The 143,180-nt window shown below is 45.8% G+C and overlaps 9 protein-coding genes across 13 annotated transcripts in view; 5 read left to right on the top strand and 4 right to left on the bottom strand.

Moving 5' to 3' along the window:
- Positions 1-19,424, bottom strand: part of arhgef25a (Rho guanine nucleotide exchange factor (GEF) 25a) — a 38,611-nt gene extending 19,187 nt beyond the window's left edge. The window contains exon 1 of the mRNA XM_084480088.1: positions 18,777-19,424. Coding sequence (XP_084336214.1) covers positions 18,777-18,891 — 115 coding nt within the window. The 5' untranslated portion in view covers positions 18,892-19,424. The remainder of the gene's footprint in view (positions 1-18,776) is intronic.
- A 16,460-nt stretch (positions 19,425-35,884) lies between these two features.
- Positions 35,885-38,099, top strand: ankrd33aa (ankyrin repeat domain 33Aa; the record flags this gene model as incomplete). Its single annotated transcript, XM_084480255.1, has 4 exons — positions 35,885-36,145; positions 36,363-36,492; positions 36,663-36,803; positions 37,273-38,099. 4 exons carry the CDS (start codon positions 35,885-35,887, stop codon positions 38,097-38,099), a joined length of 1,359 nt encoding a protein of 452 aa, XP_084336381.1.
- A 2,832-nt stretch (positions 38,100-40,931) lies between these two features.
- Positions 40,932-51,136, top strand: acvrl1 (activin A receptor like type 1). The gene is made up of 10 exons (XM_084479393.1): positions 40,932-41,467; positions 44,311-44,385; positions 44,973-45,212; positions 45,711-45,892; positions 46,003-46,102; positions 46,232-46,378; positions 46,824-47,099; positions 47,405-47,602; positions 48,434-48,564; positions 50,076-51,136. Exons 2-10 carry the CDS (start codon positions 44,313-44,315, stop codon positions 50,220-50,222), a joined length of 1,494 nt encoding a protein of 497 aa, XP_084335519.1. The 5' UTR covers positions 40,932-41,467; positions 44,311-44,312; the 3' UTR covers positions 50,223-51,136.
- Positions 51,137-52,161: 1,025 nt separating this feature from the next.
- acvr1ba (activin A receptor type 1Ba) lies at positions 52,162-67,980 on the top strand. The gene is made up of 9 exons (XM_084480204.1): positions 52,162-52,298; positions 63,328-63,564; positions 64,550-64,801; positions 65,071-65,301; positions 65,505-65,672; positions 65,800-65,956; positions 66,041-66,165; positions 66,528-66,658; positions 66,857-67,980. The coding sequence occupies exons 1-9, from the start codon at positions 52,235-52,237 to the stop codon at positions 66,980-66,982; spliced, it is 1,491 nt and encodes a 496-aa protein (XP_084336330.1). The 5' UTR covers positions 52,162-52,234; the 3' UTR covers positions 66,983-67,980.
- Positions 67,981-77,607: 9,627 nt separating this feature from the next.
- kmt2d (lysine (K)-specific methyltransferase 2D) lies at positions 77,608-109,898 on the bottom strand. Of its 4 annotated transcripts, none has more exons than XM_084479934.1 (55): positions 109,338-109,898; positions 107,359-107,441; positions 106,795-106,906; positions 106,482-106,684; positions 106,263-106,372; positions 105,984-106,146; positions 105,732-105,903; positions 105,438-105,552; positions 105,137-105,315; positions 104,765-105,024; positions 104,553-104,669; positions 103,577-104,409; positions 103,315-103,443; positions 103,101-103,223; positions 102,812-102,916; positions 102,487-102,668; positions 102,075-102,239; positions 101,832-101,941; positions 101,672-101,716; positions 101,175-101,360; positions 100,846-101,016; positions 100,621-100,743; positions 100,417-100,535; positions 100,199-100,334; positions 99,997-100,083; positions 99,826-99,903; positions 99,367-99,525; positions 99,125-99,194; positions 98,778-99,016; positions 98,589-98,662; positions 98,065-98,115; positions 96,086-97,960; positions 95,375-95,533; positions 95,139-95,278; positions 93,052-94,865; positions 92,814-92,937; positions 92,172-92,256; positions 92,023-92,089; positions 91,699-91,931; positions 88,658-91,525; positions 88,396-88,545; positions 88,152-88,316; positions 87,800-87,947; positions 87,606-87,687; positions 86,133-86,305; positions 85,633-85,757; positions 85,404-85,536; positions 85,175-85,296; positions 83,704-85,078; positions 83,258-83,394; positions 82,599-82,729; positions 82,012-82,297; positions 81,396-81,469; positions 80,903-81,011; positions 77,608-80,585 (listed from the first exon to the last, which is right to left on the bottom strand). In XM_084479934.1, the coding sequence occupies exons 2-55, from the start codon at positions 107,405-107,407 to the stop codon at positions 80,493-80,495; spliced, it is 15,333 nt and encodes a 5,110-aa protein (XP_084336060.1). In that variant the 5' UTR covers positions 107,408-107,441; positions 109,338-109,898; the 3' UTR covers positions 77,608-80,492. The 4 variants fall into 4 exon arrangements, with proteins under 4 accessions (XP_084336060.1, XP_084336063.1, XP_084336062.1 ...); XM_084479937.1 differs by having other exon boundaries at positions 85,202-85,296; XM_084479936.1 differs by having other exon boundaries at positions 85,425-85,536.
- Positions 109,899-113,054: 3,156 nt separating this feature from the next.
- dhh (desert hedgehog signaling molecule) lies at positions 113,055-116,913 on the bottom strand (the record flags this gene model as incomplete). The annotated part of the gene is made up of 3 exons (XM_084479282.1): positions 113,055-113,848; positions 114,012-114,273; positions 116,605-116,913. The coding sequence occupies 3 exons, from the start codon at positions 116,911-116,913 to the stop codon at positions 113,055-113,057; spliced, it is 1,365 nt and encodes a 454-aa protein (XP_084335408.1).
- A 6,115-nt stretch (positions 116,914-123,028) lies between these two features.
- On the bottom strand, positions 123,029-136,929 carry lmbr1l (limb development membrane protein 1-like). The gene is made up of 17 exons (XM_084479573.1): positions 136,716-136,929; positions 133,436-133,520; positions 131,940-131,973; positions 131,077-131,216; positions 130,697-130,800; positions 128,677-128,800; positions 128,524-128,592; positions 128,348-128,412; positions 128,057-128,129; positions 127,877-127,966; positions 127,700-127,776; positions 127,503-127,580; positions 127,335-127,408; positions 126,989-127,079; positions 126,348-126,414; positions 125,146-125,307; positions 123,029-124,782 (listed from the first exon to the last, which is right to left on the bottom strand). The coding sequence occupies exons 1-17, from the start codon at positions 136,776-136,778 to the stop codon at positions 124,697-124,699; spliced, it is 1,482 nt and encodes a 493-aa protein (XP_084335699.1). The 5' UTR covers positions 136,779-136,929; the 3' UTR covers positions 123,029-124,696.
- A 442-nt stretch (positions 136,930-137,371) lies between these two features.
- Positions 137,372-139,887, top strand: dnajc22 (DnaJ (Hsp40) homolog, subfamily C, member 22). Its single transcript, XM_084480342.1, has 4 exons — positions 137,372-137,704; positions 138,024-138,646; positions 139,072-139,364; positions 139,476-139,887. Exons 2-4 carry the CDS (start codon positions 138,091-138,093, stop codon positions 139,647-139,649), a joined length of 1,023 nt encoding a protein of 340 aa, XP_084336468.1. The 5' UTR covers positions 137,372-137,704; positions 138,024-138,090; the 3' UTR covers positions 139,650-139,887.
- Positions 139,888-140,707: 820 nt separating this feature from the next.
- ikzf4 (IKAROS family zinc finger 4) overlaps positions 140,708-143,180 on the top strand; it is a gene marked incomplete at its 3' end in the record, with an annotated part of 4,523 nt that continues 2,050 nt past the window's right edge. The window contains exons 1-4 of one of the 2 annotated variants that reach the window (XM_084480223.1): positions 140,708-140,745; positions 141,727-141,778; positions 141,871-141,978; positions 142,387-142,674. In XM_084480223.1, the coding sequence (XP_084336349.1) occupies positions 141,742-141,778; positions 141,871-141,978; positions 142,387-142,674 (433 nt within the window). In that variant the 5' untranslated portion in view covers positions 140,708-140,745; positions 141,727-141,741. Of the gene's footprint in view, positions 140,746-141,671; positions 141,779-141,870; positions 141,979-142,386; positions 142,675-143,180 lie in introns of those variants that run through there. The other variant, XM_084480222.1, reaches the window with a different exon arrangement.

The following is a 143,180-nucleotide window of genomic DNA, read 5'->3' as shown; positions in this document are numbered from 1 at the left end:
GGGAGTTTTATTGACTCACTCAGTGTGGGTTGAATATGAAACTTACAGAACACCACAGATTTGGGAATTGTAAACAGGCAGTTAATTAGTACAATTGTAAACCAACAGTTACTACAAGTGTAGTTAAATTCAAATAAGTAGCGCCACAGATTTGGGAATTGTAAACAGGCGGTCACTTACTGCAATTGTAATCAGGCAGTCACTTACTGCAAGTGTAATTTCATGTAAAGTAAGTGGAACTAAAAACTAAAAATATTTGTGATATTAATGTTGACATTCTGTGGGCAAAACCTTTCAAAATCAAAGTGAATTTATTTTTTAATTTTTTATGCGTCAATTTGTATTAATCGCATTAAAATAAGATTGTGTTAAAGCGTAATTAACACGTTAACTTGCCCAGCCCTAATATATATATATATATATATATTTATAACGTGTGGCTTAAATCAAGCGATCTGATTGATCTGTCCCAACCTGGATGCCAAAATCTTGATCTAGTTAATAATCCATGCGGGACCGGCCTCCAGTTTTTGATGTGTTGCAAATCTCCCTTCTAAGGAGTCAGCGTTATCAATGCCCTCCTGCAACTCATAGGTAACCCCCTACAGCCAAACTCTCCCTTAATACAGCAAGAACACCCACTCCTTCTCCTAACCAGAATTCTTTATAGAAATCAGCAGCAGACCATCTATACCTGGTGCTTTCTATACCTGGTGCTTTACCACGCTGCAAGCCCTGTACTGCAGTTTACTCTTCTGTAAAGTATTTCATCCAGGGTGGAGTCAGGCTGCACTTTTGGGAGTCCACTAAAAATTACAATAAAGGGTCATATATTTGTTTTCACAGTTTCCATAAAAGTCAGCTGCATATCTTCTTAACTCTGCAGGTTCTGACACTGTCTTTCCAGAGTTAGAGACAAGTGACTGGATAATCTTTCCTAGGCCATTTTTATCTCCAGAATATAAAAAAAGATAATTAAAGAATTTTCAAAGCAAGAATTATGTAAGGGCTGTGTTAAAATGCAAAAATTAGCTTTTTGATTTTGTAATCTTTAAAAAAGAAAGAAAAAAAGCACTAGACAAGGGTCTGTGAAACCAACAGGCACTATGACACTCTTAACAGTACTAAAAGTATGCTTAAAACAGTCAAACTGGTTTAGCTTAGCCATGGATGATATATTTTCTCAAATAGAGAGTTGTACTACCTTCTCCATACATCTGTCAGATCAGGGAAAGTAGTCACCCCCACTAGCCAAATCTTAGAGGCAGGATTAGGTTCTCAGTGATTTCCATAACTATTGATAGATGCCATTCAAAATATCTCAAAACTGTTTTCTTACGGCATCCTTATTTGGTGCATATAAATTGATAAAAACTATTATTAAACGTTCATATTGTGCCTTAATCCTGATTAAACATCCTTCCACTGTACTATTCACATCATAAGAGCATGGTTTCCACTGTTTCGAGAAATAGAAAACCACCACTATATATGAGATTTGTGGAATGAAACCACATCACTGCTCCAACACTACATACAAACAAGCAAAAAGAAACACATGATCATCATCTAGCTGAACTTTGCCCTTTAAAACTAGCTTTCTCAGGCGAAACATTTCCTGACCTGTGAACACCTCTTCCCATCTTCTTCATTTGACATTGTGCAGACTCAACAAACATTTTAAGCTTCATTGAGAAATATTGATCCACCCTGACTCTCAGGCCTTCCTTCTCTTGTAAAAACCTCTTCATTTTGGTTGAGGAGTAACTGATGTCTTTACCCCTTTGAGCTTGTGATGTATAAATGGATTCACTTCCAGACTCATCAGGTTCAATAACTTTTCGACTTTGCCTCTTTTCTGTCATCTATGGTTGTTCCTTTTAGAGGACATTTCAGAATAATCCTTATCCATCAGAAAATCTTCTTCCTCTTCCTCCAAAACACACTCAGCCACATTAATAGCAGTCTGGTCAGATTGGTTCCTGTGGCCAGGCCTCTTCTGCCTGTACCTCCACCTGCTTATTTTCTCCATTCTTAGAAATGTCTTCATCAATGTTCTCCCTGTTGCTGGGCTGGCTGCTATTCTAGATAGGCCTACCTCCTCTTCGTCACCAACATTCTCATGTTCATGTTTTGTCTCACCACTCATGTTTTGTCCCTTTGTCTCTTTGCCTTCAACCTGCCTATTCTCCTCTTTAGACATAATATTCCCATCAACAACATCCCCCTCCTTGCCGCATTTAAAACACTGCATAGTGTTTGAGGTCACAAACACTGTGTAATTAAACTCATTTACTTTTAACTTTAGCATTCAATTAATATCTTCCTTGCTTGTCAATAGTGTGACAACTTGCCTATGGAAAGACAGAACACGTTTTAGATGCGGCAAATTACATTCCAAAGAAACCATTGTAATTGGCATTACGAGAGGCCAACTCTTTCCCGAGCGCTTCATTGCTAAAGAAAGGTGGGATTTTAGAAATATATTTTTCACTGCAGGGTTAACAAGGGGGACAACGGAGATCAGTGTGTCGCTAAGAACAACATCAAACCACGCACTATAAAAACTTGAAATTGCTGGTCTTAAAAGGATTTTTACATTGAGTGAATATAAAACTACAAGTTGCACTGTAAACTGTTTATTTGAGCTGTTTCAACTAACTTCCAAACGTTTCTGGTTAAAAGTTGATCTCACTCCATAAACTGAGTTGGCAAAATAAACAAATAAGAATTGAATCCTATGGTTCCAACTTCCCATGTGTTAGCGCCCGGAGGTGGTGGAATAGGTGGTTGATTTCATGCATGTTATTATTTCACTCCTCCCCTGTCCCTCTGGGGTGTGCTTGGGCCCGGTTTTGCTGTGGGACAGGAGGTTGGGAGACTGGTGGGCGAGAGGAGTGGTAGTGTGTATGAGTGTTGGTTGGAGATAGCTGGTGGTGGTTGAGTTTTTGGTTGTTTCTACTTGTTTTTGATTGATTGGTTATTGATTGATTTATTTTGATTGTTTCTTTGGTACAGAATCCTATCTAGGTGGGCTTCTGTTTTAAGGGGGGGATGTGATGACCCAGGTGGGTCTTTAACCCCGCCCCTGCTGTTTGTATGCCTGTGTTGCTCTCCCTACTAATTAGGAGATTGTCGGCAGGTGTGGGTTGGACCGGGACCGCAGTATATAGAGCCTGCCCAGACAACAGACCAGAGGGGTATTCCATCAAAGTCGCTAACGAAAGTGGCGCTTAGTTGATTAAGCCCAGTTAGAACTAGCGCCAACTTTCACTTGAGGCTTAAGCCGTTCCATCAACGCAGTTCAGCCGCACCTTGCTCAGGTTAGTTCAAGCCAGGCTAACGTTATCGTGGATTACGCGCGTTCACGAGATATGTAACCAGCCCATAACCGTGAATGTCGAATCATGGATCAAATGTCCGAAAAGGAGCGGGATTTTTTCCAGCGGCGAACAGAAGCTGCTTGTGGAGGTCTATGAGGAGTACAAGCATATAATAGGCTAACTCAAAAAGGGAACACCGTAGGCCTAACCATTAATAGAAACAGGGAGGTTGCCTGACACAAAAATCGGCGATCTGTTGAATGCATAAGTAGTATTAAGCGTAACATATTTTAATTTAATATTGACCATGGATTTGAAAGCTTGGAGATAGTCTCGAGTTAACGTGTCGGACTTGCTCCCGGTCGTCCGGGGTTCTATCCCCACGCAATTAGTAATATAGGAAGGATTACTAGAGAAAGCAAATAACTTTTCATGCCATTTATTTTACATTTCTTTGAATATTCTTAATTAGGGAATTAATAAAATTAATAAAGGGAATTACAAAATGAAGCCAATGCCAAGAATACTATGAAATACTCTGGACGCGAACTCGGATCGCGCCTATCACAGGGCAAGTGCTAGACCATTCACCCAGCCTCTGATTCCTGATTACGCGATAATACATACATTTGTGTAAAAATGTGTTGAACAAATAGCCACAGTAATAATAGATAGCAATTCATTGAATTATTTCATTTGCATCATTTAATCTTAGACCCTTAGTGAAAATATACGCTGTTTGTACTTCATATATGTACATTTATGACAAAATTGTGAGGACTAGGCTTGGCGGAACCTTCTGATGGTACAATTGTTGCTGACAGATGGATTTCTCTGAAACACCGCTCAAGTTGGCCTGACAGTTAACCTGCTCCCGACCAGGTTAGTTTGGTTGGATAAATTGCCATGGTTACTTAGTGGAGATTCCCTTAAGTCACGTTCATGGAACGCAACTCTAGCTGAAAGAAGCCCGGCTAAGCGAAATAAGCCCGGCTTTGCACTTAGCCTGGTTGATGGAATACCCCTCTGGCTTCTCCCTCCTGCAGGCATTTGATTTCCTTTGTTCCTAACACATGGACTGATCTTCACATGACCTTTTTGGTTACTTTCATTTATACTGACTTGCACCACACTTCTTATTATATTTATTTCAAAATAAATTCTTTATTGTTGTTGAAACAGCGTGGTCTCCCCAGTTTCTGTTGCATGCATAGAGCCAGCATGTCACATATGGGATCCTATGAATCCTATGGCATCCTAAGTTTTAAAGCTGTTTATTACCCTGTTTATTTACCAATAAACATGCAAAATGGTTTAAAATGAAAAAGCTGGTTTATTGTCTGTTTGTGTAATTGTTACAATGATTCAATATAATATTGACTTAGAATTCTTAGTGTGTACAACTAGATTTGTGAAGCTTTCATTGTTATGAAAGACAAGTTATTTGGACCAAAAAACTTAGTGGCACAACTGTGTGATATTTTCTTCAAAACGTAGAAGTTTGAGTTGACATGAAAACCCAAAAATCCTGTGCAGATAGTTGCCTTGAAATTTCAAGTTGAATTCACTTTTTATTTTTTACAGTGCAGATTAAAATTGTTTTACCAGAAACGTATTGTTTGATGGCATGTCGTGCGTTAGTTGCCAAACAGGAATTGAATGCCAAAACACTACGACCTGGGGGCATAACGCCCTGCCAGGTGGAAGCGAACGCTGGCAAAACAAAGACAGAACAAAAAGAACAAAGTACACACTCACACCCACCATCCACACAGAGAGAGAGAGAGAGAGAGACACACACAGTATTGACTATGGATGTACAAGGATGTGAACCGGAGCCAGGCAACCGAAGCCCAGCTAGTGACTAGTTATATCAGGGCTCTACCTGACCAAGGGATCAAGGTCATATTATTATAAGACGGTCTCCACCCAGACAGACCTGTCCATCAATCCGTCAAACACACATTCAATGGGACTACGAGCCACAGGAGTATCAGCACAAGCAGCAGAGCATGAGGAAGAGAGAACATGGGGGGAGGGGGGGTAGCAGAGTGCAGAGAAAGCATGGAGCGTTCCCTCCTCAGCACACAGCTAGGTTCACTCCTCTACACACAGCTGCTTCAGGCTGTCAGCCGGACCATAAAACTTCAATGAACTTTTGGCTGAGCCAAGTCTGACCATGGGTTGAGCGTCCCAAGCTGTGTATCTGATCACATGATCATCTCAGCTGTGTATCTGATCACATGATCATCCCCAGCTGTATATCAAGTGTATAATCACATGATCAGCGGACAGAGTCCAGACAGGTCATGTGTCCCAGCAGAGGTCAATATCCTTGACCTCCGCCTGCAGAAGGGCATCTGACAGAGTTGTCACTGGAACATGGACAGTGAGCCGACCGGAGAGGGGTTGGGGTCGGTAGGAGCAAGCTGTGAAAGGAAGTCAACTTGAACCCTTTGCAGAGAGGAAGATCCGCCCCAGGTTCATTTGCCCCTCCTTGCCTTCCTCTGTCCAGAGATAGCTCTGTCTTCCTCCACGGTGTTCAGCTAAGGTCTTTGATCTGTGTGTGGGTGTGTGTGTGTGTGTGTGTGTGTGTGTGTGTGTGTGTGTGTGTGTGTGTGTGTGTGTGTGTGTGTGTGTGTGTGTGTGTGTGTGTGTGTGTGAACACAATTAAGTCAAGCTTACCATCCATCTTCCTGCCCCGGTCCTAACCTCTGACCCAAAGTCACTCCTCTCCTATGGACTGGTGCAACACCCTTTCCTGCTTGGCTTCACCACCACCACCACCTACCCAGTGCATTATTACTCATCATGGGACATGCACATGGAAACCATAGGAAATCGCTTTGGCTTTGACAAATTTGAGGCCAAATTTGAGGCCATACTAGTGTGAATGTCATTTAGGATGTGAAATCAGAATCCATATCACTCTTCAAACAATCTTGTGACAATGCCATAGCAAGGCTCAAACTGTGCAGCACATTGAAGCTATACAGTTGTGCTTAAGGTTTCTTCCGTCTGTCCAACATCAAAGGAAACCATATTAGCATAACAACAGCATTTAAATCTATATGCCCCCCTCACTGCTGTTCAGGGGTTAGTTTTTCAAAGAATACCAAAAGTATTTGGATAACACAACACATAAAACCCCCAGTACACACACTGGACATTTGTGATTGCTTCACTTCATTGCCTCAATGTCTAACCATTCATTTGTTTTCCACAAGAAGCCCATTCACTGTGGCTCAGCTCTGTCCCAAGCAACAGGCTTGTTTAGGATGCCAGGTGGAGCAATTTCCCATCTCTCCCTGCTCTCTCAGCATGCATATGAAGCACTGAGGTGCATGGGGGGAACAGCCAAAGGAGGTGGAAAAATTAGAGTCCCTAAAATGTTGAGTGGGTGGGTTGGAAACCCCCTGGAACAAACACCGGATGACAAAGGAAGACGACAACAATAGACCTGAAGCAGTTTCGGCTCCACTGTCCTTTGTGAAAAAGACACAATGTTCAAAATATGAGACAATGAGAGAACATATCAAAATCCCTGCAACGCCATCGTGTCAAAGAGAGCCAACGGCATTGTGGGGATTCTCACGCCAAGCGCTCCACATTGAGCACATGGTGGGAGACCTCCCTGGCCCCCACCCCCCAACACCAAGTGAGTTCAGGTGTACCTTCCCTGTCCCTTACCATCTCCAGACTGTGGCTGAGACACTTAACCATGGCAGAGAGAGAGAGAGAGAGAGAGAGAGAGAGAGAGAGAGAGAGAGAGAGAGAGAGAGAGAGAGAGAGAGAGAGAGAGAGAGAGAGGTATGTTCTCTATGACATAGATCAGGATAAAACGGATGTGAAGAGCTAGGCCTACATTGGAACCACAGCAATCCATATTTTTGGGATACACAAAGTGGATGAATGCAGTTCTTTAATGATAACCGTCCTGTCAGTCATCACATCACCTTCAACACCTGACCAGCTGGGAACCACAGTGTGTGGTTCCTCTACTGCCCTTTAAAAGGCATCAGGAAAGCAATACAGGAAGGTCTATGTTGAGTGTTGAATAGATACAACTAAATACGGCCCTATTTCAGAAAGATACATGACACATGATACAAGATACAAGCCTTTATACTGTTTCTTTTTACAGGAGGTGAGAAACTTTTAAAGTGCTTCCTCTGTCCCTGTGTGGTACAAATAAAGTGGATATTATACACAAACACATTAACAACTTAGGGACGTTTCTTGCTGTTATGTGATAATAAAAAGGGTCTTCATAAATGTTTTGCCTTTCTCTTTGGTTTTGATTATCCACGCCGACTTAGTGAATGCAAGTCGACCACTGTTTATGTGCAAGCAATAATGAACAATTGAGCATCACGGAAACAGATTTTAAGCTTCCCTGATCTGTGTTGAGCCCTTAATGCTGGCCTTGAACTACAACCCCCCCTGTATACTGTTATGTTGATGGTGCAGTAGTTAATGGTCCCAGTTGCACTGTACAACTCTTACACATGACACTCTGCCTGCTACAATTTGCACATGAACCTTTCTGGCTAACGACCGGCTACTTTAATACCTGATCAGATAAAGGGAACAAGGAAGATGTTCATCTCAGAATAAAGTTAATTATTGAAATACGATTTCTTTATGGTGTTGTTTTGGCTATGAGTATGAATGTTTCAAGCTATTGACGGCCCGGAAAGTCCCTGTTGTTTTTTTGTTTTGATTGGTTTCATTGTTTTTTTATGTTTTCATAGTTTAATTTAAATTCCTTCATTAGTCAACTGAATGCTTTCTCCAGTGAGTCTAATAACATGGAAGGAAAACCTCAGATGGTAAATTTTCCATGAAATTATCAAATATTTGAGTCAGATGTAATTGGATAACCAGTTTCCTGCCATTCATGTTTGCAAAGTCTGACATCACTTACATGCTGCGGGCTTGACGCTTTGCCCTTGAAAATCACAGGAAGTGAAAATCAAAAGGGCCAGCACTCCCTGCTAAAGTGGCTACAGAGCAGAGACACCCGGCCCGGGAGTAGATGTGTTGGAGGTATTAGGCCCCCTGAAGAACTGCCCTCCAATTTCCCTTCATCGATCAGTTGATAAGTGAGGGCTGCTGACCCACAGTGCTGCCTCAATGCGCTGGAAGTAATGAATCAAAGCTCTCTCTCTCGTTCTCGTTCTCGTTCTCTCTCTCTCTCTCTCTCTCTCTCTCTCTCTCTCTCTCTCTCTCTCTCTCTCTCTCTCTCGCTCTCTCTCTCCCTCTCTCTATCTCCAGAGGCAATTCAGGCTGAACTGCTGGACTGGAGTCCACAAACAAACACACACACACACACACACACACTCTCACACACACACACACACACACACACACACACACACACACACACACACACACACACACAGGAGAGAGAAGGCTCAGTGGCCACTCCTCCCACCACTCAGACAATCAGACACTCAGACCAGGAGGCACTCTGTACCTGAAGGGTGATATGACCGGAATTCCTCTGAATACCCTGAGATGGGGGTTTATGCTCACCCCATGTTTGTAATATTATTGTATCTCTCTCACCATCCGAGTGACTGTAATCATTCAGACCCCCCGTTCTGTGACAACACAATGCATTCTTTTCGAGGTGGAGCAGAGAAGGTCCTGGCGGTGCATCGACCCCGGAGCATTAGCCATGCAGGAACTAGCCTGTCATGCTAACAGAGCAGCAGTACTTTAGGCCAAGGGAGGCTCTGTCTGCTCCACAGACAACCTCTGCAATTTAAGATAAGATACGTGGACCATAGATGCTGTGCTAATGAACGCCTTCGTCCACCAAGAGACAAGCCCTGGTGCCACATTGTCCTTCACCCACCACAGGACCAGACCTGTGGTGCACTGTCCCCCACTACCAGACCAGATCGGGTGCCACACTGTCTTCCACCAACGGGCCACCCCCGGTGCCACACTGTCCTAGACTGGGTACCCCCAGCCTGTTCTGCCGGCCATCTGGAGAAGAGCAATACATTTCTTTCTGCTTCCGATACATTTTTGCGGGAGCCAATCACCAAGCTGGCTTCTCCCCCTGGCGCCATATTAGCTGGTTTAACACAATGACGACAGGGAAGCGACGGCAAGCAGCCGATTCCGTACAGAGTCAGTTGAACTAGGCCCGTTGATCAGCCTCCCCAGACCAATGTGCAATCTACGATTGAGCTTGGTCTGGCAATAGCCAGGCTAACACTGTCCTCCACCCACCACCAGACCAGACCTCTCACCAGACAATCCTCCACCCCTGCTGAGAGCGGCATAGATCCAGACAATGGAAACCAATGGGCAGTGTCTGGCGGCCATTACTCATTGCTCAAAGGGTAACATAGCAGCTACAGGCTAACTCCACAATGCAGTTATGACATGAAATAAGTACTGTTCTGTACCATTTGCTGAGTAGATATGAGAGAATTCCATGAACTGTGGTTGTAAAGTACTGTTGGTGAAGGGCCAGGGGAGGAACAGTCAGAGTACTGCTGGTGAAGGGCCAGGGGAGGAACAGTCAGAGTACTGCTGGTGAAGGGCTAGTGGAGGAACAGTCAGAGTACTGCTGGTGAAGGGCTAGTGGAGGAACAGTCAGAGTACTGCTGGTGAAGGGCCAGGGGAGGAACAGTCAGAGTACTGCTGGTGAAGGGCTAGTGGAGGAACAGTCAGAGTACTGCTGGTGAAGGGCCAGGGGAGGAACAGTCAGAGTACTGCTGGTGAAGGGCTAGTGGAGGAACAGTCAGAGTACTGCTGGTGAAGGGCCAGGGGAGGAACAGTCAGAGTACTGCTGGTGAAGGGATAGTGGTGGAGGAACAGTCAGAGTACTGCTGGTGAAGGGATAGTGGTGGAGGAACAGTCAGAGTACTGCTGGTGAAGGGCTAGTGGAGGAACAGTCAGAGTACTGCTGGTGAAGGGCTAGTGGAGGAACAGTCTAGGCTAGGGGAAGAGAGAACAGTGAGACGGTTGGTTAATATGGGGTTGAAAAAAAGAGTTTAGGTTCAGAATACAGAGAGAACGATGAAGAAGAAGAGGACGATGAGGCAAGGCTTCTGCTGATTCTATTGAATAGAGCGACAGCATGAATACAGGCACATGCACACAAACAACAACACATGTATCAAAGCCCTACACCGATTTCTCCAGGTGCACAAATACAAAAGCTTGTATAAATACTCGAGACCATCCGCATTGTCAGAGGTCCCTCTTATCAATGAAGCAACATCACAAGCCTTTTGTGGCTCATATTTCAACTCTGAAAGGCCTTGAAAGGGAAGTTTGGGAGGAGTGGTGGATAGACGAAGCAGAGCTTAATCCTCTCGATGATGGCACAGTGTGTACCACTGTCAGACACTCCTCCTGATGAGGCTTTACAAAATGGCTTTTGGTGATGGATAAAAAAAAAAAAAAGCATAATAGCATAATAAACAATGACCAACTGATGGTTCAAATTGGGTCAGCAGGATTGCAGGGATGCTTTTAGCGCCCCAGGCTAGCATGTTTCTCACGTGAAGTGTCCCAGGCTGCCATGTTCCTTACATGAAGTGTTCAAAGTTAGCATGTTCTTCACGTTGACTGCCAGTATTTGAGATGAATCCAGCGTGTCATCGTTATGAAGCCATCGCCCACTGGTTCCCACATGATGCAAAGAACCAGCAGATCGAGTGGGAAGTGGAGATCCAGCTAAACAAAAAGGCTATAAACACTTCTATACACACTTCTTGTGGGTGTCTGGCAATGTGACCAAGGCACCACATCAGTGGTTAGTGAGAGTGGAAACCTGCATTCCTCTACGGCCAGCTAAGCCTGCCCAGGCTGCTGCTGCTGCTGCTGCGCTTGTAGCAATGTCTGCCCTGGTTTCAAAGCCATACATTAGACATTTGCTTAGACCTATCAACATATGCTTAGACCTATCCACATTCATCTAGACCTATTTAGATATGCTTAGACCTGTCAAAATATGTTTTGACCTGGTCACATACGTTTACACATGTCCACATAGGTTAAGACCTATCCGGATACATTTAGACCTACCCACATACACAAAGATCTATATATGTTAGCACGTTTACACTGAAGCTGGAAGCAACAGGGCTCCCCATCATCATAAGTTAAGTTAAGTTAAGTTATCCTTTATTATCCAATAATCAACATGTTGCTATAATGACTGATATTCATATTTTCCATGTAGAATGGGTCTCTTTTGGTCTTTCCATTCCCTGGAGATATTGCACTGCACTCGGACATCACCTACAGGCCTGGGTGGTTCCAGAAGGTACTCTCTACATGCGGTTCTAAAGCTGGGGCGTATAAAGTCTGTACGCCGAGTGTAGACACACACACACACACAAACACACAGACTCATGTTTAGGCGTAGACAACGATGCCAACAAGCCCGATCAGGCTGAGAACGAGAAGCAAATGAAAAACGATTGTGATAACAAATGGTAGCTATGGTAGTGTCAACCAGGAGCCTGCTGCGAGCAGTCTGAAGAAACAGCTTTCATTCCTGCAGAGACCGCCTCCTTCCTCCCCTCCTTCCTCCTCCTGCTCCCCCGCCTTCCTCCTCCCCTCCCCTCCTCTCCCCTCCTTTCGCCTCCTATCCCCTCCTTCCTCCTCCCCTCCCCCCTTCCTCCTCCTCCCGCCTCCTTCCTCCTCCCCTCCACCCCTACCTCCTCCTTCTTCCTCCTTCTTCCTCCTTCATCCCCTCCTCCCTCTCCTCCATCCTCCCTTCCTCCACCCTTCCTCCTCCTCTCCCCTCCTTCCTCCTCCTCCCCTCCCCTCTGTCCTTCTCCCCTCCCCCTCCTTCCTCCCCTCCCCCCTTCCTCCTCCTCTCCCCTCCTTCCTCCTCCCCTCCCCCCATTCTGCTCACCCTTTTTGGATGACTGTTCCGGAACTCAAAGGAAGTCACTCTGCAGCTGTGTCAAAGGTCATCCTATGAACTGTCCAACGGAGGAGTGGTGGTATCTGCTGAGCTTGTTAACTAGCATGTTCACTGAGTCCTGGATGAACTGGACTGTGTGTGTGTAGTTTCATGTTGTTTCTTGCCGGCATTTCTTATAGGTACACTCAACACGTCTTGTTGAGTCTGTTACCATAGCAGCCAGTGTAATAATGATGTTAATCATAAGAACTTGTTCTGCCAGATTATTTTGACTTGCGAGAAATGGCAGAATCCTATCTGATGGCCCTTTTAGCCCCACACACATCTTCATTCTCTCTTCACGTTGTCCTATGCATCTCCCCTACTCCTGTCACCATAGTAACTAAACCCAAGAGGAGAGTGAAGGAGTGAGGGACGGCCACTTGAAATATCAGCCACAGTCAGCCACACATTTGGCAAAAACATAGGGTCACCCTACACACTTTCTGCTTGTGAAAGAAAAGGTAAGGCAGACGCACAAAAACACACACACACACACACACACACACACACATACACAAACAAAAACACACAAATTATGATACCCCACTTGCCCCACTCCGGTCTGCTTCACATCAAGCTCTGAATGAAGAGCTGCAATCCAAAGGACACATCTTACAAAAGCACACACATAACATTTAAATTTACAATTAGGGCATTTAGCAGATGCTTTTATCCAAAGCGACTTACAATAAGTACATTTGTCAGAAGAAGGAGAAACAACAATATATTGCTGTCGGTACAGTATGGATGTTCATAGAACCAAGTACTGACAATCGCTAGATTAACCTATTCCCTGTGTACAACCAAGATAGCAAGGACTAACAACAACCACAGAGTTAGAGTTACAACCAACTGCAATGCTAAACACAAAAGTGCTTAGTTTCTGGACTCACCAACAGCAGCAACATGCAACAACCTTCTTAGAAACAACTGTAAAATATAACTAAAACTTAATAGAGTAAAACATTAGAGAAGGAATACCTTACAGGTAAAAACATTCAAAACCAATGTTTTTACCTGTAAAAAAAACTTTATACTTTCAATAAAATAAATGCATATGTCCAGAGACATGTGTTTCATTCATGTGGGTCAGACAGAATGCGCCAGTGAATTAGATATCAGGCTGACCTTTCCCAGCTCCAACAAAACGATCTCAGGTTAATAGGCGCACAAACCGGTCCTCCACCACCCCTCCCAAGCACCCTTATAGTTTCTGTCCTCTGTTTGCTTTGCTTGTGTGTGTGTGTGTGTGTGTGTTATGGAAAGTGTGTCTGTCTAGCTAAGTATTCCTTAGGGGGAAATCAAAGTATTCTTAGCACGGACGATCATTGTAGGCACTGCATCATTGTAGGGATTGTTTTTACTTATTTATGTCTGATTGTGTTCCATTAGAAACTGTTCAATTGGTTTCTTATTCCATTAGAAACTGTAAAAACAAATAGTGTAATAACCCATACCATCTCCTTTGATTGAGATATAATCACGATGGCTGCAAAACATTAAAATGAAAGTGGTGTATTATGGGTCGAAAACAGCTGAGGTGGGGAGTGACAGCTCACTGGCTCCGCCTCCCCAAGGATTCTTTCTAAACAAGGTATGGAATGCACCCCTACGTTTACTCTAATGATTTGTTCCCTCATTCTTTTCTCCTCCCAACGTTGACTAACAGAGAGAGGGAGGGAGAAGCAGAGAGAGAGAGAGAGATACAGGGAGAGAGAGGGAAAGAGAGAGGGCAAGCGACAGAGGGAGAGAGAAAGAGAGGGAGAGGGTGAGAGTGAGCGAGAGAGAGGGACAGAGGGACAGAGAGAGAGAGTGCTGTGAAGGAGGTGATGGCTGACAATAAGGAAACAAGGGAAGAGGAGGATTATTCATAGTGGGGACTTGACTGACTGAATGTGCAGTCTGAGCAAAGAAGTACCCCTACCCTGATCTCTGACCTCCACCCCTTACCCTGACCTCTGACCTCCACCCTCCACCACCCTTGATACACTTCCCATTCCTCTGCAGTGATAACAGCTCAGACTTAATACAAAAAAAATACAGTAGTAGTATTTCCACTGCTGGTTCTTGATCTCTACCTTTTGTAATTTTTTAGCTTTCTCATACCTCTCTTTCTGTCACATCTCTCCCTTTTCTTCTTTGTCCCCCTTCTTTCTATCTCGCCCTGCTATCCCTGATGTGTGTGAATGTAAAAGAGAGGAGAGGTGGGGGAAGAGCTAAAGAGAGAGAGAGAGAGAGAGAGAGAGAGAGAGAGAGAGAGAGAGAGAGAGAGAGGTTGCTGTAGTGAACCAGAGGGCATTAGATTACATTCTATACATTAGAATACATTAATAGAATACATACATTAGAATACATACATTACATTCTATTTTTGCATGAATAACGCCTTGAAGGACTCGTTCATATTAATGAATTGATATTATATTTTAGAAGATGAGGTCAGTGAAATAATTTATTCTATCGCTTTTTTTATTAATTTACGACCAAGATAAAGAGACCGAGATAAAAGAAAAGACATACTGCTTTTATCATTCCCCCTTGGTCGGCTGTGGGGTGGGGTCTCTGAGTAGGGGATGGGGGGGTCTGCACTGTGGCCCAGCTGAGGTCCCATGCTGTTGGAGCACTCAAGTGTTCAATGTTTGGATGAGCAGTGTTTGCCAACAGTGATACTGCCTATATGTTCTTGAGCAAGAAAAATATCTAACCATGAAGCTTCCCTCCCTGTGCACTGGGCCGACTCCCTGTGGAGCGAGACGAGGGACCGGAGCGAATGACTGAAGATCAAGTACCATTATATCTCACTAACACCCCGACGCTCAACGCTTAGAGCCATGCACCATCAGCCCATCGTAAAGCATGTGTGTGTGTGTGTGTGTGTGTGTGTGTGTGTGTGTGTGTGTGTGTGTGTGTGTGTGCTTGTATGTATCACGTTGTGTGTTTTTCTCATAACTTTAAAACTATTGATTATAATCTATTTATTATGGTATTTCTGTGCGAGTGTGTTTCCCCGTAGGTACTGTGTTCCTACAGCTGTGTCATACATCCATGCACATATGTATGTGTGTGTCTGTGTGTCTGTGTGTGTGTGTGTGTGTGTGTGTGTGTGTGTGTGTGTGTGTGTGTGTGTGTGTGTGTGTGTGTGTGTGTGTGTGTGTGTGTTTTTCTTTGCATGTGTATTGTGCACGTGTTAATGCTACAGGCAATCATTGTTCTAAATCACCACATGCATGGCATGATTACAAGTTTGCAGGCTACAATTCACAACCTAAATACATGTACACGTGTACACACACACCCACACACACAATCAAACACAGACGCAAGGCACAAACACACTTTTTGATTGTGTTGTTTTCCTGAAAAAGAGAGAGAGACAGAGAGACAGAGAGACAGACAGAAAGATAGAGAGAGACAGAGAGAGAGAGAGAGAGAGAGAGAGAGAGAGAGACAGAGAGAGAGAGAAAGAGCGAGAGAGAGAGGTAGAGAGAGACAGCGAGAAAGTGATAGTAGTGATGATAGCAGTACTAAACCTCCATCAGTCTCTCCTCATGTTTGAATGTGTGTGTGCAACACAGTATAACATGCTAGAGTTGACTCCATAAATGGGCGTAAAAAACTCCAACCAGGAATACGTTCTCCAACCCAATCTCAGATCAGGATATCCAGGCAAGCCATCACAACAAACAAGGATTGTTTACTACACAGGAAGGGCAGTTCATGTGACCCATTGCTCAAATGACCCCGCCCCCCCACCTCCAATTACATATCATCATACTAACAGCAAAAGCAACCCCCTCACGGTACTGTTTACTATTATTTTGACATGGGTACACCACATCATATGCTATATGTTTACGTTGTCTCTCCTACACATACACACTCCTACATGAGCGTACATTCCCATCATTCCGATAACATCTTCAACTCATCACCCCTCACCCTGTGTCGATACGAAGCCCTCATGTTTATGAAGGATGTTTTCATCTCAGACCTTTTTTTTCCAGTTCTTGCAGGTGTTTCCCATGTTGTTGGAGGGTTAGTTTTCAGAGGTTTTCAGTGGCCCGAGTGTCGTCAGCGTTGACGTCACTCATACATTATTACACATTGATTTTCAAGCACAGGAGATGGGCCTGCTGCTGTGATTGTATTCCTTACACAAAGCAATCCACTCTCTATTGAGGGGGTGGGGGGCAGCCAACTGGTCCCCTAGCAATCTATCTTGTGACTCATGTGCATAGAGTATATATTAGCGTGCGTGTGTGTGTGTGTGTGTGTTTGTGTGTGTTTGCGTGAGTGTGTGACTATACTGTATGTGTGTGGGCATGTAGAAAACAACAACAGTTATTTTGTTGCTACCTAGTGTGCACTATGTACCGTGTGTACCGCTGTGACTGTACTAGGCCTATGTGTCTTCCTGGAACCTGTGTTCCAGGAATGATTAATTTTATGGATCCACACATACTGTGTATGACGCAGCCTCATGTACTGTGTGGTCCTGCTGCCTAGAGGTAAACAACAGTAAGACAGAAAGGATCCCATTATATGATCCCCGTAAAGATCAGTGAAGTCATTCACAGAGACATTGGCAGTTTTTTCTAATGGCTGGACGGTAGGCAGGTGCAATCCCCTTCTCTCTATCCCCTGGTTCATGTAAGTAATGCACCTAGCCAAACTAGCCATGCTAACATACACTAATACACGTTAACCCCCTTCTCCTGTCCAATGGAATGAGCAGAAACTCTCCCAAGGGGAGCGGCTCAATGTGTCAGGGAGAAGAGCGACTGAGGGTCTGTGTGTGGCTGGCTCAGACCCCTATCATCATGCCAATGTTTACCCTCCAAACATCACAACACTACCAGCAGGGGAACCCTGGTTGAACCCTGCTCGTCGTCTGTTGGACCAAATCTACATTCTGGACCCTGTGATGAAACAGCGGGAAGGACACCACGGTACCACATGGCAGAAAGACTATTTATGAAACTGTGTTGTAGACAAAAGATTGCTCTTTTTATAATCTGATGATCAGAGAGGCTTGGGTAGAGCCAGACCGGGGAATGTTGAGCATATAGTAAATATATTGTATCGATCAGCATGGACTCTATTTTAGAGAAGAGAGACGCTATCACTCTCTCCTGCCTCGAGCAACTATCATAACAACTGGAGAGAAACTGATTTCTCCCAAGGTGCGTATTCCAAGAAGCATCTTATTGTGTTTACAGTTTTTCACCTAAGCAAAAATGTTGCGTTATAAAAACATTATCTTCGTGTTCACACCGTTTCGACAAACGAGGGCTCTGTTTGTTTTGGGCAAATAGACAACAAACCCATCTTCACCATGCATGTAGGTGTGGGTTTTACTCTACTTTCCTCAATACAGCTGTTACCGCTGTGATACCACGATAAGAAGGTGGGTTGCCACAGGCGATGGAAAAGACACAATATCCATTACATAATAGATTAATCCAGAGGCATTTGAGGTATGTATCCAAAACTACGGGCCAATAATATTCAAGCCTGCTAGGTCCCCCCCCCACCTAGTACAGAGAGAGGGGATGATACAGGCTCGTACAGGGGAATGTACATGCAGACCGCCACTATGCTGGGGGCAGCACAGCAGAGCAGCCAATGGAAGGGCTTGTTGTTTTAACTTTGCCTCTAAGCCATAGTGATCGAGATTATGAGAGGGGGGGAGAGAATGTAGAAGATGCAGGCAGAAGTAAGCACACATATGAATAAATGAGAGAGAGTGATAGAGAGAGAGAGAGAGAGAGAGAGAGAGAGAGAGAGAGAGAGAGAGAGAGAGAGAGAGAAATAAGTGTTATTGTTTAGGACAGGAAGTGACATCACATTCAGACTCATGTGTACATGTTTAGTATTATTATTATCATTTAAAAGGTACTCTCTCTCTCTCTCTCTCTCTCTCTCTCTCTCTCTCTCTCTCTACTGTTATTCCATATCATGCCCCTGCTGCTTCGGCTGAACCACGCTATTGTGAGGGAGAGCTGTTTTCCATGCTTCACCGTAGCCAACATCGGTGAAACAAAGAGAGAGACAGACAGACAGACAGAGACAGAGACAGGGTGAGACAGAAAGAGTGAGAGAGAGAGACAGAGACAGAGACAGGGTGACAGAGAGAGAGAGAGACAGAGAAAAAGAGAGAGACACACACACACACTCCCCCCCACCCACACCATTCTCTTTCTGTTTCAGGTTGTCAGAGGGGAGGAGAGAAGTGGACTTAAGAGTTAAGTGTTAGAGTTATTGATTTTGCTGCTCAGCAAACAAAGACGCACACACACGCACATGTGCACACGCACCGATGGCTGAAAGCACACACACCTACACACACACACCCGCAGACACCCGCACTGCAAACCTCAACATAGATACAAACATTGAGCTATTGAAAATGAAGTTATTGACCAACATGAAACCAAACAGAGAAATCACTTTTGCTATTACTAATCAGTCTGTGTGTGTGTGTGTTGAGGTAGATCTCGACTGACCTCTGACACGTGCGAAGCAGCAGCCACACTTGGCCAGGACTTTACAGAACAAACGTTGGCAGCCACAGCCGTGATGATGGCCACGCTGGTGGGGGGGGTGTCGACCCCCCTTCATGCTGAACCCGCCTGGATGCCGCTGACCCCGCAGAGAGAGATGGGCATGACCCAACAGACACCCGGTGTCTCTCACCCTCTCTTTCTCTCTCTCTCCCCCTCTAACTCTCTCTAACTCTCCCTTGAACACATGGAAGGGGAGCGGGGGGGGGGGGGGGGAGGGAAGGTGGACCAGGGGGTGGTCTACAAACCGTCCCGGAGGGATCCTCTTCTCGGTCGAGGGCTGTAGCAGAAGAGGGTCATAGTCCACACAAACTCCAGCGACTGAAGATTTAAGAGCTGTGAATCAGCTCAGGAGATGGAGTCCATGGATCCGTCGGGGCTCAGAGTTGTGCTCGTATTGTTGTGTTGTTTTCTCACTTCTTCCCCAAAGCCATGAAGAGAATCCAGCAAGGTTGCTATCAGGTGGTTCCACCGCTCGTAGCCTTGACCCCCCCTCTCTCTCTCTTTCACTCTCTCTATCTCTTTCGCGCCCTCTCTCTCTCTCTGTTTTTCTTGTGAGTTGCTGAGCTCTCGCCTCTGTGAACTGCCTGGTCAAATGACAGACTGGGAGTCGCTCACGAGAGAGCGAGCAAGAGCTAGTCAGAGAGAGAGAGGGAGGGAGGGCTACACAGCCAGAGAGGGAGGGAGAGGGGGAGAGAGGGGAGGGGTGGAGTCTGGTTGCAGGCTATTCCAGGATAAGGTTCCTATTGCTCTGCTTACATTTTCTCTCTTCCCGTCCTCTACCCCACCCCACCTCAACTTAATTCATCCCCTTTTTCCAGTTATTCTCCCCTGTGTGTATCTCGTATCTCTCTCTCTCTCTCGCTCTCTCTCTCTCTCTCTCTCTCTCTCTCTCTCTTCTCTCTCTTTTTGTTTTGCACATCCTGTCTCTTTCTCCTCTCTTTGACATGAATAATTCCCACAAAGACTCTCTGAAACCCAGCACCCCCTCCAAACACTGCTCCCCCATGTGTTTAAACGATGCTCTCAGTGTGGTGGATCCATGAGGGGAAGCAATAAGAGTGTGCTTATGACTCCAGGAGCAGCAGCTCTGCCTCTAGGAGGGAGGATAAGAGTGGGCTGGTCTAGAGTGCTGGTGTGTGTGTGTGGGGTGGGGGGGGCTCTATATTGACTGTTGTGTTTGATAGAGGGGCCAGGGGGAAGGCTGACCAGGATCACATGTCACAATGTCGCACTTGATTTAGTGTGTGCGTGTGTTTGTGTGTGTGTGTGTGTGTGTGTGTGTGTGTGTGTGTGTGTGTGTGTGTGTGTATGTGTGTGTGTGTGTGTGTGTGTGCATATGCAGCTTTGTGTGTGTGGTTACCTGTGTGTGCATAAGTGCTGTTTTTATCCTGCCTCAGAAATACACATCAAAAGCATAAACACACAGACGGGGAGGGAGAAAACGTACAACCACTCTGCCCTCAGGCCGGCTAATCTGACAGCTCTGTAGGTCCCGCCTCCTGTAAGATACGTGACAGACAGCTCTGTAGGTCCCGCCTCCTGTAAGATATGTGACAGACAGCTCTGTTGGTACTGTCTCCTGTAAGATAATGTGACAGAGAGCTCTACTGTCTCCTGTAAGATGATGTGACAGACAGCTCTGTTGGTACTGTCTCCTGTAAGATAATGTGACAGAGAGCTCTCTCTCCTGTAAGATAATGTGACAGAGAGCTCTCTCTCCTGTAAGATAATGTGACAGAGAGCCCTCTCTCCTGTGAAGGCCCTCATACAGCAGCGATTTGTTGTTTTCCAGCCTTATATATTTTTTTGACATTTTTAGATTTTTCTATTATTTGACTGTTTTGCCATTTCATAAAATAATTATTGATACAAATACCTTTGGTCCTCCAGCAGAACTTTATCCATATTTATCGCATTATAAAACGATGAGTTATGAACTTGACCCACGCAGCTTCCCTAGATGATGAATCACACTGTACCAATAACGATGTTCACATGCTTACCCATTGTGTCACATAAGGTTTCTACATGCTAACTGCAGCGATAAGGAGATTTACATGCTAAGCCACTGTGTGTCAATAAGGAGGCTTCTATGCTAACACACTGAATCCCATAAGGTGGTTGGCATGGTAACTCACTGTGTCAAACAAGGAGTTGTACATGCTAACTCACAGTATCAATAAGGAGGTTTACATGCACCACGTTGTAACAGAAAATATCAAGAAAGAAAAATGAGACTAGATATTAGCAACAGAAGGGCAAGGAGCCCAGGGTGGTGATGTCATGCCGATCTCATGGTTAAATAGCTGCACCTAGTTGTTGTTCTAATCGTTCTTTGTTTTGTCCTGACCAGCAGGAAAGGCTCTGGGTTATTACAACTCAAGTTATGTGTGTGAGATCACCACTATACTTCCTCTCAGACTGAGATCATCAGTTAGCAGTATGCTAAGGGAATCACACCACAACAACCCTTCATGCCACGACTCCTCCTCTTAGTCCAAATGCCCCCCCCCCCCCCATCTCTCTCTCTCTCTCTCTCTCTCTCTCTCTCTCTCTCTCTCTCTCTCTCTCTCTCTCTCTCTCTCTCTCTCTCTCTCTCTTTCTCATACACTAGCCCCGTCTGTCCCTGTCTAGAAAGCACTGGGGTCTGTTAACCGACCCCACAAGAAGGAAAATGGATAGAAGCCTGAGTGTTGCCGCGTACAACTTTCTGATACACACACAGACACACACACACACACACACACACACACACACACACACACACGCACGCACACACACACACACACACACACACACACACGCACACACACACACACACACACACACACACACACACACACAGGTGTGCATAAGACGGGCATATTTGGCAGTGTAAAAACGTCACACACACACACGCACACACACACACACACACTAGATGCACACAATGAAAAGCATGCAAAGGCATGTACGCAAACACACAGTGGCACACATCATACCGAGATGTGTGCCACAAAAGTATAATACCACATATAATCCCATGAATAATCATGTATTATCAGACACTATCAGTTGTTGACTGTGCTTCTACCAACCATCCAGCAGAGGGCGTCTGTACCTGTTGCATTTCGTTCCTGAAGACACGTCAATATTAGCTCAGCAATTACAATCCAAACTTGGAAGAGAGAGCTGGATTTCATGCCACATAGTTCATCAAAATATTGGCCAGTACAAAGAATGTCAGATATAAATATAACCCTGACAAGCAGTCAAGAAAGTTGAATTATTGGGTTAGTCCAACTATGATTGGATAACTAAGATGCATGTATACACCTTAGTCAAGCTAAAATTGAATCTAATTGGGTTTCTCATAGTCGAATTAAGACCCCTAGATAATGCGATTCATAGTCGAGTTAAGCGTGCATGTACAGAGTTGAATTGGATTATGCGTTGAATAGCGTAAAAAGGTAGCGTAAAAAAAGTATTTAAAAAGGTGGCGCAGAAGATGGAGGAAGCCGGTGAATGTAGTTACCTCCTATAAGAATTATGTCCCGGCCGCGGGAGCGTGCATGGCATGCATTCATTAAAGGTGGAAGCACACAAACACTACGCTTCGATTTCACCCAAGGATGAATTAAAACTACACGTTTTTCTAAATCTGGGTCATAAACGAGGTTGTAAAGTAGTAACTTCAGGCACATCTGTCAAAATAAATGTTTTTTTCTTTCTTGGGTCCTACTTGGTTTCAGGACACTCTCCTACCCCGATTTATGAACACTTTCTCTCTCTTTCTCTCTCTCTCTCTCTCTCTCTCTTTACCCCTCTCTCTCTCTCTCTCTCTCTCTTCCCATACGTATATCCTCTGTGTGTGTGTGCGTGTGTGTGTGTGTGTGTTGTGTAACACACAATAACACACACAAACACACACGCAGACACGCGCAGACACACACACACACACACACACACACACACACACACACACACACACACACACACACATACACACAGCCATACATAAACAGGTACAAAACCCATGAACTTAATAGAAGATAACACCAAATCCTTTCACCTCCCACCTTGTCTTATTGTTTCCAGCTTGTGGTGTAAAAACTACAGTTCCTCTCCTCCACTACAGTAACTGAATCATCTGTATAGCCTCCCCTCCCCTCCCTGTTCAGTTATCTTTTTCCAGCTTGGCTGTGAAACCAAAAATACTTGCTTGCTTTTAATGGAGGAAAAGTGACCTAAATTTAGTCTGAATCTGGACCTCACATTCAGAGGCATCGCTGAAAATGTTGTCTATCTATCCAGCATTACAAGCCAGTATAACTGGAGATTAACTTATCTTAGAGAGAGATTTTCTATGGAATCCCTAAACAGGAAATTCAAGCTCATTAGTTGAGTGTGTGTGTGTGTGTGTGTGTGTGTGTGTGTGTGTGTGTGTGTGTGTGTGTGTGTGTGTGTGTGTGTGTTCGTGTGTGTGGGTTTGCCCGTGTCAGTGCATGACTGTTTGCCGGTACATGTTCGTCAGCAGGGTAAGGGTAGTGTGTATGTGTGTGTATTGTGTACATTTCTCGTCATCCAAATGCCACGGTGCTCTAGAGAAGTGGTTACCCCCTCTTCACCGGCCCAAACATTTATTGGGAGAAAAATAAATAAAATGAACATAAATAATGTATGTGCGTTCTATTTGGCAGTGTAAACATGAACATTAAAAGGGTGCAAATACGTAGCCTGGAATTCCAGACCCACGTCTAGAAAGCTGTAGGATCTGGCAACGAGTAATTAAAATGGCCCAACTCGAGGGGCGGCACCAAGAATGCATTTGAAAATATATCACTGCACGCAATTTGATAACACTACGACCAATCAGAAGAATACAAGGGGTGACGTATCCAGAGCCCCATACGCAAAAGCTACCAGCGGAGCTAACCATTAGACTCTTTCCGTATCCGGTCAGTAAAACAGCAAAGCTTTTGGCCCGCCTATATCAGATACACAGATGTGGTTGGTTAATGTTCTGGGCCAGGGGATTCGGGGAGTGAGTATATTGCTCGTTCCCAGAGTGACTCGCTGAGCAAATTCAAATTGTGCTCTCGCGAGAACTCTGGATTTCCAGGGTAGCAATTACACACAATTTAGTGGGAAACATGGGCCTGTGCTTCATGCAACTGTTGGCAAATTTCTCCTCTCAATAGAAGCACTCAGAGCATGTAGAGGTGAATCCCATCCAAATATATTCTTCCTGAAACGGACACATTTTGGTGTTTCTGGATGCACTTGCTTTCTCACGGATTCTGCTTTCTCCTTGTTTTCAGGTTTACATTCCAACCACTTGTTTCTTGATTTTCTATTGTCTAGCATTTAGAATTTAAACTTGCTCAAGGTGATAAAAAAAAATTTGCTTTTTTTTTTGTACGCGTACCCCCACAGAACCACTGAGTCTAGAGCTGTGGAATGTAAGCAGATCTAGAATGCATTGCTCTATCCCCAGCTTCACCTCAGCCTTGCTGCTTCCTCAGTACCAGTTACTGTATTCTACTATGGAATCATTCCAACACAAAAAATCATAGATCGTTGCCCATGTAAGGTCATCTGCACTGTGAGCTCTGTGTGCGAACAGAGTGGATTTACCCTGGATGGTACGCTCCTCTAGGGTATTATAAAGACTCTATCTACCCATAGGGTAGCTCAGTTGAGGACAAGATTTTATATAAGATTCAGATCAAGATTCAGATCACAGAGTACAGACAAGGAGTCTTTGTATCACTGCAGCGGACAGAGTCAGGATTCACCATGAGTTCCTCTTTATTCTTACATCTGTCTTGCTTTAGCTGCTGTGCCGTTCAAACTGCTCATTTTCTGCCTTGCAAGATATAAGCTGTTTATATCTGTTTATGTGTGTGTGCATGTGTGTGCGAGCGAGTTTCTGTGTGTTGGGGGGAGTCGTTTGGTTTGTGAAGTAGAGACTGTGTGGACACACGGGTCATTCATCACTAATCGGCGTGTTGTGAAACAGCTTGTGTGCACTCATTGTCTGGGAGGGGAGGAGGAGGAGGACAAGAGGGCTGGACAAGATATTGGAATCCAGAAAGATATGCAAGAAATATTATCTTGAGGAAAAATCAAGGTTTGGAAGAAGAAACACACACACACACACACACACACACAGACACACGCACACACACACAAACACACACACACACACACACACACACACACACACACACACACACACATGCAAGAATGCAAGAACATTTGAAAAGAGGAGTGAAGCATGGAACATTAATCAGAAGATGAGGAAGGGAGACGGGTTGGGAGAGAATAGAGATCATATTGAGGAGAGGGATTGAGAGTACAGGAGGAAGCAAGGTGTTAGTAGTTTTTATGAGCTCTGACTTTGTAACCTGTAACCTGTAACCTGTCACCTGTCACCTGTCACCTGTAACCTGACACCTGTAACCTGTAGAGAGTAACCTGTAACCTGACACCTGTAACCTGTAGACAGTAACCTGTAACCTGACACCTGTAACCTGTAGAGAGTAACCTGTGACCTGACACCTGTAACCTGACAGCTGTAACCTGTAACCTGTATCCTGTAACCTGTAACCTGTAACCTGTAACCTGTAACCTATAGACAGTAACCTGTAACCTGACAGCTGTAACCTGTAACCTGTTGACAGTAACCTGTAACCAGACAGCTGTAACCTGTTACCTGTAACCTGTAACTTGTAACCTGTAGACAGTAACCTGTAACCTGTAGACAGTAGCCTGTAACCTGTTACCTGTAACCTGTCCTACTGTTTTGGGTGGTATCACTCTTCTAGGTTATGATCATATCTCTTTCTGGCCATAGTGTACTTTAATTTAATGACTTTTGATTAATGACCTCAGCTGAGGACAACATCAAACATCTACCTATAGATAATTATTTGGTCGATTGTGTAGAGCATCTTGTTCTTTGAGGAATAGGTCTAACAACCTCCAGAAGGCCTTCTTCCACTGCAATCCACACATGCATTCCTGCACTTTTTGTCCTCTTTTAAACCGTGGGCCGTGAGCTAAGATAATATTTTGGGAAAGAGCTTTGCCAGCACAATCCATATGAATAGAGCCATTACAGATAAGCATCGCTGACAGCTTCCTGTTGGTACCCGACACGCCCACCACCCATACACCATGTACTGCCACACTTAGTAGTACAAACACACACACACACACACACACCCACACACACACACACACACACACACACACACACACACACACACACACACACACACACACACACTAGCCACAGCTACAAAGCCCTCTTTGTTCCCGGCGCTCAAGGAAAATGGCATTGCATGCAAAGCGTTCAAAGCTAAATTAAGCTCCAACTGCAATTGTGTTTTTTTGTGTGTTTAAAAATAAATACATCTGCAGAGGCAAAAGGTGACGAGGGCAGCTGAATGTGATCTCTACCCCATCTGGAAACAGTTGAGTGTGTACAAAACACACACACACACACACACACACACACACACACACACACACACACACACACACGTGCGCGCGCTAGAGACACGCACACACTAAAGCTATTCTCTTCTCCTTGTTCACTTTCCCCTTTCTCCCCCTATATCACTACCTGTCCATCTCTCTGTTTTCTCTGCTACCTCTCTCTTTCTCCCTCTTTCTTTCTTCTCATCTACCTCTCTATCTCTCTCTCTCTTTCTCTCTTCTCTGCAACCTCTCTCTCTTCTCTGCTACCTTGCTCTCTCTCTTTTGCTCTCTCTCTCTCTGTTCTCTGCTATCGCTCTCTCTCTCTTCTCTGTTACCCCTCTCTCTCTATTCTCTGCTACCTCTCTCTCTCTCTTCTCTGCTATCTCTCTCTCTTCTCTGCTACCTCTCTCAATCTCTTTTCTGCTACCTCTCTCTCTCTTTATCCCTCTCTTCTCTGCCACCTCTCTCTCTCTTTCTCTCTTCTTTCTATCTATCTCTCTCTTTTCTGCCACCTCTCTCTTTCTCTATCTATCTCTCTCTTTCTTCTGTGCTACCTCTCCCTCTCTCTCCTCTGCTCTGCTCTCTCTCTCTCTCTCTCTCTCTCCCTCTCTCTCTCCCTCTCTCCCTCTTTCTCTCGCTAAATCTCTCTTCTCTGCTGACTCTCACTCTCACTTACTTTTTTTGTTCACGTCTGTCTCCCACTTTTTCTGTTGCCCTGTCTTACTCTGTTGGGTTGGAAACGTTGGCTCGCCTCCTAGTTAGCCAGTTGCTACCGTCATATATCTGCCTTCTTAAAGCTAGTTGCTATTATCATGTTGCTTGCCTCCTAGTTAGCCAGTTGCTACCGTCATATATCTGCCTCCTTAAAGCTAGTTGCTACTATATTGTGGCTCTCCTCCTAGTGAAGCCAGTTGCTATTATTATGTGGCTTGCCTCCTTAAACCTAGTTGCTATCATCTAATAGACACAGGTAGAAAGAAGGATATTTTGTGTTTACTTTTTCTTTTTGGACATTTCATCAAACCAGCCAAGTGGACTCCACTGTGGAGGTTCTTCGCACAGCTAGCATGTTTAGTCCCTTGTATTGACCAATCAATGCAGAGGATTGCATCCCATTCCTCCAATGTGCTGTCCCCAGCTTGCATCTTATTTTCTTTGGAAATAATCCTGTAATAAGTCAAAGATCTGAACCTTGCTCTGCATGAGGAATGCAGGCACCACAAGCTGCTTTATTGTTGTCCAACGTGTTATTTTTGTACCAGATGGACAACCTCCTTTCGTACAAAATACACTCTCTTTCTTCCTGAAAAATATGTTGATAAAGTTAGAAGTAAGTCCTTCCTCAAATTGAAACGGATTGAGTGGTACTCATGAGATGTGTGAGGTGTATGTGTGTATTTTCGGATGTGTGCATGTGTGTGTGTGTGTGTGTGCGTGTGTGTGTGCATTTGTGTCTGTGTGTACGTGTGTGCTTGTGTCTGTGTGCACTTATCTGTGGGTGTGCCTGTGTCTGAAACCATTCTCCAATACAATCAGAGTCACCTGTGTTTTGTGTTTCCGTTGTCAACAAAAGAGTTGCGACCTGTTTGTTAAAGCCCAGTGTTTAAATAGACCCTCTGTCGAGGCTCACTGCACAGCGACAGGTCTTACCTGTTCTCTCCCTCCTGTCCAAATCCTCTGGAGGTTCCTGGTCCCAGTCCAGCCCCACCGGCTTCCATGGGCTCTGGACGGAGGAGCCCTCCTCCCTTGCTGGGGTTTGCCCTTCACCTCCCTCTGCAAGCTGAACACATCCAGTCTTACACAACGCTCATTTATCACATTTACATTTTGAGGATTTTTCTGACACTTTTATGCAAAGTGACTTACAACCATTCATTCACACATTCATGGCGGAGTCAACCATGCAGGGTGACAGCCAGCTCGTCAGGAGCAGTCGGGGTGAGGTGTCTTGCTCAGGGACACCTCAGCACTCAGCTAGGAGGAGCCGGGGAGCGAACTAGCAACCTTCTGGTTACCAGTCAACCCACTCTACCTCCTGAGCTACTTCCACCCAGACTCTACGCTGTTAATTATTTATCTCCATTCTTTGTCAGCAAAGGGTGAAGAAGAAGCTGAAGAAGAAAAGTAGTATGGCTGATTGAGGAATGAGTGCGTACGGGTTGCAGCATAGACGACAGCGTAAGGGTTAATAGCTGTCTGCTTGGAAGGAAATCACTCCTCAAAACAGGCCGTTTTCCAAGGCAAACTCTGAAGGAGAAAGCCACAGCTCTTTCTAGCATAGTTTGCGGAACTTGCAAATTGTAGATTACTGTTTACAGCCATACAGCAAAGAACAGTTCACAATCTTCAATCCCCTGCATTTGACTTGCATTTGCACTTTTTTTGTCTTCAAATGCAGGGTTGGAAACGCATTTTAATTTTCTGTATTCAAATGGTTTAATTTCTTACTGGAGGTTGAAACAACAAAAGTCTTGAGATAAGAAAGTTATTTTGGTTCCAAACCAGACCAGCCAGACTCATGACTTGAAGGAAAAGGATTTGTCCAGGGCAAGATATATTTCAGCCACTTCACACTTTACAAATCTGTCTTTCTTTTCTTTCTTTACTTTCTGTCTTTTTCCTTTACTTTCTTTACTTGCTGTCGTCTCTCCTTTCGTTCTATGTGTGGTCTCTGTGTTTGTTTGCTCAGAGCCATTGACTTGCAGAGAACAGGGGGGACATCTGGGTGTCGGGCTGCGCTGAAACTCTAGAACTGATGGCTCAGGTCTTGATCGCTGCTCCCCTGCTTCCTGTGTCCTGTGCTGTCCTGTGTCTCTCTCTCTCTCTCTCTCTCTCTCTCTCTCTCTCTCTCTCTCTCTCTCCTCTCTCTCTCTCTCTCTCTCTCGCTTCTATCTCGCTCTTTCTCTCTCTCTCTCTCTCTCTCTCCCTATTTTGCCCAAAAAATCTTTTTACAATTTTTTTCTTCTTCCTGATGGACAAAAATGTCTATCTAACGTTTGTGTAGGAAAACGTTCTTGTGCTGCATGGCAAAGGTTTGATATGGAGCAGAGATGTGTTGTAGGTCATTATCAATCGAGGAAGACTTTAGAGTGTCCATCATTCTACAATTTGGATTACTCTCACACACACAGACATACACACAGAAACAGACACACACACACACACACACACAGACACACACACACAGACACAGATCCGCTTAAGTTTTTAAAATGCAATTAGCACTGCAAGGTTTTTCGTGCCCTGTTTGAGAGATGATAACTGAACCAGTGATTTACATCGAAGTTGTGTGCTATATATCAGCTAGATAAGCTGTCGCTACACACACAGACTAGAGTTAACTCTTCACACTGTGGACACTATAAAAACAAGAGCTTCCACTCACCCACTGCTGACTAGGGATGGCTAATGATGTCAGGATATCTGCCATGGCTCCGAGCATCTGGTCAGTACGCCCCTGGTTCTTCTGCAAAGCCTTCATCCTCTCAACGAAGACATACAACACACACACACACACACACACACACACACACACACACACACGCCACAGACACACACAACCCTCCTACTGGAATCTGTGACTTTGGCCGCTTGGGCTCTTTTTCTCCTTCTGCTGCTGTTGTATTTTGCCCTCCACTCCTCCTCAATCTCCTACAGTCTCTCTTTCTCTCTCTTCTCACACTCACACACTCTTTCTCTTACTATGAGTCTCTCTCTGTGTCTGTCTGTCCATCCATGTCCAGGCATCTGTGTCTCAGAGCTGCAGCAGCAGTGGCAGTGTGCCAGAGCTGAGTAGAGCCTCGGCTTGTCCCTGACCCACAGCAACTTTCACACACATGAATAATTGATCATGGAGGCGAGGTATGTTTTCGTCTGGATGCGGGAATAGGCTCTGTCCCAAAGTCTTCTGTCCGTGCTCCTGGCTCTACTTGCTTGAAATGACCACAAACACAGACACACATAACACACACACACACACACACACACACACACACACACACACACACACACACTTGTGCACACAGGTGAAAGTAACCACACAGGGAGTCCTCCTCTGTAGCTCGGCGAGGGTGACAAGACCAGACAAGAGTCCTGCATAGAGACTGGACTAAAGCTTGTGAAAACGGCTTAATATTCCCTCAGAGTGTTTTCTCTGTTTCCATTGTGATGGTGCAAGCGTCTCCAAGTCCTGTATGACTCCTGACCTCTCTCTTCTCTTCACTTCTGCTGCAGCAATGTGGCCACACTGGAGGGCCACCTCACCCCCCCCTCCACTTGCTTCTCCTTCATTGGCTGAGTACAGCCCACCCCCCACCCTCATAACAGAACTCTCTTTCTATCCATCCATCTTTACTTTCATCTCTTACTTTTTTCTCATCTTCTACGCTTGTCCCCTTTTACTCTGAAGGGAATCAATTATTTCCCCTCAGAAGTACCTTGACGTGACAGGCTGGCTCCTCCCACCTCTGCTGTGACCTCTCAAGAGCAAGGGGGGCAGCCCCAAATATGGTATGAACACACAGTGGAGCACAACTCCGATAGCAAAATGAAGAAACTGTCGTTGACATGCACACCCAGATGTACTAAATATGATTTATGAAAACAGGATTTTGGCTGATAGGGTTTATGTAATCACAGGATGGTGTGTGTGTGTGTGTGTGTGTGTGTGTGTGTGTGTGTGTGTGTGTGTGTGTGTGTGTGTGTGTGTGTGTGTGTGTGTGTGTGTGTGTGTGTGTGTGTGTGTGTGTGTGTGTGTGCAGCTGAACCAAGCCATATTGAAATCAAGCCTCATAAGGATCTGGTGTAAGAAGACTGTCTGTGTATAAAATAACCCTCAGCTTATAGTCAGCTCATAGTTCCACTGGTCATTGGCCAGTGGAAAACAATTCACAACCATCTAACCCTCCCTACTTAAACAGCACTAGTCTGCTAAACACTACACAACCATCTAAGCCCCATATTTTCTGCTAAATACTACACAACCATCTAACCCCCCATATAGAACTAGTCTGCTAAACAATATACAACCATCTAACCCTAAATTGCACTCGTCTGCTAAAGTTTAAACAATCTGTTCGATCTGATTAAATGTCTACACAGGGTTCATAACCATGTCAGCAGATTCCTTTTACAAAGACAACCACATTTACTCACAAAGAGAGATCAAGCAAATATCAACGTCATCAGCAGAACAAGCTCCTACGGGAAACACAACTTTTATTATTGACTTTATTGAACAGTGAATGTTAGGTTTTTCTGTGAACTTGCTGCGACTTCAGGCCAAATTCTAATGTCCTAATGGAGGCACTCCCCATACAGTTTATTCTTAAATTCTTAATTCATCAAAAACGTGGATCTTAGTGTTCCTACATCACGCAGGTTCGTATAACTTTACAGACTCTTCCGAATAAGAAGCTGAATGATGGTATTTGTGAAGGAGGAGGTTGGGAGTTAGTCACACTGTAACATTGCTGAAAAATATTGTAGTAGAGGTTGTGTGAGTCAAGGCCAAGCGGTATTATAAGAGAGGTCCTGAACAGACTGCCAAGAATCTAATATTAGCCCAACACATGTCTGTCTTTCGAATCAGTTTGCTAGCTAAAGTTAGTGTCGTCCACCCCCCCATATCACTGGCCACTACTGGGCACTGTGGAGCTTCATGATTCATACCTGAATTGTTTAGAAAATTAAAAAATATATATATTGCAACTATAAAAGGGAAAAGGAGTGCAGAACAATGACTCACAATAGGTTCTGGCAAGCTGAGCGGTTCTATCTTCTATAAATAAGCAAAAAATAGCAGATTTACGTGAAGGCATTCTGATTTCAATTAAATTAACAAGTGTAATGTGCTTCGTATTGTGGAAACGCAAACCAACTGCCGAGGGTTGCGTTTGCTTTGCTGCCCTCTTGTGGTGAAAGATGGCAGGCAATTTTCTTTTTCAGAAAATGTTCTGTTGAAGCACAACATATTACCCTAAAAATGATAAACATCCTTTAGTATCTTTCAACCGTCAGTTTGAAAGAGGAGGAGGAAGAAAGGAATATAAACACAAGTGTGCTTTATGTGTTATTTTGCCGGGTAGGTTTACAGCTACCGATTCCTACACTGATTCCTTAGTGAATCCAGATATCTTATGTTGCTGCCCAAGTTCTTAATGTTCTGCCCCCACACCCTCATAGTTGTGTCCAGCCAACTTCCCTTTCCTCTGACTAACTTCCTCTGCGCTTTTGTTTTTTTCCACCATAAAAGCCATAACTCAAGTTGTCACCTCACCAGTTTTGAATCTGCCACACACACACACACACACACACGCACGCACGCACGCACGCACGCACGCACGCACGCACGCACACACGCACACACACACACACACACACACACACACACACACACACACACACGCGCGCGCACACACACCCACGTGCGTGTGCGTGTGTAATCCAATATAATTAGCAGTCAACTTAAAGACCCCCCACCCCACCCCGAGATGCTGTGTGACGTCGCGCGGGTGTCGTGTCGCGGGTGACATGTTTTGTCGACGTTGCCCCTGCCCTCCCCGTGTTGGCCAGAAGGGGGAGACTATTTCCAGACCCGGCAGTAACTGTTGCAAAGTTCAAAACATAAACAGTGACGTCTGGAGGTCTATTTAGATTTGTCTGTTTAAGCAAACTATATTATTATTTTTTTTTTTCACAGCTTTTTGAATATATTGTTTTTAGACCAACCCCTTTTACAATATGTCTGTTGGCAAATTCAAACTGTATGTGAATATCTCTGTGGATATGTTATCAATAATTGTCAATATTCACACACAATACATCTGTATACAATCAAACTATAGTTAATATTCAGGAGCCCACAAAAATGTATATACCCCAGAACATGCACACCAAGGAATACTGCACAATGCCCTACAAACATTTTACACCAAGATATTGCACAATCCCAAAGTTGTCCATGAACCCCTGTCATGGGGTTAGTGACTAGCAGCAGTGAATTAAAGGTGGGGTTGGTTTGTTCATGCAAAGGATTTTCATGGGAAAACAAAGTGAAGACTGTCAACTCATTCTCACAGAGAGCCAGTTTGGGTCATCCAGACAGTGGGGGGGACCTCACCAGAACTAGAGCAGCACAACAGATTGGGGGGCTGATCTGAATCAGCCAGAGTGTGAATGTTGGACAGCCAGACTGAGAGGGAAAGATGAAGTGAGAGAGAGAGAGAGAGAGAGAGAGAGAGAGAGAGAGAGAGAGAGAGAGAGAGAGAGAGAGAGAGAGAGAGAGAGAGAGAGAGAGAGAGAGAGAGAGAGAGAGAGAGAGAGAGAGAGAGAGAGGGTGAGCTGGGGTGGACAGATTGTGAGAAAGCTGTTGAATGAGAAAGAGGAAGAGGAGAATAAAGGAAAAGAGAGTGTGTGGCAGATCAAAGGGAGCAAGAAGTCTTAACCTAGCTTGCTAACTAGCTGCAAGGGGTCCAAGATTGGCTGCTGTCTTTTTTTTGCTTCTTAATCCTCAAATCCTCCTATAAGCGGGATGAGAGTGCAGGGCCTTACTGCCTGACTTAGACCAGCAGAATCTATGTTGGGACCTGTTAGGATCGAGGGCCAGGGAGCTAAGCAGGAGGAGGGCCACAGCCAGACGACGGTGGGAAACTAATCTTGTTTAAGAGTAGGCTAAATGAAGCGTCTCAGCACATGGGGGATGCTCTGACCGTAAGCTGACAGAGAACGGACAAAGGAAAGAGGAGTCAAAACTGGATTGACCATTTTTATGGTAAGGCCATCATTATCATATACCTCTAACCCTAACCCTAACCCCTTATTATTATACACACCCCTAACCTTAACCCCTTATTACTATACACACCCTTAACCATAACCCCTTATTATTATACACACCCCTAACCTTAACCCCTTATTCCTATACACACCCTTAACCCTAACCCCTTATTATTATACACACCCCTAACCTTAACCCCTTATTCCTATACACACCCTTAACCCTAAACCCTTATTATCAAACACACCCCTAACCCTAACCCTAACTCCTTATTCTTATACACACCCCTAACCCTAACCTCTTATTATTATACACACCCCTAACAACTCAGACACATTGTTTTTATTAAGGAATCAACCTCAGCACAGTCTCTGTGTGTGTGTGTGTGTGTGTGTGTGTGTGTGTGTGTGTGTGTGTGTGTGTGTGTGTGTGTGTGTGTGTGTGTGTGTGTGAGAGAGTATTTGTGAGCGTGTATGGGGGCGTGTTTGTGGGTGTGTAAGTGAGTGTTTGTGTGTGTATGGTGTGTGTGTGTGTGTGTGTGTGTGTGTGTGTGTGTGTGTGTGTGTGTGTGTGTGTGTATGTGAGTGAGTGTTTGTGTGTCCAATTGGGGGGGGGGGGTCTGTTTGTGTGTGAGTATGTGTCTGTGTCTGTGTGTGTGTGTTAGTGTGAGTGAGTGAGTGTTTCTGTGTGTGTATTGGGGGGGGATTTGTTTGTGTGTGAATGCAGTGGCAGGAAGAAGGGAACATGAATTGTGTGACAGCGATCTCCTCAATACAGAGATCAACAACAACAAGGATAGGGCCTAAATGAAAACATTGCTCTACAGGATCAAGGCAGAGGAGCTTTCTTTCTAGCGTGTGAATGAAGCGTGTTCGGGGATATGTTTAAGCTAATGACCGCAGAGGGATGGATATGTCAAATGACTCGATGGTTTCTATGAAGTGATCCAGTAGGAGACAGCCTAATCAGCCTAATCCATCCTTCATTTATTTTAGGTTGTGGGATAATGGAGTAGTTTATGTGTATCCATCCATCCATCTAACATCTGCCCAGCAATCTGTCCATCCATCCATCCAACTCACACATACATTAACACTTCAACCAACATCGAATTGAGTACATTGCTAAAGATAGTCTTTCAGGCTTAATAGAATAAAGGAAAGCTCATGTTGTCATTTTAAAGTGTAGCTATAATGTGTATCTAAATGTATATCCTTTTACAGTATGTTGATCTGTATATGCATTTGGTATAAACACATGATTCTGAACCATATCACCATTATATGGTTAGTTATATGGTTATATACAGATTCTGATGCCAGCTTACTGCTCAAGCAAAATGTTATTTTCAACAATAAACCCTAATAGATGCCAAATCCCATCAGTATTTAAATGATGTTATTCAAGTTAAGATTCTGCAGGTAGATCCAGTATGTCGGTTGTCATCATCATCCTTTGTTTTGTAACAGGCCTGAGCCATTCACATGCACTGAGGCACGTGGCCCAGCTCAGCTTCAATGCAGATCATAGACCGGCTTGGATAAGTGGCCTGACAAGGCCTGGAATCTGGTCATCCTCTTTTACATGCTGCCTTTGCTTTCTGAGGTCCCAAGCTCTAAGACCTTGCGAGCCCTTACAAGTACACCTGTGGGCTTGTATTTATATTCGGACAAGCTCCCGCTAAAGGATTTGCATGTGAGCCCTCTTACAGCTGTTGGTGGTGATGTTTGTCTCCACAGTGGGCATACAGGACTGTGGGGGCCCCACAGCCGTGCCTCCTCAGTGTCCTATAGGGGCCAGCCCCATGGCCACAGCAAGCGATGACCCCCACCTGGGCCGTGGCCCCTCGGATGACGAGTGCCTGCTGGATGAAGAGTCAGACTCATGGAGTGTGCTCTCTGATGACTCTGTGCTGCCGGACTACGAGAGTGAGGAAGACAAAGACAAGGTGCCGGCCAACACGCTGTACGAGGCCTGCGCCCTGAACCAGGCCAGGACCCTGACGCAGTTCCTGGAGGAGGGAGTCACTAAGGAGCAGGCCATGGAGCTGGACATCAACGGCAGGGTACGCAGGCTGGATGCAGATGTAGTCAAGGCGTTTTGTGTAGTCTGTATCCAAATTAATCCAATTTAGTTTACAAATGACTTATTGGACATCAAACTACTCACAAACGTTCAGGTTGGGTCGGATACCTTAGATAGTTTTTAGATGTATGCCTGTGTACCTAATATAATCTCCCTATTATGCACCTTCAAAAAACATATATTCTGTCCCCCTTTAGAACGGCCTGATGGTGGCTGTGGCCAAAGGTTTCTTGGACATTGTGTATGCGCTCCATGTATGTCCGCACATAGACGTCAACCACCAAGATGCAGATGGGAATACTGCACTGATGATCGCAGCCCAGGCAGGTAGGAAAACATTACATAATGGCCTCTATATAGCTACCTATATTCGCTTAACACTACATCATTGACCATATCAGCACTATATCAACACTGTAAAGCTTACTACCTGTATGTTAGCCAAACCATTCTCTTGCTGGTGTGCTTGATTACATGGCGTTTCTGTCATGATCCAGGGTTTGCCACCGTCCTTAACTACATCCTTAACTACTACCCCGGCGTGGACACAGAGCTGAGGGATCCCCGTGGCTTCACGGCCCTTATCAAGGCAGGTCTGCAAGGACGCGAGGACTGTTTAGCCGCTCTACTCATGCATGGTAAGAGCCACACCTCCAATGAACACACAGGTCTTCTCCAACAAGATTGAGGCCCAACATGTAGTCACCAATGAGCATGGCTATGAGTCAATAGATCTAATATTGAATTTGCCAATGTTATTGACCATGAGCAATAGCCTACATCTGAGTGTCACTGACAAAAGACCTTAGGGTTGATAATCGTGGCTTGCTTGGTTTATGGAACACAACATAGACAAAACTAGGACAAACCTTTTACATTTTACCCACTCAAAAAACGTAAAAAATCCATTTTACAAACCTATTAGCTGCATTAAACTGAATGTTGAATAGTCTAGTTAGTCTAGCAACCTCTATTGAATTCAATGCCACGATGTTCCAGAATATAAACAATACATCGATGCAATCGTAATGCGTCCCATCACAGTGAATTGAATCTCAACCTCACATGACTCATCCCCTGTTTTTACCTCCACCTTTGAATGCCCAGGTGCAGACATAAATGCGTTGGACCTGTCCCGGGGAAGGGGTTTGAAGGACTGGGTCTTAAAGACCGGGAGGTTTGAGACGCTGAACAGGCTGCGGCGTCTCCAGGCCCATCCGTTGGCCGAGCAGTTCTGTGAGAGCTACGTTCCCGAGTGGCCAGACCTGCGGCACCTGGTGGCCAAAGCCACCGCCTCCAAAACAACCAGCCAGAAGCTGGGCCAGAAGATCAAGGACACCTTCACCATCACCTTCCCTCACGACCCCCAGGACAACGGAGTGATGGACCACTTGGTGCGCATGACCACCAGCCTCCACAGCCCGCTGGTGGCCACCGCCTGTCGGCCTCTCTGCCCCACCAGCCCGCCGGAGATCGGGAAGCGCCGGCTGGCGGTGGCGGAGTTGCTGGCCCGGCACAGCAGCAAGGAGCTGGAGGAGGGCCGCGTGTGCCACAGTAACGGCTCCGTCACCTCGGCCTCACCCCGGTCCAGCCATTCTGTGTGTCTGACCTCCTGCTGCCAGGAGCCCAGGGAGTCCTCTGGGGGCATGAGGAGCCTCATGCCCCGCGGCATGATGCGGCAGAACAACATATACCCCTCTGGCTGTGTCCCCAAAATAGAGCTGACCAGATCTGGGGAGCCCACACCAAAGAAAGAGAAGAAGAAGAAGTTGCAGAAGGGTTACCTGCAGCCTCCCATCTGGAAGTACAAGGAGGCCAAAGAGGAGAAGAAGAGGGAGAAGAAGAAACAGGAAAAGGAGAAGGAGGAGCAGGATAAAAAGGTTACAGAGAGTAAGAGAGAGAGTAAGCGTAAATCGAAGAAAAAGAGCCATTGAGGTTTTCCAGGACTCGGCCGGCCATGGAGATGTTTGCCATCACTCTTACCCCAGCGGGAACATGGACTAATGGAAAGGAACTGTTGATCAACAAAGGAGCAAATGGATTGACTAAACTAACTGTCTGAGATTGAAATCCAGTGTGGTAACATAAACGTCAATGTCCTTGGTGGAAGAAGACTCCCAGGGCTCTCAAATCTATCTTGATATCTTCATGTTATAACCAAATAGATTATTATTTGATTTGTCTTTAATTTCTAACTAAACAATTTGCTGATTATTTTCATGCACATTGCTTTCATCCACGTGGATTTTGTGCACTTACTACGACAAACTGAACAATCTTATTAGAGTGCCATCATGGGATCATGGCTCATTTGAAAGCAATATAGCAAAATAATATGATATTATTTACTGCAGAAAATATCATCTATTAACTGCTAACCCTCATCAGTCAACAAACTCAGGGATAAATTATAACACACATGCTATGTAAATGTACTCATATGGCAGCCATTTTAACCAGAGCTCACCTTTGTTTCAGTGAGGGGTAAATTACCATAATAGGTGGACATTTGTTGTTTAATATATGCTGTTTAGGGTAGATGAGTTATGATGAGCTGCAGAACGTTCAGTATACTACCTCCTAGGTGGAGATTAGGGGGATGTTGAATGAGGGATTCATCTGGAGATGCTTTGATCTTGTTCCTGGACCTTTTATTTTTCTGAACCTGGCTACCTCTGACCTCAATGCACTTATAGTAAACAGTGCAGCTAGCTATGCAAGAAAACTTGGTTTTCCAGTTTTCATCTTGACACAAATAATTTCCAAAAAAATGTTTTTATCAACTGTTTCACTAATTTGGGTCATGTTGGGGGTTGTGTAGGTATACTTTAATAAAAACATTCCCTAATCTAAAGTTGTGTGTAGTGTACAGATAGTTATTTTGACAAGCACATAATTCCCTGTTGTTAATGGTTCTAGATCAAGTTAAGTGATCTTATTAGTGGGAGCTAAAGGTAGAACTGAGGCAGGTTAGTTAAAGTGTGATCCTTTAAGACCTGTCATCATTGCGTCATGATCCGGCTTTTTTCTTTTTCAACCAGGTTTGAATGGGGCACAGGTCAAGTGGTAAACAAAGAAAAAAAGGGACAGTGTGATGTGACTGGTGTGAGAATAAAGTACAGAATAACCTTTAGTTATGATTTCCTCACACTAGGAGAACATATACTTTTGTATAGGTTTGAAAATGAAAAATATACTGTTCATCTTCACTCCGAAATAAATACTTCTGCAACAGACCATTTCACATTCAAACATTCTCAGGGTGCATTACAAGTGGATTGGTTCACTTCCCTTTTGCAAGAAGGGAAACATGTGAATGTAAAGTCTCTTTGAGAGTGAGAGGTTAAACCTGAAGTTTTAACAAGTAGGTCCACACAAGTGTTCAGTTTTAAAGTTCAAAGTTAAACTGCATTCTTTAACCAGTTCCTGTCCACCAGTCCCATGGACGACTTTTTGATCCAGCATTATTTGACATTCGATTTGTTTGGTCCATGAATCGTGGATATTATACGCAAAGAGAAGAATTTAGGGTAACATGGTACACCATAGCGGGTGTTGCCTTGTACCGCAATAATGCAGAGAAATGTTATTGAATCGTGGAAATTAAAGGTGCTGTATGTTTAGATATTTAAATATGTACTATATTTAAATATATGATTTATAGTTTAATTAGTTAGAAGTGCAATATTCATCGTTCAGCAACTTGTGGGTAAAATCCTCTGAATATATGTTTTGAGTTGACTGCACCTGCCTCTTTATGCAACAGTTAACATTTTAACATTTTTCGCCTGTCAATAGCAGGTGAGTGAATTGCATCACTTCTAAATGTTGGAGATCGTAAGGAGCAAGGAATCAGAGAGTGAGGGGACGTTTTTTGGTTATTCAGTTTGAAAGGCTTGCTTTCTTCTGCTTGCTCTCTCTCGCTCTCTCTCTCTCTCTCTCTCTCTCTCTCTCTCTCTCTCTCTCTCTCTCTCTTCTCTCTCTCTCTTTCTCTACCTCACTCTCTCCCCCCCCCCCCCCCTCTCTCTCTCTCTCTCTCTTTACAACTCTTGAATCTTACCTACAGCAGCTTTGACTGGAAAATGTATTCTGATATTTATTTTTTTATTCTGTCTTCTCCAAAATGACCACCAAATGAAAGCTCCCAGCTGTTTCTACAGGAGGCCAAGACCACAGATATAACAGAGCCTGGGAACTAATATAACATAGGCCTACAGAGAGACGAAGAGTCTGCAACAGAGAATCACAACTGTTCTGGGAGAAATATGTTATGTAATACAACAAAAGGGAATCATATGGGGGATACACTATGATGTGTGGAGGAAGGCTCCTTCTCCATTGGTTAATTTATGTCTTGGAATACATTTTGCCTATGTATAGTGGCCAAGATTGTTTCGAAATTAAAGTTGCAGGTCAATCACCAAAGCAAATGGTGGGCATTTACAGTAGATGAAGGAACACCGTTGGATGTGTACTACAGCTTCAGTAGATAATTCAAATGACTAGAAAACTATTTTTGGAGTATTTAACACAAAATATGGCTCATTCTGGAGGTTAATCCTTATAAACATCTGATCTTAATATATTGAATAATTTATTCGCATCAGTAAGCCATTTATTAATAATAATAACGTCGTTCCACCTAAAAAGCAAAAAAAAAAAGCGGAAAAAAATGCGAGCTCTGAGAGCAACAGGAAAACCCCTATGAGAACACATTCCAGCAGACCCTGTCCACACAATAAGGGGTGGGACGTGAAACTATATCAAATATGTAATCTTTCGGTCTGATCAAGAACATAAGGCGAATTGCTCGTGCTTAATGAGATAGAACGGCACTTTAGTCTTCCCTGAAGCTGAAGATAAGTTATGTACCAAACTTCAGCTTCGAGTCGAGTGTTTATCAGCGCAGATTGGGGCTGAGATAGATGTTGCCTCCTCTATCCGTATCGCCGACCAGCCGAGGAGTTCAGTCCCAATAACTTGGACATCTGAGACATTGCATCGAAAATCAATTCGCAAATTGACAATCATTTGTATTTTTTTTTGGAGAAAATGGAATAAGAGGAGAGAAAGGTGTGGAATTATAGAGAAATATGACTTGTGCGTTCTCGCGCCGTGCGTAACCTCTTTTAAGTGTTTGATCAGAACAAGGAAATGATGCGATTTGGGTTTGATTCATCTGAGATTGATATCGAAGAACCTTGGATTTGAATGATATTTCACAGACAAGTCTTTCAGTCATCTGTTGATATGGGGGTATAAGGCTTACTTGTGTCAAAGTAAAGAGCCGAGTGGAATACAGGTAATGTAAAAATGCATTATTTCTATGTGTTTTTAAGTTGTATCCTTGTTACTAACCTATCTATGCGTTCTCCTTTTGACGTAAGATAACCCCCAGTGTCCTCGGTCCACGTGTTATAGTTTACATACATGAACATCAACAGGTTTTGATTTCCGCTGACGACTGAAGAGGCAGATATAACAGCCTTACCTAGGCTCTATTCCATAACCTCTTACCCAAGCAAAGCTGATGCCAGTTGCATATAAACTAGTTGTATAGGCTAGGCTACCCCCCATCACAGTTGTTTATTATAGAGGTAAGTATCACCTGGATCCTGATACTGCTTTTTTAGTGTTTAGTGTTTTTTCTATCAAAAAAGCTTTTTTGGCATGAGAAATATACATTCACATTGCCAAAGCAGGTGTCTGCCTATTGCTCTCAAACGTTCTCTCACTCTATATCTCTTGTTCTCTCTCTCTCCATCTCTCTTCCTATCTCTCTATTTCTATTTCTCTCTATCAGGAATCAAATGAGTTAATCTGTATGGAAAACTCTCTACATTTCAGTCAAAGGAAGTTACTTAATGCAGGTGTGATTTGACCAGTAGTTTGTGATTTGACTCCCTTACATGACATGCAATGTGTGAGGAACACTCGCTGGCATAACTAAACCATGAGAGCTACGGCTGTGGTCATGTCCGTGCATAGCATTACGCGTGGTTAATGTCAACATGTGGAACTACATATGCACCCTGGAGGTGAAGCCAATCAGATGGGCCCTTCAGGTCTTCGTCAAGGACATACACACACATTTTTGCAGAGGGGAATCGAACCAGCAACCAACAGTCTATAATTACAGACAATCCAACAGTCCAGGTACTTGGGGAATTCTATTAAACATCATGATGTATTTTGAAAGGCGCCCATGATGACCTACAAGACCATTTCATCTCGGTGGTCTTTTACGAGGCGACCATAGCAACCGTAGTACATGACCGCAAAAAGGATTTCTTCTGATGCTGCAAAGCGATCTGTTACCGCTAGGAGATGGAGAGCCCTCAGCCTCTGTCGTCAGCTCCCCCGACGACGTTACAGTCAGCCAGATGGAATGAGGGATTGGCTTCCGCCAGCAAACGGCGGCCCTAGATCAGAGAGAGAGATGACAACTGCTCCGTTCCCATGGGGGGCTGCGGGTGCTCACGTCGAGACAGAACGGAGACAAACTAGAAGAGAACAGAGATAGGAAGTCTGGTGGAGCCCAGGCTAGTCCTGATGGAACGCTGATTACTGTAGAGCCACGTCAGAAAGAAGAACATCCTCCCCAAAATAATGGGATTTGTGTGTGTGTGGAAGTGCAGTGTGTATGTGTTTGTGTGTGTGTGTGTGTGTGTGTGTGTGTGTGTGTGGGGGAGGGTATTAACACACACACACACACACACATATACAGTCCCAGGGACGTATATAAAGGCCCATGGCCGTATCTACACAGAAATTCTCTGCTGATATCACTGACAAGAGAAACTGATTCTAATTTGATAGTTTCCGGTGCTTTCATTTGCAAATCCAAAGGCTTGACTCTTCTGCTGACATGTGGAATTCTCACGGCCCCTGACTCCCTCTTTCTTGCAGAAGAAGCTTCAAACGGCTTGATTGTGTGTGTGTGTGTGTGTGTGTGTGTGTGTGTGCGTGCATGTGAATCTGAGGAACAATTTAAAAAATAATGTTCATCTCTCCCCTTACAATGAGTAATTGCTTCTCAAAAACAACATATCATTTAAAAACGAATCATAGAAAAAAGGTTTAACGTTGTTTTCTTTCACGTACTGATATCAGCTACTCCAAAAAGAACTCCCCAACTCATCTGGATCTCATTGAGAAACTAATGACTACAATTCTCATTGCAAAGTACTAATGTTTTTCAATACATGATATCATTGGTGCAACCTGAAACATAAACAGTGTAATGGTAAATAAATATTGCATACAACTTATGCCAGATATCAACGGTTCCATATGTGTCTTGAGTATGTTGTCCAGTGCAGGCATGATTAAAAGTGTGGGTAGATATTATCTCTTCTCAACAATACTGGTAGTTGCATTTGCGACAGTTTGAGATACGCTGCGAGTAACAACACACGTGTGTTTTACAACTTTACAAACATAATCACTATACTATTCACCTGAAGTGTATATTTGGAGCTAAACGGTGCCACTGCACGCCGGGTTACAGTGTGTTCTGGCCTGAAGAATGTTTGAATCCACATTTTTCCCCTGTAGTCCTCCGGCTTGCGTGACCCTTTGGCAGCGCAGGCCTAAACAATGGGCAGACCCCAGACGGGCCGCGCCCTCTCAATGGCAGGAAGTCAAGCCATCAATATTTACACTGCAACTCGTCTCGGAGGCCAGCATTGGACGGGGGACTGGTAGCACAGCACTTAATGCAGTCTCCAAAAAAAACAAGGCACTTGGGCATTACCTCAGGAACATAGACACACACACACACACACACACAAACACTTAAATGGCTGGTCTGAATGTCGCCATGGAGACATACATGGGATCTTCAAATCAGAGCAAGTAGAATGAGGCAGAGTGTCCGGACCCTTGCATTGTGTTGCTTCACCGCCGGTGTGGGTGAGGAATGGATCATTCGATGTCATTTGGCCACATCTGTGTATTGTTAGTAACAACACATAAAAACATTGAAGACATGGTTTCTACCTGTTTCATCTTTTGTGACAGACAAGAGCCAACCCCCCACCAGATCTGTGTTGTTACTCCTCTCTGTAAATGGCCATGAGAGTTACATAGCACAGTTTTAATATAACTAATATTCATGATGCCCTTGTTTGTCCTGTTCTACAGCGATGGGGAGGTCTGCTCTACTCGTACTCCTGCTACTGGCTGTGATGTCTCTGGTCACCTTTGCTGTCCATGCAGGTGAGTCCTGAGTTTTGAATTCATTTGAGTCCAGGGGAAAATTCTCAGATTTTACACAACACTGAATATGGTGTTTGTGCAAGTGTGGGTGGAGTCTGAGTTTCCTCTCCCCACACACACACATACGTAGACAAACACCCACTCACACACGCCGTCTCTCTGTCTCGCCTGCTTCCCTCAAACTGTCGTTTTGTCTCAGACCTGAAAAAATGTAAACCCACAACCTGATCAAGAATACCTCTTTGTGCCTCTGCCTGCCTGCTCTCTGAGAGATATCTCTCTAGTGCAGGAAGTGTAATGAACATATCTTGTTGTATTACACAAGTGTTTCTGCCTTGAGGAATACCAGGTCCTATTACTGGTAGGGCTGTCTCTGATCCTACGTCTGATCCTACCTTCACCACCAGTGCGTATGTGCACATGTGTGTGTGTTTACGCTTCACCATTCTTCTCTTCATCAGCCCTTTAGTCTCTGAAATCTTTCCAAGTATGGATTTATTCATTTGGGATTGTGTGCGTGTTTGTGTGTGTGTGTACATTTCCACATTTGTCTACCTAAACAACCCCACACTTCTCATCTCCTGCAGGTGATGAAGATGAGGCGAAGCTGCTGTGTGCGTGTGAGAACCTCAAAGGAACGTGCAGCAGCAACGCCACCTGTAGGGGAGACGTGTGTTTCTACTCAAGGGTGAAACTACAGCAGGATCGAGGCTGCTTCTCCCACAGGAACCGCAAGGAGAATTGTGGCTCTGCTTTTGAAGACTTTTATATCTACTGCTGCACCACAGACCTCTGCAACGACTTCACCCCACCACCCGCCGAAAAAGGTCAGTTCCTCGCTCGTTCATGGTCAAATATGTGTTTGATCAATTAGCTTGACTGCTAACTACAAACTCACTTTCTAACTTTGTGACTCTTCAACCATGCATCTAAATGCTTAAACATTGTGGATGAAACACATGAGTGTTACAGTGAGAATATAGCCTTGATGTTTAATTAATCTGGTTCTGAACTAGAAATGCAGGCCAAAGCATTGTGGGACACACATGCAAGGCTGGATGGTGATATCCTCCAATGAAGAGGACATTTTTTTCATGCTCAGTCTTCAGTTAGAAAACCAGAGCCTAGCCCCCTCTGTTGGATGGTTAGTGTAAGTTACACTTAAACTGCAGTAATTGTAGAATGAGCATTTATTGTAGAACCAGCAATTATTGCAGAGTCAGTAGTTATTGTAGCATCAGTTTCAGTAAAAAGTTGGGAACCCCCGAAAATATTATTGTTCTAACATGTATTCATACACCACTATCAATGTATTGATCCTCCAGAGAAGAGCCTGATGCTGTGGATCGCAGTGCCTCTCGCCTTGGCCTTCATTACGGGTGTAGCTCTGTGTACCCTGATGCTGTGGCTGCGGTCTCAACGGACGCACTGCAGACTTCTGGGTAATGAGCAGGGCCGTGATTTAACCATGGTGAAAGTGGCTAGCGGAGAAGATCCAACATACGGGGTAAGACACAGGGTGCATTTTACATTTATTACAACGTTTTATGTTATAAGAAGCCATATAAATTCAGATTTAATCAACGATACGTCTGTGATATTTATTTATCTCTCTAGGAACTCTTTGATGAGTTCTGTACCTCAGGAAGTGGCACCGGACTGCCCTATCTGGTCCAGAGGACCATGGCCAGACAGATCTCGCTGGCAGAGTGTGTTGGTCAGTCTGTGTACCTTCTTTAAATAACTCTTATAACCACCTAATCTTTGCATGTAGACAGTTAGATATACACAATAAGAAAAAAGCCTGATAATTGTATTATTATTAATGTGTTGTTGCTCTAACCAGGTAAGGGGCGGTATGGAGAGGTGTGGAGGGGCACCTGGATGGGAGAGAGCGTGGCCGTGAAGATCTTCTCCTCCAGGGACGAACAGTCCTGGTTTAGGGAGACAGAGATCTACAACACTGTCCAGCTCAGACACGACAACATCCTGGGTAACGAAGCATAGATAAAGCGTACTATACTATATTACAGTACAACATCCTTGGTAGCATAAACAGTAGCATACACAAGGCATTTGGTTTCTTGCTAGGACAGGAAGATCTTTTCTTATACTATATTACACAATTCATACATTATATTCCATATATATTTACATTAAGTCATTTCATAGACACGTTTATCATGGATTTAAAAGTGAAGCTGAGAAGAACCCAAGTGCTGTACGTGCCCTTTCTTTATAAGTAGCATTGGTAGCATTATAATTGGTTTTTGGTAGAGCATAAAAGTAGTAGTAGTAGTTAAAGTAGAGATTTGATACAATGTTTGTACAATTGAAAGTAGAAGACCCTAAAACATACACAAAAATATTTAAAAACAACCTTAATATTGGTTATCAAACATTCTGTGCCTGGTCTATGTCTCCCATAACCTGTGTAGGTTTCATAGCGTCTGACATGACCTCCAAGAACTCCAGCACCCAGCTGTGGCTCATCACCCACTTCCATGAGCTGGGCTCTCTGTACGACGTGCTGCAGTACAGCGCCTTGGACCCGGAGAGCTGCCTACAGATGTGTCTGTCTATAGCATGTGGGCTGGTGCACCTCCACACAGAGATCTTCAGCTCCCAGGGCAAGCCAGCCATCGCCCATCGGGACCTGAAGAGCCGCAACATCCTGGTCAAGAGAAACAGACAGTGTTGCATCGCTGACCTTGGTGAGAGGTGGGAGGGGGTTAAAACAGAAGTTATTGGATTTGTTAAGGTCCTGTTAAGCTCAACTGGTGTACCCTTCACCCTGATATTAAGATTGTCAGGATGAAGGGTGCATTCCTGCTGTAACTACTTACAAGCATGCATCCACACCTTAGATAAAAACGTGAACAAATGGTATATGTTTCTTTCCTTTTTCTGGGTTCAAACTCCTTGGTGTCCACTTTGAGATACAGCTTTGATACAGCATGAATTAACGTCCGGTGGTGAACTGTAATCTTTACAGCCTTTCTTATCGCCTGTCTTCCAGGTTTGGCAGTGATCCACTCACAGTCCAATGACGATCTGGATGTGGGGAACAACCCGCGCGTCGGAACCAAGCGCTACATGGCCCCTGAGGTCTTGGACGAGACCATCCGCGTCGACATCTTTGAGTCCTACAAGCAGACGGATATCTGGGCGCTGGGCCTCGTCTTCTGGGAAATTACCCGAAGGACCATCGTCAATGGTTAGCAACCAAAATTAAAAATACCTTTGTATTAGGAGTACTTTCCCAGTCCTACAAGGTCTAACGTAGAAAACCGTAATAGCACAATAGCCAACAGAATATGAGTAAATAGATATATTAAGAATTAGCCCAGGTCATTATGTTGAAAGATTGTTTTCTATCTGTGGCCTGTCTTTGGCTTGCTACATTATGTTGAAAGAGTGTTTTCTATCCACAGCCTGTGTGTGTTGTATGTTATGTTGTAAATCTGTGACTTGCAATATGATGTTTAGAAGGCAGTTAGCTGTGTGTTTCTCCTCAGTCCTTTCTTTTCTGGCCAAGCTGTGTGTGGAGCTCAGACTCTGTCTGTGTCGCTTATCTTCTATGCCGATAAGCAGTCCAGTAATTATAAACAGCGTTATCTGGCGTCAGCACTCACTCTAACATAGTCCAGATGCTTAATGTCCAAACACACATCCAGTTGCAAAAACGCATTTACACACTGCCAAAAAACACACAAACAAGTTGATCTCACTGAGCTGTGTAGTCGCTGGGGAATCCAGTCCCCTGCTCTCTTTTTTATCAGGGCCAACATATTTGGGAAAACACCCACGTGAGCCTATCTTGAGTTGTGATTATGCTATTTCAGTAATGCATTAACTTATGGCTGTGTCCTGCATATTTATGAGGAAATATATTACAGGGGTTCCGTGCTTATCTAACGCTTAATCCTAAAATAGATTAGAACCATTCTAATCTTCTCCACCCTATAAATATTCCGCTAGGACATTGTGTTTTTTTACTAAGGTCCAACAGAATGCAAATCCCTCGGTTTGTCCTTCTGTGTTTCAGGCATCGTGGAGGAGTACCAGCCTCCCTTCTTTGACATGGTGCCCTCAGACCCCAGCTACGAAGAGATGAAGAAAGTGGTGTGTGTAGACCAGCAGAGACCCAGCCCGCACAACAGGCTGCACTCACACCCGGTGAGACTACCCAGAGGGTTATTACAGGCCGCATCAAAACCCAATCCCTGCTGTCCTCATCAAAACCCAACTAGGAACACTTCTGTTCCGTTTGGTTCAACAAAGAAACTAATTAGTTCTTATTATCAAGCTTTTAACCACCATGAATAACAATCATATCACCTCTTTTTACAACAATTGACCACTAAGTGCTGTATCATTGTAAACAGCCCTATAGCACAGAGGACGCAGAGTACAAAATGCATATTGATCTAAATCATTCTTGCATATTATTCTAAACAAGGCCAATTCATATTTTCTTCCATTAGTCAAATTATATAGGCAGGGTACACCTTTTTTTAATTAAATTTTATTTTATTTTTTTTAAAACAACAACAAGAGAATGAAAAAATAATAATTACAAGGAAAATCTGAAAAAATTACAGGGCTCTCAAGTCTCACGCATTGGGCGTGAGACACACGCATTTCACCCCATGCACACGCTCACACGCCACACTTCTTATTTCTCACAGAGAAATTACCAGGATAGCGCCCACCAATTTGTGCCGCTATTTAACAGTGGAACAGGTAGGAATCAAATGGGTTTCCTGTACGGAGGGTAACCAGGCGTCCTCTTTTGCCCAGACATGCCCTCTTTTTGAGACACTTAAAAAAAAATGTGTGGCGGAATTTCAAAATCATTTTATTAAAGCCTCATACATGTTCACATTGAATTTGCGTTGCGTTTCTCTGGGTCGTTCACAAACTAGTTAGGCTACGCCCTCCCCTACTCAGTTCTGTTCGCTTTGCATTGGTGGAAGTGAGTAGGGGGAGTGGTTAAGTAGAGCCTTCAGATTGGACGGTTTGACTTACTTAGTTACCGTCATGTTTTGTATTAATTTTTTTACCATTATTGTTTTATAGGGACAAACATTAACACATTTCTCCTACAGGGGATTGATAAAGTTGTATCTATTAAACAGAAATAAACACTTGGTCAAACTTTACACACTTTACCACATCATTGGCCTACTGAATGCCACAGATATATTTTAAGCATTGGACTGAATGCCACATAAATATATAATTATGTTTTTGCACGTTTGCAACGTTTAAATGTTCAGGGAAAAGTATATGGCTCTACTGGTGTTGCTTAAGCCAATAGCCTTTTGAGGCAGTGTTGTTTCTGTTTTTTTTAGTGTTAAGGGCCAATAATGCTTACTATCATACATTAGTCACCATGTCTGTGGACACATTTGTATGCAGTCACATGTTAATATCCCCCCCCCCCCCCGCCAACAAAATCTCACTCTGAACTCAGTTCAAAACTTGAGAGCCCTGAAATTATCATAAAATAGATTTACAATAACAGATACATGTGATATATGAGAAAAAACAAAGGGAATGATTCAGTTGCTTACGAGTTCAATATGAATGAAAGGTTTCATTGATGCAGTGTTAAAAATTATCTGGCAGGGTACATCTCTAATGTTCCTCAAATGATGTGTCTGTACATGTGTCCGTGCCCACAGATCCTCTCCACTGTTGTGAAGATCATGAAGGAGTGCTGGTCCCAGTGCCCGGCGGCCCGCCTCACAGCACTGCGCGTGAGGAAGACGCTGTCTAAACTGGACCTGGACAATGACTACACATTAGACAAGCTCAAGCAGGACCTCTGAACCCGCTTCAGGAGAAGCAGTCAACAAACTTTATTTGTCTGATTCCTGCAGGACTAGATGACTACAATTAGCATATTGTCTGACTTGCGTCACTACAATATCGCTAAACGATTGGCTTTCAGCGATGGTGTCTAGACGATCGAGCCCCTGGAGGCTATTTCTTGGCCTAGCCTACTTTTTAGTCTACTATATTTCCAGCACTATAGCCCACTCCCACAGATGATGCGGTTTACCACTTGAGTCATATTTCCTCTTTTTTTTGTTATCTGCCAAGACCGAACGCAAAGAGGCCGTGAAAGCACCTGGACACAGCTAAATATCTCCACTAATGTTAGGCTTTTATTGTGCACTGACACAAGGTGCTCACATTTCAATGAAGCTTATTGGGCAGCGTCAAGACTGCAACTGAAACATAAAGCAATAATCCTGTCATAACCCTCATCCTCCAAGCAGGTATGATGAAGTTGAGGATGATGCTTATTATTTTACTATGATTATTTTATTTTTATTTTGTTATTGTTTTGTTTAATAGTTGACCTATTTTTTTATTCAGATTTGTATCTGTATTCAACGGCGATTGTCATGTCGTAAAGCACTAATATAGGCCTATCTACATTGAAGCGCTGTTTTGTGGATGACCAGTAGGGGTCATTAGAAAATAGTGATTTTACAGCAGAGCTGCGTTTGAAAGGATGATTCCATCTTTTAATTGATTTAGGCGCCCCCGTAGGCATCTCGGTATATATATATATATATATATATATATATATATATATATATAGGCCTATAATTATTGTTTTTTCTAGAAAGAGGTAGAAGTCATCGAAAGGTGCCAATTCTTCTATGTCTAGATTTCAAAATATACGCACATCGACACATCAATAGATATTAAATCACATGCTATCGACCTATGCCTTATCTCACATGTATACTCCACTCAGCGTAGGAGAATAAAGATTATAAATACAGAAATTTCGGTTTTGGGTTTTGTTATTGGTTAGCCTTTATGTAGGCCAACCAATTTCTGTATTTTCTTGCTTTTCTTGTGTGTGTGTGTGTGTGTGTGTGTGTGTGTGTGTGTGTGTGTGTGTGTGTGTGTGTGTGTGTGTGTGTGTGTGTGTGTGTGTGTGTGCGTGCGTGCGTGCGTGCGTGCGTGTGTGTGTGTGTGTATAAATGTTTGGATAACGCTCAAGTTGCATATTCCTCCTCACCTCACAGTGTCACTCCAGTCGGCTCGGCTCTCATTCATTTATTTGGGCTGCACAACGTAGAGGAACACCTTAGTATACAACCCCACGTTATCTTAGCTCTCCACTTGCAAAAACGTGCCTTAGAATGAACAAGTCTACAATCAATACACCCGACAAGACGAAAAAACGTGTAATAAAAACGTTTTTTGGAAAACAATGCTGATTCATTTCCACTCTTGTCTTGCACTTGCAGATCATGGAGGCAAAATGAGTATCATGGAAACGGCTGTAAAGTAATTAACAACTGTTTGTTGAAACGGCTTCGTAACAACACGATAATATGATGATAACACACCCCACTGTAGCTAGGCACAGTGAGTTTGAATAGTATTTCAATGCAATTCAATTCAATTCAATTCAATTCAAATCAAAAAAGCTTTATTGGCATGAGAAACATTTACATTGTCGAAGCGGGTGAACAATAAAGAAGTCTAAATATAAAACGCTAAATACAAAATATATTTACATATATGATATTACACTATACTATGCTCAATATATAAAAACAAATCCGGTATCTCCTATGAATGGTATGAATAGTATCTCACTTTAGAACTGTCCCAAACAACAGGACACATATAGCCCACCCCTTTAAGACGCGCGCACGCCCCTTTAACGGCGTCACTCGGCGGGCTGGTATCTGGCCGCTGTGTGGTATGTGTGTGTATGTGGTCGGGTTGTGGTTGTGTATCAGGTCGGGCCGTGTTGATAACGCCACGCTTTCAACGAATTTCACGCAAAGAGATGGGAAATTAAGAAGACATGGCTCTATACCAAAACGTGCTCACGTCGGTCGTCCTGTTGGTGCTGGTGGCTGGCGGCAGTGGTGAGTTTAATGAACATATCCCCCGGTTTGTGCTCCGTGTGTTGAGTAAAGACGGCGTTCCTGGAGCGGCTCCTATTGTCGCTCCTCATCATGGCGCTTTGTGTGTGGGGATTTGGCTGACCTTATTGAGCTAGCCTCTACACTTAATCGCCGTGGTTTGCGTTGACCACTAGTAAGCCTGTTGGCTCGGCACCGATATCGTAATATTAATGTGTTGATAGCGACACGTTAAGTCATGTTGGTGAGCGGTAGCCGCACGGAGCGGCCGAACAACAACACGGCCGCTTTGTTTATTCCGAGAAGCTGTGGACCGAGTGGTCTTGTTGACACTCCTCAACGAGGGGTATGAAGGCGGAAGATAAACCCTGGAGCCTGTGTTGCTATATCTGTGGGTTACAAGGCTAGATCAATGTATTAAAACACTACTAATCCAAGTCTATTCTAGTCTAATCGGGAACGGGCGACCGAAACGTCCCAGCCCGTGTGTGTTGGTGGAGGGATTGACTCCACGGGCTGCTTTGTTGTGATATATATATGTTATCATGATATAGGCACGTTATTTTCAATATTATTTATTAAAAATGTTGTTTTAACAATAAGTTGTCAGCATGTTGTCTATGTCTTGTACTATAAGCCAAGAAGTCCCGCACTGCACTTGCCTTGGTCATATGCGTTTGTCACAATATTTGCCAATTGAATCCTCAAGTAGGCTATAAATGGAACAAAATGAAACAAAATTCATTTTTGTTTTCTTTTTAAAGATCTACACAAAGTGTATGTGGATTTAAAATAATTGAATTCCATTTTTTTGCCCATACACAGGTGTGCATTTTATGTAGTAAAAAGTATGTTTAGTGGGCCCCCAGCGTTGTGTGAATGGCCTCATAGGGCGACAACAGCCGTCCATTCAGGCTGCCCAGACTGGAGTCAGGGGTGAAGTCTGGCTCCTTTGTGATGGAAAGTGGGGTTTTAAATGCACTGGTTATTGGGCTGTCATGGCCTCAATCTTTCATGACTGCCTTGAGCAGCTGACTCCCGGTTCCAGGCATAAATAACAGATTCACGTGGCTCCCAAAAACACTGGTATTAGCTATGTGCAGTTTTTTAATGATTTCTGTGAATAGCGTCCCAATCAGGGATTTATTGAATAGGTTTAGTTGCAAGACATTGTTTATTGGAGTCCATTGGCTGGTACTCATTTCGCTCTTTTAGTATTCTTTACAATTTACTTACTCCTGTTCCTTTGCAACTTAACACAAAAACAACAAAGGCGAGTATGCTGAATATCCTCTCCATTACCCTGTGTGTTGTGTTGTAAATGGTGAGTCATCCCCCTTCCAAGAACCAGTGAGATTTTGCCCTCCCCCGCTTAGTTGAGATAGTGTCATGGCACTAAGGTCTGGTCATTATATCATGCAAAGGAACGATAGAGGGAAGTAAATTCTGGATGGCTGTAGTGCCACCTGAGTGGGCTATTTGAATGGCCCGGTTAGTTTAACGCAACACTGAAGTGTGAGGAAGAGTGGGAGGACCTGTGCTCTCCACAGACTTTGTCCAGCTGGACAAGCCTGTTGTGTAAGGGGCGTCTGTCTGGAGCCACTGTTTCACACCACATAATGGATTATAGCATGGCATGACTGAAACCAGACCAACCCAAAAGTAGCTGTGCTACTAATGCAGTACACAGGCTATGGAGGGGGATCCACAGGAAGGCCTGGAATGGGATGTATGTTTCAGCGTGTGCGCTTAGCAACATGGAACAGAAGTCGTCTGTGTTTAGGAGCCTGTATGGATCCAACACAACTGCAATACGATATGGCCGCTGAACTGTACAGATTGCTTTAAGGCAAGGCGCGCCTTTTCTCCCAGCTTTTCTTTTACTCTCACTTAACACAATGGAGCTTGGTCTGAGATTATATTCAGTTGGAGTACACTCCAGGTTTGCTCACTCTCAGACCCCCCAGGGCTGTAAAGGAGAAGTTCAGGATGATCGTTGTCTCCGCCATACAAAGTCCTTGGATGGGCAGGGTTCAAACGATCCGATCATATGAGCGCTTGTGCTTGTTGTGTTAAGTCGTTCAAAACTGTCACCCCGCCCGCCAGGTTAGGGTCATTCCCAGAGGTATCTCTGCAGGTTATAGATGATAGGCCCTGGTTGTAGGAGCGTTGAACCTGACAGGTACAGGTGCTGTTTTCAGGCACGGTGGATGTGATGAACTGGAAATAAGTGTTCATTTTTTTTTTTTTTTCAAGTTTGGGGCATGCACATACTGGCTTTGGGAGGATTAGAACCTCAAGAAAAGTATGAAGAGATCTAGGAACTTAATGGTTTTGTTTTAGTATTTACTAACAGACATGCAGTAGGGGAAAGTTTTCTTTATACGGTATACTTCTCTATACGTCAAGCAATTGTTTATTTTATTCTTGATGTGACGCTATCAAACAGCCCCTGCGGCCCTGAGTCCCAGATAATGCTATACTGTCTAACTAGCCTATTTTCCCAATCCACCTTTGAGGGGTATTTGTGTATGTGTGTCTCAGCGCATCCTGTTTCATTATTATTCCAAGTTGCTCTTCTGTAAAGTATGTTGGGCCCCGGCACTGACTTCATCAGCCAAAATGTTGGAGTTTTAATGTTGCGTCATTATGCCATATTCCCAAAACAATAACAAATAAAAAAGTGCACATACTTTCAAGTTTCTTGGCTTAGTGAGACAAATGGGCCAAACTCACCAAACTTCACAAAATGGTTGCCAGTTGGTCAGGCAGCTGTTGACATCAATCGTCATGTAGACCTAGATTGTAAAACAGACATTCAGTCAGGACCTAAACCACCTTTACTTGCTTTCTTATTGTATAATAAAAAAAATAATACAAGCATCAATTGTTTAATGTGTACTAAAGCCGTGTACACACCAGCTGCGTCACTGTGTTGTGTGTTGTAACGCTGCGTTTACCCAGTACCGCTGCATGCCGAAGCAGTTGGGTTGCTTTTCGGGTGAGGCATGCATTGGATTTATCGAATATGCATCAAATCCACTGCGTAGAGCTGGTGGGAAGTATCAAAATATGCAATGTTGTGCTAGCTAGCTCATAATTTAATTGAATAGTATCAGTTTATGAGCACTGAATTGAATCCCCTTTTTTATTTTAGTTATGTTTTCCACATGATCTTAAATTTTATATAAAAAAAAAAGATGATGTCCAATCATGGTGGTCTAAACCCTAGTGACAGCCTATCTCCCGCCTAGGTTTGAATTTTGGAGGGAATTAATTGTTATATAAAGACCAGATAGAATTTGTTATTCCATCTTTCAACAATGAGACAAATGCTGAAAAGTGTGCTCTGCTACACGTAGAGCACAGATCCATGTGGCTCTGCTACATGTAGAGCACAGATCCATGTGGCTCTGCTACATGTAGAGCACAGATCCATGTGGCTCTGCTACACGTAGAGCACAGATCCATGTGGCTCCAGCCATAACTGACTGCCAGTAAACAGGCTGGCGTGGGACTTTTCGGCTGTGTACAGTGGAGTTACGCTATTGTTTTAATAGCATCAATTGTCCCGCTCCCTGCGTTGGATTAGTGACGTAGGCCGCATTCCAGTAGTGATGTAGGCCGTGTTCGAGTAGTGACGTAGGCCGTGTTCGAGTAGTGACGTAGGCCGTGTTCGAGTAGTGACGTAGGCCGTGTTCGAGTAGTGACGTAGGCCGTGTTCGAGTAGTGACGTAGGCCGTGTTCGAGTAGTGACGTAGGCCGTGTTCGAGTAGTGACGTAGGCCATGTTCGAGTAGTGACGTAGGCCATGTTCGGTAGTGACGTAGGCCATGTTCGAGTAGTGACGTAGGCCATGTTCGAGTAGTGACGTAGGCCATGTTCGAGTAGTGACGTAGGTTGCGTTACATTTTATGCAACACAAAGCGCAAATGCAGGTGGTGTGTATAGCATCACTGCAGTGTGTAACACTGACCTGGATCATGTCAAGTCTGGACTCTCCTTCACCCCATCCTTACCACAAGTATACACAAGAATCTCGTTAGGGACCTCCAGAGGCATGGGGTCCTAATTGGTTCTCCAGACATGGCCTCTGACTGACCTGGCCCCAGCACCAACTTGCTGTTTTGCCACAAGGGATTTGCCCCCCCCCTATACTACCACCACCAAACAGTTCACCCGTCGACTGCTCTTCTCCTCCTCACCACTCACACTCGGTGCCGTGAAGACGATAGGTGAGACAGGCGACGTGGGTTGCTTGCAAGCCAATTAACCACTAGCCTTTTACTGTAGTATAAATGTGGGTGGGGGGAGCTGTGGTCTCAAGCATACAGGGATTCACCTGATACCTGGCCTCCATTTTACCTGTCTCGTTGAAGGCGTGTTGGATGCCGTTTTCTTTGGTTGTCGGCCTCAGGAATGTGGATTTAGACTTGCTCTGCTTTGTGGTTCTCTGCTTGTCTGCTGGTCCTTCTGTTGGTCCAGTGTAGGGAAATGCACTCGTTCCCCGTCCTTCTGCTTCTCTTTTGTAGTGATTTGAATCAGGTTATCCAGTGCACTGATTGAACTCATCTAAGGGTTTTGGTATACAACTGCTGACAGGTTAGCTTAACATGAGCACAGGTTGGCCTATTTGATGGAGTCTGTGCTTCTTAATCAAGGATATACTATCCTGTCTTTTATACTGTCCCTTTGATTGCTTCATATTGAACACAATTCACACTACTCGTTGGTTCTTGCCCTAACTAGGAAGACTAACTATACAAACCTCTTGTGGGATTGAGCTCATTAGGTGCCACACCAGAATTAGCGGCCAGCTCCTCTTCCATACCAAGGTACAATGCTGTAGTGTGTGCAGGTGCAATGGGTGAGGCCGGCTCTCACAACAGGCGGGGGGTCAAATGGAAGAATAAAGCCACTATAAACAAGCAACATTTTTTATTGAGCGAACAAAGCAAGGTTTTTGGACGAAACCCTGCTTGGGGTCCAAGGCCGGTGTGCAGCCATCGCTAGCACCAGTCGGTGCTCTGGCAGGCGGTACATGCGTGGGAGCAGACAGGATACGCTGCAGCCTAGAGGGAGGTGGTTGTCCAGAGATAGCTGGTGCTGCCGTGCCCCAGAGGCTTCACTTTAGAATCAGATCAGTAATCTGACCCTGAGATGCAGACAAAGGTAATGACTCCTCCTTCTCCACCATTGATTAGGGCAGAGCACTACTGTGTGTGTGTGTGTGTGTGTGTGTGTGTGTGTGTGTGTGTGTGTGTGTGTGTGTGTGTGTGTGTGTGTGTGTGTGTGTGTGTGTGTGTGTGTGTGTGTGTGTGTGTGTGTGTGTGTGTGTGTGTGTGTGTGTTGTAGTGTGTGTGCACTCACGGAAAACACGTGCACTCACGCTGTCTGGTGGCGTCTGCTTGTCTTGATCAGCTCTCAGTCTGGTATCTCAATGGATCTAATTTCAGCCTGTGCATTTTGGTAATGGCCGCGGTGCTCTGCACGCATGCAGTCGGCCGTCTCTCTGTCTGCGCCCCAGAACCCCCTCCTCCCCTCCGGCCCTGGACAAATGGTCTTCAACTATTTTCCACTGACTTCACCTCCTTATCTCACTGGGAGGGCAAGCTCTGTTGTGACAGGGTTATTGAGTCGGTCTGCTTTGTATTGAGTAGGTCTGGCTGTGTAACAGGCTTACTACTAGCAAGGGGATTGAGTAGGTATATTTTGTGATAGGGTTACTACTAGGAAGGGGATTGACTAGGTCTTGCTTTGTGACAATGTTACTACAAGCCAAGCAAGTGGTTTGAGTAAGTCTGTTTTGTGATAGGGTTACTAGGAAGGGGATTGAGTAGGTGTATTTTGTGATAGGGTTACTATGAAGGCGATTGAGTAGGTGTATTTTGTGACAGGGTTACTACTAGGAATTACTTTCATGAGTAGGTCTGACTGTCAGCCGGTCAAAAACTGTGGTTAGACTTTAAATGCACATTTTTCACTCAGAAATTCCCCATGTTCCTCTTTTTCTGGTCCCTTATAGAAGTGTCTGTGTTTTATTAATCCAAACTATGTCTGCCATTTCCTGCCTGAACACGAATGGAATGAGAGGAACTTTACACCAGCAACTCTTTAACGACTCCCCTTTCGCTCTGGAGTCCTAGAGCACCCCCCTATCCCTTTGTCTTGTTCCCCTCCTCTCTGTCAAAGTCTAGACTGAGCTTTAATGACCTTCGCAGCTGGTCAGTCAGACCCCCCTCTCGCAGCCTCAGGCTTTGTAAGCTCACATTAATGTCACCCCTCCCCCAGACCAATCCACAGCCTCATTGTCCCGCCCACACCGGGGCACCCCCTCCCCCCACTGACACCCCTTCTGCTGTCTGGCCCTGACCACCACCGCCATAAGACTTTAGTAGTATTTTACTGTTGCCTCCATATCCTGAGAGTGGAACCCCTGCTCTCCCCCTCTACTCCATGGCCCCCCACCCCTCTTCCACCTCTATTCTTTGTTCAGTTGGGAACCCAGACTAGTCCAAAGCTCATATCGTCCTAATCTCAACACAAAGGCCCTCTGTAAAGCCACAGTGACCTCATGCTGCCTCAGATCAGGAACCTCACGCTGCCTCACATCAGGATCCTCACGCTGCCTCACATCAGGATCCTCACGCTGCCTCACATCAGGATCCTCATGCTGCCTCACATCAGGATCCTCACGCTGCCTCACATCAGGATCCTCACGCTGCCTCACACCAGGATCCTCATGCTGCCTCACATCAGGATCCTCATGCTGCCTCAGATCAGGATCCTCATGCTGCCTCACATCAGGATCCTCACCCCCTGCCTCAGACTAGGACCTCACCCCCTGCCTCAGACTAGGACCTCACCCCCTGCCTCAGACTAGGACCTCACCCCCTGCCTCAGACTAGGACCTCACCCCCTGCCTCAGACTAGGACCTCACCCCCTGCCTCAGACTAGGACCTCACCCCCTGCCTCAGACTAGGACCTCACCCCCTGCCTCAGATCTCTGTTTGAGGTTATGTATATATGCATCTTCACTCCCCCAACAGGTCCACTTTGTCAAGTTCTTGCCCGGTAGCCTGGAAATCCAGACCCACATCTAGAATGCTGTAGGGTCTGGCAACGAGTAATGAAAACGGCCCAACTCGAGGGGCGGCACCAAGCATGCATTTGAAAATATCACTGCACGCAATTGGATAACACTACGACCAATCAGAAGAATACAAGGGGTGACGTATCGAGACCAGCAGAGCTAACCAATAGATTCTCTTGCCGTATCCGATCGGTAAAACAGCAACGCTTTTGGCCCGCCTATATCAGATACACCGATGTGATTGGTTAATGTTCTGGGCCAGGGGAATCGGGGACTGAGTATAATGCTTGTTCCCAGAATGACTCGCTGAGCAAATTCAAATTGTGCTCTTGCGAGAACGCCAGGGTTCTTGCCCGGTACGTTGGGACACAAACAATTGGGTAATTTGGGGATGTAAAGTTTTAGACTTTTGCTGCTTTGCGCATTATTTAATTTGTTTTTGCCCTAATTCACAAGGCCACAAACCATGGGCTGTAGTCTTGAGGAGAAGAGGGTTTTTAGACACACACACACACACACACACACACACACACACACACACACACACACACACACACACACACACACACACACACACACACACACACACACACACACACACACACACACACACACACACACACACACACACACACACACGGTTACTGACTAGGTTAGTAGGGTTAAAACTATTATCTCACTACGAGACTTCAGCCTAAACACTGTCTGTGAGATCACTAGACAATCTTTATGGACACCAGCCATCGTTGGTTGGTTCAGCTCCCCTGCTGATTGGACGGATGTGGTCCTGCCTGTTGATTGGTCCACAGGAATTGTTTTTCCCTAAATGATCGGCCTGCCTCACCTTATCCGTAATCTGCAGGAAATTCCAACTGCATGCAACCATAGTAGCCGGTTTTGGAGTTTGCCACAATCGGTGGCTGAGAACCTGCCCCTCAACTCCTGGGAACATTCGCACGTCAAGGCAGACGAGCAGTCTCACCACACGTTGGTGAACAACAAACTCAATTAACGGCAAGAGGTCTAGGCGGGCAGGCAGAAACACGCAGCTTATGTGCGTGTGGGATCCACCCTGAATGACAGCAGGGCTGTGCATGTTGAACTCTGGGATGTTGCATTCAGACGGTGCAATAATCCATGCATCAGTTCACCCACCGTCGGTCACTTTTGGGCCAAGCAACTTTCGGTAAGACCTCGTGGAGAGGGGCCAACGCTTTGATAGGAAAGGTTCTGGGTGTTGATGTTTGTGGGGGTGTTGCAGCCTGTGAGCAGCTCATTCACAGAGAATCTGGAGGGGAGTGACTTCGTTTAGTCACAACCACAGCAAACATCCACATGACTAGTGCCATCTTCCCACACACGTTTTTGGTCTAACCACCACTAGCAGACAGAGGTATTTGTTGGCACTGAGAGCAGGCTGGACGGGATGGGGAGTCCTGGGTCTCCTCCTGTGGTCTTGGTTAGTCCCCTCCATTCTCTTCACTTCTAGGATTATCTCTCTATCATTCATTCATAATGAAATAAATAATTCATTATTGTATATCAATATTTCATTTAAACGTTCTGGGTTGAAAATCAGTTAATCATAATCAGGTCAAGAACATCATCAGCTCTGCATGTGGTGGCAGAGTCAAGAGTCTTTTGTTCTGACCTTCCTCTAAATGAGAAGCATATGCGCTGTGACTCAAGCTCCCTATTTCACTTCTAATCAAATCAGCTCGCAGCGCCGTGCTTCCTGAGTCGCCACACAACCCTGACCCTTGGTGGTGGTGGGCCCAGTGGCGGTTCTCAGCCCACTGCGGACTTCATGGGCTTGTTTTAACGGGCGGCTTCATTCCATGGCTTTACCTTTTTTAATAGGGCCCCTGTGTGTGAGGCATGGTTTGAATGCACTACCCCCCCTTCCACACGCAAGCACACGTTGTTTGGTTTAACAGTAGGTGCCTTTTCTCAGGAGCTGTAAACGTGTTTGGCCAGAATCCACATGAACGGAGTCATACTTGTTCCGATCAGTACAAACGTTAAGTTGGATTACACAACTTTCCGGTGAAACATCTGATAAGGGCTGTTGGTACGTTCTTTAAACACATTTGAACTGCAGACTTCAATGACTGATTTGAGTTTGTTTTGTGTGTATGTTTGTTGTGTCAGGTGTGCATTCCACCACTTATTTTACGTGGTGACCGTTCCTATTAGTGGAGGGGGAAAATCGATACTGTTCAGTCTTGTGATATTTTGCGCACGCAACTATATCGATGCATAGCACAAAGTATTGCAATTTTTTTTTCTTAACTTGGTTTACTCTGATAGCATTTAGCATGTTGACCAACTCCTTTTTCTGTTCAAAAATTTCTGTTCAATATTCCCAAATTAATTTAACATTTTGTTTGAACTTGACTCTAGCAGTACACATTTTTGTTATTTTCCTTAATTTTTATTGAAGCTCTAAGTTACTCGTATTTATATGATTATTCTCAGGTTTATGTTACTCTATTATGTTTGCTTTATGTTAGTCTATTGTATTTAGATAATTGTAAGTTATGTGCTGGGAGCTCAGCACTCATGTGAGCGGTCTCCTATTCAGAGAATAATTACTATGGTCCTGTGTCCTGGATGTTCAAGGACAAGGTTTTTGCACTACCCTACTAAGTTTTTGCACTTCAGTTAATGTGTAGAAGATAATGTTGTTCACAGAATTAAATGTGACATTTGAAGTGAGTTGGGTAGTCTTATTTTCTTCTTTTTTTGTAATGCCTTTGAATAATATAGGGGTCATGAATATCAATATATCGCAGAATCAAATCGCAATACTTGCTGTGTCGCAATATGTTAAGAATCGCATTAATATTGAATTGTGGCCCAAATATCCCAATACTATCAAATCGTCACATTATTGCCAATTCCCACCCCTAGTTGCTATCATGCATCCTATATCATTTGGATGTTGTCACATCCATGGTTGTCACACACTGAATAACGATTGATGTATTATGCAGCCCAAATCTCTCTCATCCAGACTTTCTCTTGATGCTGAAGTGTTGTCAACTGGTGTAGATTTGAGTGAAAAATTGCTTATTGATTACGAGGTGGAGCAGAAATTCCACTGTCAATTATTTTTCCACAATGTTTACTTCTAATGCAAACCCTGTGGTCAACCTAATGAGGTATTTGCTTTATGTACAAGGATTTATTACCGATAAATTATGTGAGAGGAGCAGTTTGTCGATAGTTTCTACAATAGTTCCTGGCTTAATTAAACAGGATGTACGGTAAAGTTAGCACACTTACGGCAGATTTTTATCCATGAACAATCAAAGAATCAGGGCTCTGCTGACGAGTCGGAAGTCGGGCACAAAGTCCGGCTAATTATCATGTATGGTGTACCCAGCGTTAGCATGCTGATTTTTAGCACTTTTTTTTAGATAATAGAGGGTATTGGTTGGTGGCCGGTGGGCATTATCATTCACAAACAGTTGATTAACCTTAGCTGATAAAGAGATCTACTGCACTGGGGATGCGGCCCAGGCCTTCGCTCTCCCTCCCCCTCTCTCTCCTCTCCCCTGGTTGGGTTTCTGTCCTGGTGGACCGCTCTCTCTCCACCCAGTGTGTTTGGGTTCATCTGCAGTGGTAGATCTGATTTCAGGGCCGCCAGGGGCCGTCTGGCTGCTGCGAAATGCTGTCTCTCTCTCTACACGCCACCCCGACACACGCCACTATAAGGAGGCTACAGCAATGTTTTCATTCTGGGTACAGTCGGCCCCCTGCTGGACAAGTCATGTTAAAAATAAAACTGAACCACTCACCCCTTTTATTTAATTGAAATAAAAAGGAGGAGGAGGAGTTGTCTAGTTACTTTTTTTTTTGTTGTTTTTGTAAATGAAAGACTTATTTTCTAATCAATATTCTCTCCTTGTCCCTCTCTCTCTTTATCTCGCCCAGCCCTTCGTTGTAACTGCACCACCTGTGAGAGAACGGGCTTTGAGTGTGAGACGGACGGGGCCTGCATGGCCTCCACCTACATCAGCCAGGGGAAGGAGGAGCACATGCGCATCTGCATCAACCGGGACCACCTGGTGCCCCCGGGACAGCCCTTCTACTGCCTGAGTGCTGAGGGGCTGCTCAACACACACTGCTGCTATGAGGACTACTGCAACAGCGTGGATCTCAAGGCTCCTGGTGAGTGCCCCCTACATTCTCACTCTGAAACCGCTCACCTCACTGCGGTCAACTCGCTTCACTCTGAACTCCTCTAGCTTCACTCTGTACTCGTAGCCGCCTATTGGCCTTTCACACATGAGCTCTGGAAAATCCGGTCCGGAGCTGATCGGGAGTTGCCTTTTCACACATGCAGCACACAAGCGGAGCTAGGCCGCATCAGACTTGTTCACACACATACCAGAGGTCCTCGGTGTACGTCAGGCGAGGTGGTGGTGTGGCTCCTGGGTAGAGAGTGTAGGAGGCGGGGCGTGATGCTCAAGTATGCAGCGGAAGTCAGTGTTTTGTTTACACATCGACGCTGGTGGGTGAGGCTACCAACTCTGTACTGCACTCATTTAGTGGGAATATCAATACCCCATTTATTAAGATATGTCCAAAATATCAAAAGATGAAAAACAAAGAGGTTGGAACACAAAATACAGGCGAGAAGACACAGAAGTACAAAGCGGAGTACTCCCGGTTTTGCACTGCTCGCATGATGGAAATGTCAGCAACACATCACCAACACGCCCACTCGCTCGTTGTGAAGTATCTCAGATTCTCCGGACTGTACACTAGGGGCCTGGCCGGGTACACTCCGGAGGGGCGCATTCACACATTTGCGTTCACACAAACGACCCCACATGCTATTATCCGGAGAACGTCCGACTTACGGTGAATGTGCGAAAGGCCTTCTAGGACTTCGCTCTGAATTACATGTAATCATCCTCACTCTGAACTACACATAGTCATTTAGAAGACTTTTATCCAAAGTTTCCGGAGTTGATTTGGATAAAAGTCTGACTGAGGGAAATCAAAGTTGTTTTGTCTCAGTATAGAATATTAGAATAAAATGTAAAGGAACCTGGATTACTCTCACTGGAGTGACAAATTACTCCTCTATATCCCTCTGTCCAATCCTACCCCTGCCTCTCTCTCACTCCCTCTCTGTTCCTGCTCTCAGTCCCCAGGAAAGGGGACGGCTGGCCGGGGACCTGGGGCCCCGTGGAGCTGGTGGCGGTGATCGCGGGGCCGGTGTTCCTGATGTGCGTGGTGCTGATGGGGGGCGTGTTCCTGTTCCAGTACCACCAGCGGGCCTACAGCCACCGGCAGCGTCTGGATGTGGAGGACCCGTCCTGTGACCACCTCTACCTCGCCAAGGACAAGACGCTGCAAGACCTCATCTACGACATGTCCACCTCAGGCTCCGGCTCTGGTCAGTGGTTTCTCTCATATTTAGATTGACTTAATTAATTAATTAATCATTTATTATTCGCACTGTAAATAATGTCCAGATCAGATATTTTCATTTGGGGCTATGAATGTTGGTTTATAATAATACATTTTATTGTCACTGCCACTTCTCATAACAGAATAAAGAGCCAGAATTATAAAAACAAATAACACTGGCCTCAGTGACGTAATATTCCTGAACAACTCAATGTAACCCTTGATGTGTGTGTGTGTGTGTGCTGCCCCCTGCAGGCCTGCCGTTGTTTGTGCAGCGCACGGTCGCGCGGACCATCGTGCTCCAGGAGATCATCGGGAAGGGGCGCTTCGGCGAGGTGTGGCGGGGGAAGTGGCGGGGCGGGGACGTGGCGGTGAAGATCTTCTCGTCACGGGAGGAGCGCTCGTGGTTCCGCGAGGCGGAGATCTACCAGACCATCATGCTGCGTCACGACAACATCCTGGGCTTCATCGCCGCCGACAACAAAGGTCAGAGGGGAGCTAGTTGTTAATTAAAAATGAAGAGATCACACATCATGCACACATGTACAAAGGGTGATTTCCTGTTTCCACATGGAATATTTTATTTGGATATAACTAAAAACTTGTATGTTGATGTGATTAGGCTCCAATGTTTATTAGAACATGTCCCTCTATTCCCTGTTCTCATTGATCCGTCTACTCTCTGTCAGACAATGGCACTTGGACCCAGCTGTGGCTGGTCTCGGACTACCATGAGCACGGCTCCCTGTTCGACTACCTGAACCACTATTCGGTCACCATCGAGGGCATGATCAAGCTGGCCCTGTCCGCGGCCAGCGGCCTGGCCCACCTGCACATGGAGATCCTTGGCACACAGGGTGAGCTCCATCAGCAGGGAACCTTTCATACAGCGGCATAGTAGTGGACCATTTTGGGGGGTCTTTTGGTTGCGGGCCTATTTGTGGTGGTTCTTGGTGGTGATGTTGGTGGTTTTTGGGTCTGCAGGCAAACCTGGCATCGCTCACCGCGACCTCAAATCCAAAAACATCCTGGTGAAGAAGAACGGCATGTGCGCCATAGCCGACCTGGGTCTGGCCGTGCGCCACGAGTCCATCACGGACACCATCGACATTGCGCCCAACCAGCGCGTGGGAACCAAGAGGTACGCATAACGAGGCTCCCCTCAGGGTGGATGACCGCCGCACCAGAACCTCCAGACCTGACCGTGTGTCCCTCTCGCCCTCAGGTACATGGCCCCCGAGGTTCTGGACGAGACCATCAACATGAAACACTTTGACTCCTTCAAGTGCGCTGACATCTATGCCCTGGGCCTGGTGTACTGGGAGGTGGCCCGGCGCTGCAACACCGGAGGTAAGGCAGTGTAGTACAGCTCTCCCTAATGTGTGTTGAGTCCACGGGCGGCATTTGGCTCAGGAGGTAGAGCGGGTTGGCTGCTAACCGGATGGTTGCTAGTTTAGATCCCTGGCTCCTCCTAGCTGATTGTCGAGGTGTCCCTGAGCAAGGCACCTCAGCCTGTCGCCCTGCATGGCTGACACAGCCGTCGGTGTGTGAATGGGTGCATGAATGGGTGAATGTTGGACAATATTGTAAAGCGCTTTGAACGGCGACTGGTTAGAAAAGTGCTGTATAAACGCAGTCCTTTTACCATCGACATGTGGACACAGAGCGTTACACCAATGCTAGACAGGACTAAGCCAGTCTCGTGCTCTCAGGTATCCATGAGGAGTACCAGCTGCCCTACTTTGACCTGGTGCCGTCAGATCCGTCCATAGAGGAGATGAGGAAGGTGGTGTGTGACCAGAGACTGAGGCCCAATGTACCCAACTGGTGGCAGAGCTACGAGGTGAGTCCCCCATATGATGCACCCTGCAGACGTCGAGGGTACAGCCACTAAACACGAGCGCTGCAAAATGATGAGACATGATGAAAAGGAACTTGATATCGTAAATCTTTACTGTAGTTGGGGTTTTGTTTAGATTGTTTTCCAACACAGATCACACACGCTGTACAACATGTGTTTGTGTGTGTGTTTATCCACCAGTCGCTGCGTGTGATGGGTAAGATCATGCGTGAGTGCTGGTATGCCAACGGTGCGGCGCGGCTGACTGCGCTGCGCATCAAGAAGACTCTGTCGCAGCTCAGCGTGGAGGAGGACGTCAAGATGTGAGACGGCCAGACCCCCGCTCAGCGAGGAACAACACATGCAACCGAATAACGTATGGAACAAAGAACACTATGAGACGGACTGCAACCGGAGAAAAGCCCTGCCAGTTTTAAAACGCCAACACACTCCAAGTTGTGACAAAGGCCTACCTCACCTTTTTTAGCCAAAACTACTGAGAACCTCTCCCCCCCCCCCCCTTCGTTCCTCCTTCTGTTCTCCTCACCCTCTTCTTCAGCTTTTTCTATTTTGAGATGTTCTGTCACCTCAGACCCCATCCTCCTCCCCTCCTTCATTATCTCCATAGGCCCAAGAACCACAACATAACTGTTAATAGCATCACTCCCACCCTCTTCCTCCTCCACTCCCCATAGCAGGACATGCTACTCTACCTTCCTCTTCACTCCCCATAGCAGGACATACTTCTATACCCTCCTCTTCCTCTTCACTCCCCATAGCAGGACATGCTACTATACCCTCCTCTTCCTCCTCCACCCCCCAAACTGGATGTGCTGCAAGACCCTCCTCTTCCTCATTCATCCCCCAAACTGGACATGCTACTATACCCTCCTCTTCCTCCTTCACCCCCCAAACTGGACATGCTACTATACCCTCCTTTTCCTCCTTCACACCCCATACTGGATATACTGCGAGACCCTCCTCTTCCTCCTCCTCCTCCACTCTCCTTTAGCGGTGCAGGATATGCTACTAATGTACAGTGATGGGATTGTTTTAAGTTTATATATTTTGTACCTCTCTGGAAATTTGGCCCCACGGTGAACTGACTTTGTCCAGAAGACTCAGCGAATAATGTTACGGGCTGATGACGCAGACGACTCCATTTTACTGTTGTCACGGCAACGCTTTCAATGTAAACCTGTGTTTAGGGAGAGGCTCAAACACTGTTTATTGGATGATGGTCGTGGAAGGAGCGGAGCAGTGCCTCTCCGTGGGGGGGGACCGGGCGCGGTGGGGCGGGTGGGAGTCGACGCGATGGTTTAAGAATGAACAATAGTAACATGGCCCCTCCCCTACCTCAACAGCCCGCTGACAGACGTGCGTCGAGCTGTATCGTAGCTTTCAGCACCTTGTGCACAGCTGTTTCTCATGTCATGCGTCATTCTCCCACTTTTAATGTCGCAGGGATAGAGTTTAGTGGATTGAATTTCTATTAATTTATTTGAGTTTTTTTTTTTTTCGTTTCATGTTGATGAATACACTGTGATGTGCTTACAAGCCAGTGTCCTGATATATAATCAACTTTGTTGTTACCAAACCCATTGTATTTAAGAAAAGGTTTATTATATTGTTTAAAGATGTTGACATGTTCATCAGTGCTCGCATAATCCCATTGGTACCAGGCAATGAGATCACCCACACTGAGCAATTAAGCGTATAATGGCAATGGAAAAATACTGTTGATTTCATGTTTTTGTGTGTTTAAAGACGTATTGGGTGTTTGCTTTGATTTTTATTCTTAAGACACTACTGATGGGTACATGTATGATTTGTGTATATAAAACACTCCTGTTAATGCCCACATGCTCCACTGGAAGGTACTTTTATTTTGAATGTTTTTCATCTGCATGGTTTGTACGTTTTGAAAAGGAAATCTGCTGGATTCTGAACTCCTACCTGCTACTCGAGCAGTTTGGTACTACTGATCCTAGTTCATGTTGCTGCGTTTGTTTGGTTTTCTCTTTAAGAAGTAACTGGATGCACTTCTTTTCGGGCTCTTTTTAAGAGCTCACTAAATCTGATCCTTCATTCTCTGGAGTGGTATCTCTCGTTGACACTGGAATATAAAGGGGCATCATTTTTAAATCTGGATTCTCACCAATTGTTTATTTATTCAGAAGTACAACAAGTGAAATGTCGATTTAACTGTTGGACAGGGTTGGTCACAATGTTGGATGTGAACGATTTACGTGCTGTAGAGTGAAATAATCTAAAACCCTAGGCTCTGTAATTTTGGTCTTTTTAACAGACTACTGAATTGAAAGTATCACACTGGCAGTTGGATATCCCAGGGCTAACTATGTTAACCTGTACTAGAGGTTCACTTAATGCACTATTATTTTGAACCAGTTCAATGTTCCCTTCTGCATGTAGTCGCGAACACTGCAGCCATGTGATTTTTAAACCCTTATCTTGTCCATTTCCTCTGCCTTTCCGTACATACTCAAACTTCTGATAGTCTGCCAAACCTGTTGCTTTTTTGTAGGAATATGAACTTATGTGTGGGGCAGAGGATTGAAGGAAGACTGTCGGGGGAACCCAAATCTCAAATTGGTCTTTTTTCTTTTTTTCTTTTTTTTATGGGTATTTTATCAAAAGATATCCTGTAAAATATTTCCAGTGATGCAAATCTTTTCAGAATTAGTTTCAATGTGTACATAGAGGATGAACAATAAATACCTTTTTTCTTATGATGGTCATCTTTATTTAAGAATTGGAAAATGTGGGTGATGGTTTGTTGTCGTAAAGGGATCTCCTGTGTTTTTACTTCATTACTTTTCAGGGCAGGCTCTATGGTTTAACTATTTCTGCCTTGGATTGCAAAATAACCGACATGTCACTTTCAAGTCTTGTTAGGGAAGTAGGGAAGGGGGGTGGGGTTCATCACAGGACCGTGTCCTTCTGAAAGCAATCATGTTGATTTCAATTACTAACTGACTTGTTGTACACAAGGCAAGCTTTGAAACGGCCAGCTTACATCGCCATCTAGAGGAAGCCCGTGACTTCTGTCGTGGGGTTAGACATGAATTCAATGCCATTTTAAGGATCATTTTGAATCCCTGTTCCACGGTTTCCGTGGCTTTCCGCTACTCTTTGTAGAAAAGTTTCATTTTTTTTCGTCTTCCATGAATTACCTGTTGTATAATTGCTACGTGACGTAGACCTTGTTGATTTTGGTTAACTTTAGTGATCAATCCACCTTCTCAAGTCTTTTCTCTATTGCAACACTAAGCGAAAGTAGGGCCTCCACCTGCAGCAGTCCCCGCAGGAGCGACACCAGCAAGGCCCTGCGAAAAGTACACCCACTCGAAGCCGTCATGACGGTAAGTCCCTGTTGGTTATCGTTATTTTGCAGCCATGCATCTCCTGAATACTATTTAATTATTTCCTGATCAAATTAAAATGTTTTTTTGAGTGCTTGCTTGAATACCTTTCATGTAAAATTGGAGAAACGTGCACAGAATTTAGGCTAAAATCCATACATTGAGATGGCAGGAATGATTTGTAATTAATAAGTTACTTTTGTAATCAACATGACTTTTTTTAATCACTGTGTAAGAGGTCATTCCTCCCCCTGAGTGTGTATTGACTATTTCTGGTGATTGAAATGCTCATTGCAAGCTTCCTATTTATGTCTAGTGTACCCTACTGTCCACAAGCAGTTCCCCCCCCCTTCCCATATGGATATGGAGAATTGTTGCCACGCCCCAGTGGTGGTGGTGTCATATCTACAAAAGAGGGCATTCAAATATACTACAATGATCAATTAGGAGGCTTAAGCCCTAAAGGAAGTGATGCAATAGGTAACTTGAGTCAAGGACAGTAACAAGTAAGCTATAGACCTGGGGTCTCTTTCATATCAACAGGGGTCTCAATGGACGCATAGGCCTGTCACAATAATTATGACAATAATATCGAACCCTTTCTGGGCGATAAATTGTCCCAGAAATTATTGTGATAAGTGATAATATTGCTGTTTTGAGACCATTTTCAACTAATATAATGATAATGGCATAATAATGCAAGTACACCCTTTCAAAGATCAATAAACTGTTATTTCTAAAGAATATTTAACACTGGAACTGGAAGACATTTTAAATATCCAAAATAAATAAACAAAACAACCAAAAACAATAAATAAAACTGAAATAAAAACTACATGAAGCGAAGTACACTGTGAGTGTGCACTATTTAGTTTTTATTTCAATTTTATTTATTGTTTTTGGTTGTGTTTGTGCATTGTATTTTTTTTCACAGCTGGGAAAACTGCATCGGATGACTATGCTTTAAGTGCACTACAGATGCATGTTTGTTGTATTGGCGCGTTTAGTTGCTACCGTTTTACAACAAATGCGATATACTGGCCCGCACAGGTTCACCACGCTCATTCGGTTTGAACCCGAAGTGCTCCCACATGACAGCTGTCGTGTTCGGCTTTGAAACCAATTGTATCTTTGTTTTTCATTCCTCCAAATCTCAACTAGCGATTTCTCTGGCTTGCTACTCCTCAAGGGGCTCTCATGCTGCACTCTGGCAGAAGATGCGCGAAAGACGGGCGTAGACGGGCTCTGACTCTGTGTAAGAGTCAGAGGGCTCCGCCTCCCCACACAGAGGCCATGCGGCTGACAAGTGACACAACTCGAGGGTTAACTCCTCATTACGCTAAGGAAGCGAGAGGGGTCTGTCGAGACCGATGCTCCGGAGAAACACAAGAGGGGTGCTTGTGGATAAAAGGGGTACACTAGACATAAATAGGAAGCACACTCAGGAGGAGGAATGACCTAGTGATGGCTCGTTCGCGAACGAATCAGTTCAAACGAACAACTCTTTAACATGAACGAACCGACCTGATTCCCCGTTGCAGTTCGTCTCGTTCGTATCGTTCGTTCGCCGAGACTCAACTCCCAGCTCCAACCACTAGTCGCTGAGTCGCACTGACTCGCGAGTCACCGTTCGTTCACTGACTGTTTAGCGGTGAAGACTCGAGGACTGAGAAGTCACGAGAGCCAGCCGGGCAACAACATCCTGAAGCGCTCCTCAGCTAAAAGGAACTTAGTTAATGTTGTGTTGATTGATGACCGTTTGCACCATTGCACGATCGTGATTCGTTTAAGAATGAGAACGAGGGAGTAGCTGAGTCTGACCAACTCGGCTGAGAACTGTGCATTCGCGATTCGTTTGAACTAGTGGTGGCTCGTTCGCGAACGAATCAGTTCGAATGAACGATTCTTTAAAACGAACGAACCGACCTGATTCGCCGCTCTCGTTCATCGTCGTTCGTCTCGTTCGTTCTCCGAGACTCGACTCCCAACTCCACCCACTAGTCGCTGAGTCGCGCTGAGTCGCGCTGAGTCGCGCTGAGTCGCGCTGACTCGCGCTGACTCGCGCTGACTCGCGCTGACTCGCGCTGACTCGCGCTGACTCGCGCTGACTCGCGCTGACTCGCGCTGACTCGCGCTGACTCGCGCTGACTCGCGCTGACTCGCCGTTCGTTCACTGACTGTGTTTAGCGGTGAAGATTCGAGGACTGAGAAGTCACGAGAGCCAGCCGGGCAACAACATCCCGATTCCGAACATGAAGCACTCCTCAGCTAAAAGGAACTTAGTTAATGTTGTGTTGATTGTTGACCGTTTGCACCATTGATGATGATTCATTTGAGAATGAGAACGAGGGAGGAGCTGAGTCTGACCGACTCGGCTGAAAACGTGATTCATTTATTCTAAAAATAAATGAATAAATATATATAAATATGTATGTATATATATATATACATTTGTGATGTATTTATTTTTTATTTATTTTGTGATATATATTTATTTATTTATTTACTATATACAGAGACCACCAGACCACCTTGAAGCAACAAAAATGGTCTATTAAATATAAGATGGGTGGGCGAGAATAGGGATATAGTGCCATACCGTTAATATGAATTTCATTTTCATATATATATATATATATATATGGTCATTTCACGGATTCCTGTGAGACCAGGTGGACTCGGCCGTTGAAACGGGGATCTGTGTGAATATCAGTGTCATTAACTTGCATTGGAGCAAAATCACGGACAATTGAAGTGATTCCGTGAGGCCACCACAGATTTTGAGTTAAGCGCCCGTGGTCATTTCACGATTCCTGTGAGACCAGGTTGCCTAAGTCTAAGTTGATGCCATTCACCTTGATCTCCTAACCATGGCTTCAACATTCATATGAAGAACACGGAATCAAGGGGGAAATCCACGTCTGCTTCATGTCACCGCCGTGGCCCACAGAGGTCGCCGCCCTTGGTGACGTCCGCCACCTTAAGATCCCATGGCATGCTACTTCATTGATGCTTTTGTATAGGTGTCAGTGGCCCCTAATACAGCACTTGAAGACGTTCAAGAAATTCTGCCTTGGTGCAGAGTTACAGCCACTACGAGCCAGTCCCACAATGAGCTCTCCACAAACGTGCCATTTTTTAGAGGCGGCTCAAGGTGGAGGGTGGGGGTGTGGCCCTGAGCAGCTTGTGGCCACGGTACCATGCGCTAGTGTTTACAGTGCATGTATCGCAATGGCGAGGCGCACACAGCTTTTGGCCGTGTTCTGTAAATATCCTAGAACACTCCGGGTGCTCCGGCGGGAGTCCTGGAGCTCTATATCTAAATAATATCATATTATATAAGATCTCTATATAATATAATATATATTATCACAGCCAAAAGCTGTGTGCGCCTCCTGTGTGCGCGATGTAACCAAACCCGTCCAATGGAATAATGGCCAAGCTTCATACTGATGTCATCTCTTTATTACTCTCATCGTACACCGTTTGACACCGTAAAAACTACAAAAGACGATAAACAATATTTAAATCCCACGCTTCAACTACACAGAAAGAACTTAATCTTACAACTGTATATAAACCAATTACTGTGTGTGCCTCTTGGACCATCAACAGAATTGTTGTTGCCGTATCGTACTCAGCCCATTGTGTCTGACCCACAATCTACACTTCCTGTGTTAAAGGTCAGGTCCCGTGACCTACTGTGTCACATGCACATGGTGCGTTCACATCACTGGGAATTATTGGGAAAACATTTTTGCGATGTCGGAAAGTTCTTGTGAATGACACCTCATGACGCTCTGATGATTATACTTCCGTTCGGCAACTGGGGCCAGATTTTGATAAGAGTTGCCCAGTTTGTGATGTATGGTTTACTAGTGACGCACATGAACATGGCGGAACATGAAAGTTTTACTCAATGTTAAAGAATCAACCATCATCATACCACATACTATTGCTTGACATTGTAACCGTCTGTTGGTATCGACTTTGCTCAGTTTTAAATGTTGTGTACTGGTAAACCAGCTCTAGATAAGGGCAAGTGTAGCCTTCCATACAGTGGCAATACAATGTGCTTCTCATAAATAAAAGCAAAAGGATAGTAGGTGATAGCCTGGTGCTACCAGACCATCGTACTTCATTTCATTTGTACAGAAGGTCTGGAACTGCTGTAATTGGCAAACGTTCACTCACTTGGAGGCGGGTGTCTGTTGAAGTTTAAAACTATTGGATCTGCCCAGTGCCACTCTGGATCTGCCATAACCAATCGCAAGCGTTTGGTCGTGACGTAAGTCATACGCCGGGACCGGCCGAAAACTACGTTGCGCGCATGCGCAGGCTGTGTACACAAACAAAACAAGATGAAGCGTGAAGATGTCTGTCAATGATAGCTGCAGGTTTTGTTCATCTAATTTTAGAGTTCAAGGAACAATTACAAATTCTACATTAATATTCTATAGTAAGGACAGAGATAATGTTTGCAGTCAACTGTCGAGGCTGGGTCTTGTCATTGACAATACGTCGCTACTTCGACGTCATCGTTCTCAGCCACTTCCTCTGTTCGCTGATTGGTCAGACAGAAATTTGTTCGGGCAAAATCCCACTAACAAGCCCCAGCCCCAGACTGACTACTGAAGGGAAAATGAAATTTGGGCGGAAGTAGGTGGGCGGGCGGAGCCAGGCTAAGTAGGTGATACAGCTACAAGGAAATAAAGGCGTGCAAACTTGAAACTGATCCTAGTTCTGTTTAGTTCTGACAGTTTTTTATCGGATAAAAAAATCCTGCTGTGGAGAACTTTTAGATTCCGAAGGCAGTGCACATGAACGGTCGCTGTCGGGAACACACGTATGCGTGAGCGTCATCACTGACGAGGCATCTCGTTATTACCAGTACCGTGAAAGCGCCTATAATATGTCACTGTTCGTCATCTCCCCACTATCCTTCTTCAATGGGGTTACGTTGTCTCTGGTTTTCATCTGGCTCTTAACATATCTCCAAAAGGCTTTCGGTCTCATCTTGGCTTCCTTCTCTTCTCAGTTGTAGGTTCATGTTCTGTGACACGTTCCTCTTCCTGGTGTATTTATCATAGTCTTCTTGTCAGGGTCTCAGACTCGGTAATCACTGGTTCTAATCACATCTATCGTGAGCATAAGTGGTCACTTTTACCCAGTGGTTCTGTGTATGTGACGTTTGTGATAATCTCTTCCTTGTTGCTTAGGAGTAAGTCCAGTAGGGAAGGTGTCTGTCTGAATCTGTATCTAGTAGGTTCTGTGATATGTTGTGTCCAGAACACGTCTTGAATGACCTCTATGAACATTTCCTCGTCGCTGCTAACACAGTTTTGGTTTTCCCAGTTGATTCCCGGTATAATGAAGTCGCCCAATACTACTATGTTCTTGGCGTGTCCTCTGCAAGTGCCACTCAGCATATCTCTCAGTTGTTGTTTGTTCTCTGCGGTACTGCGTGGGCTGTGGTTTATGCAGTAACGTACCGTGGGGTTTAAGTAACAAACTCCAACAACAAACCTGTTTTGTTTAATGAGCAGCTTCTTCTCGATGGCAATAGATGCCAGTGGAGAGAGTCGGGTCTGTCCGGTAGCATTCTGCGACTCCGTGAGTACGATTTAATGCGCTTGAGAGCTGAGAATGATCACTTGAAATTAATTAACTGTCTTCTCTCCAAACAATCGCCTTGAAAAAGGCAAACGAAGGAGATCAGAAACAGGATCGCTAGGTGGTGTGAAGGCGCTGGCCATAGTAGTTCATATCAACTCTCACTACCCGCCAACGTTTCAAACTTCCCTGATGACATCACCGGGGGCCAGCGCCGGCATATTGACATATTGGCTGATGACGCACGTCGGTCAAATTTATTATCCAATGGGAGGTGGCAGCTTCAGCGGAAGGCTAGCAATACTTCTAGTGCTGGCCCCGCTGGTCCATGTAGCTGTGATGTGTTATTCAGCTGAGCTCAGCCTTACAAAAATAACCGTTTTCCTTCTGGAATTATATTGTAATGTACTGAAAAAAATATGGAATTAAGATGCGTTCAGACACACATTAATGTAAGTTAGAAAATTAAATAAAGTATATATATTATTTAGATTTTAACAGGGCCAGCAGAGAAGTCCCTGTTGGCCGTGATGGCCCACCACTGGGTATATGTTCCCAAGTAGAATGCTGTTCCCATCTATTGATCTGATTGGGCACCATAGTTGTTCCTCATGAGCTGCTGCAGACAGAGCTTCTTCTTTCGTCACTTCCAGGTGATTGGCAGTATATATCAGCACTCCTATGTCTCTGAGCTACTTGGACCCTGAATTTCCCCTAGGGATAAATAAAGTTTATATCTATCTATCTCCTCTCTTGTCGTGATTCCCCTCCATCAGCTTGTCAGCTAATGCTGAACTCCATTGCTGTGTCCATCCGGGTTTTCGTCTTGTTCTTGGGGAGGGTCTCTGTTGATGCGCAGCTTCAGCATGTCTCAGAGTACGGAGTCTGCATTTGTGTACATACATCTAATTCCTCTCGTTTGTCTAGTGGTAGTCTCTTCTCCTGCATCCCCTTCTATCGTAATCTCTTCAGTTTCTCTGGAACTGGTGCTGGTTGTGGAGTCATCTAAGAAGACTATCGTCCATGATTTGGCTTGTTCCGCTTCCAAAGTCAGGAGTCTTCTTTTTCATCTGTCCGTCACACATCTAGGTGGACACGCCCAACTGTGATGTCATATGGGGGAGGGGATTTTTTTATGGGGAACGGCTTCTAACGGCTTATCACACCACACCTGGTGGCATGTCATGGGACCTTTAAACTTGATCCTTCACCTGAAGAAAGTGTCTGGTGCATGTGTACATCTTCTGAACTATAAACTGTTAACGTATCTACACAAACTCCTTCTTGTTGTTGTTGCCGTCGCTGGACTCTCGCTTGTTGTGTCTGTTTCAGTAGTTGTACAATTTTGCCTTTCCTGATTGCCAGTCCTTGTTCACCACTCTCTTCTCTCATTTTTATTTTGTCATTTTGATTCTGGTGGTTCATGACAAACGTTGATTTTTGTGAAACCAAAGGTACAAAAAAGAGACACAAAGAGGGTGACCCGAACTGTGCAATATTGGTGAGTTTAAGATGATAGAATCAGAAGATGATGATAGATTAAATAGAATCATAAGACTACTATGTTAATGAGTAGGGCAATCTGTAGAGCAAACCAACACCATTAAGCCATATAAATAAACACTTTCACTGGTATAATACTAATCTAAGGAACACATTCAAGCTTTCAAATACAAGTTTCATTGCTGGACATGTTGAGTTAAATGTTTGTAAAATATTACGGCCGGTGTTTGCTCCACCTTCTAGGTTTCTTCTGCCTCAACCCTCTGCACCGCCCACAAAATAACATTTAATAGCAGAAAATAGGTTCAATAGCAGAAAAGGGGGTGAAATATATCTTAAATTATATGAAGCTTTAAATGATACTGTTCTTTAGGTCTTAGTGGCTGCAATAAAATATCAGGAGACACACGCAGGAACGTTTCATCAAATGTAGTGCATCTCTCAACAATGGGCAAATATTTAAAATGCATTTTATTTTCCTTTTACAAGAAATAAAAGCAAACAGGAAATTAGATGTTGGGAAAGGGGGTGGGGAAAGCTGTATATAAAGATGCATCCTCTGGCTTCATCAAAAAATATTTACAGTTGAAAATAATATCCATACAAAACATGCCACATATAATAAAAATGATCATTTATTCATCGTCCCTAGAAGTCTCTGCTGTACAGATGCACACCTTTTTTAAAAAGTCGTTTAGGTTTAAAAAACAAACAATTTGAGCAATCTTAAATTATAAGATACGCAGAGAATTTAAATTAAGAATTCAGAGAAGGTAAAAATCATTGAGCCTAAAATCCAGTGAGGGGCATTGTATTGAATGTCTTCCCTTCGAGTAGAAACATACCAAAATATATTTATATATATATATCACTGCCTCATGATCTACCACTTTAGAGAAGTACTCTGTTCATACTGAGTGCAATCCATTATCTGGTAAATACGGGATTAAATTTGAGTATTACGTAACATACATTAGGCCAAGCAAACATTTCACGATATATATATATATATATCAACACATTCACTTCTATAGGGAGGATCTGAAAAATGAAAAATAGAAAAAGCAAAAACACTAAAAACAGTACTACCCTAAGGAACTTGCATTTCCATTCATAGATTATACTTATCCAATTGAGACCAACTAAGGGAAAAGTTTTGGTAATCAACAAGCAGTAGCATAAATAAAAACAAAACGAGAACATTACATAAATACACAAATGCTATGCACCATTGTACTGCTTTTATGCAAGTGATTTTACATCTAATCATCATGATTCTCCACGCAGATCCATTAGCAAACAACGTCCTAATTACTTTGGCTTCTCCTTCCAATTGACTAGAGAAAACCAAACTCGTCTTTGAAAGCTTAAAAATCACTAATAGAAAAAACAGGTAAATGCAAAAAACACTCTGGTTCATAAACATAAAGATATTAGTTTGCCATTTTACATATATTTATATACATACATCTTTATCTTCATGATAAAATGATATCCAGTGGTTGAAATTTACATCAATTTTATTTCTCTACACTTGAATTTATTGATTAAAAATGTTTTGGATAAAGTTTGCTGTCCCCTACTGTGGATTTCATACACACGCACACACACGCACACACACACACTTGCATTTTTAATTCTGTGAGGTCTTAGGTTAAGGGGAAGAGGATACCGCATAACGTGGGATATCGGGAGTTTCAGTAAAGCTCCCTTACTTAAATATTTAATTTTGTCGTTCATTTTTACATCTTTTTTTTTTATACAAAGAACTGACAACAAATGCCCTTTTTAAAACGAGTCTTCCACTGCCAGCTGCCGACCTCAAGAAGACTCGACAACCACTAGAAAAAAAGCACAAAGGAACGCACACACGCTGGGCCCCGGCAGAGAAGACTCTCTACAGTAAAGTTCTACAACAGTCCACTCTGTGGTAGAGAGAGCGAGGTGGGCCAGGTCTCAGGGCGAGGAGTGGAGAGGCTGTGGAATTACTGGAACACAACTAAAACATGAATGGAGCGGGACACAAGTGGAGGATCTGCGGATGAAGCGACAAGCACGCATTTCCTTCATTTGGGTGGGGCGGGGTCGGGTGTGTGTGTCAGTGTGTGTGTGTGCTCTAGCGAAAGGTAAGACAGAGCATGACCCTGAAACTGAGGACCCAGCCGCTCACACCTGTAAATCCACGTGAAAGCAACTCATAGAAAGGTGGGTGTCATTGTGCTTTCACACCTCAAAGCCTGGATGTCCGATGCATAAATAGAAAGAAGGTTGTGGAAAAAAAATATACAAATTCAAGATGAAAAGACAGGTCTATCTGGTAGCATATAGGACCCCTGAAAGCTTGCTTGATTGTGAACTTAATGCAATAATCTTATCAAAACGGTCATATAATTTCTCTGTATAAATAATTCATGAATAATATGTTGGCTCATTATTGTAAATCGTCATCATCAGCATAGAGTAGATAAGAGCAAACCGGCTGCTATAGTTTCCCTGCTTGTCCGAGAGGCCCTCCAGCCCTCCCCTCCCCTCCCACAGTAGCAGTTAACAGTTTGTTTAGTTTTATACAAAGCAGTCACTTCCCAATAAAATGGATGAGGTAGACTGGGTCCAAACTAACCCACCGTTAGACTCCAAACGGGTCAATAGTATATCAATAGCATATCAACTTACATCTTATCCATCGATCGCATGCCGCTCTACAGAGAGCCGCATCAGGATTGTCTAGCCAATACCCACGGTGTCTTCATTGATGTCTTGATGGGAAAAGTGTCTCATGTTTTATTCATTTTAATAATCCCAGGAGTTGGAAGGAGAGGGGAGGTGGTAAGGGGGGATAGGTCCGACTTAAAACATAAAAAAAACATTAGTTCATTCTTAGTACTTTAAGATGGCTTTTTGTCGTGTAACTTCCAGCAGTCTGACCAAGCTTTGCACTACTAGTATTGAGAGACAGAACAGTAGGGTCAGAGTCATTTGGTAAATATTGAGGATTTTCTTGCAGCGATTTTCAAGAGCTTATTGAGATTGAGCAGTAGAAAGGTGCAGGGTGGTGTCGGGAGGGGGTGGTGGGTTGGGATCTGGGTTTGGCAGAGGAAGGGGTCATCCTCCTAGTCCCAGCTGACTGTCCCAGCATCAGGCTTGTGTTAGTGGAGGTGGTCGGTTGCTTGAACAGTTAATGCTTTCCAAACCTTTGGCTACGGGTGTCAACACTAGGGTACCACCATGTCTCTCACAACAGCTTATGCTCTGGCTATTCCAAGGCTTTGGCGCAGCAGTGTCCTGGCACCAATGAGAGCGCACTGCTCTCCCTCTTTCTTCATCTCTCTCCTCCCTTGTCAATTCATCCACTTTCGGCAATTCCACGCTCCGCAATGGCAGGGGATCTTGTGCTGATCGTCCTCAAAGTCGAACTGATAGTCATAGGTCAACTGAAACATAAGGAGGGGGATAAGTTAAAACACACCATCTGGACGGCAATGGACATGTGGGGGAGCAGTTGGAGGTTTGTGTTGGGGGTTGTCAGGTCTGCACGGATGTTTCGGGTGGTGGTGGTTATGTAGGTCTGTGGTCCATGCGTGCGCCTTATTGGTGTAATAAAGGGGATTTTGGATCAACTTTCTGTCTTTAACTTGACGTCTGATGTATTTGCAAGTGTTGAAGTCTCTCTGGCTTTCAGCAGACTGGTGTTGATGAATGTATTCAATGAAATTAATGCTTGATGGACAGAGGAATAGAGTAATGTCACCTCTTCTCCTTTGGGGATCCGGCGACTGGAGATGATGATGATCTTGTCCTCTCTGTCAAAGGTCACGACCTCCGCCACACAGTTGGGTGCACAGGAGTGATTTGCGTAGCTGCAGAAAAGAAAACGATGAAAACACAAACATCAAGAGTCCGACATGTGTCCTGGTTTTGCATTATAGGATGGTCAGGACATTTTTTTTAAGATTTATTTTTGCATTTTCATGCTTTATGATAGATTAAGATAGACTGGAAGGTATGGGAGAGAGGGGAACACATGCAGCAAAGGCCCACAGCCAGGAATCTAACCCAGGTCTCTGCGATCAGGACTGAGCCTTAATGGTACAGGCACTTCTCGATGAGCCACCGGGGCACCGCGCGCAGCACAAAGTTTGACGCATTTTAGGAGAGATTTTCTGCTGAGGTCAAGCAGAACAGACCTCTATCCTTGATGCGCTAGCTTCCCTCTGACAAAGCGCCCTCAGACTCTGACTCACCGCGCCGGTCCGCCCGTCAGCGTGGCGTCGATCACTTGCTCGTTGTTGATGCGGAACATGTAGATGCCGCGGTTCTGCAACACAAAGGCGTGAGGTGATCAACGAGGGTCACGCGTCGCTCTCTGACCGAGACACCACGCACTGCCGGCACGGAGGCTCGGTCGCCCATACGGCTCCTTCTATTACAACTGAAGCAGAGTGCTTTACAGGAGGTAGGAGTTTAAAGTACTTTGAAATAGCAAATCAAGCAAACTAATCATTGAAACTAATCTTTAAATGTGTAAGAAGGTCAAATAAAAAAATTTAATAAATAAAAAGTTCTTAGTCGTCTTAGTTGTGTAGCATCTTATCCTAGCTATCTTTGTTGCATGCGGGGAACGGGTTAAGCTAGCGATTATTAGTGCTTGGAACTTGGTTCTATGAAGATCCTTACTGTACCGACAGAGATATATTGTTGTTTCTCTTTCTTCTGACAAATGTACTTTATAACTGTATTGTTAATCGCTTTGTATAAAAGCGTCGGATAAATGCCCTGAATTCAAACGTTAATAATCCAATAACGGAAGACATGTCCCAGTGCAGAGGACACTTCAGAGCCCGGCGGTCTGAGGGCTACCTGCTCCTCGTAGATCTTCTCCCGGCGGTTGGCCACCTCGTTGCGGATCACCGTGCCGATGTACTCGATCACCATGGTGTGCTTCTCCAGGTCCCTGGCGGCGTACAGCCCCAGGCCCTGGATGCGCGAGCGGGCCAGGTACACGTTGTTCTTCCACTCCGTCTTCAGCCGGCGGTACTGGGACGACTTGGAGTGGACGAACTGCTTGCTGTAGGGCGTGTTGGTCTCTCCCGTGAAGGTGCTCTGGTAGGCCTTGGACATGCTGGTGCTGTTTAGGGTGTGCGGCCTGCGGGAGAAAACAGCCATGGTTGGGTTGGCTCCCCATGGATCATTCATTATGGACTGTGGGTCATATGGGGGCGGCTTGTGGAAAAGGGAGGCATGTGGCTCAGGAGGTAGAGCGGGTTGGCTGGTAACCAGAAGGCTGCAAGTTTGATCCCCGGCCCCGAGTGTCGAGGTGTCCCTGAGCAAGATACCTCACCCTGACTCCCCCAGACGAGTTATGCGATATGGTAAAGCTCTTTGAGTGGCGACTGGTTAGAAAAGCACTGCATAAATGCAGTCCATGTATACGGTGGGGGGCTCACCTCTTGCAGTGCGTGGGGACCTTGGCCTCTGAGCGGGCACAGCCACTGGGGTTGATCATGAGGGGGAGCTCCATGAGGGGGTGGCGGCCGTAGCGGAACTGGTAGTCCTGACAGTTCTCCACGCCGGGCAGCTGAGCACAAGGGTTAAAACAGGATCAACTCCTCTGGAACGCCGACGGTCCATAACCATGGCAAAGTGTTGTCCAGTGATTCCCCTACATGCATCGAGTATTGGCATGGCAACCCCTCTTGAGTAGTGCAACTACTTGCACCGCTGCAAACATCCACCATCATCCACCCCCCACCCCCATCTACATTGTCATTGGATAAATATTGTCGGAACGCTATAGATGAATAAAAAACATGATACTGTAGGTGGCATTAGCTCATGAATGGCTTGAGTATGTGTAGGAATAAAAGATAAAAAGTAATGCAACAAGGGACTTGATAATGGAAAGTAGCCTACATCTTTGATAACCCTAACCCTGCTGAAGCAACATTATTATGAAACCTAGACGTTTATATATATATATAAACCTAGACGTGAATATATACGTTTATATTCAATTTATAACACCTAGGATGTTATAAATTGCAGCCTGAAAATAAAATTTTCTCTAACAATAATGCCAAAAACGTATGCAAAGGTGGATTCTTACCGACTCGGTGATGCGCATGACAGCGTGGATGGTCAGCCCGTACATTTCCTCTCCCTTCACACGGTCCGAGAACAGCTTCAACATGGCCGATTCGTCCCGCAGCTTGGCCACCTGTTGAACCACTCGGTCCCAGATGCCTGCAAAGGAAAAGAGAAATGTTGAATTTTTAAGTAAAGTACATTAAGATAAGTTACCAACTTCTTTAATCCGCGGGGGGGAAATTCCTTTGTTACAACAGCCCAGCAGCAGTGGAAAACACAGGACGAGATACAAGACAACAAAAATATAAAAATAGACGCTAAGGTAAATGCTAAAGTAAAAGACAAACGGTATAAACAGTATAAATTCTAAAGTAGCCCAGTACTTCTATGTATATTAAAATATAAAGTATTTGTATAAATGCAAATACAAAGTGGTGTATGCACGGCGCGGCCCTGAGGGCCTACCTTCGGGCGTGGTGTCGCTGTAGTGCAGGTCCTCCATGCCGTGCTCCAGGACGCGCACTTCGAAGAAGGGCCGGCTGTCCTGCTCGTTGACGCGGCAGCGGTAGCGGCAGCGCTTGTTGGGCACGCGTGTGCTCCAGTAGATGCGCGTGGCCTCGTAGCCCACGGGGAAGATGGCGGTGGGCGAGTGGAAGTTGGCCATCTGGGAGGGCAGCAGCTGGCCCACCGAGTGGAAGATGAGGCCGCCCACGCGGAACAGGTGGATGCGGTCGCCGCGCTGCAGGATGCTGGCGATCTGCTTGACCTCGTCGCGCTCGATGTAGACGCGGCGGTACACCGAGAAGCTGCCCAGCTCCTCCTCGCTGGGGCCCTTCAGCTTGTGCTGCGTGCACAGCATGGTCTTGTCCTTGAAGAACATGCAGCGCGCCCGCGTGGCACAGGCGAAGTGGTAGACGTTGGGGCAGCGGAGCCGGTTGCAGCTGCTGGTGGCGCCCGTCTTCTGGCAGTACGCACAGAGCGTGCGCAGGCCGCGGCGCAGCGCCACCTCCACGTTGATGAGGGCGCCGCCCTGCGTCTCGTACACCTCCGTGGACCACAGCGCGCAGTTGAGGTGCACCCACAGGTCCACGTCGATGTTGAGCAGACGCGCCGGGCCGTCGGTGGCGCCGTCGCCCTCCTCGTGGCAGAAGCAGCACTTGCGCTTGTCCCGCGGCAGCCGGTCGGGCCGCAGGGCCACGCGCAGGCGGTCCATCAGCTCCGACACCTCGCGGTGGTTCTCCTTCTTGGAGCCGCCCTTGCGGATGGTGATGACGATCTGGAGCCGCTTCCAGCGCACGCCCTTCCACTTCTTCTGCCGCGGCTGCACCACCGCCTCGTCCGGGGAGTAGGGCCGCCGCTGCTTCGCCGGCTTGGCCGTCTCCACTTCCATGGCGTGCTCGGGTGAGTCTCTGGGGGTCTGGGTGGGCTCGTCGGGGGCGGTGGGCTCCTCTTTAGTGGCTGGAGGCTCTTGCCCGGGGGCGGCGGGGTCCGGGGTTGTGCAGTCCGCAGGGTCAGCAGGTGCTTCGGGAGTGGAAGAAGCTTCAGCAGCTTCTGGACATTCAGATTCAGGTTTGTCTTCTTGAGCGTCGGCGGGCGGGGCCACGGCCTCCTGCTCCGGCTCCGTCTTGATCTGAGCCGCCGTGAGAGGGGTGGAGGGCGGATTGGTGTCCACTGTAGCTTCCTCCTCCACAGGGGCGGGCTCCGACGGTGGAGGTGGAGGCGAGGGGGAAGGGGGTGGAGACTCCTCGACCGGTATGACGGGCAGGTGGCGTACGTCCAGGTCATTGACGTTGGTGGTGTAACAGTGCTGCGCTGGTTTGTCCTCTTGCTGAGAGAACTCCTGTGACACACACAGTGGCAGAGGTGAGACTGAAGCTCCAGAGAACATCGGAGAAAGGACTCAGACCTACACAGTGAACCGGTAACTGTGTCTGACCTGCTTGATGAGTGAGAGGACGTCCACCTGTTTCTTAAGCGTACATCCTGGTAGCGTCACGTCAAACTGCCTCAGCCACTCGTCCTGGCTCACGGAGGGGCCGTCGTTTATACTGCCGTCCCCTACAGAAACACAACAAAGAAACTTAATATTGCAATGAATGGACTTTGGACGTTCCAGGTGTAAGTCATGAAGGGGAGTGGGTGCGGGACATTGGAGCTTCGTGTACCTGGCTGCTCAGGGGCATTACCTGGCCCGGCGGCTCCAGGTGTTCCCGGGCTCGGAGGGAAGGTCACCTCGTAGGAACCGGGCATCCTGATGTGAAGCAGCTGGGCCATGGCCACCATCATGTGGTTCAGGTTCTGCAACACAAGAGCGGCGTTGGACAGGTTAAATCATCGTCTGTGAGGGGAACGTGCTGAAGTGGGCCGGGCGGGGGGGGGGGGGGACGAGCCTACCTTGGCTGCGGCGGAGGACAGCATGAAAGTGACGGAGACCTCGTTGTTTTTGGAGCTGTCCCAGTGGTTCGATGTGGAAACAGCCTTGCCGTCAGTGGCCTCAAACGGCTTGTTCTCAGGGAAAACTATGCAAAGGAACATGGAAGAGACGGGAAAACACAGTGAACTCACCGGCTTGTTGATCCAAGTCTTCACTTCAGCTTTAGGATTAATCTAATGCCTTTTAACCCGTCGATATGCAACTGAAACAAATGACTGGTATGACTGAATGCCAGACTACCAATAAACACTTTCACAATAGACTGCTTGGGCCCACCACAGTTTCAAGCTGAATCTGGACCATTGTGACAATAGTGGGAAGACATGAATTCCATTACAAACAGAACTGGGAGCTATTTCTTGATAGAATTTCATGAAATCAATGCATCCCCAAACATGTCCTGAGGTATGCTGGTGTTGGGGTTTCTCTGTGCTTGTCCCCAGGTGCTGCGGGTTCGTACCTGGGATAGCGCTGCGTGGGATGACGGGGATGATGGGGGATATGGCCCGCTCGGTCTCCTCCTCCTTGGGCTCACGGAGGCAGGGGAACCGGGCCATGACGTCGCCCAGGGTGCTCTCCGGGGACGAGGCCTGGACGATGCTCTCCGAGGCGTCCTCGTCGTCGCTCTCCATCCTGAGGTTGAAGACACGACGGACACGGTTACGCTGAGGTGGTCAAAACACGGTTAGAGTCCAGGAGGGGGCGCCAAGAATATGCTTTTTACTGTTCAACCATGGAATCTTGTGTTCAGGTTTACAAAGGCTAAAGCAGAGTCTGAATGCTGGTCCTGTGCATCCCACTTTAGCTTCTCTGGAGAAATCCCACCAGCAGGCCGGGGATTTGGTCATTTTAGGGGCAAGGCCACTTGGCCTGCAGCAGGGCAACGTAAACTAAATGCCTGTGTCCTTATTATGTAATGCTTGGACAGGGAGAGGTTTACCTTTTTAATTTTGGGAGTGACTAGAATGGCGAAAATGTTTCTTAGTGCGAGTTACACAACTATAGCAACGTTTATCCAGCCTAAATGAAAACTAAATACATTTCCTTCATTTCTCAAATACCGATAGCAGCGCCGGGTACGCTTATCGATACTACGGTGTGTAATGATTCAGCCCTGGGGCCCGTTAAATACCGGGCTTCAGTACCCATCCCTAGCAGAGAGGTAGGGCTGGGGAAAGGAAAAAAAATTTGTGTGTAATTTTGAGTGTACCAAGGCCACAGTGGCTGATGGGCATACGATGTTTCGAACAAAGAGGGGCAGCGACGGCCATTGATGCCGTGCCCTGCCCACAACTCAGTCTTTAGATTGCTAATCTAAAGTCGGATGGCATATTCATATTGGTTTCAACCAGTCATGTTACTGGAAGCGGGTATATGTAAGCAAATCATTGGCTATTAACAGTGAACACAAACTTGTCCAGAACTAGTAGCAAGTAGAAATCAGCTATCTTCAAAAGGTTTTAAATCAACACTGTGTACACCGTGGTATTAGAATCCCTCTCAAAAAGCTGTGCTTTCAATGCGCGAAAGGATTTCTCTTCTGTGAATATATCCTTAATGAAACAGAAAAACAAGGCATAACTCAGTTTTTGGTTTCTGGCCCAGACACTGTGGCACCTCCACCAGAAGTTCTGCTGTAACATACTCCGGTGGTAGACCAGGTTGACTGGTAACCAGAAGGTTGCTAATTCCATCTCCGGCTCCTCCTAGCCGAGTGTCAAGGTGTCCCTGAGCAGGACGCCTCACCCTGACTGCTCCTGAAGAGCTGGCTGTCGCCCTGCATGGTTGACTCTGCAGTCGGTGTGTGAATGAAAGGTTGCTATGGATGAAAGTGACCGCAGAATCCCGTAAATGAAAATGTAAATGACTGCTGGATCCCAGAGGACTCTGAAGGGGAGGGCGTGGTCCGAGGGGGACCAAGAGCTTAACAAACCTGATGTCCTCGTTCTGGTTGTGCGGTGGAGTGGGGAGAGCAGCCAGGATGTCCACGCTCTTCACCTCCTGACTGACAGGATCTATCGAGACACATTATGTATAACGTCAATGACACTGGAACTACAGAGACACGTTATACATGGTTATAAAACAAATAGTGGATGTCATGTGTGTTGGCCAAGATAATCGTACCCATCGTGTCTTCTGTGGTCTCGGTCTGCTTCCGAGTGTCTGACAGCTCCTCCACCACAGTCACCCCGTTGGGCAGCTTGTGCTGCACCGATGGCGGTGGCGTCGGTGGGAGGGAGGATGGAGGCGTGGGGGGGTTGCTGAGATTACTCTGTAAAAAGAGAAAGCTACATTTATTAAGAGGATATTCCAGTACCATAATGCTGCATTATGATGGGTTTACGATACATCTGGTGTACGACGGTGTCCCTGGTGTACTATGGTGGCGTTCACATACTCAAGGGTCTCTGGTGAACTACAATGTCTCTGTAGTACACCAGAGACCCCGGTGTACTATGGTATGCTATGGTTTTACCTTGGTGAGCAGCTGTGAGTAGTAGTCGGGGATGTTGTCCAACACTGCGTTTCCAAAAGAGCCTTTGAGGGGTGCTTTGCCATTGGCTGAGCTGCTGCCGAAGGGGGCGAACAGGTCGAGGCTGGCGGTAATGGAAGGCTCCATGAGAGGCAGTAGCGAGAGGCCCTGAAGGAGAACAATCGTTAGTCAATCAGTTACATACTGGCCAATAAAGTGAGAAAGCCATTTCCATCCCTCCACGCACCTGTTTCAGTTGTTTCATAAGAGCTTCAGCACTCTTTCCAACATCCTCTTTTTTGTTCTTCTTCCGAGGGTTGGGCCCTCGCTCCCCACTCTGCTTATTGGTACGTTTGGCCTTGGCTAGAGGAGTCTTTTTGGTGATGGACTGCAGGTCCTACAACATTCAAAAGACCCATTTTATTATTATTAGAGGTGTCATACAATTCTCCCTACCAACAAGATTCGTTTTAAAATGACCACCCTAAAGGTTGTCGTGTTGAGCTCACCTCCATGTTGCGTGGTGTTCCCTGTAGTTTCTGCTCCAGCATGGCCAGCTTGCTGTTGATGTGGCCGTTGATCTCATTGTGAATCCCTTCGGAGGGCCTCTGGGCAGCCAGCTGAAGGTTCTTGGTTCTCAGGAGTTTCTGGAGTAGCTGCTGTCCTGTTTCCGATCTGCCCTGCGTCGCCGGGTCCCCGCCCATGTTCTCTGCGTTTGTGAAGCCAGAACTGTTGCCACAGTTCAAGAGTTCCAGAGCGGCCTCTCTCTTTATCGCCCCGGGGTGGGCATCAGCTGGTGAATCGTTGTCACACTGCATCTCCCTGGGCTCCTGTTTGATGTTCTGGAGAGTCATCCTACATAGGGCCCCTTCCCTGGAGCCGGGTTGAGGGGCATGGCCCGCAGCCAACACCTTGGGCTGGAGATGCTCCTGCTGTGCCCCGTTGAGAGGAACCAAGGAGGTCTGGGAAGTGTCATTGCCGGAGGAGTGAGGCTCCGCCTTTAGCCCTGGGTAGTGATGTGGGCTCTTAGCACCAGGAGACCTGAGTGGTGACGCTCTGATTTGGTTGTAAGGACTCCCTCTACCAGCACCGCCTTCAGCTTGCGATGGGGAAGGAACATGGGCAGAATGTGGTGTCCCGGGAGTGGCGGGGCTACTATCCATCCTCTGGAAAGAAGATCCTTTTGGAGAACCTGCATGGGACGGGGAACCTGGCATGCGGCCCGCCACGGCGACCATGTGTGCTTGCTGCTGTTGATTAGGAGTGGGAGGACACATCCCCATAGGCTGAGCCATGGCGTGTCGTTGTGGGTCTCCAGGAGAGTTGGGGAGGGATTGGTGAGGAGACATAGGCCTCACCATACGACTCTGGTCCATTGGTGACCGCACCATCGGCATCTGACCTCTAATCATCTGCTGCATCATCTGCCCCACTTGTTGCTGCTGCTGCCCCGGGACCATCATCCCTTGCAGGATCTGAGGAGGAATCCCAGGCTGTTGAGGACCCACTGCTCCTGGTTTACCCACGCCAGCAAACTGCATCTGCTGCTCCACTTGTTGGACCTGGCCGGGTGCGATCTGAGGCCTCATCTGACCTGGCTGGCCCTGGGCCATGGACAACCTCATCATCTGGCCCTGCTGCTGCTGTAGCTGGCGCTGGGCAATCATGGCATGGATATGTTGGATCTGCTGGTTTGGGGGGAGGTTACGTAGCTGGGGGTTCTGAGCAATGATGGCCTGGATGTTGATGGGCATGCGGATCTGTCCTGGGGGAACCCCCGGTCTCTGGACCATCATGCCCGGCTGCTGTGCCCTCATCATGCCCATCATGGCCTGTTGCTTCTGCTGCTGCGCCATGAGGGCCTGTTGCTGTGGACTGGGATAACCCATCAGAGCAGTCTGCGGCTGCATCGGACCCGGGTTCTGGCCCATTACATTCTGGACCTGGCCCATTCCTTCATGCTGCAGTGTACTGGGATCTTGGGAGTGCTGCAGGACATTCTGAACCACATGTTGTTGCTGCTGCTGTTGCTGCTGCTGTGAAGTTGAGACATCCATCTGCTGCCGCTCCTGCTTGATGGTGACCAAAGCCGACTGGGGTTGACCATGAGGAGCCATGCCAGTTTGTTGATTTCCCACCAAACCTGGTTGCTGCTGAGCATTCGCCGGCTGGCTCTGAACTGTATAAGCTGGATTTTGCTGCTGCTGCTGTTGTTGTGCCAATTCAATATGTTGTTCCCCTGTCAAGCCTTGTTGAACCATTGGACTGGTAGTAGGAGGCCCACTCTGCTGTATTGGGGTTCTGGGAGCTGGGGTAAGGATTGCCCTTTCTTTAAGGCCTGGGTTCTGTGGGTCTGGTTGGAAGGCCTGTTGCAGACCCTCTGTACCACCCTGTTGTTGGGGAGTAATGCTTCCTGCAGAAGGGGAGGAGCACATTTGCGGCGTGGAAGGTTGGGAGGTCCTCTGATCTTGGTTTGGTTGATTGATGAGGCCTTGGGACTGCTGTCTGTGTGCCATCTGTTGCTGCTGCTGCATCTGCTGCTGAGACATCATTCGCTGGGCTAAGATGTTCTGCTGTTGTAGAGTCAGCTGGGCCTGTGGACCCCTGATGCCAGGATGACCCGGAGCCACAACCATTCCTTGCGGACCCATCATTAACTGAGGTCTCTGCTGCTGCTGCTGCTGCTGAGATGGCCCATCGGGCTGATTAACCATGATCCCAGGCTGAGCTGACATCATGCCCGGAGGCTGGTTCATGGGCACCATGTTCTGGGGCAACTGGGGGACTGGCTGGCCACCAACCATTCCCTGTGGAACTGGCACTATGCCCTGCTGGTTGGCCTGGTCCACCGGCATCCCCTGTTGAATGTTTGGCTGTTGTTGAGCCATGAGTTGGTTCCCCATAATCCCAGGTTGTGCCTGTGGCATCATACCGGGTTGTTGACCTGGATGTGGCATGAGACCAGGCTGTGGACCTGGATGTGCCATTGGATGCTGGCCCATCATTGCCTGTTGCTGCTGGAGTTTAGCCATCTGCATCCGATGTTGCAGTTGTCTCTCTTGGAGGAGCCGCGGGTCGGCGCCCTGCATTCCAGGCCCCTGTGGGAAATATCCTGCAGGAGGGCCCGGGGGCCCCGGTGGCCTGGGACCAAGGACTCCAGGGTTCTGGGGTTGAGCCCCAGCCATGAAGGGCTGCCCCTGGGGCATCATGCCAGGTGGCTGGCCCAGCAGCATCTGGCCAGGCATCTTGGAGAGCATGTGAGGAGGGGCCAGTGCAGAGGGGCCTGGCTTCAACAGACCAGAGCCCTGCTGGTGTTGCTGCTGTTTGCTTCTGTACTCCGCGATGAGGTTAGTGTGCTCCTTCTGTTGCTTGCGGACCTAGAATACATTGTTTTGGATAAATTGTATTTAAAATGTGATATGTTTCTAGACAATCAAACCTTCCGGAACATACATTTATTATAAATGACTATTACTGATACAATAATCTGTTTGAATGTGCATGGGCCACTGGCAGAAAGGTCAAATGTTTCCCCAACTCATCTTAATACCTGGTCAAGCTGCTTCTGGATCTTGCTCTGTTCTTCGGTAACCAGTTTGAGTTTCTCTGCATCGGCCTCTGCAAACTCCCTCCCAGCCTTCTTGGCCGTGCGCTGCTTGGCACAGAGGGCCTTGCGGGACTTCCGGTGAGCGCCAATCTGTTCTTCTAAGAACTTCAACTGCATCTGGAGCAGCTGCTGGGTGTGGAGGAGCCACTCCTCGTACTGGTGCTGCTCGGCGTCATCTGAAGCGGGCGATAGGATTAACATGACACGTTCTGATTCCTCCATCATGGCTCTCCTTCAGAACGTGGTGGGGAGATAAGAACAACTTACTTATTATTCCTTGAGTAAACTGCGGGGGATTAGGTCTTGTCTGGAGATGCGTACTGGCTTCTCCTTCCTAGACAACACAGTAGACATATATTAGAATACATCCAACACAAAAGAAACCATTTATATTTGTATGCTCATTTGAGACTCACCTTGGAAGATCCTGGTACAGCCTGCCCGTGTGGATCAGCTCCTGGGGCTGAGGCTAACCTTTGGGCCAGCAGAGACACTTGTTGTCTAAAGAAGAACCAAAACCAAAAATGTATCTATGATTAGCTGAACAAAGAGCATTAGCATTTCGGCAGGATCGTTAGGATCTGCCTTTCTACCACCTCGCTGGCAATCATTGCCGGCGATCATTCCTGCATTAGCATTTTATGATACCCTGGAAATCCAGAGTTCTCGAAAGAGCACAATTTCAATTTGGTCAGCGAGTCACTCTGGGAATGAGCAATATCCTCACTCCCCGATTCCCCTGGCCCAGAACATTAACCAATAACATCAGTGTATCTGATATAGGTGGGTCTGGATACGTCACACCTTGTATTTTTCTGATTGGTCGTAGTGTTATCCAATTGCGTGCAGTGATATTTGCAAATGCATGCTTGGTGCCGCCCCTCGAGTTGGGCCGTTTCCATTCCTCGTTGCCAGACCCTACAGCTTTTTAGATGTGGGTCTGGATTTCCAGGCTAATTTTATGATTCAAAGCAGGGAAGTCTAATTTTAAAAAGTCTTACACATTCAAAAGACAGTTAAACTTGTTTTGAGAAGAAACAATTCAACATATAAAGTACCTGTTAATCCCAGGCGGGACACCCAGTGGATCTTGTGCCAACACTCTCTTGATGCCCTTTAGAGCCACCATCTTGGCTTTTGCAATGGGATCCATATTGTCATCTGTAGCAAATGTATCCAAATCTGCAAGGCCAAACAGAATGCATGGTAAGAAAATATATAAATATAGGTCATATAATAAATTGGCTGAGATGCCGTATAATAAATTGTGTTAGATGCCAAGACTACATGAACTACCTTTGTTTGGGAAGAAGTTATTGGCCATGGGTGGCTGTTTGCCCATCTGGGGTTGCTGTTGTGGTTGATGATTCATCCCAGGGTGCATGCCCCCAGGCTGACCCATCCTCATCATGGCCTGCTGTTGAGCCATGTGAGGTGGAGGAGCCATTCCCGGTCCCATGAATCTCTGCTGCTGCTGGGGCTGCATGGCGTGTGTTGGGCGTGGACCCATTACCGGCTGACCCATCATGACTTGGGGAGGTGGACGGTGGTGGTGCTGCTGAAGCATCAACGCGCCAGGAGGGGCCTGTGGGTTAGGCTGTTGACCGGGCATGCCCTGCATGTGGGTGGACATGCCGCCCTGGTGCATGGAGCTTAGCTGCTGCTGTTGTTGTTGCTGCTGCTGCTGTTGTTGCTGCTTTTGCTGCTCCTTCTTCTCATGCTCCAGTAGATCCTGTATGAGAAGAGGCAACTCCCCATCTAAAGAGCTCTCTACCTTGGCCATATCTACAGAAGGAGATGTGTGATCCCCAACATCGGGCAGCCCCAGTGGATCGGCACCCAGGTCTGGGTGTGGGGTGGATGGAGGGAATGACAGGGGATCGCCTTGACCCGGGAGCGGGTAGGAAATTCCCCCTAAGCGAACAGAACTGAGAGAAGCAGATGGAGTCTGCAATTGCGTTTGCTTGCCTGATGCACCAGTTCCACCCAGTAACATGGATACAGCCTCTCCCATTTCGTCTTTGATAACCGTCTGTCCATCCTGCAGCTGTGGCATCAGGCCTCTATCCTCTAGTTTGATTTTGGAAGTGCTGGCCGTCTCCGAGGAGGGGGTGTGAAGAGCCGTTGTGGCTGACATATCTGAACTTTGTCCAGGCTCCAACTTGGGCTTCTGCTCCACCTTGATGTCAGCAGAGCCAGAGGTAGTAGGTGCTTCGCTCTCTGCCTCCACCAGGCGGAGCTGGTCTGAGAACACGTCCTTTGGGTCTCCTTGGTCCAGCTCAGGGTCAGTGTAGGCCAGCAGATCAAACTCGTCACTGTTGAGAAGATCGTCAAGATGTGGGTCGTTGGTTTCTAGATTGTCAAGGTTACCCAGGTCATCGTCTCCTTTGTCAGGATCCAGGTCAAGAGCCAAGTCATCGTCCTCCACACCTCCATCCCCAGGGGCATCCGAAAGTCCCTCCAGGTCAGGTTCAGGCAGGTCGACGCTCGGGTCAACCTGAGGCCCTATGCTAGGCTGTGGAGGATGATGCTGTTGCTGCTGCTGTTGCTGTTGTTGTTGCTGCTGCTGCTGCTGTTGCTGCTGCTGCTGCTGTTGAGAGCCAGGATGGTTGGACGAGTGAGTGATAGTTTGTTGCTGATGCTGGCCTTGTTGCGTTGCAGGGCAAGTAGGCATCAACATCGATAGTCCGCCCTGCTGTAGGCCCATCTGTGAGTTGCCGGCTCTGTCGACTTGCATGGGATGTTGCTGAACATAAGGTGCTGCAAGGTCTTGTTGAGGGGGACAGAGACGTGGTCTGGCCTGTTGCCCTCTGGGCATGAAATGGGGTCCAAGGGGCAACCTCTGAGCGTTGTGCCTTAACTCAATGAACTGCGGTGGGGGTCCCTGGCCCATTGGCTGCATGGCCTCTCCGGGCCCAGCCATCATGCCGCGGGGGTTCACCATTCCCTGCATGGCCTGCATATTGACAGCAGGGTTGAGGTGATGCCGGGGAAGCATGGACTCCATGCCAGGCTGTGGGAACCTCCGGGGGGCGGACGCCTGACCCTGCCACTGAGGCGGGAACGGTGGACGGCCATACATGCCTTGTGGGTTGCCGGGTCCGGGTTGTCTGATTAAAACAAAAAGGTATAGAAATCTTTAGTTATAGATATTTGACACAGGCATCTACTCGGCCAATTCAAATGGGGATCAACACTGAATACTTTAAAAGTAGTTTTCAGTTTCCTTACAAAAAGCATGCAGATCAGAGATAATAGGTGAACAATGATGTTCACTAACGGGTAACAAGTAACCAATTACTGGAAACAAGGTGACATATATTAGAAAGCATTGAACAAAGTCCCTATTAACCCAACTGCGTGTACTGAATAAGCCATTGTACCTCATTGCATTGGGATCCAAAACGCCTGGGGTTCCCAGAGCTTGTGGGCAGAGGAGCTTTTCCTCCATGCCCCCAATACCCATTGGCATCTTCCTGACCATAGCAGCCTGGGGTCCAGGTATAGCAGCAGAAACACGGTCCTTCAGAAGAGTTGGTCGATTTGTTAACCAAAGCACAAAAGCCTGACAGCTGCAACACAACTGATTCTATGGTTCCACGTGTTTAACTTGTATTACCTGTGGATAAGGAGGTGGAGCCTTGTGGGACTGTGGGACTGCCAGGTCTCCTCCATGCCAGCCGGAGGTTGGGTTGCTGGCGGAAGCAGCAGCCTGCTTTACGTGCCGCACACCCTTTAGGACTTGTTGTTTGATTAAGAAATCTCTCAGTTTCTGTTTCTGGAGGTCAAAACACAAACAATAGATTAGAACATAACCTGGAACAAGGCATGCCACCATTCTACATTTTTATGGCGAGATAATAGTCCAAGGGAAAAATCACAGTTTCACGATTATTATGCATTCATTTATCAAAACAGTTGACACTTTCTTTGTTGGCTTTTGTTTTCAACATTTGCTACCTTTCGAAACAGAAGTAATTGGTACCAAATAATACACAGCCCCCCTCAAACACTAATTACACTCTTGTGACATAAAGCATGTAACACATCCGCAAAGCATTTTAAGCTGGTGCACATGTTTCTCTTCTGTAGGCTGATGGCAACTTTAATAAAATGTTAAACTCACTGTGCAATGGTCTCAGAAAAAGAATGCACCATAATGTCCCATGTTTTAAGAGTGAGAACAGAAACAACTGTGTAGCTGATCCTTGACCGTTACAAACAAAGTGGTTTTAAACCACGGTTAACAGTGAAATACGTTAATCGTCGCATCCCTACCTGCAACTAATGGGCGGGACTATTTTCCACAACAGCATGCTGATGTACATACCTGTCGATGCTTCTCCAACTCGGATGGGCTGAGGCCCACCAACGCAGGATCCAGCACCTCTGGCATGTCTTGGCTCCCGGGAATCGCTGGTTGTTGGGACGATTCCGGAGGGTGGACAGATGTTGGGTCATGGGACCCGGAAGAAAGCCTGGGGTTGAAACCATCTGCAGCCATGGCTTGCCTGACATGCTGCTGCAGCTGGAGTTGAGGCTGGTTCATCTGAGCCTGCTGCTGCTGGTTCATCTGAGCCTGCTGCTGCTGGTTCATCTGAGCCTGCTGCTGGTTCATTTGGGCCTGCTGCTGCTGGTTCATTTGGGCCTGCTGCTGCTGGCTCATCTGGGCTTGCTGCTGCTGGCTCATCTGAGCCTGCTGCTGCTGCTGCTGGCTCATCTGAGCCTGCTGCTGCTGGCTCATCTGAGCCTGCTGCTGCCTCATCTGAACCTGCTGCTGCTGGCTCATCGGAGCCTGCTGCTGGGTCAACTGATAGGTGGAGGTGCTAAGGCTGCGGCTAAAAGGAGGGGGTGCCGAGGGGTTTCCAGAGATAGGATCCCCGGTGGGGTTGGAAGTGGGAGAGGCAGGAGGTGGCTGGTTATGGTGAGGTGAACCTCTGTAGCTCGGTGCGCCGTCGGGGGCGGCGGAGGCAGGTCGCGGGGGTTTGTGGAGGGCGGCGAAAGGGTCTCTAGATTGTGGCCGAGACGGCGGTCGGGAGTAAGGGTCGGGAGACTGGAAGCGATTGGTGCCTGGAGACTGGACTGAGAAGGTATCGTTTGACAGTCCCCCGGGGGTGAGAGGCGACGGGGCGCTGCCTTGGGACTGAGGGCTTGACGGCACTCGGGGGCAGGTCTCATGTTGTGCCACAGCGTGCCTTTGGGGCACAGGGGAGCAGCCGTCTCCAGACTGAGGTCTTGGAGTGAGGGGAGGCTGGCCGTAGGGGTCAGAAAAGGGGTTGGAGGGAGACTGCCTGTAGGCCTCTGAAGGGTGATTGGGGGAAGCTCCAGGATGGAGTGGCCCGCCTTCCCCTTGGTGCATCCGTGGCATCATTGGGGCCTTAAACAGACCATCACTGGGCTCCAGCATTCCTGCAGGAGAACCCGATGCCAAATCGATCCGCCCCATTGAGGAGGAGCGGGGTGAAGGTGCATTCATATCAGCCCGGTACTGCCCCGGGCCCGAAGGTGAGGAGGCCATCGCCGAAGGGGAGGAAGATGAACCATATTCCGGGCGGCCCATCCCCTGCTGGCATCGGAAGGGATCTCCATAGTGGGGGGTGTGCGGAGGAGAGAAGAGCGGCTCCCCAGGTCCACCAGCCCTTGAATGAGGACTTTGTGGAGGTCCTAAGGACTCCAGAGAGCCTTGTTGCATCTGAAGCTGTTGACTCTGCTGATGTTGTTGTTGTTGTTGCTGTTGCTGCTGCAATTGCGATCTAAAATAGGGGTCTACCTGCTGGGCCCGACGGGGAGTGCCAGGGGTCCCTGGTTGCATGTCGAAGGGGCCGGGTGCCGGCCGTCCCTGAGGTGGACCCTGTGGGCCAGGAGGAGGATAACCTGAGGAGTTGGCCTGTGAGGGGCTGGTCCCGGCCTGGGAGAAGGGGGTGGAGGGCTGGGAGTGGGCATGTGGGGACTGAGGAGGCAGCTTGGCAAACGGATCTGTCCGGATCTCAGCAGAGCCCGGGGTCTTCAAGGGTCCGTCTGGAAAAAAGGCGGAAGAGGAGCCGTGGTTTGGAGGGAAATGAAAGGGGCTCTCGGCGGAGCTGGGCTGGGACGGGGTGGAGACGGAGCCCGAGGGGGGAGGGATCTGGAGATGGAGACTTGGCCGTTCACCCTTCACACGTCCTGGTTCTGTCTTGATTGGCCGGCACACCTGGCTCTCTGCCTGCTTTAAGGAACAAGTGAGAGTTCAGAGAACAAGCAAGCGAACATTGTCCATGAATAGCATTGCATGTTGCTTATGGTTTCTAGCAGTAGTCGGCTGTACCGTACCTTCTGTGCCTTATTGATGCGCTGAGATGCTCGGTTATCTTTGGCCTTTTGCTAAAAGATAAAAACAACAACAAGGTCAAGCAGCCAACCGAGTTACACATTTAGAAACATGATCTTCAATGATCATATTTCGAATCACGTATGGAGGGGAACAGAGAATTGAAGAAAAATATCTTCCTTTAAATAAAACACCATGACTTTATTTGCTCTAACCAGCTGTAAAACCCTACTACTGTACCACCCTCAAGGGTTAATGACATCAACCTTCTCCTAACAGTAGATATTACCATTTGTCATGTCAACTATTTCCAAAACTATTCTCACAAGGATGAGACGATGACTTTCCTATCTGCATAATTTGTCATGCTCATTTCATAATTATTTACTGGTACAATAGCTATGAATAGGAAAGGGAAGTCCGGGGCCCCACGCTAGAGCTGCTGCCCCCACGACCCGACCCAAGTGGTTGAAGATGAGATGAGATGACAATAGCTAGATGACCATCCAGGGAAATGACAACCTACCAGAAATGGAACCTTGTCAGCCGCAGAGACCTTCCTCCAGATCTTCATGATCTGTTTGCAGCGACTCGCCCAGTCTGTGGCAGAATTAAACGACACAACAGCTGGGTTGATCCATTGTTCTACAGAAGCATCATCCTTTGGCCACTGCTTTAAGTAGAGCCCCCCCAGCAGTCCCTTATAGCAGCTCACCTGGGTAGTCCTGCTTGAGCGTGGGGAAGTTGGTGTTGGCGTAGAGCACGGGGGAAATGGTGGACTGCTCCCCCAGCTCCTCGTCTTTCTCCCAGCGCTGGAGGCTGCGCTGGTTGTAGGAAAGCCCGTCGCCCTCTACCTCGGTGGGGGTGGGTGGCGTGGAAGGGGTGGCCGGAGTAGAGGGCGTGGCCCAGGGGCTTTCCTCTCCACCGTCTGGACTGAAGAGCCCTCCACGGTCCCTAGAGACAATAGTAATGGACAAAGATAATGGGTGATTGTTTTAAGGATAAGGATCCAATGTTTTTTTTTAATGATAAACACGTGGGTGTAAAAGGAGTAATATGTACCGCATGTCAAAGAATGGAGACTGGGCAAGGCCAGGGAAGGTGTCCATCACTCCAGCTGAGGGCAAGGAACCTGAATGATGTCAAAATAGATAAATACATTCTTAGCTAAATATCCTCATTAACTAGGGAATAACATCAACATGATAAATACAATATCAAATAAATACATTTTGTTAAAATAATACATTCTCAGGGTAAGTCGCATTCATCATTGTGGTGTAATACTGTATTCCATTGCACACCTGAGAGGAGAGGTCTCTGTTGCAGCGAGCTGCGGTTGAGCTCTCCTTTACTGCCCTCTAAGATGGGCTTCATGCCCTCCAGAGTGGAGCCATCGGACACCCCCAGCACCCTGCGGAAGAACTGCTCCGAATCTTGACTCTCCATGCCTTGTGGAAGACCTGACACATGAAACAAATGTTATTCCCAGTGGAGACGACCACGTTCTTAAAGGTCCCATGACATGCCACCAGGTGTGGTGTGATTAGCCGTTACAAGCCACTAGCCTACCCAGTGGACTGTAGCAAATTATGCTCATCTATCCGTCTCACACATCTAGGTGGACACGCCCACCTGTGATGTCATAAGAGCCAGATTTTCAAAACGGCTTCTAACGGCTAATCACAGTCACACCTGGTGGCATGCCATGGGACCTGTAAGACTTCCAACATCTTCACAAAGACATCAATGTAAACGTTTACCGTCACTTTTCTCTGCATCGGAGCCGTGAGGATCCGAGGAGGCCTGGTCCTTCACCGATGAGGAAGGCGTAGAAACTCCTGGAAAGACATGATGGTTAAATCCTACTCCTCACTCCTGTGGTTAGAAACGCCATGCCCGGACAGACGGTAGCCGGCAGAAGCCTCACTCACTTGCTCTCTCTCCCTGAGTCAGGGGTGTGTCCACCACCTCGTGCTTGAGAGGCAGAGTCGCCTCCGTCACCCCATCCTGGGCTTCAGCTGAGGGGGAAACCAAATATGGACAAAAGATCACCAAAGTGAGCGGCAGCCGTTTCATACAACTCAATCAACGGACGCACCCTTGATTACATGTCAAGTAATTAGGGGCACCTACCCTCTTGGATTGGAGGTTTGAGCCCCGGCAAGGCTGGCTCAGGGGGTCGAGAAGGGCACATTCCTGGCCTCTGGACCGGGGGTATCACCACCGCCTTCTTACTCATGTCAATGAGTGTCTTGCCAAAGAACGCCTCCTGTTATAACAAAGATGTGGAGGTGAGAGGGTTGTGCCACTGGGTTGTGTGTGAACAGAGAGACAGAGAGCAGAGAACGTACCTGGAGATATGCAGGGAACATGTCCTCCAGTTTGCTCTTCTTTCTTCCCCGGCGTTTCTTCTGTTCCTCGCCCTCTGCTGGCTTGGGGTCCATGATGTTGTCCGTGTCTGGATGGGGACCTGGAGGACCATGAGGATGTTGAGAGAAGCCCGTCCATCTGAATAGTCAATATTTACAACAAGCACTCTTGTTTAGGTCACCCACCCTCCTCGATAGTTCTTTCCAATGGCTGCCCATCTAAAGTGGTTTCTCCAGCCAGCTGGGCGAAGAATCCTTTCTTAATCCTCGTGTGACATTTTCTCTGCCGCACCATGAAGCCACCGATCCCTGAAAGACAAGGTGGGTGAGTGATATTGGAGCATTGTACCCAGTAGCATACAGCCAGTACATGATAGTAGTTAACCGTGTATTGATTTTACTGGGGCTCACCAGGTCGGTAGGGTTTCCTCTTTCTTTTCTTGCTGTCCTCAGTCTCCTCTGCACCTCCCTTGACTCCGTCACAGTAGCCCAGGCCCTCACCACTGCCCTCCGCTCCCAGCTCTCTCTCAGGGGTCCCTGGGGGCTCCATCTTAGTCTCGCAATCCATCGGCTCCCCGCAGCCTAATATAGAGGGGAAGAAAAATAAAGGAACTTGATATGGGCGAGTTCACAAAAATGAAACCATTCATAGAAATAGGTTTATAATACTTGTGTGTGTTTTGTTGTCATTGTGTATCTTTATGTTTTGGGGTTTCTTATACAGGAAGCAGAGCACCGACCTTTGCCCTCGTCGCCGTCGCCGTCGCCCTCTTTGAGCTCCAGGCCGTCTCCGCCGTCCCCACAGAGGCCTCCGAGGCGGGAGCGCCGTTGCCTCCTCTTGTGCAGCGGGGACATGGAGATGCTGCGCAGCAGGGACATGCCCGACTCAGTCAGCCACACGCCCTCCAGCCGGTAGAACTGGGGCTCTGGAGAGACACGGGATGGACATGACGTTACATTTATATTTAGAGGACTTTACAACCAAAGCGACATGCGCCATTCATGCACACATTCACACACCGACAGTGGAGTCAACCACGCAGGGCGACAGCCAGCTCGTCAGGACCAGTGAGGGTGAGGTGCCTTGCTCAGGGACACCTTGACACTAGGAGGAGCCGGGGATCAAAGTAGCAACCTTCCGGTTAACAGTCATCCCGCTCTAGCTCCTGAACTACGGATGACATCAACTGAAATAAGCACATGTACTTAACCTTCCAACATTCGTGCGACCACTCACCTGGCTCCTTGATCTTTATGGAGGCCATGATGGCCGACTCCACCACTACAGAAAATAAAGAAACATGGTATACAGGTGAGGGGAGATATTTTTGTTGGCACTATGGGCACAAACAGCCCCCCCATGTTTACACACCCGCGGTGAGGGTTCAGCCACTTACCTACGGGCTTGGGAACGTAGGGAGTGCAGGAAGTGCACGCAAAGCCCTCATCAGAGGCCTGCTCTACCTCGTCCTCCGTGTACAGACTCTCACACACCGCATGGACCCATCTGTATGAGGGAACACATCCGTCTCAATACATGACAATATAATACAACAATAACGCATTCCCCGCCCCTCTTCACTTGTGGCAGTCTAATGAGGCACGGCTCCGTCTGCACTATGTTTTAATGAGCTGCCCACCGGTCGCAGTGCTGACACTGCAGCAGAAGCTCCTCCTCCATGAAGTTCTCCCGGCACACGGGGCAGGTGACCAGGCTGGCGCAGGGCCCGCAGTGGGTGTAGTTGTTCTGCCACTCGCAGTGGAACCCGGGCGAGTGGGAGCCGCACTGCACACAGCTCACACACCTGCGGTCACATGCAAATCTTATTGTTTATTATAACGACGTGTGCAAACTTGTAAAGTGTGTAGGAACTACAGTTGGGGGGGGGTGGGAACACATTTTCCATTGTTGCCCTAGACAACGGAGAAGGAGAACTGGGCCGCCGATGTGGCTATTGCATACGTGATTTACATAATATTAAAATTGCCATGCGTTCATTTCCATTTGTCCTGAATCAAAGGAGCCAGTGAGAGGGTTTGTTGCTCCCTTACCATTTACACTTCCACCCGCCCTTGGGGACAGTGTGCAGGGGCGGGTCCAGGCAGTAGGTGTGGTAGCTGACGTCGCAGTCGTCGCACAGCAGCAGGCGCGAGGGGTCCGAGGCCTTCCCACACACCTCGCACACGATGCACTCCAAGCAGCGCCAGCCCTTACGGAGCATCATCTTTGTGATCTGGAGAGGAGCGTTTAAAGGTTTGTGTGATTGAGTGAGAGCGTGAGTGATATCAGTGATGAGAGATAGAGAGTGAGTGATTGATATCAGTGATGAGAGTGAGAGATTGAGTGATATCAGTGATGAAAGTGAGTGAGTGTTACCTTGCTGTTTACGCAATATGGATGGTAACACTGTGCACACTGCGCACAGGCCAACAGTTGTCCCTCGGCTCCCTTCCCAAAACTGCCACACACGACACACATGTCCTGGGAAGGAATAATGACCATAGGAAACGGGCCAGTGGAGGGGGGGGGGGGGGGGGGGGGAAGATAACATTTGTGTTACAAAAGGCATTTTCAGTTCACGATCTTTCACATCTTTTTGTTCTCGACCCGGCAAATGCCAGCAAATGTCATGAGTGAATGGAAATGTGAAAGGACAGCGCTGTACCTGGAGCAAGACAAATTTATCAGTGTTTGAGAAGAGCACCACAGTGTTCTGCATGGCCTCGTCTTCCTCTTCTACCTCGCCTCCCTCTTCCTTATTGTGTCCAGGCTCTGTGGTCATGCTCAGCTGTTGGAGGACAACATCATTATTGTTGTTGTTGCCTTGCAAACACGTAAAATACAGAGATGCAATGACACTAATCCTGTTATCAACATACCAAGAAGGCGTCAATGCAGGAGGCCATGGCTTTGAGGCGTGACCTCCCACCACGCCCCCGCCCTCCTCCACCTCCTCCTCCTCCTCCACCTCGAGGTCGCCGCTTCCCTGGGAAACCGCTGCCCCGTCCCTGGGGTTCACAGGAGACAAGATGCACGGCCTGGTCACAGGGCTGTGGCTACACTCAACGATAACCCAATAGATATTCCTTCCATGGACTGCAACACACTGTGCAAGGATAACTGAAGAGAAGAACACAGTACCTGTTTGATCCGCGAGCGCCCGGGGGACCCTCTCCGTCTCATCTTCTCGCCGTCACATTTATGCGGCTCAAAGGGCAGCGAGTCATCGGTCTCGGTGAGCAGGGAGTCTGCGCGGGAGCGGCGAGACGGCAGCAGGCAGAAGTCCTGGGGGTCCGGCTCCGCAGGGGACCCCAGGAAGCCGCTGCTGCTCCCGTCTCCGTGGCTCATGTTGGAGGCCTCGTCCAGCAGCTCCACCTTCACCTGGCGCTCCAGGCAGTCCACAGGCTCCTCTTTGATCTTCACCCGGAGACACTTCATTGGCTCAGCGCCATCCTCGTCGTCGTCGTCCTCCTCCTCTTCCTCCTCCTCCTCGTCTTCATCTTCCTCTGACTGAGGTAGCGCTCTGCAGTCTGCCTCGTCGGCAGAGGGGCACCCCTGGGTGTCGGCTGAAACAGAGGGGTGCCGAGGTGAGGTGGAGGAAGGAGAGCTGGACCCCAGACATGGAGTCGGCTTCTTCTGGTCCTCCTGGTCGACCGCCATGGATTCAGAATCCTCCTCATCCTCCTCCTCCTCCTCCTCTTCTTCTTCAGGTGTGGATGTTGATGGAGCCTGATTGGATGGTGGGGCAGTGGTGGAGATGGTTTTCTGTTCAGCGGTGGTGTCCCCTCCCTGCATCTCAGGCACCGCCATCTCTCCAGGGCCCTGCTGTGAGTCTGGTGTTGGCCTCACAGGAGACTCCATAGATTGGGTCTCAGCCTGGGGAGAAGAGGCTGGGGACTGCTGGCTCTCCACCTGTCCCGCCGTCTCTTCTACAGCGGGAGTACAAGTGGCCTCTTGTTCTGTCCCTCCACATTCTTTTATTAGGTTGAAAGAATGCAAGTTTATATTAGTGTTTGTGTCTATGATTAGATACACCATCAAATAATATCCACCCCGTGTCAAGAGTTCAACGGAGGAGAAAAGAATGTGTAATTTCTATAATGGCTCTTGTGTTTACCTGTAGTCGGAGCAGAGGGCTGTTCTGAGATGACCTCCTCCGATTTGGGCTGCTGCTGCTCCACCTTCTCACTGCTCTCCTCCACTTCTACCGTCTCAACAGCTGCAGCTTCAGACCCTGATTGATGAATACCAAGAGACTATGGGTCAGATAACACAAACCACAAGCAGCAGTCAGGTTAGATGGCTGATATTTGCTTTAGGCATACATACCCAACTCCATGGGCATCTCCTCCTCTACAGCCTCCGTTCCATCTATCAACCCCTCTGCAGACGTGGTTGTGTGTTCCTTTGTGACCGCTGGTTCATCCGACAGCTCGGTTGTCATCTTTATTACCGCGTTGTCCTCCTCTGAGGCCTCTCCAGCCCGGGTCTCTGCCGGAGGCGGAGGCTGAGCTTCTTTACAGAGCAGACAGGTGTACTTATCTCCTGTAGACTCTGCAGCCGCCGATGCACATTCACTGTGCACATGCCTAAAAAAACATTAAAACAACAGTCATGCGAACTGCCCCAAGGACGTCAATTAAACCGATCACAATCAACCCATTAACCATGGTGGTGATGCTACAGGGACCTGGGACTGACCTGTGGCACATGCTGCAGCTCTGCAGGTCGACAGATGGGGAGGCCGCTTTACTGCACACAGCACATTTGGAGCTCCGCTGCTGCTGGCAGTCCTCACACACAGCGTAGTTATCAAACCACTGGGTGGAGCCTGGGAGCGTTAGCCCCCGGACACCACACTCTGAACACACACGGCACCTCTGGGGAAGGAAAGGCCATTCAAATGGTCAAAAACAAACCAGTCGGATATATACGGTTGACGTAAATAATCAACAATGATGGATCATTTGCTTTCAATATATGACTGAACATGCAGGCTTACCCTGCATTTCCAAGGGTCAGAGGGGAGGGTTTCCATGGCTGGCTGGAGGCAGAAGGTGTGGTAGCCCTTATCACAGGCGTCGCAGACCAACATCTTTGTGTCTTCCCCTGGATTTCTGCAGCGTTTTCAATTACAGGTAATTTTAAAGAACTGTATTCTTTCTGATGCAAAGCCAGAAAAGCTCAGAGCCAGTATTTTTTAGAAGAAATATACAATGCAAATCCGATACAAAACCGCAAAAGGTAGTTTTTTTTAACAAAGAGGTCTGGACGGAGAGAAGGCGTGTCGACTCACCTGCAAGTCTGGCACACTTTACACTCCGGGCACTGCCAGCCCGTCCGCTGGATGGGTGTGGCTCCGATCTCAAGACAGGCGGCGTGATAGTGCTGCCCACAACCGGTACAGAACAGCAGGTCCAGAAGGTCCCCTGCAGAGTCGCAGACTGCACACCAAGCCTCCTCACCCACTGTAGGAAAGAGCTCACTGTTAGCACCATTGACGTAGGGTGTGAGGACATCCAGAGAAATTAATGACGCTTCTTCTTACCCAACTCCTCTGCCTTGTCAATGTGCTCAGAACAGAGGAGCGCCAGCTTCTTCATGGACAGAAAGGAGCCACTGGCTGCCGAGCAGGGGAAGTGGTAGAACCGGGAGCAGCCCTCAGCATGACATCGTATCGTCGCGCCCAGCCGTTTACAGTATTCACAATGCTGGGGGGGGGGATTTTTAAAAGAGGCTGTGTTTACCCACTTTCTTGCAATGTTTGTCTTACTTTATTTACTAATGAGCTTGTTAGTAAATGTTAACCATCAGAGCGGTGACATACCCGTTGCGTCCCTGAGATAACAACCGTGTCCACATCCTCCAGTTGGTCATTTTCCAACCGTTTCACTCCCTCCGACCACACTGCACACCAGTGGTGGACCCAACATCCCCCTGTTCAACCAAACCCACCGCAAAATTCAAGTACATAAAACCTGTGACATGTACATTAAGTGGAGGAGGAGGAAAAATAGATAGATAACTTCTATCTTTGACAACTCACCCGAGTCGTCAAAGAGTGCTGCGAGGCAAGAGGAGTCGGGGAATCCGATGGAAGACAGGTCATCGTTCCCGGGCCCTGGGAGGGAAGAAGCGGTGGTTTCCAGGGTCGGTGGATCGGAAGATGGCCTAAAGTGTCGGAGTTCCCGTTGTCCATGAAGGCTGCGCTCCACACAGTTACAGAGTGCACAGGCCCTTGTGCTCTCCCTGTAAAACACCAGACCAAATGTTTGAAAGACGTCTACAAACAACTCTTAACATTGGCTAAGGTTTTGGAGAATACTGTTTTTAGGCGTCTTTACTTGGCCGGGACTTACACAAACGTGCTGGACATGGCGGGCTTAGCGCCAGACTTGTCATCCTCAAGAGGAATCGTCTCCGACTCCTCCCCAGATTTGAGAGGCTGCTTTGCATGGGCGCCGTCATCAGCTGGGAAAGTGTTAAAAAAAAAAGTTAAAATGAGAAGTGTCCCCCCCACACACACACACACGATAGGATGTATATAGAGCTTTTTTTGGTCACTCAGACGTTTTACAGTGAAGGGGGGACCTCACTAACTACCACCAATGTGTAGCACCCACATGGGTAATGCACGGCAGCCAAACAGTGCCAGAAAGCTCACCACACACCAGCTTGAGGTGGAGAGTGATGGAATTATCAGCCAATTATACAGGGGGATGATTAGGGGACCAGATTGAATGAGCCTGGTTGGGCAGTTTTAGCCAGGACACCGGGAATCCCCTACTCTTTGCGATAGGTGCCCTGGGATCTTTTATGACCTCAGTGAGTCAGGTCCTCAGTTTTACGTCTCCTCCGAAAGACAGACACACACACACACACACCTATGATCAAAAATAAGGAATGGAAGCATATTGCATTACCTGTTGGTTCCGAGTCATTCTCTTCGCAGTTCGATTTCTGCTCATCCATCCCCTCTATCGAGTTTGACCTCCTTGAGAGAGATCTAGAGTTAGAGACAAAAGAATAATTACAATTTTGGGAAAATAATTTAAATTCCCAGCCTCCAAACAGTCATTGAACATTTAATTTCAGGAGTTTTAATGTAATATATTCTATATTACCTTTATAAATAAAGCACTGGGGAGAACAAACTAGAAAAGCCAATAAAACACTATATCTTTTAACTTCACGAGGGTATAGAAACAACTTTTAGGTTGCCCCATTTGTGAGACTTGCATACATGTATCGGCTTAAGAAGAGGAAATAAAGTCATTAAAACGTATAATCTTGCATAACGATTTCTTCCATTTAGATCATTTCCGTGCAACGAGTTAACGTTAACATTGCCAATGCACCTCGATGTTGCTCGCAGTCACCAAAGAACGAATATAGCGCCAGCTTTTCAAACACATACATCGTTAGAAAAAAATACTGTACCAATGGAGTATGCGTTCATGGAGCAATACATAACCCAATTACTTCTATTTACACCACCAAATAAACAACCTTTCACAAATGAGATGTTGTTTTGATCCATAACACAACCATAAAACGGGGTACACAAAGACAACACGACTTCCGTATGAACACCTTCCTGTTGCCACAGTGCTCATTTCGTGTTGAACTATTGCGATGTTTAACGCAGTTCCGTCCCCCGACATGTCCAGCAGACGACCAGAACATAAATAGTTATTTACTCACTCAAAACACGTTTTGACTTCAATGTACGTGTTTTAAGAATATATATTGCCAATATAGCGAAAGTGCGTTGGACAATTGGGCAATGTTTAGCCATGGCCCAGTAGAAGTACAGCAGGTATCATTCCCTTGCATTGTGTGTTAAAACACATTCAGGATAGATGTATAACAAAACAGACAGATTTACAGCCTCCCCGTGCATTTCATAATAACTTAGAGAAATGTACATTGGGATGTTTTAATCATCCACAGTACATGTATCTATACAATACGTGTGGAGTCCGAGAAATGTGTCTCATCGATTCAAACCATTCTCCATTAGTCCACATATGGGTTATTACAGATTGCAGCGGGAGGAAAGGGCACAACCTGGGAGGATATAGCCCAAATACAACTAAAACGAACCTAAATCCACCAGATCGATCGGCTCTGAGGACCGTGTGCGTTTATTTCTCTCAATGCTCGAATCCCAATACACCAGCACACACACAGTTGTCACACCAGAGACTCCCAACCCACCAATAAAAAAAATAAACCAATCTAAACCGGTGAACTTAGAACCAAAGTTTGAATAAACCCCGAGCCCGGTATGAGGGGAAACCACCGTGTACGGAGAGGACCTCTCCAACACAACCCCCAGCAGACTGGGTGCAACGATTCCTAAATGTTCATGTAGATGAACACAAGTTGGTCATGTCAATAGCAGGATTAAGATTTACCTTCAGTCACCGATTGTGTACAGTTTTGTGTACGTCAGATTGTGTACGTCTGATACACAAGTGCATCTAAACGAAAGACACGGTGGATTATAAATAGTACGACATTAAAGTGGGCAATCCGCCGCACTGCTTAGTGTAAACAGACTTCAAAGGATTGGTCCTGGGCCAGCAATTAGCCGGGCCCGAGAAGCTAACGACCATCGCATCCCATATAGCTGCAGATGGTGACTACTAATGGTGAAACAAACGCGGGAATGTTAAAGAACAACCTATATTGTATGTTAATATCTATAAACCACCAAGCTGGAAGTCTGCAAAAGCATTAACACCAAGTTGATAATACGATAGCTAAGCGTTAGCTTAGCTAAACAAGTACACACGACCCATCTCACAACTGTTAGCATAGCAAACATTAGACGGGTTTAAGGTCAGAACGGTCTCTTTGCAGGAGTTTAAAAGAGGTTCATATGAAAACGACTCACCTTACAACCCAAATGTGGAGTCCTCATACATCAGTTTAACTCGGCGAACCACGCAGCTTCACAAAACGTGGACGGTTTTCTCATGTTATGTACCGGGCTAACGTGGCTAGCCGGCTCGGGGAGGAGTGGGGGAAGTGCGGGGCTGGTAGCAGGCTGATCCGCGGGGCTAGCTCCACAGAGCCGCCACTAATCCCTTATCTCCAGCCACGCTACGCTCACTTTGCCGTCGGGTCCATGAGCTCCGATCCAATATAAAAATGTCCAAATCAAGGAATCCCAGAATGGAAAAAGTCCACCCGAGTTGATGCAGTGTTAAAAGCCTCCGTAGCTGCTCGGCTAAGTCCTTGCTTGGTGTGAACTAGCCTGGAAGCTAGCTCCCCAAGCAGCTCAGGAATCTCTCACGCCAGCAGGTCGCTGCTACGACAACTAACTGCAAGTTTGCACTAAATCGTCCGCCAGACGATGTGTCTAAAAACAAAAGTGGACGACCCTCGGTGCATATTCATATCCGAGGCTGTGTGCGCTGTATCCTGGCATGCAGCTACTTGGCTTTGCAGCTCAACTTTGCCTCTGGTACCCTTGTATGGGTCACCATCATCACTTCACTTGCGTTGCGTCGCGTGTGTTTGCGTCGCGTTGCGTTGCGTTGGGTCGCGTCGTGCGCTACGTCGGTGTGCTTAAAGATATATTTGACGTAGTGGTTCGGAGCTAGCACTACTAGCAGCTAGCCTCTTAACGAAACGGATCGTTGCGTTGCGCCGATCCGCGTCGCTAATAGGCTAGCAGTGAGGCTAGCAGTGAGGCTAGCTCCGAACCACTACGTCAAACATATCTTTAAGTACACCGACTGTAGCGAACATAATGGCTGTTAGGGTTGATGTAACTATGAACTTCGGTTGGACTGCATCGATATTTAAAACTGTAATGTGTCAACGTTCATTATGTTAATATGCATAAAGATTAAAATCGTTTTTTGCGCTGACGGATGGGATATGGTGGGAATAACAGATATCATATCAGGTCGTTTGATTGTCGAACATAGGGGTAGCCATTTTATTAGACACTGTACAGGACGATCAGATCTACAACAGCATACCACATCTGATGTCATATACGAGGGGAAGTTGTATGTGTGCTGTATAATGTCACTACCCTCAATATTCCCTATTGTAATCTGTCTACTGTGTTTACTTTGGTAGACGACTCGCTACATATGTGCATATTCATTCATTAGGCATGAAATAATAGTATCAAGCGTTTGGCCGAAGTAGCCTCATTAAAACAATTAGTAATCGACGCTCTATTTATTGCAACAAGATCACAATCAATCATCGCAGTGTCTCAAAAGCTCTGTTTAATCTTTTTATCCGAAGGTAGGTCCTTCTGTAGTGTGTTATTGTGGACAGCCCGTGGTATAGGCCTAGGTCCTTTATTTGCGTTTCCCCTCCAAAATGAACGTGATAATGATTTATCATGTTTAAATGATTGATTCACCATTTTTAAGTCGTACAACTTAGTTAGTCACAATGTTATTCTGTTTTCAGCTCTGACCTATTATTTGAACTGGAAAGGATGAATAATAGTTTTTTGATAATTGCTGTCGGATTTCATCTCTCTGGGGTCAACTATAGGTAGGCCTAACTATAGTTGAGCATTAGGGCGAGGGTGCTAGGCCTGCAGTATTTCTTGTACTGATTGGCTATAGATTGGCTTCAAGATATTCTTCCACTGAGTATTTCAAATTTACCTTATTAGTATTCATAATTGTATAATTGTACATTCAGTTGGTGTTTTCTCTCTATTGATTTCAATGTGTTTTCTTTTATTGGATTTTTTTTGTGGAATTAACCCATCAATCCTTGTTTTATACAATGAAAGTATTTAATGCAATGGAAACATATAAAAGGCTGATGACAGAACAGATGGTTTTGGTAGTCTGAGTGCCATCATTCAAAAGATACGTTTGATTTCTGTAAAGGAAACCCTGAGTGAACCAATACTCCATCGGCCAAAAGGGACAATAGGAAAGAGAAGGAGAGTCCATAAATCAACGATGAAACACACATTATGCCCTTTTTTAATTAATTTGATTTAATTTTTTTATTTAATTTGAATTATAGTATAAAGGGCTTAACAGAAAAAGCTTTGACAATGATTTGAAAGAAGTAGAGGTAGACTGGGCATAAGCATTAGGCAGTTTTTAATAAAGGCACTACCATTATTACTTAACTTGGCTTTTCTAAGATGGACTAGATTGTTTTGTGTCTTGACTGGTTAGAAGAGTGTGACTGTGCAGTGATTGGCCATTCGATGTAAATAGAGGGCGGGATTACATCAACCAACTTGTCCTATTGGCCAGATAGGGTAATGGTTGGTTTCCCATCTGTCTCTCGTATCCTATGGATAATCCTCAGCCATAGCAGCTCTCCACAGCTGTCCACCAGCAGCACCAACTTGAACAATAGATAGTGTGTTGTCCACTCACCTTTTATTCATGTAATGCTCCCCAGGGGTTATGGTTACAATTGTCAAAGTTGTTTGTATTTTGTATTTTTCAGGTGTCTTGTAAGTCTACATGTGATAAATAAGGGAAACAGAATGGTTCTACTCCTTTAAAATCAGCAGAATCATAATATTTTACTCAGTTCACTTCCACAATTTGAACTATTTTTAAATGTAAATCAGATAGGCTATATGTGTTTTGAGGAGCACTCTGAGTGGTGTTGTTCCTCCTCCTATTTTGACATGTTAGTGTTTATTCGCTGCAAGTGCAGATTAACCCTTGAGGAACAGAAAAACACATTTGTTAGCGAGCATTAATCCATTCATATTGAATGCGAGTAGAAGTAGTGTTAAATACTATTTAATACACTGTGTCCATGAACCCAGTGGATCATCTCCTTAAAATCCTCATGTAATTCAATTTCTGCCACAAGAGGGTGTACGTGGACCCAATAATGACATGTTTCGTTTTGGAAAAGAAAACAGTAAATCATGTGCACATTGAGCAAGGTCCTATTGGTCTTCGAAAATCATTAGGATTCATACGGGAAGAGTTTACAAAATTATCCTAAAATCCCGTTCTTACATTGCTGACACAGGGTGGTACGGCTTACAGTGCACTGTTGAAGTCTGGGTTATTCATTAACTGCTTTTTCCACCAGATCGGTGTTCTGCCCTTCAGTTATAATAATATAATTGTTTACATATTGTAAAGGATTTGAAAGAGCAATTCACAGCAATATATCATGGTATTTAACTGTCAAATGGATTGATTTTAAGATATACTCTTTAGTAATATAATAAGTAAGTAGTAAAAAAACATGATACATAAACATAAATCATTATAATAAATGTTAATTATTTGCAAATTTATGAAGAATGTACAAAAATAAAGCTTTTATTGTTTTTTAAATGCATTATCCTCAAAGCATTAGACAGCAATTATTTATATTTTGTCACGTTTTAACAAGTTACAAAATGTACAAGTGGAGACAGTGACTTTGGTAAGAGCATTTATATGATATCAAGTCTTTATAAAATAATATACTTTATCTCAATTATATCTCATGTATTATATTACTTAAGAATTCTTTAATATACAAGACAATGCAAATAACAGTGATTGGGAAGGCATTTCATGCAATGGCCTACCCTGCAGGAAATCAATAAATGGAAGTTACTCATGCAATATGCTTGTGCTTATATTCATGGTGATTAGGGATGGAATAACCTTGAGTCCAGGAAAACTTCTCCAAAACTGTACAGTAATCTAGCATACCAGTGTATGTTTGATACTTCCTCTTTAATGTCCATTATTAAAGTCCCGTTGCTCTTTGAAGTGTCACTTTCACCATATGTACCTGCTCTTCCAACAACCAAAGTGTTCAGATCAACAAATTTTGGAAACTTCTTAGTGTAGCTCTTGCCTTCTGCGGCCAGCCCTTCTTCTTGGCTCTCCCTCCAAAGCAGTTGATAGATTGAGAAAAGAAAGCGAACAGGTCCAAACGCCCAGTGTGCAAGACTGTGGTCCTCTACCACTGCATAGGTGGATGCCAGCACCCCATCAACAAACACAGTGCCATCTTGTGTCAAGGGTGAGTAGATGCCCACACCGTCCTCTACTGAAATAGAGATGATCCGAGATGGTCGCACTTGGTCACCCAATCCATGGATGAGAACGTAATCCCCTTTCTGGGCTCGGCTAGCAAACCTAGCCTTGTACTCTCCGTGATGGAGGTTGTACTGGGAGGCGAGGAAGACCAAGTGGTGGGGGGTGAGGACCAGTCGGTTGCCATCTTCAGTCTGCAGTGCTAAGAAGGTGGACTGGCTCTGCTGCTCCCGGTGCAGAAACAGAATGACTGGGCTGTAAACCACGCGGCCTGTATCAGACATGGCCATGATCCGGTCCCCAGGAACCAGCGAGGACAGGGTCTTCTTGCCCCCACCAGGAGTACTCACCCAGGCCCCGCCAGGGAAGCATCCACCTTTCTCCACCGTCACAGCATGATCTGGAACCAAGTCATAACATGAATAACATATCAATAACTACAGCAAGAAACAAACATATCCAAAATCCAACCTGATCCCACATAATACACCACTAGGTCCTCTACACAATGTGAATCAGAATCAGAACTCTCTGCGTCTGATTCTAATGCTTCCCAAACTCACCAGCCTTAACCGAGCAATGGATGTGGTACTTGGACTCATAGTGCACCCAGTCGAAACCGGCCTCCACCGCCAACTGAGCTAGAAGGCCGTACTTCTCTGTTCTCCTGTCATCTGTGGTGATGTCCACAGCCCGGCCCTCGTAGTGCAGAGAGTCTGCCGGGTGGTGACCATCTTCATCCCAGGCCTCAGTGACCCGCAGGTGAACCCCGGGCCACTGGTTCATGACAGCGATGGCCAGTCGGTTCAGACAGTCCTTGCATCGCTAAGGAAAGAACCAGAAGCAGTGTTTCAAACTGTGTAATGTGCTGAAAGACACTTTATGTTCCCAATGCTTTTCACAATTGACTCATTAAGTCACTTTTGTTCAGTGGGTCTTCTTCATACAGGTCATAGGGAGGTAAGGGTTACAGGTTGTAGGATGCCTAGAGTTAGTTAGAAGGCAGGAATTTGGGTTTCAACCCAGAACCTTGCAGGTTTAAATTCGGGAAACAAATAGCCTAACCAATACACTTTCCACGACAATATCCTGCGCTCTTGTATTTCAATGTATTAAATAATAGGTTCAGCAGACATGAAGACTAGTACTTTGTCCAAGAAAAGTGTAGCCTACATCTGAGACACTTTTAATTACTTTGATATCAAAGGAATGACAGCTCGAGATAAAGAAGCATACAAAGTCGATGGGAAACATTTGTGTACAGTTTGTGTGATATCTCATCACTTTGGGTCTGGTTGCAAGCAGGTTTGTTACTTGACATCATCACATCAATTCCTCCTTTATCCCGCTAAAGGCCACCTCAAGACCTCCTTTCTCCTACATTCTCAACACAAGAACTAAACTACTGTAGCTAGTTTGGCACATGCTTTGGTCTTTTTATGTGAGAATGAATCAAGGCCTTTCTCCCTGGTTTTTCCTCACAGTTTTTCAATGTCATCCCTGTAGCATTTGATCAGAAATGTGCAGCAAAGTTATTCCAACGCCCACATGTGACATAATGTTGCACACTGTGTCAAAATGAACAGGACACTAACAGGCGGGAAAGTGATGCTGTTATCCAAGATGCGACACAAAAAAAGAAAGCGGAGGTCTTCAGTCTTCACTGTCCCTGCCTTGTGCTTTGGCAGTCAACTCATGGGAGAGAGATAGAGAGAGAGCACAAGAGAGAGAGAGCATGAGAGACAGAGAGACAGAGAGAGGGAGAGAGACAGAGAGAGACAGAGACAGAGAGAGTGAGAGAGAGCAAGAGAGAGACGCAGAGACAGACAGAGAGAGTGAGAGCGAGAGAGAGAGAGAGACCGAGCATTAGAGTGAGTAGTTTGGTTGAGAAGGAGGCCCTGCCAGTAAAGAGCCAAGGTTGATCCTAGCTCACAGGGCAGATAGGAGGAATGTATGGGCATGCTGTTGGGAATGTAACAGCAAGAGTGTGAAAGGGAGAAGGGGTAGCAAACAAAGTGGCAATGCCATTGAGGAGAGGCGTTTCATTGTCACAGCTACAATAGCGGCTTTTCCGACGGTGCCATTACTTCAGCGAGTGGGAATTCTGTATAGGCGACCCCTCACAGCTCCAAATGACACAAAGACTGTCTTTCACATCTGGGCTAAAGAGGGGCACATGCACATGTACACACTCTCAACACACACTCACAGCCCACATGTACACACTCTCAACGTGCTCACACTGGGCATCTGAAGGGCACACACACACACTGTCAATGTGCTCTCGCTTGGCGTCACAAGGGCACACACACACACTCTTAAAGCCTTCTTGCTGGACATCCGAAGGGCGCACAAACACGCGCACACACACACACACACACCCTCTCTTAACAGCCTAACACTGTATCAGAAAGTTCTCACACAAACACACACACACAGACACACACACACACACACACTGTCTACAAACAATCACAAACCTCAATGTAAAGCTTCACCCACTGACTTGTCTTTTAAAGGCTTGCCACTAAGCTGGACTCGATATTTGTCCAGGAACTAGTTGCTTAAATAAACAGCATGAGTCCAGTTTCTTGTGTATGCCTCACCCAGAACAGAGGAATAGTTTTATTACAGATAACAAAGACTTTGGTTAAAGATTAAATGGAAGTGTTCTTTAAAAGGAACTCGGTCTCCTGGAAGGTAGTGTTGGATTACATCCTGATCTTCTTATCTTGTGAAAAGGGAGGGAACAATTATACACCCTGTGTTAAATATTTGTTGTACGTTCAAGGTCTGACAAGGTCATGAACTTATGAAGTATATGACAGAATATGCGGCTGTGTTATTTTGCAGTTAAAGCCTTGGTGAGCTGAAGGGCCCTGCAGGTTGAAGCAGTGTGAAATGTGCTCCTTGTTTTTTCGGAAATGGAGTTAATCTGTCATCCAGCCAAGGACTGGCCTGTAGTTTATGTGATAGCATTAATTAATTAATTAATTAGCATCTTCAGGTCGTCTATAAACAGTTATCCTCCGCCGTGTTCAGTCAAAACAAGTAAACGGCAATGTGTGACCTTTCGGATGGGATAAAAGTATAATAATTCATCCGAATCATTCATTCAAATTGTTAATGAACCACAATCAACATGAGTCCTCTCACCTTGGTCATGAAGCGGTCTGCGTTGGTGTTCTCCTCATCCTTGAAGGCCACATCAGGGTTGTAGTTGCACACCAGCTCATTGAAGCGCTCTGAGGTGCGTGTGATCTTGCCCTCCGCCCGGCCGCTCGCCCCCAGGTTGTTCTCTGAGAAGTTGGGGACCGTCTGCTTGTAGTGCATGGCCGTGAGCTTCCTGTGCCTGGGCCGGACCCCATAGCGGGGCCCCGGGCCACATCCCTGGACCAGCCAGGTGCACGCGCACATGGTGAGCAGGCCCAGCCGTGCCAAGTGGGCCCACCAGGACTTCTTCATCTGGGAGGGTTCTGGGTCCAGGGACTCAGTGGGCCGTGGTGCCGACGCTGAGAGGGGGACAGGTGCTGGGCCTCATTTGAAAGAGGGTCCGAATCATGGAGTAAAAAAAGGAACTTCTGAAAAGAAAAAATAATGTTAGTTTTGGTTTATATTATGGAAATTTGAAATAAAAAGACATTATAATGTTATATTTTTTCTTGTTATAGCCCAAATATGGACCTACTTTAAAATAAATATCGCAGTCCAAAAAAAGTAATTCATTGCTAATAACTCATAATTATATTCTGCTGTTAAAATTGTTTAAAAAAAGTATAAGCAGCCAGAGCAATAATGGAATAATGTGAATATTTCACAGTAGGTTTAAGGCCTATTCAGTTTACAACATTGCAAGCAGTCTCCACGGGTGCTTCGGAAGTAGGCTACCTGTCTTGACGCAGGTGGATTCGGGTCACTTACCACTTCACTCACTGCGCGCCGGACAGGTCCTTTCTAGAAACTGCGCGCATTTAGCCCAAATGCCACCGCGTAAAAAGGTCTACACGCCCAGACATTGTCTATTTTTGAGTTGTGCCTGGCTTAAGACTTTAAGTTAGACTGTCTTCCGTGGCGTGTCCGTGTCCCTGGCCACCGCGCACCAGCCATTGGACCTTATTAAAGCCTGACCAGCAGCCCTCCCTTCCTCTCTTCCCATCGCCACAGCGCACGCCTCCAGCGCCAATCCACACCGTCCTCGATCATAAGCCTACTTTTATGTTTCTTAGGTTCATATAATTTTTTCAACTGTAATAAAAGGCACGTGTATTTTCTGTTCTAATATATTATTTATTAGCAAATCAAATGATTTTTGATTGAACACCAAATATACTCCAAGAATATGTTGAAAATGAAAGCATGGATATTTCACGTGTTTTCTCAAACGTCATTCATACATTCAGAAAAAGAGCTCAGTGTGCTGGTCTGTCATGGCTCATAGTCCATACACTGTGTTTTATTATCAGCCCGCGGTAAAGGTGAGGGACAGCGTCAGATCCTATTGTCAGCCTTGATTCTGTGACATCAGCCAGGCTCTCTTTTGTTTCTCATTCAACCAGGAGATCCAAGATGACACCCAGGTGATCTCTGAACCAAGTGACCCAAAGAAGACCTCCAAGCTGGAAACAACCCAACAACCTTTTATTATTTCTAGCGCAACACAATAGAGGATTCATCAAAAGAATTTTATCAAGCGAAAGGAAAGATAAAGGAAAGATTGAAAGTTCTCAGACATCATGTAAAATAAGTGATTAGTAAGTTAGTATTAATTAAAGGGTCACACTTTAAATAAGGGTACATTAATGAACAATTAATTAGGATAACTCTCCTTATTTAGCTTATTAATGCAGTAATAAGCATTATCAAACAGTTAATTAACAGTTGACTAATGGTCTAGGAATTATTTTCTTATTGTGTTTATGTTTACCAATGGGGTTCATGGTAACCAAGGTTTTAATGTATACATTATTTGATATAGGGTAAGGGTTCACCTTTAATCCCGCGTCTCACCGAACCTGCCCCTAACCACTATGCTAACCCCAATGCTAATGCTATTTAATATTGCTCATTACTGCATTACCAAATGTTAATTAATAGTTGATGAATGTACCATACAAGTACCCTTCAAGTCCAAGGGTTGTCATTATCATGTGTCAATCCCTGAACTCTCATAATATACAGTAGGATGACAGTTTTTTAGATTTAAGGGTGCCAAAAATATTTTAGGCATGCTTTACGGCTGGACATTTGGAAATGCCAACCAGTTTTATTGTTATAATGCTGCAAAGCCTACATTTGAACAATAAACAAAATATACAACTTTTTGTAGCTACTCCAAAGTTTTATATTATTTAATATTCTGCATGTTTATACTGGATAGGTAAGGTATATTTTTCAAAGAGCTTTGACAAATATATCTTATCTAGCATATATTAGTTATTAGCATATATGCAGAATATACTATGTACTGATGAATGTATTCCCTTCTACGTTGCCTCCATTATGCAGCAGTAGCAGACTCACAAAACAATAAGCAGTCCAAGTGACAGGTTAAAAGGGACTCATTCAAGGATCATTTATCTCAAACATCGATTGATAATACCTACAATCTAACATACTTAGATCTAAACTAAACTGATTCTTAATGCACCCTAACTACACGTTAATTATCCCAGTTCCCATTCTGGATGGTGGAAAGAATGTCCTTGTGCATAGTGATGTAGTTGAAGCAATGTGGTAACCCTGGAACATCAGCCTTGTAAGGAAGGTTCCAGAAGATCCCAGGATGTTGAGGGGAGGGGTGGCGTGGACAGACCTCATCTTCCTGTCTATGATAAACACGGAGGAATGCTTCAGTTGGACCCGAGCACAGATGAAAGATTTCAGCCATCGTGACAAATGCGGCGATCGACTCAATCAAAAACAAAAAGAGAAATGCACTCACATCAACAACGTCATGTTCTGATCCTCCGCAACGCCGACACGAGGCGAGCGGAAGGAAGCAAACATCTGTGGGCTGGAGATGGAACTGCAATCATTATTATTAGTTTTCTTTTGGTATCCCCATTCCGCCTCCCCCCCTTCCCCCCGGCTGTTCCCTGCCCTCACTCCCCCACTTCAGGATGGGAGTATATAGCTGAGTGAATGGCCCGGTTTCCTGCTACAACCAAAGCAGAGAAAACGAGATCTTTCCTGCCTGGGTTAGTCTACCCTTTGCTTTGTCCATCCAGCTGCCCCATCCATGCCTGTACGAGGCCAGCATTAGAGCTGTCATTCATCTCTAGCTCTCTTTTGCTCACTCTCTCTGACTCTCAATCTCTCCTGGAAAACCACATCATAGGGCGTTCAAAACGATGACCACAAGAAATACGAAGGTGTGGGCCTTTTGCATTGGAAAAGATTAGGCGTTGTCTCCTGAAGAAAGTGGAGTGGGTTATCATAGAGCATGGGCCCATTGCTCTCAGACAATGCTGGCTTCTTGACATGTGTAAGTGTTTGTCTTGTACTTTTAGCTGAATCGACACTCTGCACTGCTGACTTCCTCGTATGGAGGCCGTTGGGAAAGATAGATTGGTGAGTCAGGGACCTGGCTAACCCCCCCCCCCCCCACCCACCCATCTTCCACCAGCCAGGCGACCGGAGGGGTAGGCGAGACCTGACCGACAGGTCTGAAGAGGCTGGTGTGACAAACACTGACACATACGCCACATTTAACCAAACACACACACACACACACACACACACTGAACCATACACATACCACACTGAAACACACACACACACTGAAACATACACATACCACACTGAAACATATACACACACACACACACACACCACACTGAACCATACACATGCCACACTGAAACATACACACACACACACACACACTGAACCATACACATGCCACACTGAAACATACACACACACACACACACACACACTGAACCATACACATGCCACACTGAAACATACACACACACACACACACTGAACCATACACATACCACACTGAAACACACACACACACACACTGAACCATACACATGCCACACTGAAACATACACACACACACACACACACACACACACTGAACCATACACATACCACACTGAAACATACACACACACACACACACACACACACACAGAAACATACATACACACACACACACACACACACACACACATACAACACACACGACACACAGAGCCACACACGCAGGGAGTCATATCACCGGTCAGTGGCTGCCTTCGGCCATATGGAGCACTCTGGTCTCACAGTACAGTTCACTCTACACAATGTGCATCAACATGAGCATTGGAAGGACTGACCTTTAAGAACAGAGTGGCCAGGCCAAGGACCAGGGGGGGGGGGGGGGGGGCTGTAGTGGGGTGGACAATAGACTAGAACAGGGTGGAACTTCCTGTCCCCATGCAAGCAGGTCAGAGGTCAACAAGGGTATATTAAAATATACATATATATAGATATATATATATATATAGATATAGATACATAGATATTTATATCTTAACCTTTATCTAAAAATAAATATATATCATATATATGTCTAAGGTATGGAGGGGTGTTTGCTCCTTGTGGTCAATAGGTTGCAATAAGCTGTCAGCCTGTGGGTGGATGGTGGTCCCAGTGATGGAGGTGGAAGTTGCTGTGGTCCACATGAAGACCACGCGCCAACAAAGCGTGTGAAGCAAGTGTGCTGTGCGGGTGCACCGCAGGGCGGGGTGAGTGCACGCAGGGCGGGGGGAGAGTGAACTGGGCCACCCATTATCAGTTGATTAGCCAGCAAGTCGCGCCTTTTTCCTGTGAGCGTCTCTGCATGTTGGTGAGCCCCCGACCAACGATAGCTCCTAATGCACTTTGGCACACACTTCAAACAGTGGATTGTGTGGACAGCTAATCTGAATCTGCCCCACCGCTTCATTCACGTGTTTTCACAATAGAGATACTGTATCACATCCCATTACAGACAGCCTTCTCACTGACATGTCTGACTCCTGGGCTGCACAGCTACTTCTGATAGGTCTAATAACTCCCTACACCTCCAAGATGTCTATGGGCCTTGACATCTAGACATATATATATATGTTACTAGAGGTTACTGTATGTAAGTAGATGACACGGTTAAGGCAGACATACTGACCATCTGCTTTGGAGAAATAAATAGATGATAAAAATACATTTGGTGAGAATAAGGCAACCTCATTTGGAATTCAAATATCGTCACTTTTTGGCTTGGAAATCCATTCAATTTGGTTGGCCTATTGCATCTAGTATGATGGGAACAAGAACAAACAGCAGATAGCCATTTTCATGAGTTGTGATTTAAATGCAGCTTGCTACTGTGTGGTTAGACACATTTAGTGCCAAAGTATCACAATTTGAACTAAAGAGACCTCAAAAGGCCCCTTTCAATCATTTGCTAATGTAATGAATTTATTTTTCTTCCCAGACACATTAGCTCAGTGGTTACAATTATAGTACCACACACACACACACACACACACACACACACACACACACACACACACACACACACACACACACACACACACACACACACACACACACACACACACACACACACACACACACACACACCTCAAAGGATAACCAGTCCTTAGATCCATCTAATGTTCAAAGGATGTCAAGTTACACTCCTTAAGAGGAAGAGCGACACAAAACAAAAGGCCCAATTAAAACGTGGAACATGAAGGGCCTTAATCAGGAGACTTCTCATTCCTACTGCACAACTAAATAAATGGGCCCAGGAAACAAACAATAGGCGAGGAAGACGGACAGAAGGAAGGAGTCGGGGGGGGGGGGGCTGAATGAGAGAAAGCGGCGAGCGTCGCCCTGTGATTTATTTATTTTCTATCTGGCCGCTGCATCCGTGTGGAGAGCGTGGGCCGTGGATGTAGTGGCCTTGCAGCCGGCCTGCTGACAGACCGGCCAAAACACTGCTTTGTTCGGCCGCTGATTAGACACACGGCAGCACATGGGCGGAGAGACACGGGACGCACGCACAGCACCGCCACAAACACACAACTAGGATACAGGGACCGCCACAAACACACAACTAGGATACAGGGACCGCCACAAACACACAACTAGAATACAGGGACCACCACAAACACACAACTAGAGTACAGGGACCGCCACAAACACACAACTAGGATAAAGGGACCACCACAAACACACAACTAGAGTACAGGGACCGCCACAAACACACAACTAGAGTACAGGGACCGCCACAAACACACAACTAGAGTACAGGGACCGCCACAAACACACAAGTAGGATAAAGGGACCGCCACAAACACACAACTAGAGTACAGGGACCGCCACAAACACACAACTAGAATACAGGGACCGCCACAAACACACAACTAGGATACAGGGGACATGGGGGTGGGGTAATGGGTACATTAACACAATGGGCCACAGAGGTTTAACGCAATACAAAGTGTGCTATAAAACAATTCTACTATTTGATGTAGAATCCTTTATCTAACAAAAAAAGGCATACATTTTGTATACAAAACATTTATTGGCATTTTGGCTCAATAAACAACATTGTGTCAGATAATTCAGTTGAGATAAATCTGAAATATCAGAGCATCTTACAACGTTAAAAAACAGCTTGGACATCTTTGAGAACAGCTCTAAAGACATTTTGTAAATGGTTCAGCCGTACATTATAGTTTTTTACACCTATAAAAATAGATTGCCAAAGACGCAATATGCAAAAGTGACAATTACCATCACAAATAGCCCTAAAATAGCACACGTTCCCACAAAGTAGAACCAGATAAATCAAATTGAATGAAAGCTCACAACAGCGCTCCACGTAATTACTGGCCGGAAAGCGAATTGCCAGGTGATCATGTATTGAGAGCGAAGAAGGATTTGAATATATGAGCGGCTGCCCCCTGCTGGCCACCAAGCTCACTGATAATCTCCTGCTGATACAGCAAAGTAGCCAATAGTAGCATACACTGTGACATGGAATCACTAAGAATACATCGCGTTACAAAAATAACAGGTTTCTTAAAAAAAAAAAAAGAGGAAACAGAAAAAAAAAAAAGGGATTTGGAATGATTGAATCGATCTCACATTTGCTTTATACAAATACAAAATAATCCTACACAACCACTAAAAGTCGCTGTCAAACTAGTAACTCCCATTAGAAGATAAGAACTAAACAATTTCTTAAGCTAAAGTGTAAAACTCCCTAGTATAAAATATTGCACTTAGTTTTTTTCCACATTTAAGTTTCACAGTTTGATTGGTCTTAAGGTCCAAACTAGAGTCCCTCTGCATTATGAAACCCATGCAGGAAAGGAATAAAAATACTCTGACGTGTAAATCTTACAGGTCGAAAGTGTAAAGCCATTTTTGTTAGTGCATGTGTTTCATACAGAATCACAGAGACTTGAATACTCAGAATAATGCATAGACTCACAATAAGTGATCATCACAGTAAATGCTCGTTGCACATAAAAGCGGTCCTGTCCAATGCTTTCCCATGGTCCCCCACTTTTAACATGTTCCCCAAATCCTCAGGAAGCAGAAGGTGGAGACGACCTTCCTTCACCAGGTGGCCCCATACAGAGGCTCCTCTCATTAGCACAACAACATGGCATTACTGCAAACCAACACACCATGGAATGGAGACCTCCTGAAATAGTGGTGACACTTAAGAGAGGGAGGCCATGAGGAGGTGAGTGGAACCTGAAGACTTAAGAGAAGGAAGAGGAAATGTGTTCTCAGAGAAAACAAAATATATTCCAAAATAACTTTGCTGGCTTTATTCGTGTGTCCATAGCAATGGCCATCCAAAGGGATTGTGTTTCTATAAGGCCTGTGAGGGGAGTAGGAATGCTTGCTGTGGTCATCTTTAAATGACGTCAAGAATGGAAAAACGGCCTTGATCACTTTTCATGTCATGGTCAGTGAATGTCCGAGCTGTTAGCCACTAGCCAAAGCTCGCATCTCATCAACGTTGATTCCACCTTTGCAGAAAAGGGGCTCTGGGCAGAACTCCCATTGGTCATTCTGCACCCGCCCTAAAAACCCCTCCAGCTTCTTAGAACAGAGCAGGCTGAGACTTCAGCCTGATGGAGGGGGGGGGACCCGAGGACCAATCACACGGCAGACTGAACTCAAGTCCCAGTCAGCGCCATTGGTCCAGTGCAGGGTCCCAGTAGATCACAGGGAGAGGAGCCTGGACTCACTGGATCTTAGACAGGCCGCTGGCCAGGAGCAGTCTGAAGGGGACGGTGGAGCGGGACACGGTGAGGGGCAGCCTGTGCAGACCTGCGGGAGAAAGGACCCGTAATCACACACAGTGAGCTGTAGGAAACACAAGGAAAGAATAAACCAGACGACCAATGGTCAGAGAACAAAAGAGAGGTTTAAAGGGCAGTCGAGATGCTATCAGCGTCTTGAGGAAGAGTGTGTGTGTGTGTGTGTGTGTGTGTGTGTGTGTGTGTGTGTGTGTGTGTGTGTGTGTGTGTGTGTGTGTGTGTGTGTGTGTGTGTGTGTGTGTGTGTCCCCTCACCTTCCTGAAGGATTGTATCTTTCTATCTGAGGAAGGGACCAGCCCACTGGAACACTGGGGACTGGGGGAGGGCACTGGAACATTGGGGGGGGGGGGGCCACAAAAAGAATAATACTGACCAAAGGCACGGATGAGCTCTCGTTGCACCGCCCATGTGACCGTCTTGATGAGGGACGCCGAGGTCAGGCCAGCGAACATCATGTTGTACAGGAACACCACGTAGAAGTTCCCCAGCCAGTTGTAGCGGCCGAAGTCCCCAAGGAGATCGAACCGAGTGATCCCTGGTGGACAACACGTACGTAGACGTGTAGACGGAAATGAATACAATTAACAAGACATGGAGGTGGAAATGAATACCATTAACAAGACATGGAGGTGGAAATGAATACCATTAACAAGACATGGAGGTCACATGGAGACATTAGGTGTAAGTGCGCTGGTTCCATGAACAAGACATTAGGGCCTCATCCACACGGAGCAGATTTCTTGGTGAAACCGCACAAGTCTTGTGCGTTTGGGCCGACCGTCCAGACGGGTCCGGCGGATCTGGTGCCCGAAAACGCACTTTTCTGAAACCACCTCTGAGGGTGGATTCAGATAAAAACGGACCTATGCGGTTTCGTGTTAGGATTCGTGTGGACGCCTGAAATGCAAACGATGACGTCATCTCCCCCACCACCAGCTGGGGACGTTAGAGTTGCATTGATTTTTTTATTTGTTTATTTGATTTGTATTATTTTTGTAGCTTTAAATACAGCCCCTTGGTAAATTTAATTACCAACTACATAAAAAAGTATTTCTGCTCAATCTAAAAGGTTTAACAACTGCTTACTCCTCCTCGACTGTATGTTTATATACAGCATGCTGGCTTCATGAGCGCAGGTTTGATGCACTCCACTTTTTTTTGTGGTGAACCAGCGCCACACAGTCGCTTTGAATATTTACTAGAGCGTTTCTACAGCTCGATGCGTTTTCGCACGAGTCCGTCTTTACGGAGATATTCCTGAAACGCATCAAAGGAAAACGGATCGTTTTCGCCCGTGTGGACAGGACCCCTAGGTGTAAATGTGCTGGTTCTATACCCAAGACATTAGGTGTGAATGCGCTGGTTCCATGAACAAGACATTAGGTGTAAATGCGCTGGTTCTTCTTCTATTAACAAGTCAGGCTTCACTGCCACAGCCCTCAGCTGGACACACACGCCCTCTGGTGGCCAACCAGAGGATCACAGCTCATGTTGCTAAAGTAGCACCAACAGAATTGTGAGAGGGTTTCTTGTGGCTAATGGTGCGTTAGCTGCTTGTGACCAAGTGCTGCTTACCAAGTGTGCGTGAAAAGACCGGCAGTGCAGAGCTGAGAATGAGCAGAGAAACACAGTTCCCGATAATCTGAAAGAAGAGGCCAGGTCAGAGGTCGTGGTTTAAAATGGAAAAACAAGCATCGTGCTCCATGCTTACACAAGTCATCACATCTCCCTCCCTGGTGAAGTGTCAGTAGGGTTGTTGTGTTTTCCTAAAGCATGCTGCCACACGTTGCCAAAGCTGTGGTTAAACGTCTACGCTCACTCAAACAGGTAACCCGTTTGTTTGGTTGAGTCACTCACATTGTTATCTACAATGTTGTTACATTTTAAATGCTCTCGTCTAAAATGAGCAGGAGATGAAGACATAATTTATGATTCTGGCATTTGACACAACAAGTTGAATCCTGTTCACACCTGGATAAGGAATTCAAATCCTTGGCTGAAATGCATTTAAATACATTGTATATTTCATATTCATATTTCATTGCATATATTTTCCTTTTGTCACAGTAGCATCAAGATCATTAGTGCAATCACACTTAGAAGAGATTGTGTAAACGGCATAGTATCCCCTTCTCTGGTTATTGTGCCTTCTCTGGTCCTGAATCAAGCGTGGTCTGGTCTACAGCTTGGAGAAGAACGTGTATGTTGTGGTTCACCTGTGTGAGGTTGGTGTCTTGGGCACGGGGCAGGAGGCTGGTGAAGAGAGGAGAGCTGTAGAAGCCCACCACTGAGGACACCATTAGGTAGCTGGTGTACAGGGTTAAGTTTTCCATTCTTTTTAGATAGGCGTCAACGTCGATGACTCATATCGGAAGGCATGAAGCATTTATTAAAGATCAACCTTTCTTAAGAACATCCGTTTGTTGACATTTAACAGAGCCCAAACACAGTTAACCCGCCTCCTTCAGAAAGGCACTCTGACATCTTGAAGAGCTCAGAGTGGACAGCGGGGAAGCATGATGCTGTCCATGTCTATGTAAATGACCTCAAATGAAAGGATACAAGATGAGCACCACTTGCACTGTGGCTCCCAGAGAGCCAAACATGGAGAAGGAAGCGGTGCCGAGGCGAGGGTCCTGTCAGCCACAGTCGAGGTCAGAGGTCAGCTCCGGTAAACAACCCAAAACACGGGACACTCACAAACCTGTATTTCCAAGACAGAAGCCTCACCTCCATGCCCCGAGGCATCGCCGTCTCGTCAAAGAGCAGCTCCAGCACATTGAAGATCACCATCAGAATGCAGACCACCTGCGGAACACAACGCAATGCGCCACTAAGTCAAGGAGACGTGTTGCCATGCTAGCTCTGTGGTGTGGAGGTCACAGAGGACAGTGTTGCGGCTGTCGTGGTGGCGGTGATACACGTACGGTCAGCGCTAGCAGCAGAAGCATCGCCAGTGGGTAGCCCAGGTTACGTTGCCATGGGGATGCTTTCCCACGCATCTCTGTTAAAAAGAATTTTATGAAAAATTGTACACATCGTTTAGCAAAGCTTATATTTATGAATGTGCCAGAGCGGTCGAAGCCTTTCACCAGGATGCGTACCCAGGGCGAGGCGCTGGGTCTGGACGGTGTGGTACTCGTGTTTCAGCACCTCCATGTTCAGGGTGACCCAGCAGGAGGTGCTGCCGCCTCCTAGGAGACCACACAAACAGACGCTCAGCACCACCCATGGAAACACGGTCAAATGGTTTACCAGAGAGAGGAGCCCGGCGACTGACTCACGCTGGAGTTTCCTTGAGAGAGAGGCCTCCTCAAACAGGGTGCAGCTCAGAGTGTCCTCAATGTTCTCCAGCAGCTGTGACAGACATGGGACACAACGAGAAGGATCGGAGTCAAACTCCATTTCTTTGTTTAATTGACCCACACAGCTTTTACACAAATATCTAATTCCACGTAGTTACTGCTCTCAAGACTGAGAGCAGTAACATCATTCAGTTGTTCCCCTGATAAACCCCTAAAAACATGCAACTACATTTGAATGATTCACTTTTAGTTTACAGAGCTGAATCTCACCCTGGGTTTGACCAGGAAGCTTCCGGTCACACTGAACATCCTGGCCAAGCCAAAGGGGGTGCACACTGAGGAGGAGAACACACACACACACACCAACACACACCAAATGATAAACCATCCTAGTGTTAACCATATTGCCTACAAAATCAATGTGTATTTAAAAGGTTCTTCCTTACATAAGAGCAGCATCACTCCAAAGAGAGAGATCCCCGAGTAGAAGTAGGGCAGATAATACTCCCACAGGTCTGGAAACCAAGGGAAGCCAACAGGTTAGGACCAGTGTTTACATTACGACAGAAGAGAGTCCTGGCGTCGTGTTGTGAGCTCACCGTAGAGGCTCTCCCGGGCCATGTTGTGGTGGAGGAGGGCGGAGGCCACCCACACCATCCCCACCACCAGCAGCGCCAGCAGCAACAGCAGCACCACCGCCTCATAGACCCGCGCCATTACACCCTAAGACATAGACGCATGTCAAAGTATCCATGAGACACATGAGAGTCACTGCTCATGGGCGGCATTTGGCTCAGGAGGTAGAGCAGATGTGCTGGTAACCAGACGGTTTCTGGTTCGATCCCCGGCTCCTCCTAGAGTGTCGAGGTGTCCCTGAGCAAGGCACCAGTGGCGGCCGGTGATAAAAATTGTTGGTGGGGCGCAGTAATAGACGGGGGGTCTGTGCCCCCCCCCCCCCCAGAAAAAATAGAATTTTGTAGATTTGATTTCCTGTATTCTGGTGCATTTTGGGGATGGCCACTACCTATTACCTATTACCTACTATTCATTCAGATTCATAGCCTACATCCTGACTTGCAGGGCCTGGACAAGCTTACCCATTGTTGTTATTCTGATATTGAGGCAAATTGAGCCTGCTCCCCCTCCCCTCTGCATTTCTTGTAAATGCAGAGGGGAGGGGGGAGTGGACTGGAGGATTATCACAACACACACTTTTCCTTTGCAAATATTTGGAATCCAGGCAGTCCAGGAAGAGATAAATGATGCAGAGGTAGACTGAGAGTGTTATTTTCAAAAACAACTGGTTGACCACTGACTGAGGAAACGTATACATTCAAATTTGATACAACTTGTTTTATCAAACAAAAAAGGTTCTGTTGACGTTAAGGATAGCAGCTTCCTCATACGTTGCACTCGGAGAGAAATAGTTGGGAGGGAGACGATGAACTCTTTAACCCTTGGGCATGGTTTATTTTTCTAATTACCACGTATACAGGTCGGCTGGTGATGAAGAAAATTAATTTCATAGATTTTATTTCCTGTATTCTGGTGCATTTTGGGGATGGCCACTACCTATTACCTACTATTCATTCAGATTCATAGCCTACATCCTGACTTGCAGGGCCTGGACAAGCTTACCCATTGTTGTTATTCTGATATTGAGGCAAATCATGATCACTGTCCTATAGCGTCCATTTTTTGTGAGTCTCAATGCCTATTTCAAATGCAGTTAGAAATATGGGACGGTTGCTTTATTTAGTTTATATGCTACAGGCCGAAAGACTAAATTAATATGTAACTTACTTGAACTTACTTTTAAGTATAACATTGCTTGGGGAGTCCAATTCCTCCACATAAATGGGTGGAAAGTGTTTTTACAACTCTGCTAGTTAGCGATCTATCTCTTCTCTGCATGTAGTTGCGTTGCGCGTATGCTGCTGAGGGAGGTAGCCTATTTGATTGATTCGCTGAATTGTCCAATCATGTGGTGATAGAAAATATGAAAAACAACACCATTGGTCTGGGGTGCACAAAATTGCGACCCAAGGTGGAATTTTCATGCGCCAATGAAAAGCTGTCTCTGCTTGATGGACAGCAAAAAGTTTGCGAGCTCACATAGACTTCATCGTGGCTGGTGCCCCTGACTTGAAGGAGGGCTTTATTTAGATTGACCAATAAGAAGCCTAGCCCAAAGAATTGACGTTCAGACGCATTTAAATGGTTGCTGGCAGTGGCAAGTAGGGTCTATCAAACAATTAAATCAGGATAAACGCTATGTATTTTTGTTGATTTATTTCGTATTTTTAATGGTTTATTCATCATAGTTGGCAGATATATTCGAGTGAATATTTCACAGAGGGGCAGCGCCCTAGCGCCCTCTATTGACCCACCGCCACTGCAAGGCACCTAACCCTAACTGCTACTGATGAGCGGGCTGTCGCCGTGCATGGTTCACACCGCCCTCAGTGTGTGAATGTGTGAATGAATGTGTGAATTTTAGGCAATATTGTAAAGCGCTTTGAGCGGCCAATGGTTCGTAGCATTGTGGATGCTACCATGTGAGGGCCAGGGTTTTGGTTAGGGCTAGGGTTAAGGTGATCAGTGAATTGAACTACGTACCTTCTTGGACCCTGCAAACCCCTCGGACTCGGTGAAGAAGTAGGCGAAGGGCATCAGAAAGACGAGGGACATGTTGGAGAAGAGGAAGACCAGGTTCCACAAGCCTAGAGGAGGATGGTATGACACACAGCCTTTAGACCAAGCGTTCATCTATCCGCAGTACCGCTGTCCACCACCGCGTGGCATAGGCCTGCCACGCAGCGTGAGATAAGTATGGGGGTGAGGTAAGTGTGGAACAAACAATGTACTTCTGTTTCTGTTACTGTTTCTCAGCCACACCTTTCCCGTTGTTTAGTCTACATTCTTTGTGTACATTAACAGTTACTAGAAACAAGGGAATTTGAGTGAAAGTTGGGTGTGTGGAGAGGACAGAGGCGTACCGTGGATGAGCGAGCCGTTGAGCCAGCGCATGTAGTAGCTCTTTGGGAAGGTTATCAGCACCTCGTTGGACAGGATGGAGATGGGCAGCAGCAGCACCGCGCACACCGCCACCGAGAGCGTGAAGGTGCACAACCACAGCCTGCGCAGGGACGGACACACACACACACACACACACACACACACACACACACACACACACACACACACACACACACACACACACACACACACACACACACACACACACACACACACACACACACACCTTTGTATCTGCTCCACTTTCAAGTAGGTGGGGAGTCTACATAATCAAACTCGTCAGGTATATGGGGGACAGCATCATCTAGTTGATAGGGAGAGAGGGGTAGGGCTGCTCGATTATGGAAAAAATCATAATCACGATTATTTTGGTCAATATCGAAATCTCGATTATTCAAACGATTATTTTTGAGTTTGAAAACATGATGCATTTATTCATAATTTCTCTCCAAAAAAAAAAACACTTTTTAAATGAGAACTTTGAAATTTCCCATTAAAAATATACACAAAATGGTCAAATAGAAAATAAAGTCCAGATATGAATCCAGCTGTTCTGCAATTTCTATAAAAAAATTTAAATTAAAATTCAATAAAAAAAAAAAAAAATAACCGTTTCAACTCGATTATATTAGTTTGGTGATCGTTTCACTCTGAAATCAAAATCGTGATCAAAATTTGATTAATCACCCAGCCCTAGAGAGGGGTAGTGTTTGTATGTTCTGCCAGCGTGTAGGTACAAAGGGCAGTCACGCACACACACGCACGCCACCATTTAAACTGTCACCAGTGATATACAGTATATCAGTGTGGCTCATTCACTTACGCAATTTTGTTGACGGTGGCATCTTCAATGTCGTCTGAAAGAAAGAAAGCACAGGAAATTAGTGAGAACATCCATTTTCTACAGCTACAGGCTTGTGGAAACATTCAATAACATTAAACAAATGTTTGGCTAGAACGGAAGACATGGAAAACATTGAGATGTTTTGGAATGTAATAAATGGGTTCCTATCTGTTTGGGCTCAGTGAGGGGAGAAAAACAGTGTGTGGAAGGACAAGGTGGTGAGTGAGTGAGACGGCAAGGTGGGTGGAGGGGGAGCTTATCTTCGGAACATTATGTCCAGGACATACTGCAAATGTCCAAAAGTGCATTGGAGCCAAAAGGCGAACACCTTTTCCTTGTTGATTAGTGCCAAATGGTTCACATTTGGAATGTAAAATAGACAACAAAAAAAAACAACTTACAAACAAAGGAAAATGAGGCTTGTTGCAGTTGAACCATACATCAGGTTGAGTCATGTACAACAAAGTGAAAAATGCGCTCCATTTAAAACCAATGCTATATTGGTATATTTATAGTCATGTATTGCTCAACTGTCTCGTCGCTCCGAGGTACAACGGCTTCACTGTTACTGACACACGGAGGATGACAGCAGTTATCTAATGTCTCACAGCCATTCACAGACTGCTCAGGAGTCCCTTAAGTGGGGCTGACTGCAACAACACAGAGCCGCTGTTCGGAGGAGCTATAGCTAGACCCAATAAGCATTTCCCTTGGACATGTGACCCAAGTTTGGTTATCGACAGATTGATGAAATGTGTTTCATCAATTTAAAAAGTCCTCTCCCAAGGGCCTTGGGAGAGGAATGGCGGTATGGGTTTATCTTGCAGGAACATTCTTCACCTCCCCCAACCGTCTAACCTGACAGCAGGTCAGTCCGACTGAGGAGACGATGCATGTGAATGTCAAGTCAATGTTAGTTATGCAACTCCCACCTCTGAGGGGTCTGGGGGTCTGTGTGCCTGTAAAGCGGACTGTGCTGACAGAGAGAAGCTGCAGTGTGGTTCTCGTAAATACATGTATCATAATGAACTGAAACTCAAAAAATTAAGATAATAGTAAACTATTCATCCATTGAAAATCACCTTGTCATGTGCAGGGGGCCAAATTATAAACATAGATATTATTGACTGGGACCATTCTGAGCGCAACCGAGTGACCCCACAGCTAAATCAGACCTTGATGCATGTATAGTGAGTACACGTGTGGTGCAATATTTACTCCAAAATACTTGTGTTTGCAGAGAAGAAGAGGTGGCTTGTGGGAAAACATATGCATTCGCTGCTTGAGATTTGCATGTGCTACTTATGTATGTCATTACCTATGCTGTCAACATAGTCGCCGTTTTGCTCCAGGCACTTGAGTTTGAAAGGATCCCTGTGTGTTTATTACCTTACCAACCAGCCGAGCAGGGATAACAGTGTTGATGACCTTAGCTACCCACAGAGCAGGAATGATGGACTGGCTTTCATGCTCACCCGTCACAAACTCTGCGTTCTTCTTGAAGTGTGTCAGAATGAGGTAGGACACGATGTAGAGGCATATGAACAGGAGGACACAGATCTGTAGCAAGAGAAGAATAAAAGGCGAAAGAAAGCTGAAGTCCATATTCTAGAAGATAATTCTTATTACTTTTAGTTGCAATGTTTCAGGCAGTCCTTTCTTTGGTTATAGTGTAGCCACAGACAGAAAGGGCGGTTTGACCAGGTTGATTAGCGTCAAAGATTTTGTGTATTTATGCAGCCAGTGATTTTTTTTTGGGGGGGGGGGGGGGGGGGGGGGTTCATACCAAGGGAATCTAGAGGCTGGCGTTACATACAGAGGGAGTTGCATACCGACTCATCACATGAAAGCCTCTCACATATCAGTCAAGATGACAGTGGTTCAGACTTGCTGTATATGCAAAGCTATAGTTGTACGACATTCTGATTATTTAATGTGCAAGGAAACCAGTCATATGGGTGATCTAAATAGACCGATGAAAATAGTGCTTCCAAAGTGTACACACACACACACACAGGGGTAAATTGGTCTAAGAGGATTAATGGCAGAGAGCCAGAGGCACAGTGATGGGGCGTCAGCACAAAGTGATCAATTCTTACCTGAACTATGGACTATGACCAACAAATTAGCTTCAGCCATGAGTTGTGCTGCAATCTGTGCTCTAGGAATAGTCACAACCTCACACCCCAAGTGCTAGAGCATGTCTGCTAGTTGGTCACAGTGACATGTCAGCCAGGAGCCTGGAACTAAAGGGGTCATCCACAACAGCTTTAGACCGATTGCACTGTGACAACATGAACACAATTCAATCTGTTTCTAACTGGAGGTTTCATGTTTGAAAGGGAAAAAGATCACAAACAATGCCGATATTTTTGTAAAACTGCAAAGATATACAAGCCTTGCTTGTCTAATGGCATAATGCTTTTTGAAATTCAAGAATTTAAGAAAATGTAAGAATAACATGCTCTTTGCTTTTTTTGCTCTTTGTTTAATCCATTGTGCAAAACATTGCTGCACCGTCTCTGCTTAATGTCTGAACTTGTTTTCCCCCACCTAACAGGTATCTCAGTAGACAAACACCGACTACAGGGAGTTCTCTGTTGCTAATGTAGTCAAAATTAGTCCAACGTGACACCTCTAACTAGACCTCAGCACTCCCAGCAGTTTCACTCACACACACACACACACACACACACACACACACACACACACACACACACACACACACACACACACACACACACACACACACACACACACACACACACACACACACACACACACACACACACACACACAGTGAGGAAAGGGCACAGGGGACAGAAAACACAACCAACACGCCTCCTCCGATTCGTCAACACGTGTCATGTTTACCACCACAACGTTTCCCACAAATAACATACAAACACACACCCATTATACTACCGAGGATCATAAACAATGGTAAAAAAAATAATAAGCGCACATAACTTTAATAATAACTTTGGCAGCACTCATAATGTCACCACTTTATTAACCGTTTTATTGACAGGGAATTTCAAAGCACCATGTTTTTCTTTTAAGAGTTGCTCACATCTCAACATGCCAAAAGTACAGAGGACACACAATAACCGTTCACGACTTCTCCTTTGCAAGTAGAACGATTTAACAGATCAAATGGGGGAGGGGCATACTCTTTATCCTTTATAATGCATGAAGAGGCACAAGAGGGGTTGACCCATTTAAGATATGATATAGGGAAAAGTGATCCAGCATCTGCCACTCAAATTCTATTACATGGAAAATAAATTGGTCAAATGGTACCAATGTTTCCAAATCAAATATTTTTTCTCCTTCCTGTTGATAAGTTCACAGTGCTTCTGATGCCAGTATGAGAATAGCCACTTTAGTGCAACAAATCGCTGGGATGTTGTAACTAACCAATACTTTGTTATGCGCATAAACTTATCAGCTCAGGCAGTGGGCTGGTTCAGCTTGTATAACCATCTATACATTAGGCAAATCCTCTGTTATGTTCCAACCGAAAAAAACAATAAGCAGGGAACAAAGGTCAATTAAAGTCTGGAGAAGAGGGAAACTGCCCACGGGGTGAGTGTACAGTGAGGAACCATGTGTTTGTGTCTCACAACATTGTCTTGTGTCCTCTCACAACTTTTGGGGTCATCTTAAAATGTCAACACAGTGATGCACAATGGAACCAACCAGCGCCTTGGCCTAAAGCTCAGGTAGAGAGGACTGACTGGGGTGTCTCACAGTGCAGCATATTCTATATATATATATAATCAAACATAACATGGTTCAACTTCAGAAACAATAACTGAAGATGTTCTAAGCAAATGTTGAGGTTGTTCAAAAAGGTGTGTGATCAACTATTCGAGTCAGGTAGTCTGTGGTCTTTCATAAATGCTGATTATCATCACTGGACATGTAGGCGTACTAGAATATGTTAAGACTGTAAACACAAGCCCATGGGTGGATTCGTTCAGGGAGCCTTAACCAATAGGTACTGTAAACACAAGCCCATGGGTTGATTAGTTCAAGGCAAGGAGCCTTTGAGCAGATGTGTTGTTTGTAACCTTATCGAGGCCGACATCATCAACATAGGTTTAAGACAATGTCTCCACATGGTGCCAATCAATGAGCCATTCACATGGCTATAAATGATGTATTCTGAGACAGACCTCGATATACTATCGATACACAGCGAAAACTTTCAGAAAAGTTGGTCAGTATGAATACATCTACATAAAGCAGATCAACATACCGACCTGCACCACTGGAACTGCCGTTAACAGTCAGTTAACGAAAGCTATTGTTGAGCTCTAAAGTCCGACAAACACGAGGTAACTGAATAGCTGTAAATGAACTATTAACACATAGTGTCGAAAGCAACTAAACCACAGTGGTTATGTCATTATAAGAGGACACAATGAGACCCCGGGATGAGGGTGGAAGTTTAACAGAAACCAGCTGCAACAACCATCCAATGATTGGACACTGCAGATATGAGAAAACACTCGATATGATGAAATGCAAAAAGCATAGCCATGTTTAAATAATTACCGTGGTTACAATTATTTTCTTGGCTAAAGGTAACCTGTACACAAAAAAGTAACAATGACTGAGGTTTACGGCTGTTCGTACACGACAAGCAAACATTGGACTACTGAAGTGTCGTCCTTAACCGTGAAACGTTACTTAACGGTATGTTAAGGTGTTCATCAAATCCATTGGATTCCTCTCCATGCTACTTACGATGGTCTCCCGGACGCGGTTATGAAAAAGTTGCTCCCTGACCGACACGTCGTCTCCTTCCATTCTCCGGAACCATTCCAGGTCCTCCTACTGGGAGCACTGGGACTGAGCGTTAACGTCAGGCCGATGTAAGGACCATCTCCTGGGGAAAGTGGTGGATGCGTTGGTTTAGTTGGGCTACATTTTCAACGTAGGGCCAGGAGTTGATGCTGGCTCACTACACGCATTTGGAGAATAGTGCAAAGTAAGGAGGGTTGAGGAAGGGGTGGTCCGATAGAAGGGCAACCAGCCACGGTGCAACCCCGTTCGAGGGCGTTCTTCTCTCCCGACGGAACGCCTGCAACGTGATGCTCACTACGGGACTTTCAGTGACAAGGGTTTTGGCAGCGAGAGAGAGGGCGGGACTTTCATTTCAGTGACAATGGGTAGGCAGCGAGAGAGAGAGGGCGGGACTTTCAGTTACATGAGTTCAGCGGCGAGAGAGGGGGCGGGCCTCTGTTTATAGAGGAATATATATGTTTCCGTTTTGTTTCTGATATTGCTTTGACAAATCCCACGTCTATTCTCATGTCGTTGTTTTTTATTTGTGTGATGCTTTCTTCCATCCCTTTTTTCTCGCTCCTGGGAGACCGGAAGTTGTGTGGCGGGAGACCGGGATATCGCTGAAATGCAGGATCCTCTCTCTCAAGTATGAGCATATGAATACAATACAATTGCTGCTGTCACATATGCAGTGGCAAGCATTGCAATTACTACGACTGATTCTTCAAACAGTCAGTGGTTTAATTTAAAAACAATTGACAGCCTTTATCGACAGTGTAGGCATGAAAAGCCAATCCCTTGGCACTGCCAATGTAATGATGATCAACTGGTCAGTTCTATGCGTAGGCCTACAGTTTATCCGTGCGCAATGTGTCACCATAATCCAAAGTCCAAGGCAATGTTGTGACCGATCCCTTAAACTACGAGGGTAAAGGGGATTATCTGCGGTAAGGAATTATATTTAAAGCATAATTTAAGTTTCCTGACTTGCTATAGTAGCTAGTCGACTACATTGCATTTCTTATAAACTGATACGATTATCACTATCTCGATTTGTATGTTAATTTAAAAAAAATGGATAGCCGTTAATGTTAATGTTTAATCTCTGTTTAAACGTTCAATGCTTCAGACTTTATATTTTAACAGGCCAATGTACAGTCCTTAGATTATATTTAGAATTCATGTGGCCAAATCAGTAGCTAAATATAACTAAAATACTTGAATAATATCTACTTCCCAGTTTTAATACTATTTCTGCTTGTTCAGGTCCGACTGTTGAGGATGAGTCAAATGTCCAACATTGAGCACCACTTGATTCACTGAGGGCTCCAACATGGGCAAGAGACTGACAGTAGCGTATGCCTTATGGGCAGCAGGTGGCCCCTTGGGCCTGCACCATGTATATCTAGGTAGAGACAGCCATGCTCTGCTGTGGATGCTCACGTTTGGAGGGTTTGGCATCGGCTGGGCCAGAGAGTTCATACGTATCCCTGCGTATGTGAATGAGGCCAACCAAGAGACAGCGGGAGTGAAGTTACGAAGGCAGCGTGATGCTGCCACTCCTCCCCCAATAGGCCTCACCAGGCTCGCTGGGCAGGTGTGTGTGGGCATTTACTTTGGAACGGTATCCATTATAGGGCTCAGCTCCATGAGTTTCTTCTACCTTATTGTCCTGCCTCTGTCTGTGGGTGCGGGGGTGTACTTGGTGGCCGACGTTGGCCAGCAGACTTCAGACATTCAGAAGACCATGACTGCCTGCCTCATCACCTCCCCTATATTCTATGGCAGCACCTTGTCACCCCTGCCCATTAGTCTGGTGGCCAGTGTCACTGCAGCACAGCATCGCAGGTTCAAATCTCCAAGACCTGCCAAAAGCAGACATGGACTAGGTAGGAAAATATACATGTTCATATAGACTGACTGAATGTTCTGGTAGCACACAAACTAGGGTAGGATCACCTGCATGTTTATATGGACAGACATGTTTAGAAAGCATACGTAGACTAGTTAGAACAATCTGCATTTTCGTATAGACTGACATGTTCTAAAAGCACACATTAACTAGATTGGACGATCATAAGACAATCATATAACATGCAATACATAAAGACTTACATGTTCAGAAACTTCAAAGCAATACATTTCTTTTTACAAAATATTTTCTATACATCACTATATTTATATAAATATATATTCATATGATCCACTATTCATTCTATTGGATCATTTGAATAAATAAATATATATATAGGAATCCAATAAATATTTGTACATTCATTAGTTTTTATATTGTTTCCCCTGGTTTACCCTCCAGGTCCACGCCTGTATAAGCTGGGGATGGCCTGGCTCGCCTTCTCTGCTCCACTGGGCTATTGTATCTTCCACAACACTACAGCCACTATTTATTACATCGCTGACTGTCTGGCAGAGCTGCTGAATTTCTTCTGGTTCTTCCCGTGGCTGCGTGGTTTGGTAGAGAACATGCTGCTGATCCCATATAGGATCTTATGTGCTATAACGGGCGGGGGGTACACAGAAGAGGCCTGGAAGAAGGTTCTGGAAATACTTCTCAGAGAGTACACGGAGAGAGAAATGGATGCATTACATGTAAGTCCTTGTGTGGTCATGAATTTCATGAAATGTATATAAAAATAGTTGCAAACATTTAATCATATGTTTAAAAAGTTAACTGATTAGCTGTCCATTGTGTATGTCCAGGTACTGTCTCTGAAAGCAGATGCCTCTGTTGAAGAGATCGCTCAAACATACAGGGAGCTGGCCAAAACCTGGCACCCGGACCACAACCCCAGCAAGGAGGCAGAAGCCATGTTCATAAAGATCCATGACGCCTATGAGGTTCTTCGCCGGCACAAACCCAACCGATTCAAATAGATGACATCTTCTCTTTGGAGGAAGTGCCTCTGTTTCAAATGGTCAGCTATGATCAAGATGCACGGAGTACATACTTTTGACGGGAGTTTAGCGTCATCTTGTGGCAGTGTACAGATACTACAATGATTCCCAATATCAGATTTTTCAAAGATAATACACCTGTGAACCAAAACGCCTCGCAGAAAAGTAGTATACTGTAAATATCCATTAGGCAAATAAATAAGAAGCAGAAAATGAATCTACAACAGTCAATGCGTGTTTGTCTTGTTTGACCCTCCCCAACAGAGTGCCACCGACGTCACTTCCTATTGAGATTGCTACCTATAAATGTTTACAACAAGCCAAGTGGTTGCTCACTTTGATCCACAGTTAAGTTGTGTTAACCCTTCGCATTACAATTGACCCCACGTATGATTCAAATGTTTACTCACTTAATTATTATGAATTAAAAGTATGGTAGCCTAAATTGTGTTGTTATTGTGTAGTGAAACAACACATCAGTCGCCAGATCCTAATTTTAATGTTGCTGAATTATAAGATCTACGCTTGCCTTGGCTTGATTCAAGCACTTTTACATAATGCGACGTACTGTTTGTCATACTCCTAACCGTATGTGCACATGGCAGCATGTTATTGTCACACACTCCTAGACTACACTCTTGTGCCAATACAATCAAGTCGGCCTTGGGCGTCAAAGTGGGCAACCATTGCAATATGCATATAATTTTACAGATTACATTAATTGATTCAATTGATTTGGTATAAGACAACAATCTAATGTATATCATTTTACATTCCATTGTTGTCTAAAAAACAAATCAATTTAATGGATAGTGAAACAATTTCTCGTTTAATATTAGTGCATGTCAACAGGTGGTTTAATTCAGTATCCACGCACCTCGCATTCATCGATGCATTCGGTGATCAGCAGCGGATCAAGGCGCTGTTGTTCAGTCCCAGCATGGGCCCGGAAGTTGTTTGGGATTCCCAGGTAAAAAATAAAAAATAAAAAAAAATCCCGGAGATGCTGTCGTCGCCTGGGAAAACAAACAGCCATCCAGACAACTAAGAACGGGGAATATCAGTCGGTTGCCAGGTAGGAGACGCGGCGGCAGATCGTGCATTGCTTGACACGACATGACATTAATCGCGATGTATTTTAAACATGTTTCCAGTACTTGATGGGGTGATGCCGTTTGTCGTGTGGTCGGGTGCCATAGCAACGGCTGTGCAACATTGAACAGCATAGACCTGTTCGGCATGCCGAGTGTTATACGGCTCCTGCTTTCGTGCAGGTAGACAATCAGCATTATAATAACTCTTAGAGATGACAGTTCGAGCGTTACGCGCAGGAAGATGTGTTAGAAAACACAGCTCTAAACGAAATATATTACCAGTTGGCAGGAATACAGTGGGGTGAAGCCGGGTGAAAGGCTGGAAAATAATTGCTATTGTCTCAATACCGTAATGTATGAAGATGCATGTGTACAAAGAAGTGTCGACAGTTAGGCGCGCTGCGCGCACCTTAATGTGACTGCCATGCAACTAATGCACGGCTGCATCATGCCTGTTGCGCCTAATGCGCAACCTGTGCACAAAATCCCCCTGATCTTTGTTAACGCCCCCCGTTCGCCCCACCGCCTCTGTTAACCGCTGTATCTGTGAGGGGTTACCACTATCTATTGGCTATTAATGTATTATTATCAATTATATCATAGATGACAATATGTAGCATATGGCTTAATTGCTCAACATGTATGCATGTTAGAACATTAGAATCGTCATAATGATCCTTTATTTGGGCCTAAAGCTTACAGAAGCAAGAGGTCTTCTGTTGTGTGGTCGTATCTATAAACTGGTAGCCGTCTATTACCGTGGAGAAGTGAAGAAAGACATTCGTTGCCATTTAGTAGCCTATATTAATCTAGACAACTACAAAACATACACCTATACATTCTTTAGGGTGAGCATTACGTGGTATTGGTAGACTGTTTCAAGAAAATATAACAATTATTCAGTAAGCATTTCATTATATTCCACTGAAAATTAAATTAATATCCTTTCAACTTTTCTGTAGGCTTCTGGTGGGAGAATGAATGCTGATGACCGCAATGACTCCTACTTACCAGGTAAGCCACGTTCAGATGAGCCATAGCCAAACAAGTAATTTTCTCAGATGTCCTTAATGGTGTGTAAAACATGCCGAGGTGTGGGTCCTCAGGCAGCGGAGGAGACTCAGCTACTGAACAGGACTATTATTGTGGGCTTCGAGGACGTTCGGTCAGTTCTTCAAACAGTCAGAAGTCTTCTCCACACCGCTCCCTTAGTGGTCAGTCTTTTTCTATTGTGTACCCTTTGGGGGGGGGAAGTACTTAATTACATTCACTCTGGTAGGCTAATGTGCAGAGGTGCAATATTGGGGGCATTTATACTTGCTTGAGAGACTCCTGTGGGGATTTTATACTTCCAAAGAGTATCTTAATTTTTACCTTACCTGATCTTACCAATGCATAAAAATGTTACCAAAAGGCTATTCCACAAGAAATACTTTTATTTTTTATTTTTTTTACCTGGAATCTCTTAACTACCAGGTTAATGCAATAATCATAATGATTTGCAATAAATTTTACCAAAGTACTGATTTATGAGGGAATGTTTTACTATTCCAGTATGAGATGAGATAAGTACAGGTATGGCGTACATGCAATGTCAGACAATCATCTCCACCTCTGCACAGCAAACTCCATCAAAGTCGAGTTGTACAGCGACGAAGAACCAGCAGTGGGTCCGCAGCCCAGAGAGTCTGTGAGGGAGGACAGAGACCCGACCAAAGAGGAGCAGATCAAAGAGCATGGTGCTGGTGGCTCTGCTGGAGAGAGGGGACACATCTACAGTGAGCTAACCAGCCCCAAGCCTGTCTCTCCGGGGCCTCTTCGGCTGCCCAATGGCAAGCTCCAGTGTGATATTTGTGGAATGATCTGCATTGGACCGAATGTCCTGATGGTGCACAAGCGCAGCCACACCGGTGAGAAAATTGAAATGAATCAAGTCCTTTGTATTTGTATAGCCCTTCAACACAGCTAGGGGTCTACCCTACTCTACCCTACCCTACCTCAGGCCTTCTAGGCCGTACAAGGAACACAGAAGAATGACCCCTCCTCCCAGGGATGGAGTGCAATACATTTACATTTACATTAGGGCCTTTAGTAGAGGCTTTTATCCAAAGCGACTTACAATAAGTACATTTGTCAGAAGAATGTGAAACAATATATCGATGTTGGTAGAGTAAGGATGTTCATAGAACCAAGTGCAAAGCACTTACAATTGTTAGTTTAACCCATTCACCATACACAACAAAGATAGTTAAATAAGATGCTACACAACTAAGTACTATTATGAAGTGTCAGGATGTACAACATACAATAAGTGTGTACATTAAGTGCCAGGATGTACAATATACAATAAGTGTGTACATTAAGTGCCATGACGTACAACCTACAAGAAGTGCGGCGGAGGGGTGGGAGGTGGTGG

This window comes from Micromesistius poutassou (genome assembly GCF_964030765.1).
Source record: "Micromesistius poutassou genome assembly, chromosome: 15".
Lineage (NCBI taxonomy): Eukaryota > Metazoa > Chordata > Actinopteri > Gadiformes > Gadidae > Micromesistius > Micromesistius poutassou.
This window is presented reverse-complemented; position numbering and strand designations above follow the sequence as displayed.

Excerpts from the sequence above, each read along its gene's own strand:
- acvrl1 (XM_084479393.1), top strand. The coding sequence starts at position 44,313 with ATGGGGAGGTCTGCTCTACTCGTACTCCTGCTACTGGCTGTGATGTCT. Across the intron at positions 45,893-46,002 it reads GAGAAGATCCAACATACGGG|GAACTCTTTGATGAGTTCTG; the intron begins GTAAGACACAGG and ends TTATCTCTCTAG. Across the intron at positions 47,603-48,433 it reads CCGAAGGACCATCGTCAATG|GCATCGTGGAGGAGTACCAG; the intron begins GTTAGCAACCAA and ends TCTGTGTTTCAG.
- lmbr1l (XM_084479573.1), bottom strand. The coding sequence starts at position 136,778 with ATGGAAGGAGACGACGTGTCGGTCAGGGAGCAACTTTTTCATAACCGC. Across the intron at positions 133,521-136,715 it reads ACCGCGTCCGGGAGACCATC|ATCTGTGTCCTCCTGTTCAT; the intron begins GTAAGTAGCATG and ends CTCTTGCTACAG. Across the intron at positions 131,974-133,435 it reads GAACGCAGAGTTTGTGACGG|ACGACATTGAAGATGCCACC; the intron begins GTGAGCATGAAA and ends TCTTTCTTTCAG.
- dnajc22 (XM_084480342.1), top strand. The coding sequence starts at position 138,091 with ATGGGCAAGAGACTGACAGTAGCGTATGCCTTATGGGCAGCAGGTGGC. Across the intron at positions 138,647-139,071 it reads CAAAAGCAGACATGGACTAG|GTCCACGCCTGTATAAGCTG; the intron begins GTAGGAAAATAT and ends TTTACCCTCCAG. Across the intron at positions 139,365-139,475 it reads GAGAAATGGATGCATTACAT|GTACTGTCTCTGAAAGCAGA; the intron begins GTAAGTCCTTGT and ends GTGTATGTCCAG.
- kmt2d (XM_084479934.1), bottom strand. The coding sequence starts at position 107,407 with ATGGATGAGCAGAAATCGAACTGCGAAGAGAATGACTCGGAACCAACA. Across the intron at positions 99,017-99,124 it reads TCTCCATTCTTTGACATGCG|GGACCGTGGAGGGCTCTTCA; the intron begins GTACATATTACT and ends TATTGTCTCTAG. Across the intron at positions 82,730-83,257 it reads TCATGCGCATCACCGAGTCG|CTGCCCGGCGTGGAGAACTG; the intron begins GTAAGAATCCAC and ends CCTTGTGCTCAG.
- acvr1ba (XM_084480204.1), top strand. The coding sequence starts at position 52,235 with ATGGCTCTATACCAAAACGTGCTCACGTCGGTCGTCCTGTTGGTGCTG. Across the intron at positions 52,299-63,327 it reads GCTGGTGGCTGGCGGCAGTG|CCCTTCGTTGTAACTGCACC; the intron begins GTGAGTTTAATG and ends TATCTCGCCCAG. Across the intron at positions 64,802-65,070 it reads CACCTCAGGCTCCGGCTCTG|GCCTGCCGTTGTTTGTGCAG; the intron begins GTCAGTGGTTTC and ends TGCCCCCTGCAG.